General features: G+C 40.8%; 5 protein-coding genes and 2 long non-coding RNA genes across 15 annotated transcripts in view; 4 read left to right on the forward strand and 3 right to left on the reverse strand.

Annotated features, from left to right (window-relative positions):
- Positions 1-5,224: 5,224 nt before the first annotated feature.
- Positions 5,225-9,174, reverse strand: LOC105355687. 2 transcript variants are annotated; one of them, XR_910034.3, is made up of 5 exons: positions 9,057-9,174; positions 8,254-8,473; positions 7,868-7,969; positions 7,169-7,435; positions 5,225-6,431 (listed from the first exon to the last, which is right to left on the reverse strand). It is a non-coding gene; the product is annotated as an uncharacterized LOC105355687 (long non-coding RNA). The 2 variants fall into 2 exon arrangements; XR_910035.3 differs by lacking the exon at positions 9,057-9,174 and adding an exon at positions 8,590-9,056.
- Positions 9,175-20,523: 11,349 nt separating this feature from the next.
- Positions 20,524-48,493, forward strand: LOC101174853 (protein FAM57A). Of its 2 annotated transcripts, XR_002291733.2 has the most exons (6): positions 20,524-20,856; positions 30,362-30,448; positions 32,762-32,981; positions 45,193-45,288; positions 47,474-47,843; positions 47,918-48,493. XR_002291733.2 is itself a non-coding variant. In XM_004076794.4 (5 exons), exons 1-5 carry the CDS (start codon positions 20,735-20,737, stop codon positions 47,780-47,782), a joined length of 834 nt encoding a protein of 277 aa, XP_004076842.1. In that variant the 5' UTR covers positions 20,524-20,734; the 3' UTR covers positions 47,783-48,493. The 2 variants fall into 2 exon arrangements, 1 of the variants encoding a protein (XP_004076842.1); XM_004076794.4 differs by having other exon boundaries at positions 47,474-48,493.
- Positions 48,494-50,118: 1,625 nt separating this feature from the next.
- LOC111948625 lies at positions 50,119-86,084 on the reverse strand. The gene is made up of 3 exons (XR_002874579.1): positions 85,855-86,084; positions 84,436-84,506; positions 50,119-50,407 (listed from the first exon to the last, which is right to left on the reverse strand). It is a non-coding gene; the product is annotated as an uncharacterized LOC111948625 (long non-coding RNA).
- On the forward strand, positions 57,507-73,541 carry LOC101165995 (smoothelin-like protein 2). 2 transcript variants are annotated; one of them, XM_011483947.3, is made up of 13 exons: positions 57,507-57,604; positions 57,688-58,273; positions 69,154-69,226; positions 69,299-69,424; positions 69,506-69,643; positions 69,817-70,032; positions 70,130-70,279; positions 70,378-70,440; positions 70,520-70,577; positions 70,673-70,786; positions 70,886-71,000; positions 72,941-73,092; positions 73,188-73,541. In XM_011483947.3, the coding sequence occupies exons 2-13, from the start codon at positions 57,827-57,829 to the stop codon at positions 73,312-73,314; spliced, it is 1,779 nt and encodes a 592-aa protein (XP_011482249.1). In that variant the 5' UTR covers positions 57,507-57,604; positions 57,688-57,826; the 3' UTR covers positions 73,315-73,541. The 2 variants fall into 2 exon arrangements, with proteins under 2 accessions (XP_011482249.1, XP_023818088.1); XM_023962320.1 differs by having other exon boundaries at positions 57,554-58,273.
- LOC110016423 (adapter molecule crk) lies at positions 75,543-83,565 on the forward strand. Its single transcript, XM_023962323.1, has 3 exons — positions 75,543-77,309; positions 78,209-78,795; positions 80,927-83,565. The coding sequence occupies exons 1-3, from the start codon at positions 77,090-77,092 to the stop codon at positions 81,059-81,061; spliced, it is 942 nt and encodes a 313-aa protein (XP_023818091.1). The 5' UTR covers positions 75,543-77,089; the 3' UTR covers positions 81,062-83,565.
- LOC101175099 (14-3-3 protein epsilon) lies at positions 85,923-94,144 on the forward strand. Of its 2 annotated transcripts, XM_023962322.1 has the most exons (7): positions 85,923-86,130; positions 89,094-89,293; positions 89,429-89,535; positions 90,747-90,953; positions 91,851-91,987; positions 92,135-92,176; positions 93,318-94,144. In XM_023962322.1, exons 1-6 carry the CDS (start codon positions 86,067-86,069, stop codon positions 92,140-92,142), a joined length of 723 nt encoding a protein of 240 aa, XP_023818090.1. In that variant the 5' UTR covers positions 85,923-86,066; the 3' UTR covers positions 92,143-92,176; positions 93,318-94,144. The 2 variants fall into 2 exon arrangements, with proteins under 2 accessions (XP_023818090.1, XP_023818089.1); XM_023962321.1 differs by lacking the exon at positions 92,135-92,176.
- A 6,112-nt stretch (positions 94,145-100,256) lies between these two features.
- LOC101175340 (glutamate receptor 4) overlaps positions 100,257-143,627 on the reverse strand; it is a 170,066-nt gene continuing 126,695 nt past the window's right edge. The window contains exons 10-16 of one of the 5 annotated variants that reach the window (XM_023962862.1): positions 134,599-134,805; positions 129,915-130,288; positions 114,760-114,958; positions 113,713-113,960; positions 108,482-108,596; positions 105,806-105,943; positions 100,257-101,737 (exon numbers count right to left, since the gene is read on the reverse strand). In XM_023962862.1, coding sequence (XP_023818630.1) covers positions 101,573-101,737; positions 105,806-105,943; positions 108,482-108,596; positions 113,713-113,960; positions 114,760-114,958; positions 129,915-130,288; positions 134,599-134,805 — 1,446 coding nt within the window. In that variant the 3' untranslated portion in view covers positions 100,257-101,572. Of the gene's footprint in view, positions 101,738-105,540; positions 105,944-108,481; positions 108,597-109,196; positions 109,312-113,712; positions 113,961-114,759; positions 114,959-129,914; positions 130,289-134,598; positions 134,806-143,627 lie in introns of all 5 variants that reach the window. The other 4 variants (XM_023962861.1, XR_002874661.1, XR_002874660.1 and 1 more) reach the window with 4 other exon arrangements.

Consider the following 143,627-nt stretch of genomic DNA (forward strand, 5'->3'; position numbering starts at 1 on the left):
AAGTTTAAGTAAGCTAACTAGAAATTATGTTAGTGTATCTGGGGCTGAGTGAGGGGCAAAGTAGAACAATTCACCCTTGAAAAGTAGAAATAAACTGTACACAAACATAAGACTTTTACTTTTGTTTAATGTTTCATGATTATGCGTGCTTAAAACAGGAAAATATGAGTTAACCAAATATTAGCGTTAGTTTATTAGTAAAATGCCATTTCATATCTATGGTTGTCCTGCTGTGCTTTAAAAAAACACTTTTTGTCTGTTTGGAACAATTTTAAAAAAATTAAGTGAATAAATAATTAGGAGGATTAGTCTAAAAAACAAACCTGTTAACAGGAGCCAGAGAATCATGTGACTCCAGTTCTTGTTTCCCATCATAGTTTTTTTTTTACATTAATTTCAGAATTATTTGTAAAATTTTACAGTTTGTTGTAAAACATTTAGATTTGATGCTTTTATTAATACCTGACTTAAATTTACAAACCAAAACAATGACTAACCTCTCCAGGCTCACCGAAATCTATTATGATCATTATTATTTAATTCAATTTTATTTATGTAGATTGGATTGGATTAGATTAGATTTGCTTTATTGTCATTGTGGATAGTACAATGAGATTTAAGCATCGCCATCAGCAAGGAAGGGGAAAAAATGATAAAAACATCGTAACACAATAAAATCAAACAAACAAACAGTATAAACAAGAACAAACAGTATATACAATGTAGCCGAATATTACAACAATAGTTTTCTCAATGAGCCTCAAACCGGTAGTTGTGTAATAAACATGAATCATAAAGAAGATAAAGTCATAGAATTCAGTAGGTAAACTAAACTAAACTGGGCATCCCTGCCATTAGATCCTCCCTCCCTCCCTCATTCCTTCCTTCCTTTTTTCCTTTAATGGCAAGGACTACCCTGTAAAAGAGGTTTTTTTTTATCCTAAAGATTATTATTTAAAAGCATTATTTGTAATGTATAAAATAAGGGCAACATTATAACTTACTGATATAAGTGTACCTATTCTGTCAATTTCCACATTTATATTTATCTCTAATCCGGGCCTAAGCTCTTGCCTTTCTTATTTCTTCAAGTTATCTCTTTTTATATCAATCAACAATTAAATAATTTCTGTTCTACTTTCAAGAACTTTCCATGTTTTTAATAAAATTGTAAATAATTGAAAAAAACACAACAATCGTCTCTTATATAAGATGAGGAATATGTTAATAAGAAACATATTCATAAAGACAAAGTTGTGCACAAATTAATATTTTGTATAGGTATAGTTTAATGCTTGACATGTCGGTTTTAAATATGATTTGTCTATGTTTTGAATACGAATATTTTTGTCATGAATATGAAATTTAATGTTAACTAACGGTCAAAAATAAATTAAGGGTTCACAGGCGTATACATCCAAACATAGATTCTTCAAATTTGTGCATGCGTATTAACGTTTATTTATTAAACTAAACTAAAATAAAAAAAATTGAATATTATTGATCCCATAACAAGGCAGATTATCTTGATAGCTGTAGCTCTGTTGAAAATGGAACTACAGCGATCTCTGGCCGCGTAACGTTGGTGCCATGCAGGCACCATCAGCCGATCGTGTAAACAATGCAACAGCAGATAGTTTCAGACCCAGAAGCAATGAAAAACAGTCCAAAAAGGAGTAGCAGATGTACCACACCGTTCCTTAAGTGTAAATTAAAAAAAAGAAAAAGCATGTCTGTTATAATTGGTTGATATAAACAAATAAAAATACCTAAAGTAGGCCAACTGGCAACCAACTGTTGCGGCAGTAAAAAAGAAAAGAACAAAAAACGTTTATAGGATCAAAATGCCCAACTTTCTTTGTTTTTCTTTTTCTTGAGCTGCTGTTCTTTCTTTCTTTCTTTTTAATTTTTGCTACGGTCGGCTGCTAGTTAGCCTACTTCAGGTCAGAGTCTTCTGAACCCACTATAACCCCTTTTGGGGTCACAGTGCTGCAGAAGCCTGTCCCGGCTAACGTTGAGCAAAGGCGAGGTACATCTGGACAGGCAGGCGGCGGAGCCACTAGACCTGCAGTGGCAATAAGGAAACGGTGTATGGTATCAAGATAATTTTCTGTCAGGGGATCAGTAACATTCTAAAAAATGTAGTTCTATCGTAGTTTAACCCTTGTGCTATCCTAGGCACTTTAACGTTGGGTCATCTATCCTCTCCATCCACCTTTGTCATGGTAGGGAAAACACATCAATGTAAGGGTGGGGTCATGGGATAGCACAAGGGTTAATGAATGAACCTCAAAGTTGAATTGATGTTTCGTGACTCGATAAAAACATCTGTGACCCCGCAATGTATTTTTGACAGTTTGTTAATAGGGAAATTTCCCATTTAAGACGAGCAAGAGTTGTATTCAAAACAGAAACGTAAAACTAAATGTTGTATTCAAAATTTTTGGCAAAGTTGTGCACAAATTAATACTTTGTCTTTTTGAATATATTTCTTATTGACAGATTTCTTAACCCATACTCTTCACCCCACTAGAGGGCGATGTGCACTTTGACTGTGTTTGGGTCTGTTTGCTTTCTATATAGTCTATGGAGGCTTCATGTTTTCTGGCTAAAATGTTTAAACTTTTTCACGTTTAGAGTAAGCAGCAGTTTTTAAAAATTGTAATGCTTAACTGAACAGTTCAGACATCTACAGACTTGCATTTCTTAGACCTTTAGAGAGAGAAAAAATGAACTCAAGTGTGAAATGATGCTGATGGATCCTGTAAACAGGACTTTATGCTACAAGCAGAAAATGGGTCATCACATCAGTTTTACCCCAAAACAGCTCGTTTGCTGTGATTAAATCCTTCTTGCATTTCTGTTTGTTCGTTTTCTAAGAAAAGTGATAAGGCTATCAGAGCAGGTCAAGTGTATGCTGATGCACACATTCTAATCGTTAGTAAAGCACAAGTACTGGCCCCTTGCTGACTGCCTCTGAATGCTGCACGCATTCACGGGCATCCTATAGGACATCCACTCAAACTACTCTCTGATTGTCCAATTTCCTCATTTTTAACAGTCAGGCTGCACGCAAGGATGTATCAAGTGAACAGCATTAATGGGCTCCTTGCACAGTCTGCTTATTTTAGGAGGGTTGAAAAAGGAGAAATCTGTACGTCACGTCTGCCTCTCGCCTACTTCACCCTTACGAGTTGTAGAAATCTTCACTACCACCTGTCGCTAACAGTATGCTCGTAGAAAAAAAATGTGCGTGAGCATTTTCCCTCTACAGGCTCACCGAGTTGTCTACCATCTTAAAATGTTCTGCGTGCCTCACACTGTTTTGCTCATTTTTCACCAGCAGACAGTCCGTAGAAGGGCAGTTGTGACTAAAGCTTTAGGTGCTTGGTGTGATGGGGGCAGCTTCACCCACATTTCTTAAAACAGCACCATCACTGAAGCACACTCCAGATGTGGACGTATCAAACTGGATAACTTTTCGGTGCTCTTAATTTTACTGTTAAGCATAAGTACAAGTTTCTCTGTTGCAGGGATTATTAAACAAGATCATCAAGATGATCTTTTATTTACCAAAGACGAGAATTTAAATATAAAACTACCGTAACCCTCCCAATTAAAATAGTTTTTAATCTGCAGGAGAACAAAAGAAAGACACATCACCTTCCTCTCCTCCTCCAACACTGACACCTGCTCAGTGTTCATCCTGCTCCTGTGGAAGTCATGTGGCCTGAACACACAGGTCAAGGTGTTAGAGGTAGTTTCCATGCCTTCCTTGTGTTGACACTTCCCTGACAAATGACCATGCCATAAAACTACAACAGCCCCATGTGGGCTAAAGTCCGCATGAAAGTGCATCCTGGACACCACGAGCCTTTGGTCAGTGAAGCTGAACCAATGGGACCAATGCCAGGACTTTAGCCTGAGCGCATCAGTGAAAATCAAACGTCTTGACTAGGGTTTTATGATATTCAAGCAGTTTTCCTAATTTCACTCACGTTAGACAAAACGTCTGTATTTATTTTGTAATGTTAGTTACACTGTCTTAACCTCATCTCCAGGATGTTTATTACTAATAATCATTTACTAATCCCATAAATGACTCTATTCACGTTAATTATTAACCTGAGGACAGTAATGGAACCAATAAGGACCGAATTTGTCTTTTCTGTATTTTAATATAGATTTTTCCATTTTTGATGAGGATCTGTAATGTCTCTGGCATCTGAACATGGCTACTAACATTTAGCCTTAATAAGTCAAATAGTTTTGAACATTTATATCAGTGTAGAGTTGAAGGAGACAAACCCTGTGTGCCGTTTGTGTGGTCATCCACCCAACTGGTATTTAAAAGTGAGGCTTTGTGGGTAATGCAGTTCTTTTCTTGAACATCAGTTTGTCGTTACAATGAAATGAGTTTTCTCCAGATGTGCAACTCTGAAAAACAGCCGGTTAAACATGCGTGTAGCATCAAGGACTGCTGTCTTCTGAAGAATTTTGATGTGTGATACGTTAAAGACGTCCGCCGTTCCCATCTGGGTGTAAACCCGATTAGATGGAAGGAGAATAAGAGCTTTCTGGATGTTAAAACGAAAAAGCTGTTGTCTTATTTGTTGTATATGAAAGTTAACAACCATGTAAATGACTGAATGACAACAACAACGTGAAGTTTGGGCATTTTGATCTGCCAAACAAACATTGTTGTTAGGAAGTATCCTTCAAGAGTTGGTTTGAAACTGTTCAGATGTTTAGACCGACTTATGAAGGATTTATCAAAACAGGCTTGTGTAATAATACACAATAGGCTAAAGTTAAGGTTAGGGTTAAACGCAGAAAGGCATGGACGACTTTTAGTTTTCTACTTTGGGATAAAAATTGAAGTGTTTGTTTTATGTCTTAATCCTAAAGGGATAATCTCTAAAGGTAACTTGAATTAACTTCCAGTTTACTCCAATAAATAAAGTCCTGCCATCACTTTATGAACAAAACGTCACATATTTTCTTATCTACCTGCGATCAGGAAACATCCTGTGGCCATAAAATTAAGAGGATTAAAAAGACAAAGGAAGTCTTCGTCAACAATAGAAAAACCTCCAATTAGAACAAGATAATTATGACTTGCACATGTGAAGTTTTCACATGTGCAAACAGTAAGTAAATCAATTAGTATTGTGGTTTTTCCTTATTTATGGTTTAAAATATGACAATTTAGAAACAAATTTAGGACATTATTCTTTATGTTGTTAAAAGGATCTGCAAGCAAACAATCTTTATGTACAAGGAAGTTCATCCTATAAAATACAACCGAACTTTAACCATAAATGTTGTAAAGACATAAAAATACGACAGCAGGATAACATGTCATCTTTATTAACTATATTAAGTGATTTGTAAAGAACTTTGTTTAAACAGCTTTCCTATGTGTTTCAAGAAAAGAGAAGTTAAATAGAATAATTGCAGTCCCAGTCATTTTATGATGAAAGTAGAGACAACATCTAGCTTGTAATGTTTTACTCATTAACTGTATATGAGAACTGGACTGAGTGACCCCTCCCCCTTGGCGTTCCATCCAGGAAGTACCCACTGGCTCCAAGAAGCCAAAATCCCATAGACTTCTATAGTGATATAAAAATTCTATTGGTCAGAATAGTCATTCTAACTGTGATACCTTTTTCTTAACATCTTCTCGATAATCCTCTTTTTTTATAGTGCAAGTTATCCAAGTTCTAAACTGGCCAATCAGATGCCTGAATAAAAGTATGTGGAGCCTGTTGGCACCCACAACAAACATCCAAAACATTTGATTGACAGATTTTGTTTAGCCCGCTTTCAAGTGGTAGGGGTGTGGACTGTCAACAAGCTCCCTCTTGATTGGTGAGAGTGGTTGCCATAGTAATGTTAGCTCGGACGGATGAAGTCTGGCTCCAACATTGCGGCGACTATATTTGGTCGGGGCCAGAAGTAAGTCATTTTCTATGGATGACGTCACACTAACTCACTCCAGTTCTCAAATTACGTCAATACTTTTACTACAAATAAAGCAGCACCCAGACTCCGTCCTCTCATTCCAGCACGTGGAGGCGCCCTTTGTCATTGAGAGGGTTTTCTTTTGGCACATTAAATAAACGTCAAACCAAAGCAATTACATGCAGAGCATCTGTCAACAATGAAAATATCAAAATATAAATGAAATTGTCCATCAAAAATGTTGTGATTCACTATCAGTCAGACGATTATTGTGAAATTTCCTTATTTTTTTGTCTTCCTCTGGGCCCATGACATGTGAGCCTTTCAGACAAAATGACGATTGTTTTGGTCCCCTTAACTTCATCAGGAAAATGAAGGTTTCCTGTATCTCCAAACATTGAGTCCTTATCTGTAGAGATTTTAAATCTTTTTGGTGTATTTCAGCAAACCAAAGATACCTCCACCTGGAACACACAAGAGCTGCTGTTAGTATAAACATAAAACTCCCATCTGAACTCAGTTTGTGGTGAGATTTAAAATGTGAGAAATGTGTTGTTGTTTGGTCATCTTCAGCTTTACAAAGAACAGCGGAGTAATTTCCCCAGTCACTCCCTAAAAAGTCAGCCCTTAGACCCAAATTGAACGCATGCAACCGATTGCAAAAACTTTGCCAGGTTTATCACTTCACTTTCTATTCAGAGCCAATGTAGGAGATGGGACTTGTTTTGATTTAATCTGTAGTCAAAATCTGTATTATCGGGGCCTATTTTTTTATTGATAAGTGTGTGGACTCGTGTTTAGAGCAGTATAAAGTGGGCGGACTTATTGTAAATCTTGTGTGTTTTTTTCAGAAAAAGTTTGTGTACCTCGTTAGTCTACTCTGTTGTTCCTTAACATATAAAACATTTCTGGTTAGTCACTCGTGCTCAGTTCAGTTTCTGTTTTTGACGGCAACGCCTTTCCCACCCTAGATTATATGAAGTTTGAACTGTATCTGCCCTAAGGGCTTTGTCTTCTAAGTTCCTCTACCTGTTAAATTCTTTACATAGAGACCTACACTGACTTTCTCCAAGAGTCTGGAAACTTTCCCCCTGCCTTTCGTTTGTGCTCCAACCTTCCTCAAATCTCTACTACATCCCTGTTAATGAATAACTGGTGATACTCCGGCCTTACATAAAGTCTGTTTGTCTGTTGTACTCACCGAGTAGAGCCACCCCGGCAATAGAACCAATGACGATGCCGGCTATCGCTCCTGCTGAGAGCCCCGATGAGGGTTCAGGTGTAGCTCCTTCATCTGTTGTAACTGTGATGGACTCGGAGGTGGAGGTTGGGAGGGGCTTGGTGCTTAAGGTTGGGTTGGAGTCAGCAGTTGGAGTTGACTGACTTGGACTATTGCTGTCTGTTGCGGTTGTCATTGGGGTTATTGTAATAGTAGCATCTGTGGTACTCTGTCCTCCACAGAGGATTACTGTAAAGTAGAAGTTACCCAGGTTGAAAGAAAAATCACAAAAGACCCTCCTTATTTGATGGGAAATTAGCACTTTGTATTTAGTATTTGTATTCATTGTGAATTTATTCTCCTTTTTTCTAAATAACATCATTTTTGGTTCAACAAATTCGTACTTCAGAAAAGTTTAGACATTTCAATTTATGACCCGATCAATTGTGACCTCACATCCCAAAGTGATAACACACCCAAATCACACCAACTCGCTTTAGAAAAATACTACAAACACCAGAAAATCCCACTAAACTAAATGCTACATTGAAAATGTATTTGATTTTTTTTCTCATACAGTTTTGATTAAACTCTATCATTTTAAGGGTAAAAATCTGATCTGAAGTTTCTCTGGGAAAAGTTTGTCTGTTTAACACGTCAAGAAAAACCAACAGTTCTTACCTGAACCGAGGAGACAAAGTGTCACCAGGAGAAGATTAGTTTGCATTGTCGCAGGGTAAAAAAATGCGTCTGTGCAGAATCGTTTCCGGTTTTAAACTGCCGCTGTTGATGCAAAAGCACAAATATTTGTGAAAGTTCTCAAAAAAAACACACAAAAAGAAGTTTATCGAACTTGACAGATAAAACGAAAAACGTGTCAATTCATGGAAAATAATTTTCACCAATGTTTATAAAGTTGTTTTAAGATTCAGAAAATGATTAAACAAAAAAACAATAGTAGCTGATATTGCTATTTGCTGTGTTAAAACAACAAAAAAAGTTGTCATTAAATACTAAACATACATTGTTTTAAAGAAAAACCATTGGAAGGAGCAGCAGGTACTCACCCGAGCAGATGCAGATGACAAACTCTCTTCCTTTTCGGTAAGACCAGGGGATATTTATATTTTACGACCTCCTTATCAAGCTTCCCCACAATCTCCAGCCCTCCCTCCCATCTGTGTCTGCATGTGTAATACGTTACCACGGCTGCGAAAAATGCAGGGATCGATCTGAAGAGTTGATCATTTCTTTACTGTCGTTCAGTGTTTGGTTCAACCTTTCGTCCTTGTTTAGCGAACGTTAAAGGAGGATGAAAGAAAAAGACCGTTTATCGATTTAGAGAAATTGTCTGAACATCAGTTCATCAGATATTGATTGAAGGCTTTGTTTCAACTACAAACCTAAAGAGCTGGCACACTATTGCCTTGTGACTCGATCCAGTCAAAGTGAACGTGATGAATTGGCTTTTGTTTCAATTAAAGCAATATTTTCCATTTTTTTTTTACTTTAAACACAGCAAATAATTCAGGTTCGTCATCAGCTTTGGATCTTATTTGATCTTCACAAATTCCCCCAGAATTAAGATTGAGGTCATTGACAACCAGCTTAACCTCACAGGAAACATCTCTCAATAACCAGATTTGCCCTCTACAACAGATTCATTTACACAACCCAACTCGACTTCTGAGATCTTCCAGGCTGCAGAATCAAACCTCTACCGATGATCCATCTGTCTGAATTTTTAATTAAAAAATATAAAAGGACATCGCACCACTTGTTGCTTCTCTGCATTGACTTCCTGCAGCTAGTGCATCAAATTGAAAAGCCCAGACCCTCGTCTGCAGAGCGGTCAACAGCACGTTCCTACCTGAAGATCCTCATCGAGTCTGCAACCTTTCCCGCCCATTGCTCCCTGAAGCGGGACTGGTGGTCCCGAAAGCAAGGCGGGCTGATAAATCCTGGTAACTTCCTTGTGTTTGTTCAGCTTGATGAGCTGTCCAGCCGAGTGTAGCTGGGAGTTATGCAGTCGCCAAAGCACAGGGGGACATAAATGATCTGGAACACTAACAACTATTCTACCTAGAACAAACACAAGTACTGCAGTCATTAAAGAAGAAAAACTGTAACTGTCAGAACAGATCTTTCCTGGTTCTCTTGTGATGGGTACAGTTTTTAAAAAGTTCTTAATTTTTGGTCAGATAGAAAAGTAAAACTTGTGTTTTATATAGAATAATTCCACATAGATTGAAATTTTCTTTATTTCTTGAACTCTTGAATTTGACTTACAGATAGAGTCAAGCATACTTCAGGCGAGTTTTGAGGGTTTCTGTTTTTTTCACTCCGATGCATTCCTTCAAAAATCTCTGCTTATCTTCCCTGATGGTCCTTTTTTTTACCAACAAGCTTTGCGGTCAGATGTACTGATAGACAACACTGTTGACTGACACAGATCCCAATATCAGGTTATGATGGACCACAAACACTCTTCTTGTTGTGCTTCAGATGATTGACACGACTGATTGGCTTGCTCTTTTCCTAAGTCTACTCTACTCACTCATGTTCTCATCTGTCTAACAATCACAGTTACAGGGTTTAAGGATGTTCCCAGTGGTCTTTCCATTATTATTATGTTATTATGTCATAGAAAACCTGTGTCGTTTTCTGCAGAGTGGCAGGAGTTCATTAGAAATTTGCCTCTGATTTGTGGGCCTTCCCTTTGCTGAGAGCTCTGTGTTTATGCGCTCTCCTGCTAGCTTACTGCCTCTCACACCCCCAACCAAACATTACGGTTTTAGCCAGATGCCAGCTCAGACGAGGAAAACAAAGGCGGACATTGATCCTAGTTTTCTACAAGTAGATTTATCGGAAAATGGAGCGGAGAAAGGAGCTTGCTGCATCTTCCTCTGCTTATCCGGGACCGGGTTTTGGGGGCAGCAGTCTAAGCATAGATGCCCAGACTTCCCTCTCCCCGTCCACTTCCTCCAGCTCCTCTGGGAGGACCCCGAGAAGTTCCCAGGCCAGCCGAGAAACGAAGTCTCTACCCCGGGGTCTTCCCCAGGGCCTCCGCCCAGTAGGGCATCCCCGGAACACCTCCCCAGGGAGGCATCCAGGAGGCATCGGGACAAGATGCCTGAGCCACCTCAACTGGCTCTTTTGGATGTGGAGGAGAAGCTCAGGTGTTACTCCTAGCTCTCCGCGGGTGACCGGACTTCTCACCCTATCTTTAAGGGAGCGTCCAGCCACCCCACGGAGGAAGCTCATTTCAGCCGCTTGTATTCGGGACCTCGTTCTTTCGGTCATGACCCAGAGCTCATGATCATAGGTGAGTATTGGAACGAAGATCGACCGGTAAATTGAGAGCTTTGCTTTCTGGCTCAGCTCTCTCTTCACAACAGTCCGGTACAGCGACAGCATAACGGCGGACGCTACTCCAGTCCGCCTGTCAATCTCACGCTCCGGTTTTCCCTCACTCGTGAACAAGACCCCAAGATATTTAAATTCCTCCACCTTGGGTAAGAGCACGCCACCCACCGACCGGTTATAAATCTACACAAACTCAATGTTGGTATAAGAGAAAACCACAAGTTTGTAGAAGTTCTTTTAAAACTTCACATTGATGAGTACTGTTGAGTACTGTTATACTTTCATAACTCAATTTCTGGAAGTTATGGTTTTAGGTCTTAAATTAGTTGCTTCAACTCTCTTACATGCTGGTTTTATATCTGGAATATTGTTTTTCATTTGGTAGGTGAATGAAAGAATGTGACAAACGTGCATACTGGTAGAACACGTATTTAGAAAAAACACAGTAAAACCATAACTCATATTACGGTCATAACATGTTATTTAGCTGGTAAAGTTGGTTTACTAAGGAAGTTTAGGAGCATCACTATGACAGTTGTTTGTCTTTTTTTTGGTACGTACTGTCTCCACATCCCATAATGAGAAAATTGGTTTGTTGCTATAGCTATATAAAAACACCTGATAATAATCAAAACGACAGATAATAAATAGTGCTAAGTTTAAACTGTTTTTTCCAAATGAAAGACTTACACCTTCTAGCTAGGTAAAATCCAGGTTGATTTTTACATTTTTTACTTTAAAATGTACCCGGTTGATCCCCCAGGTATTTCCAGTATTCCAAAAACTAAAATTCATTTTTATGGCTGCCCTTTGGCTCTTCAGGGCTTGGACCGCATGGCCGTCAGTCATACAGTGGTAGACGCTGAGCATTAAGGACTTTGGCTTTAGGGTGGAGGGACGGTTGCGTGCCACTTTTTCCACATCCCAATGACATCATCTAGGCTTGTGGTGCAGCTTGGAGTCGTTTCCCAACTTCAGATTTTTATCGCAGCATTTCTGCAAATATCTCGTGTTAAATAACTTTATTTTAATTCCATTTCTTACCTTAAAATGTAAATGTTTGAGGCAGAAAAAGGAACCGTAATGAGTTTAGGTGAAATTGTGTAAAATATCAAAAAAGTGTCTCAAACGGAAATTACAGCCCAAATTATATGGATCTAAAATGATTCACTCCTGCTTCTCTGAACATGAAACTGAGCAGCGGGATGGGAGTGAGTGGAAAAAAACTGATAAGGATTGTCATGTTAACAACCTTATTTTATCTTGTTTTTTTATGAGTACATGGTGGCAAAATGTAAACAGAATCGGACAAAATCTCATAACAATTATTTTAACTTATTTCAAAATTGGTCTTTTATTTTTGTTTACTTGGGTGGGAACCAACCTGTGACCTTTGTGAAACTACAGAAAACCATCCAGTGTTTGTAGAAAGTTCACCAAACAGTGACGTTATAGCTGTAAATATTCTGCTGCGTTGCTCCACGTTGGTTCTTTTAGCTCCTGGAAGCTTCTCATATTCTTCATCTACAGGATTTTCCCAGTTTTCTGGAGTCATCAGGCGCATTGTTTTTATTTTACAAACGGGTTTCTTTTTTAATGCAAAAAAGAAAATTGTAGCATCGAAACGTTTTCATGTTTTAGATTATCTTATTTATATGACTTTCCCCAACAAAAGTTAAATTTTCTTGCCCAGGGGTCTGGTTTGTTATTGTTACTAATATAATAAATATAAATGACCTACAGTTTTTTTGAACAAGTAAAGCATAAACAACAGGAATAAATAGTCTTTTTTCTAATTATGAAATAGTTTATTACTAACATGACTTTCTTTGAAAATAAAAGACACCTTGTGTCACAAAGATCATCTCAGAGCAGCAAATTAGAAGCAGGTAGTGGAATGTCAGCAGGAGTAAATACAGTTTATTTTACCATTTACAGCCAAAGGATTCACAAAGTTTTCTTCTTTCTGCTTCTTTTTGTCTATTATCTCTTATAATATGATTTTGTATTTTGATTTAATGTGTTGTTTTGATGTTATTAAATAAAAAAAAAAATGTTGTTTTTTAAATTGTAAATCTAACTTCTTTCACTTTTGGCTTTTCCCCATTAGGGGTCGTCACAGCGAGGATGAGTCCTCCATGCGACTGCATGGTTAACCTGGCAATGTTTTACGCCGGATACCCGGAGCAGCCCGGATTGTAATCCTGGTTTCACGGATGGAAGGTGCCGCAAACCAGCACGAGCTAAACTGGCTCCCCTTAAATTGTAAATCTAACTAACTAAAATTAAATCAGAGGTAATTAAGTGATCCTTATCGTTTTGTAAAATCTGGTGCGCGTTAATTCTGCTTGTGCTTACTGACCTTCAATTGATTTTCTATGGTACACGATGCACAAAAACCTGTCAAAAATGTTTAAGTATGGCTTTGGTGATCTACGAAGGATTGATGGAGAAATATGGATAGTCAGGAACCTCATGGAATGATGAGCACTGGCCATTAAATGGACAGTACAACTAAAAACGTGTTATTTTTCTTAAACCAGAGGGCCTCAGGTTGTAGATCCCTGTGCTAGACCTAGCATATCATGCGTCTCAGAAGTTCATTGCAAACTGTAAGCATTGCAAACACGACTGTGAGTTTTGGAGACTTGCAGATTTACTCAATGGTGTGTGTTTATTTATTGGAGTAATTTGCCCCCCCCCCCAAGCCTGTGTGAATACATTAAACCAAGCTGTACAGTACTTTTTACGTTCCCAACAGTCGCTGTTATTGGCTGTACCAAATGATAATACAGAGGCTGGAAGAGGGGCATTTCAGTGCTATACCCGCAAGCTGGCATCATTTCAAAATGATTGGGAAATTTAGAAAATCTGGTCCAAATAAGTCAATTTAACTTTTGCTGAAAGGATTGGCAATTAAATCTGTAACTTAGATATCTTAGATGACCCCACCCTTCCATTGACGTGTTCTCCCTACCATGACAAAGGTGGATAAAGGTGGAAAGATTTCATGTAATCCATGGACACCAGTGAAGATCACAGATCAGTGTAGAAAAAAGGTTCAGAGCACTGTCTAGTGGGTCTAGATGACCCAACTCCCAATGTTAAAGTGCCTAGGATAGCACAAGGGTTAAATAGTCTTTAAAGTCCCAATCCGATCATCTTTTGATCTATTGTAAAAGTGTTCCCAGTGTTATTTTAATTATGATGATGTTGTTTTTAGCCAAAATCAAAAATACTTATGTAGTTTTCTAGGACACGTTTCTGCAGAGCAGCAGGAGTTCATTAGAATTTCACCTCTGATATCACAGAGTAAGCCCGCCCTCACTTCCCCCAACCTGTTTGTTTACCAGTCTCCTAGTAGCTTACAGCCCAGGATTCTTTCGTCTGCTCCTGATACACGACTATTTGAAGAAAGAAATACTCAGAAATACAATGTTGAGTTAATTTTTTTTCATATATGTCCTCCATCATTAGAAAAAGGCCAGAAGAAGATGTTAAAAACTCCATTTGGATCTTTGAATTGTACTGATGTTCTTTTAATGCACTGTTTGGATCGGTCCCACTGTCTGGGTCAAGAGATTGGACTTCTGATTAAGTAAAGGTTAGTTAAACTGCATTACATTTAATACTACTGAAGAAAGGAAGGGTGGCAGTTTAGCTCAGGCTTAGCTCAGGCAGCAGAGCAGGTCGTCCAACAACCGAAGGGTTGACGGATCGATTCCCGCTCTCCCCAGCCAGCTGTAGCACCCTGAGTCTGCGGCTCACCGCTCCCTCCAGGGAATGGGTCAACTGCTACACGGTGCACAAAAACCTCTCAAAAATGTAGCTCGGTTGGTAAGGTGAAAGATTACTACGCAGGAAACCAGGTTTCGATTTGACAAATGGCAATTATCATATCAATGTTGAGTACACTGCACACGGCAACAAAGTATAATGGGGATGGGTCAAATGCGGAGAACAAATTTCAATGTACACCTAGGTGTGTGACAGATAAAGGGGAAAAAGTATTGATTATATTTCATCATTGAGGGAAGAAGCTGACGTGACGCAAACAATGAACAATGCTATTAGGAGATGGATGAAAGGTCGTCATGTGACTACACGCCTTTTTTTAGACAATTTCCTTTCCATCCATCCATATTTATGAACAATAGAAATGTTTCAAACATCCGACTGTACTAGAGTTTCTGTTGGTTGTAAAGTCGCAGTAGTTTCATCAGAAGAAACTGACTTATCTCTTCCTCTTATCCAAAACCCTTTATCTCACTGGATTACGACAACTATTGTACTGTAGTTTTAAAAAAAAGGTTTCTCAGGAGAAATCTTGTTTCACTTTACTTTGTGGTTTTTGAAATCTCTAAAGAATTTTGTTTTTAAAGTTTTAAAAGAAAAAAAAAGCCACAAACTTCCTTTCATAGCATTCAATCCTTGTTTCAGGAATTCTGAAACTGTGAAAAATGTGAAGCTTTTCTCTGGTTCTGCCGTAACGGTTATCCACTGGTTGAAGACACAAACAAACGTGTGAAAACTGCTGACCGTCAACATGGAAGCATGACGCTCTGGTTGTGCTCATGGATACGCAAGGCTCCAAACGTAACTCTTGTGAACTTCAGTGACTTCACACACAAGTGAGTCAGAATCAGGTTTCACTCCACGGTGCAGCTGTAGGGCGGTCGACCTCCGATTGGAAGATTGGAGGCTCAATTCCCGCCTTGCCCGCCCATATGTCAAAGAGTCCTTGGGCAAGAACCCCACCTTGCCTCTGGTGGAAGGTTGGCGCCAGCAGAGCCACCATCAGTGTGTGTGAATGTGGGTGTGATTAGGTGGATGGGACTGTGACTGGAAAGCGCTTCGAGAAAGGTAGATAAGCGCGACACAAGTATACGCCATTTACGCTCAGCAGGGTCTGCACTTCCTGAGGGCCCTCGGGAAGAACAATATCAAGCGGAGGAAGATGGAGGGATGGAAAAGTTGCACAACACATGCCAATGCATATTTTTATTGCATATTTTGCACATATATATCTGATTATTTAAGTATTTATTCCGTGTAAACTTGTCAATACTTCCTCACCTCCATGCTTTTTTTTGCACATCTGACATGTTTATATCTGTACATGTCACTCTGCACATTATTACGGACATTTTTATATTTGCACATTTCCTTGTTACACTCTGTACATATTGACATTTTTTTATTATACTTTGTTAGATTTTCTCTTGGACTGTGACGGCTTCAATGTCATTGTCCACGTAGACAGTGTTAATAAAGGCATGTCTTACCATTTTACCATTTACTCCAGTCGGGTGTAAGTTCATTGGGTTTAGCTGGATACAAAGGTCATAATACAAAAACATCTTTTTTTTATCATTACATTCAATGAACTGTGATGAACAAAGAAAACACAAAAACCGATTATCCTTATTAATCCATTAATGAGGAAAACACACACATACTGAATAGGTATTTGCTAATGTAGACTTTTTTCTTATTTTGTGTTATAAACATGTCAGAAAACATCACAAACTAAAGTCTTAAAAGTAAGTTTTAAGTTTTCCCATGAATAGTTGGGTTTATGGAAACATAAAAAATAGGTTTCTATCAGTTCAGGTAATTATTGTGATACACAAAAATTGGTTGGAACACAATGAAGTCTTCAGGAAGATTTCCAGCCTTTTCGGACTGGAACCGGAAACGCATGACGAAATGCTTTAATAGGTGACGACATGTTCATAACTACTGTTTCTAAAGAAACATAACTTACTGTCTTTGTGTTCACAGAAGAAAAACTAAGGACTAATCAAGTGGTAAACTACAGGGCGTGTTATCTTAGGCTAATTAAAGCTTATCTGGAGTGCAGGATATGCCACTGCTTCAGCCAAACTTTAGTGGGTCATAGAGCGTTGCTTTGTAAACCTTTTCATTTTATCAGTAAAGAAAAAAATACAAGTAATTTTTTTTAGCGCCAACATTAAATGATTGTTTATGCTTGTTTTATGCTTTCAGCTCACTATAATAAGTATATAGCTATATAATTTTCATTTATTTTATTTTAAATGTAAATAGAAAGACTTTCCTTTAATTTGATTTAGTTGGTTGTTTATTTTTCTATTTTGAACATGGATATTTGGTTTCAAAAGTGTGGTTAGGCTTGAATGCAGCAGCTTTTTCATGAGACTGGCTAATGTCTGGGTTCAGTTAGAGGGCAGGCTTTTTGCTTGTCCAGATTATCTCAGCTCTGAGCTAAATATGGAAGAGAGATACAGATTTTTGTGTTTAATGGAATAAGAATACAGCCATTTACAAATGCTTTGGAGAAAAAAAAACTAATTTTTCTCCTTATTGTTGCTGTAATTTGTGCGATTTCATATTTTATTTTTCAGTTTTTTAAATTATCATTCCACTTCATTTAGTTTAGGTGGAAATGTAGAAGGCCATTATAAGGATAACTTAAAAGTTCCATATCATTCCTCTGACCCTCACAAAATGTCCTTAAACCAGCATTGATCTGTCTGTTTGTTGGAAATGCTTTGGGTCGACTCACAGCACACAGTTTGTTCTGTTCCAGAGTAGCTTTGACCCCAAAGTCCCGTCCGTTTCGCCGCTGCAATCGCTCCGGTTTTGTTCTGTGACATGAAACGTTTGGTCTGTTTGCAGACGACCTGCACGAGTATGTTTCCCTGAGCTTAAGAACAACACGGTTGTGCTGTAAGTGCGAAACAAGACGCCTGTATTCATCAAATAATCGCAAACCCAGCCGTCCTCAATGGGACCCTTTGGGTTGCATCAGAAACGCCATCAAACATTGTTAAATGGGGGTCTATCTGGTCTGGAGCTGCAGCACTTTAACACACACAGTAATCCTGTCTGTTCATTTCATGTCTACTTTCTTCTAATATGAACATTTTGGTTTGGATCCAAAGTTCTTTGGAGACATGAGAACAGCCGTCTAACTGGCTCACTGCTCAGATATGGTAGCTACCATCGTCTTCATTCACAGAAACACATGTGAAAGGGGAGGTTTGTGAAGGAATGGATCAGTGGGTTTGTTTTATTATGCAACTGAAGCAGGAAGCAGCCCTTTCTCAGCTCCTGTTACACAGCACTATAAGGGTTTTAGTCTAAGTTCAATAAAGCGGCACTGACACAGAACACTCACACTAAACTCTGCTGTAATGCCCCCTGCTGGCCTGTTTGGTTCATCACATCTGGGATTTTTAGACATCAGAGGTTCAAAATGTCCACTAAAAAATACATGTATAATTTGCCAAATTCAGACAGAAGAATTTCATCTCTAGACTCCTTTTACTGTTAATATAACACAATCTTAAACTTATGAAACTAAAAATAGATTTAAAATAACCATAGAAATGTTAACTTTTGGTGTCAAACTAACTCATTATTTCATGAAAAATATTAACAGTCCAACATGGTGGTGGTAGAGTGATGGTCTGGGAATGCTTTCCAACTTCAAAATGGAGATTATAGACTTCAAATAATTCTGCAGTCAACCAGGAAGATCTAAAGCATAATTTGTTCCCATTGGGTCTCAGCCTTCAAATTAAAGGCCATTGGGTTCTGCAGAGCAAAAATCTAAAAAACTCCTGGGTTGGTCTTTGCAAAAAGAACCCCAAACATAACAGGATGTTCATCGTTGAATATTTGACAGCTATAGTCTGAAACTTTTACTTTCACCAACCGTTCATGCTAAAGAAAATTTTAAAAAACGTACCGTGTCTCAATTCAAACACGTTTGAAAAATCAAGTGAAACAGAACACTCCCAAAACTTGGTTGCAACTTTTATAAGTAGTATTTTACAGTATTTTCCTTTTTTTATGTATCATTAAAAAAGGTTAAATTATCTTTTGTTGTTGTTGCAATTTTAGAAACATGTACAGAAATCAAAATCAGAAGGGTTTAAATCTTTCTTTTCATGCAAAGTAAGATGCAGAATAAAAGGGTTAAAAACAGCAATGAAAGGAAAATGAATTATAGTCCTTGTTCCATCTTGGGGGGTCAAAATGACCCCACTCCTACACTGATGTGTTATCCCTACCACGACAACGGTGGATAAAGGTAAAGAGGATTTCATGTAATCCATGGACACCAGTGAAGATCACAAATCATTGAAGACAAAAGGTTCAGCGCACTGTCTAGTGGGTCTAGATGACCCAACTCCCAATGTTAGTACCTCCAAGGAACGTTAACGTCGGGAGTGGGGTCATCTGGACCCCACAAGACAGCACAGGGGTTAAAGTACTTTTAAAATGATGAGATTCTAACTCTATAAAAACCAACACCAAAGTAATCAAATGCAGAATCACTAAAAATCGACAATAGATTTATGTTTTGTCATAATTGTAATTGAAAAAGCACAGAAGCCCAACTAAATGAAAGCTAAAATATAAAGAAACATCTAGATTTCACATAAGTATTGGTGAGATTGTCACATTTATTTCCAGATACAATAACAGATGGTGAAATTCCCAATATCTGAGCAGCACATTTTTGAGATACTGGCTTTACGAAGCATAAACCATCTAAAAACTGCTGAAAACCATCAACAGGAATGCGAGACGCTCAACAAGCTGCTATCAGCTATCAGACGCAGCAGAGGGTCAAACACCGACCTAAAGGAGTGTTTACTTGACAGCTGATAGCGCCGGTGGCCTCTGAAAGCCTCAGTTCAGTGTGATTTACAAGAACAAACACTCCAGGAAAGGCTGTGGAATTTTTTTCCCTTTCTATTTACAATTCGTCTGTGTTTTCTATTCTTTTACTTCACGTAAAATCTTAAAATACCAAGAGAGAGACATTTTATACCACATAAATAACCTGAGTGGTCGTCAGGGACAACCAACTGCTAAATCTCACAGACATTTTAATTCCAAAAACGTCAAAGCTTGTTTAAAAAACAAGAAGGCAGTGAGGGATTTTTGGATTTGTACCGGATAATTCATTTTGTATCATATTATAGCATCATTTATGGCTAATTCCTTGATTTGTTGTTTGAAAGCTGGGTCATTTAAGTGCCAAAAGTGGAGGATTTACTGCGTCTGTCTGTCAAAGCACCAACTTTAGTGATGATGTAACACTTGCACTGCCCTCTAGTGGCCAAACGTGGAATGAATTGGAACATAGAAACCAGCTCTTGATTTAAGTTTAATGGTTTAATTTGTATTTCGTATTTCTTAAAATAGCCTCATTCCTTTTAATATATAACACTCGTTATATATTTTATATGCTTATTTCTATATCTATTTTAGCCTATATCCTACCTAAGAGTAATAAATATTCTGTTAATTTTAAAAAAGTAAAGTTAAACAAATTTGAACATTAACCTTAAAAACAATTTCAAAAACAAATATGACGTGCATGTCAACTGGATGTACACCAGTGCTTATATTTATTTCTCGGTAGGTACTGATGATTTTTTTAAAGGGCACACTCCTCCCTATGTGAGTGGGCAAAATGTCAAAAGTTGATTAAACTTAATAATGTATACTTACATTTATATTATATTGAAATCTAAATTTCTTTTTTAGGAAAATCCACATTTTATTTTAATAGATTTGCCTTGTTTGATTAAAATTGCAATGAGGCTATTTTGTGAAGCACTTTGAATTACTTTGTGTACGAATTGTGCTATACAAATAAACTTGCCTTGCCTTGCCTTTACAAATATTTAAAATTATGTTTTATTTGATGTAGTTGTATTAAGACAAATAATTTCTGTAATGGGGTTAACAAATGTATATATTTGCGTCATCATCCAATCCTTGTTCTGAACGTCCTTATTAATTAGAATATCAATTAAAGATCAAGCTCGCCCTCAAAGCGCGAACAAAACGCTTGCCTTCAAAATAAAAGCACCGATGAGGCGGTCACGGTGATGTAACGTGTTGGTTTGACACGCAGGCGCCATTTTCCAGCTTTTATTTCGGTAGTCTCCCACAGGAAACGGAGCCCAGCTCTTATCCAATAACCTCCGCTGTTAGTGGTGCTGCTGCTGAGCTCCAGTCGGGTGTGTGAATGTGTGGATGTTGAAACTGTAGCCGGTGAAAAGCACCAGAACCCAGCCCAATGAAAGATGCCTTTCTGCCGCCTGTAGCGAACCGGGATCCGCGGAGAGCAGAACGCCACGTCTCCGTAGAGGTTTAGAGGAAAAGACCAGCAAGATGTTGCAAGTTCTAGCTTGTGGCGCCGTAGTTTTCCCCGGTCTCTTCGTCGCCTTCAGGAGAATTCTGCCGTGTTTTTTCAAAAACTGGACGGATGCCGACGTGGTTCTGGTCAGCGAAAGGTAAAATGGGCTATTTTATTTACGCCGCGCGACCTGATAAATGTTAGCTAATATTGGCGTCATTGGCGGTTTTTTAAGCTAGTACCGATTTTGCTAGTTAAGTGTGCCGCACTTTTTACGTGGCCGAACGTTATTGATCACCTTGCATTTGTCCTGTTATATCACCTTAATTCAAATGTAGTCGCGTTACTTAAACGCAGTCTGAAAAGACTACAACGATGTAGTCGAATATCGCATCCGATGACAAACTATGGGTCCCTGTAGGGGTAAAAAAAAAAGGCAAAGTCTGCTGAAATAGCTGTCTGGATCTTAGGCAGGGTGGTGCAATAAGTGTTTCTTTTTTTCCCCCTGTGCACATGAAATTGATTAGGCTCTGCAGATTACAGTGAGCCTAGAAACAAGTCTTAGGGAGCATTAGCATCCAGTCCCATCCAGTCTGGGACTGGGTCTTACAGGGGATCCTGAACTGGTCCACATCGGAAGTGGCATTTCCTGCTCCACTTCTGACTGTGGAATCTGTATGTCTGGGACTAAACTCAAACTGCACCAGTCATCCTTAAAAAAAAACAGATTCATAGCTTTACAGTCCACAGGACAAAGTGGTTGTTATCCAGTGTGTGGGGCTGGGGGGGTGAACGGGTCAGTGTGGCTTCCTCACATGTGCAGAGCCCAGTTCATTGCTCATTTGTACTCTGTCACTCTGCCTAATCCGCCTCTGAGCTCCAGACTGAGCCCACTGCCGAGTTAGCTTTGTGCTGCTGGAAAACTCTGAACTGTACTTCCAAACAAGACTTCCCCTAATTTAATCAATGCTCCGCTTTTGGAGGGATGTTATCTTAAAAAAAAAGATAAGTCGAATGCATAGTTTAGAGATGTCACCAGTATTCTCACCAGGATTGCAGATTTGTGTCTACAGAACTACAGAAATGTCAGATTCTGCATCTCAATCATGAAAAGCTTATTTCATCAGCATTTTTCTTTCATGTTTAAACTATTTGGGCCTAATAATATTTAACATCTTGGTGTAAAGTTGAGTCATTTCTAAAGACAAATGAAAAAGCTATGCTAATAGCTAAAGGACTTATTTTGAGAAGCTTGAAAATACAAATTTGTTTTCCTGCGATGACTTTTATTGGCAAATTACTTATTTGATTGAATTTCTGGTTCATAATTTAATATTGTCAAATGTGTATTCTAAAGCCAAAATAACATAAACTAATGCATTAAAAACCTACAGTAAATATTTTTGGGATTTTTTGCCTGAAAAAATACAAGAAATTGTTTCAAAGAAAAACAAACAGATTTGGTGAATTGGCTTTTGTTTCAAGCCCAGCCCTACATAATTCCCCCATGACCAAGTACTTTAGTAGTACTGTAAAAAGTATTTGCCCTTCTAATTTTTTATAGAAACATTTGCATATATTAAATACCTTGCACAATCCGGCAATTTATATGGCAAAGAGAAAATGTAATGCAAGCTTATCTGGGCCTTTTTGAAACTATTTGCCCCCTTGCTTTTTATTCAATAAAAAGCAAGGCGCTTATAGTTGTAGGTTATAGTTGTGGGCGGCCGTGGTGCAGCGGTAGGGCGGTCAACCTCTGGTTGGATGATTGTAGATTGGGTTTTTGCGCCTTGAACCCTGAAATGTCAAAGTTTCCTCAACATTGAACCCCACTTTGCCCCTGGTGGTAGGTGTTTGGCAGTGGAGTTGCCATTAGTGTGTAAATGTGGGTGAATGGTTATGTTGTAGGCACAGCAAGAAGGCCCCGGTTCAAGTATTGGCTGGGGAAACAGAATCGTCTCTGGGGACTCTGCCTTCATAGGTTAATTGGTTCCTAGAATGCCTTTGTCTATGAGTGGTTGGGATGGGCTCCTGCAGCCCCGTGACCCAGAAAGAGACACAAACCAGGTTTAGTGGATGAATTAACTTGTAGAGTATAACTAACGGTTTAGAAAAAATCCCATCACAACAGTGACACCACGATCTGTCCTCCAGGAGAAGAAGAACATCTGACCACTTGGTCTTCTAAGAGCATTTACGTTTTGAAGCAGAAAACCCTCCAAACACCAGAAACTCAACTTTATATACCAGCCCCTCCTATAACAAATGTTTATGCTAGAAAATCTTATGTCTAAATTCAAACAATAGAGAGAGTAGAAAAAACATCAGAAACACGTCTTCACAGCCAAAGTCTAATTATTATTGTTATTTTTTTACGCAGCATCGGGACAACTTTTTATCATCAGTGAATACAATCATTATAGAGGCGTGTGGTCATGAAGGAGATTTCATTGTTATCTGTTTAGAGATGGTTCATTTGAATGTTCAGTACAAGGAAACAGGAATTTTGAAACTTGAGGCTTTAGGAAAAAAAGCCAGGCTTTCTTTAGAGAAGAGGTTTTTTTTTTATAAGGAAAATATCTAAACCTTTTTATGAGTTTTACTGAACAGGAGTAGAGCGGCTTCTCCAGAGAAAAGTGTTGAATTTCAATGCTCTCTTCTGCTGGTCCTAACCTTCATTTTTTTTCCACTACACCTGCTAATCTTGTTCCCCCTCAGCAGTTTCATCTTTCCTACTATTAGAGGGCGTTACATAACATCTTATATTATCAGCATAGTACTCATATACAGCCATAATACTAATGGTAATACTCATAAACAATCAGAGTCGAAGGAAACGTGGAGAATATAAACCTTAGACACCACACACCTGACATATCGTCCAGCTTTTGAGGGACGCTCTATGAATCTGAAGTATAAAAGCTTATGTGTTGTTATGGAGCTGAGAGGATGAGTCCTGCCAATAATCTAATAGGTTTCTGTGTAGGCCAAAGAAACCGCTTCAGCACTTCGGCTTGCAGTAACTGACTCCAGTTTCCCATCCATAGCCTCATTGTGCTTCCTTAAACATCACCCTCCACTTCTGCAAACCCTCTGATGGTTTTTTTTTAAAGCTAAAAATGCTCCTATGTTTTCTGCATGACACGCAAACAAATGCAAAAAGTAAAAATCCGTCTAGCTCAGAAAAATCAAGTCAACCTAAACCGACAAACATCTGAAAAGTGCTTAGCTCTGATGGTTCCTAGAAACCATGGGCTAACCACAGAAAGTGATGCGGATGTCTTTTCACACGACATTTTCTTTAAAAAAAAAACACGACGACTCTCAAGAGACACATTTCCTTTAAGACATTTGATTTTCTTTTTAACAATATTTTTGTGTGTTTGTTTCTTTGACAGTAGATCCTTTACTTTTCACAATAAAAACAACACTGTTCTTTTTAAGGGTGTAAAAAATGATTTAACAGGTTTTAGTAATAACAAAGAATCCAGAAGTGAGTTTAAGAGAAAATCATCTTTATATGTGGGATATAGGGATGAAAATGTATTATAGTTCTAAGGGTTACAGGTTTAGAAGCACACATACAAAAAAGGTCATGTTGGTTTTAAAAAAAAAAAGCAGGAAGTAAACAGGACAAACTTTATGTTTATTTCTCTTCCTGTTGTCCTCTTTGCTGCTTTTGGTTTTGTAAGCACAGTAGTCCCTCGATTATCGTGGGAGTTATGTTCCCAAAATAACTCATGATAGATGGAACACTAACACAACTTTATATCCACTTTTCTCAGACAGACGTGAACATTTTCACTCGTTTCTGTCTTGCTGAAACTCTCAAAGTTGGATCCTTTGTAGAAAAACGAGTCCAGTGTTGTAGAATTAAAAACAAAGATCGTGATAGATTTATGTAAATGTGGCTAACTGAATGCCTACAGTAGACACGTCACGGATGACATTGACTATGTTCTACAGCCAATCAGGACACAGAACACAATGCATTGTTAAAAAAAAAAGCATGCAAAGTTGCACGGAAAAAAATCCACAAGTTCAAAGGTGAACTGCAAAAAAAGGGAGGGATCACTGAGCAGCGACTCAGCACTGAGCGGAGGGAAAACCCACGGGTCCGGATGAAGCTAGAGGAAGTCTTGGCAGTGCTAGCAGATAACTGATAACCAGCTCAAAAACTAAAGTTATTTCATCTGCAAACACTTTGACCAGCAACTTTAGTTTGCATTACGCTGGTGGTTTAGGGTTTTGAGGTCTTTAAGGTTTAAAGAATTGTTCTGTGGTGGGAGAACATTTTGTGTATGTGTGTGTGCACTAAACATTTTTCACCTCACTGCAAACATTGCCTGAATAATTTCATAAACTACTATTTACTTAAACAGAAAAAGTCAAAGTTAAAACCAAAATGTCTAGCTTTTATATCTAAAAATATGATGTACTGATCACTTTGTTTTTGCCGTTTAAAATGAGAAGTGCAAGTAAGAAGAAGAAAAAAAAGGATTTTCTCAGTTAAAAGGCGTTTTTAGTTTTACACGCCAGAGGAAAATGTCATGTCAGACAAATTGTCATATTTAGATGTTAATTTGCATGACAAAGTTACTTCAATCTTGTCCGGTTTTTGATTTGTAGAATGCCTATTGAAACACGCATCAAATCCTGTGAGAGGGATTGAGAAACTCTATTTAATAGTGAAGTATTCTCATACAATGAGCTCAATACAAAGTTTAAGGTAAATGATTTTAAAACAAACAAACACTAGATTGATTTTAGTTATCCATGTTTTCTTCTCAATGATTCCAATTAAAAAAAACATGGGGAGAAAACAATATAAATGGTAAAAGAAACTTTTAACACTTTTACAAGGAAATGAAAACAACTGTTATGAAAGCATTTTCAGTTAGTCATCAACGGGTTTGGTTGAACAAGATTTTGCCTTTATTCTGAAAGGAACTAGCTGCGTTTACATGGACAGAAGTAATCGGAATGAATCGGAAGAAGAACGCGTCATTTAAACACGCCGTTCGGAATATTCTGCCCCGATCAGACTCGATCGGATCAAAATTTCTTTCCGATCAAGATAGGTGGGTAATGCGGATTGTTGATACGACTTTGGTGCATGTAAACAGTTTATTACAATCTTGTGTCACTTGTGCTCTGGTTTTACGTCACGTATAGACGGTGCGGTGCCACAGAGAACGCTTTGGAGCACGAACAGGACTGACCGGCTGCTCTTCAAAACAGAAATGTCGCTCAGTCCTTAGAAACCGTTCAAACAATCACGTGAATTTGCGTTTCCCAGATATTAACGTGCAGCCAGGATGCAGATTGCGGCATTTCCCGCATTGATTTTATGTTCATCCAATGCTAAATGTTGTTAGCCTTCTCCCAACTCTTCTTCCAGCTCCGTTCCACCACAAAAAAACAACACCAACCTGATGGATTAACAATAAAATGATGAGAAATGGGCGCTTCATTATAACCACAACAATACTAAAAGCATGTTTAGAAGATCATCTTGTATATTACCGAGCTGCCACATATCTATGTATGTCGGCTTGTTCACAGTGGAACTCATTTCCGGTGTTTTAGAGAGTACTGCGCATGTCCAAATGATTTATTCCGACCGAAAGTGTGGCGCATGTAAACGTTTGTTATAATCGGGAAAAGCTTTCCCCATGTACACGGTAGAATTCTAATCCGATCTTTGATCCGCGGCTACTTATTGGAGTATCATCACACAGAATACTTTAAACAACCAGCAAGATTTGACTTTTAAAGGAAATGTGGATCACAGAAGTGTCTGCGTGGTACCGCTATAAAAAGGAGGTTATCCACATCAGAAATCAGGAACATTTTTAAGTCTGGCCTGTTATTCTTCACCACACAACCATGAAGACCATGAACACATTGGAGAGCCTGCAGCAAACTCCAACATGCCCGTTGTGTTTTGACAACATTTCTCTCTCCATTTGCATCTCAACAATACATCCTCTGAACTTCACCTCTGCCTTCCTCACATTCTGGTGTTTTTCCGAGTTCTGCATCCCTGCTGCCAGTAAACCTGAGGCCGGAGTTGGATCTGTCTGGAAAACTCCTGCCTACTTTTCAAAATGATTATCAATCACCAAAACCCAGATTGGATTTGACTGTTTGATGGACTGGAGTGTCGAAAGGTAAAAGACTAGAGTCCACATAGAGTCTCCTTCGATTGCTTTGCCTCAACCGCAGTTTAACTGTAGAATCGAGGTGAACTTTGATATAGTGGAAAACATTAGAGGCTTTGAAGCTAAACTTTCCTTTTGTATTTAAAGCTTTTAGCTCTTTGCTAAGTCTGGACGCAGAATTCTATTAATTAATTAGTTATTAGTAGATGTTGGATATCTCCAAAAATATGATTATTTTTTTTTTGCATGAATTTTCCTATTATGTGAAAGTTATAAAAAAGATAAATATTATGGGATTGAAACTATTTTTTTCATAGAAATGTGGTTTCCATCAGGATTTTTACTTAAACCTGAGGTTTGGGCTTAAGTGACGTTAAGGACCCACTCCGATCATAATTTGATCTTTATTAAAAGCGTTCCCAGTGCTTTTTTGATTATGAATATGCCCTTTTTTATCCCAAATTAAGCATAAACGTGCTACAGGAGTGTGTTAAAAACAACAAAAACATGATTTTCATCAGTCCTATGTTTTTTTTCTTCTGGATACTAAATGACAAACATTTGTATTATAGAGTGAGATGTGTTCGTTTTGACTCCCCGCTTGTTGGACGGATCCCTTGATGGTCCACATGATGAACTGTTGGCATCCCTAAAAATAACTCCTGAAAGAACAAAGTAGTCATTGATGCCGCCGCAACCAAGAGAGAAAAATAGACTTCCCTTTTTTTTTTTTCCATTAGATGCACTTAACTGTGTTTTGCTCTTTTTTTTTGCCTCCGCTGTCACTTTCTTTCACTCTGCTGCAGTGCCTGTGGCCCCACAGATTACGTAGCCTATTTACTGGAGGAGCAAAAAAATGCACCTCTCCTGACTGCCAGACTCTGTGTGACGGAGCCAGCGGTCCATGAAAAACAAACAGTCAGAAGGAAGACTTGCTCGTGATGAAAGGAAAAGACAAAGTTGCTCACCAGCCTGACTCAGCAGAAAAAGACATCGCTAAACAAGGCAGCAAAGCATTCTTCCTGTTTTTTTTTTTTCCTTTCCTCCCTCTCTTTCACGTCAAGCTCAGCATTTCGTCAGCTGAGGGAGTGGGGGTTATTGGCTGACGCGATGAATAGGCTCTGTAAAATCTGGGTCTTGTGACATGTATGCATCCACAGAGCGCAGGAAGGCTGGCAGACGTGGGGACAAAATGTCTTTTCTTGGTCTTTTAGATGTGTATGTTCTCTGCTGAAGTGACCTCTATTGACCCACTTAATGCATGATCTGTACAACAGGCAGTCACACCCATATTTGGAGCGTTTGTAGCGCTGTGTTCAAACAGAATCTGATCTGGAGTCTGGATTGTCTGAAGTTTAGGGACCCTTCCTTGGCTCGGTTAATGGGGGCACTTTGTCGTCTGGTCTGTCATTGTATGGTCCATCTTCATCTTCTTCATCACAGAGCGCAGGAAAAACTGTATTTAACATAACGGTTATAGTCTTTCCAGTTTAGAGTAGATCCAATGATGGACAGTTTGATTGAAAACCAACGACAGAAGTAGCAATAAAGGAAATTTATAAGGCTTTTTTAATTGTAGTCCCTCCCTCCACAGTTGTAACAAAGAGGCAACTTCATCATTGTCTTCATTTGTTTGTAAAGCTTTAGTCTTAACTGCCCTTATGGGTGGACACAGACTGTCAACGGGGAAAAAATGGTCAATCCACGTTGAAATATCAAGGTCGTAGACCTTTATGATACTTTTACTCCGGGCTCGGAAACAGACGTTCAAGCGTCCACTTCCACTGAAAAGGCTATGTAAACGCGTTTTGGGCCTCTGCGTTCAAAACTTTTGCGTTCATGCGTCCCAACGCAAGTCCATGTTTGGCTCTGCGTACAAAAAGTGCAGCCATTTAATGTGCGTTGAAGTCAAACCAGTTGAATTTTGACCAATCGGGGATTTATCATTGAATCAGAGTAGCGTTCTTTTCAAAACATGGAAGTGCCAACTATTTGAAAAGTGATCATGAAGGAGAAATTAATAACTGCCAATTTTGCCGGATTTATAAAACCAAGTCTTTCATATATCGTAATAGAGCAGTGAAAGAAAAAGCCTGGAGGAAGAGTCATGAGTTTTCCACCACGTCGACGTTTTACTCTGAGACTTTTCCAACTGCGCGTACATGCACGAGTATCGGGTAGCAATGGTCCAGTCTGAACAGTGTATGCTAACAGCACGTTCAAGAATGCCCGTCTAGCCCGTTCTTGAACGCGCATCACATCATTAAAGTCAGTAAGGGGCCAGTACTTGCACCTTACTAGTGACGAGAGAGTGGAGTAAGGGCCCCATCCAACAGCAACGACTGTTTGTCAAATCTTGACTATACACTTTCTAAATGCACCACAATACGGCCATACGACCCTCAAGGGAACTGCATGACTCACCTGTGCTCCACTTGCGATGGGGTCGCTTCTCCCTACGACCCTCTATGTGCCCGGACAACCCAACAAAAACTCAAAGGGTTGTCCCCCGTACAGCTGCAGGTTACTAAGGCTTAAGTAGGTGGTAAGGAGAAGCATAAGGGGGGGATTCCCAAAAAGCAGTGTTGTGTTAAGGGGTGACTGTCTGTAATAACTACAGCAAGTGCAGGGGGAATAAATGACATGTTTTCTGATTTCAAAGCAGCTTACTGTCAGCTCCGCCAAGTTGGAGACCAGCCAGAGAGGGAGCTTTCCGGAGCCAAAGCAGTCATTCATACTTTGAACAAATTGGTGCTGTAACCCAGCATCTTGGTCTGGTTGAGCAGAATAAAACCCTGTGATTGCAAACTGATTCGTTTTGATTATAACAGCAGAACTTCACTGTCAGTATTTCTGGAATTGATCTTCTTCTTGTAAGTTCCTGTTTGTTCCGACGGAAGGTGTTAGGCACATGAATCCAACATATGCATGTTTTGCACTCGTCAAAGGGACACTTCAGAGATGTACCAACTTCTCCTGTGTCAGTTCTATTTATAGAAAAGGAAAGTTGAGGCCAAAGGCCCGCTGATCCTATGAAGATACACTAAACATACAGATCAGACTGATCCTGGAGGTCCTCACCTGAACAACAGCTTCAAGACTTCACTTTGATGTGTGTCCCCTCAGTATATTTGAGTTGCATTGCCTAATTACTAGTAAATTAAGCAATAAATGTGTTTGTATAGTAAACACATGTATGGAGGCAATAACAGTTTAAAAAGGCACTTAAGGATTCATTTAACACCAAGTGAAAGCAGTAATAACAGAGTAATGTATAACTGTCAATAAATATGACATAAGATACAACCCTGACAAGACTGTTAGAGGACAGTGTTCGTTTCAGGCTAAAGGGTGAACTGACAAATGCTTTGTGCCTCTATTCTGTCTTTATCATTGATCATTTATACAGGATGATTCCTCACAGGTCTTTCAGAGCCATTGCTTTGTATAAAAAATGTCTAATGTAACATCCGTGTTTTTTTTTGTGTGCGTTTGCAGGCTAGTGTCCTCCATCCACGCCCTGATGGCCACCGCTGCAGGGATCGTCGTGGTTTCGGCGTGCCGGGACAACGTCATCTATGACAGGTCAGGCTTCACGTCCCAGTTCTGCTTATTAACCAGCTTTACACACCTGAACATTTGGGTGGAAAGGAGGTCAAAATGAGCAATGTTAGCTAACGGTGTGTCTGTTACAAACGCATAGCGTTTTGTTGCATTTTTATCGTCATGTTTTCCTCAACAGAGTGACCCTTGACTGTCATACCAGCATGTCTTAATGTGCTCAGATCATTTCTGCCTCATGTGATTACCGTTAGTCCGTGTCTCCTCAGAGAAAACGGGTGTTCAAGAGGCCTCTTTAATCCTGATCTTACCTCTAGACCAGAAACCTGTCAGTAGGCGCTGCTGTAGCTTTAGCCTCCTTGTGCAGTGGAGGAAAGTTTATTGCTAGGCTAATGCTAGCTCTTTAATCCTCCTGAGTCAGCAGCAGCAGGACTGGGGCAGTCCCAGTTTCAGGCTGCTAATCTCAGTCATCCCTCCGCTTTAGCCACAATAATGTTCAGTTCTGCCGTTGTGTGACAGTCCAGAGCTTGGAAGAAGCACCTTTTTTTTTTGCATAATCTTTTGTATAATATTACAAGAAGTTACAGGTTGTACTTGTCGCTTTATTACAACCAGCCGTCAATATAAGGCCTACTTAAAATTTTACCCTTTAGTACTGATGCAATGATTCTTTCTGAGGACTCTACCAAGGCTCCATGTTTCTTCCAAAACCAACTGGTGGGGTTTGTTTTTTTCAGAACATGCCTGAACCTAGTCACGCCGAGTCCACGCAAAGCCGTATGTTGTGGCTTTCTGCTCTTAATCTCCATCCTCTGACTCTAAAAGCTAAAGAAGCCAGCCAGAGGTCAGGGGTCACCGGCTTGGCTCTGCCTGGAAGCTCTACTTTGTTCTGTCCGTATAATTAACCATTACCTTAACCAGCGCTCATTAGAGGGCTGCAACCATCCAAGCTGTTTATCACGGTGTACTTGCATAAACACGCCTGAATGCTTGTACAACATTCGCATGAGAGAGAGGCCGACCCGCGTGACGACGTCCTTCTTAGTTAAAGATACTCCTAACGGCTTTAGCCTTATGTAAGAAAGAAAATGGGACTCAATGAGTCTTTAAAGGAGCTTTGATTTGAAGACTCCACTGCAAAAAAAATACTGTCCTGAAAGATTTCAAAGAAATTGCAAATGCTGGATTCTCTCATTTTATTTGTGTTTTTAATTGTTTATATGCAGAGCAAATTAAACTTTAGTCTAAAAAAAAATAATCAAAGATGATCGTAAAATAAATGTAATTTAATTCTAGTATTGATTTTACAGATGCAGTCATTTTCTGCTGGTATAGACTTCGGATTATTCTAGTACTTTATCAAAGCAAACAAAAAAAAAACATCAGAAGAATCATTTGTTTTAATACAAGAACTCCATGGCACCAAAGAGCAAAAGAAAGCACTATTATTTATTATTAATGAAAGGTTTTGCACTTTAGTCTTAATTTGTGAATAAAAAACATATAAATCATTTTCTAGAGATTTTTTCGGTTTTGCAAATTAGCTTAAAAATCCATAAAGAACAATGTTTATTCAGACAATTTCTAAAGTGTACTTTATTATTAACTATATTTCTGATTGATGTCTGTGATTGGCTGGCTTTCGTGGCACCGTGTCTGCTCTGTTTCGAGTGCAGAAGAGAGAGAATTTGAATTTTTTTTTATTGTACGTATTTTTGAGGTTCAGTTGCACTTTTCTGTTTCAAGTGCAACTTAACGTTTCAAAATAAAGGGATCTGCAGAATTTAGCAGTAATTTAGATTGACCATTGACCTGCTGCTGAGCTCCTATGAAGTAAACTTTGTAACTTGTGTTATTGTTTAGCAAAAGAGGGCCTGGTTAAAGCCTGGCTGGAAAAAAGATCGTTTTAAGACTTAAAAGCAAACCAAAAACAAGTTACGTAGGCTGTAAATCACACTTTGATCGTGCGACTGTATTAGTTCATAAATAACCTACTCAGAATTTTTGTAGAGGCGTTGGAGCTAAAAAATATGGAACATTTTTAGCAGTTTTAGGTTACTGTCCATTTTAAACACCAGTTTGACTCTATTCAGTTCCAATGCATCACTAAAATGTCAAAGTCACAGGATTATTTTTATTTATTTTAATCAGCTTAAGGGCCTCCTGATCTTTCCTGTCACATTAACACGACAGAAGTGGTTCAACGAAGACATTTTTCTGACTTTGAGACGTCATGTCAACTTTTGAGCTTCTCTGCTTTCGTCATTTATTAACGGAAACTCCACAACTGCTTTAGTGGAGTGTTGCTGCTGACACACAAATATTTCTCTTTCCCAGGCACTGGCTCACCACCTACTTTATCATATGGTACGGTGTTCCCTACATGACGTACGACATCTTCGCCATGTACCTCAGCCACTACTACCGCTACCACGTGAAAGGACATGAGGACTACAAGCAGCACTCCCTGAGGACTGTCAACTCCTTCATCCGCAAAGAGTTCCTGCTAGTGTTGCATCACATCGCCCTGCTCACCATCTTGCTGCCCGTTACGCTGGTGAGCACAGAGATGTTCAGAGATCATAAATGTTTGGGATGATGTTTGAAATGGAGGTTTTAATGTGTGGAAAATCCCAGGATGAAGGTCAAGAATGAAACTCCAGCCTTTTAATACTTTTCTTTCAATGATTGACGGACCGTTTTGCAAAAACAGGGACGGACGTGGAGTAAGAAGGGAAATTTTCCAAGCGAGTACGTGATCATGGTCCTGGGTTGTTTCCAGAAAGGCAGACATTTCTACTAATTGCTAACTGAGTTATTTTGAGGTTTTTCTTTGGTCATTTTGGTCTCCAAGGCAGATATGAGGTCATTTATCTAAAACTGTGATTATTCTTCCAGATCAGCCTTGGGATGGTGCTTTTATTTTTTGCTGAAGCTTTTTGTTTGTTTTGAGACATTCTGTCTCTTCCTTTGTTCTGTTATGGAAGGCGTAATTTGTGGACAGTTGATGAAGATTTTCAACGCTTAGGTTTTGGGTTGGGTTCTGGATTACTGGGAACTTCCGCCACCACTATCCTTGAACATTCCCTGTAGCAACACAGATATTTAGCCATCAGCTCTGTTTGTATTTTGGTTTCTTGTTTTTATGAAAGGTGATTAGCTTCTTTTACTTTGAAGGTTTAAGGTGGATTCAGCAAAAATTAAAAAAATTTTACCTTCCTAGGTTACCAATGTGTCGACCAAGTGGCTCAAACGTAACAACAGAATGACAGAAATCCAGATATGGATAAAGATCCCGGACAAGCCCCCAATTAATGCTTTGCCCTTCTGATTGTCTAGGGCATTTGGTTGAGAATGACATAAAAGTAGTTTTACCCAAACTTTAAACCATCAACAGGAACACCGAAAAAATAAAAACAATTCATTCGTTTACAAAAATGATTTATAAAAACAATAACTTAGATGTGAAGTTAAAAAAAACATCAGGGCAAGCTTAAGGCCATAATTACAAACAAAACACACCTATTCAAATTCACAAACTCTCTTTCCTGAAAATGAAAAAGGAAAATGATGACAAACGTCAACATCCCTAGACTAACAAACGGGAGGAAAACGGTACAAAAGAAAATGGCAGTTCACTTCTACGGCTTCATTTTTACAATGATCCCCCATAACAGTGTTTTTCACTGGTGTGCCGTGGGAAATTGCCCTCATTAACGGATCTATAAACATTTCCCATCTCCAGGATATCAGCTCTGTGTTCATCCAAACAGGCCCTGATAAAACACTGAGAAGTTAGGAATATGAAAGATCAGAAAATACTTTTTTCTTTGTGTTTATTTGATTCTATTAAAAACATTTTGATAAGAATGACGGTACCGCGACTTTGCTGCAGCTAAAGCTGTTTTCTGAAAAGTCCCGCCCCTTTAACTGTCTCCGCCAATCATTCTTGGAGGTTTAATCACACGTCATCAGTCTGACCAATCAGAAGTGGTTAAAGTCTTCACTTCCTTGTTTCGATTCTCCATAAATACCAGCTCGTGTTTAGCGGTGTAGCTTTCCGCGGGATCCAGTATCAGACCGTGGAACAAGTGAACAAAACAATGAAGCTAAGAGACACTAGTCTGTCTGCCATCACTACATCTCCCATGATGCATTGGGTTAAAGTGACAGCGTCTAAGTCTCTCCTCTTAAAAGTCTTGAAACCACGATGAACACACACCAGTTTTTAAATCTTTTAATTTAACTTTTATTACATCTTTTAGAAGAAACAGCTGCAACTTCCAGCTTTTTCTGCCACAATTATCACAAAAATGCATGTGAGATTGAGGAGGGGCTGTAGATCAATACCATTAAGGCCCGTACACACCGGGACGAATATTCGCCAGGCGTTATTCGCCAGCGTTTTTCGCCACGTCTTTTGTGTTCACACCCAGGCGATTTTCGCTGACGATGAGCCGAGCGAACATGCAATTTCATTCCCTGACATTAGATGGCGCTTAATGTAAACAGAAATACTCCTGTACACAAGGTGGCGCTGCGCAAATTTACGCTTCTTAAAGTCGCTTTTCACTCAGAAGAAGAGAGCAAGTATTTACGCGCTTGTCAGAATCATACAAAGAAAACATGAATATTTCAGGCATCAGTAGCTCCAACTGGTACTTGGTAAGGGGATATTTAAGAATGTCCGTCATTATTTCTTCGCGGCAGTGTAGACGCTACTTGGCGTCTATCTTCTTCGCTGATATGTGTGCTCAGCAAGGCAGTTTTGTGTTTGAGCGCCCCCAAGTTGTGTTTTACTGTAACTTCAGAAGCTCCAGACACGTGTGCAAAAGCGCAATTCTCATTGGTCGAATAGATTTCGACGCGACGCGTGACGCTTTGGCGCGTGGCGTTATTTCGCGTCGGTGTGCACACTCACATTGGTGCCCTTTGTTTAGTCACGAGGCGTTAAACGTCGGCGAAAATCGCCGGCGAAATTCGTCCCGGTGTGAACAGGCCTTTAGACCATGAGTTTCTCTTTTTTTTAATTTGTGGATGCTGGTATGCCGTGGGATTTTTGTCAAGGTTAAAGTGTGCCGTGGCTCAAAAAAGGTTGAGAAACACTGCCGTACAACTACCGAACAGAGCAGGTCCCAACACAACACACCACACAATAGTTTGCAGGAGCCACAAAGTGGAGATGAGAGCTGAATTTGGTCCAATCAGCAGGGAAGCCTGAAAGCCATAGACAGAGACAGATTCACTAAGATCCTTAAATTCACAGTAAAGTCCCAGTCTCACACTGAATGTACAGAAGATAAAATAAAGAGAAAAACAAAACTAATGTTACCACTAATGTGACAAACACAAATGCTGACATAGTCTAAAATGGTTGATTATCCTTAATTAACCTGTAATTTACACACCAAGTCATGATAATATTCCCACTAAATATATTGTAGTGTTTCCATTTTCAAAATGAGACCCCCCCCCTCCCCATTATAAATGGGAAAAATACAAACATTCAAGGATAGTCAAACATTGTGTGGGCAACAGTGGAGTTCAAATGATGGCTAATAAGTCGAGTGGTTTTCGAGTCCAGTCCCACGCAAGTAATGCATTAGTACTTTGTGCTCTAATGTTGTGCAGTAGTTTCAAATCAATCTTCGCATAAAGCGACATTATCTCTCAATTGTTGCTTAAGTGGCTGCAGAAAATAGACATGATGTGTGCTGTCATGGATTACCTGCCAAGCAGCAAATATGCTTTCAACATGTGTTAAATTAAATGTTACCTGGAAATCTGGTTAAAAAGGAAGGGTTATTGAAGACGGGTGACCGAACCGTCTCCTCCAGGCATCTGAGGCCCCGCTCCATAAACGCACTGGAAATGAAACCTCAGAGCTGTGGCGCACAAAAGCATTTACATCGCATCATTTAACATGGCTGGCTCCACCTCCTCCACCTCAGAGGGGGTTTTGTGCTCCAGACCATTGCTTCATACTCGGTCTTAACTAAAGCCTAGAAAGTAGCTCTGTTATGTAAAAAATACTTATTTGAATCTTTTAGCTCCTCTTTATCTTAGCAGAGATTTTCCAGCACAGTCGTGTTAAAACAAGAAAACAGGATCTGTTTATTAATGTTTAAATACCGTAGTTAATGTTTGGAAAGAAGAAGAAAAGTTTCTTTCACTGATTTCTCACAGGAGTTTCTGCACAACTGCACACCATCATCACACACAAGTGGAGCTGTGTGTGTGATGATGGTGAAAGCTCATTCTGTGGGGAACCTTCTTGTGGCCTTGCAGACACATATTCAGGTTCTGGGTAATCAGAAAAAGTGTCATCTCAGGGTGGTTTAACTTTAGGACTGTTGCAATGACCAGGACAGGATCAAAAACCTCCAAACTTTTTATTGGCTTTGCTTTCCCATTAAAGCATAACAAAATGTCTGCTTTGGACCGGGCCCACCGAACGCTATTAAACATGAAATGAATAAAGCTGGACTTGAAGTTTAGTCATGAAATTTGGACTTAAAATCTTCTGAAACGTTTATTGGAAGAAGGTTGTCAGTCCAGACACCTGGCCTGGATAATTGAGAAGCTGACATGAACAAAGTTCGCATTCTCCTTAAAGTAGCTTCACCTTACAGAAAAATCTCAGCAGAATGGTGTTAGAACTAAAGTACCCGTGGATTTAATCTTTTTACGTACCTTGTTTTTCAGCAGTTTATGTTGAGACTGAAATCTGTCAAACTCCCAATAATAATCCTCAAAATATAGACTTTGTTCCAGAATTATAGAAACTCTTGACCTTCAGAGTGTGTCCTATTGAGGTGACTTCACTCGCTGTCAAAACTCTACACCAACGTATTTGTGCGTTTGAAAACTTGTAAATCGTTGACTTACGTCTCCAACCAAATAAGGTGAATTTAGACGCCATTTATCCGTGATACGCATACTGCCATATTGGGAGTCATCTTGAATTCTCTGGCAGCTGCTCGATTCCCATGTTCCCCCGCGTTGCTGATAGCTTGCAGTTTAAGGGTGTTTCTTTGCATTTTCAGGGTTACCAAAACGATGTTGTCCTGCATAACTGACATACCTGCACTTTTGTACTATTCGGGGGGGGGGGTCCTTCTTTCACGTCCTCACTTCCCTCCATACCGTTCTCATGCTGTCCTCTCCTACGTCCTCTTTACCGAAGTCACGCAACGACAGTTTAGGCGCACCGCACCATAGGGCGCCCCATACATTCTGGAGAAAAAATGTATGACTTAAGTGTGCCTTATGGTCGTAGAAATACAGTAATTTTATCGATGTATCTGGTAAGTTTATAACTTGAAAAACTTGCCTACAGAAAAATGGTCATGAATAAATGAGGATTACCAAGAACAAAAGTTATCGTAGCGCAAATGGTTCTTCTGACCCATAGAATGACTTGTTTCTCTTTCGGCTTTTCCCATCAGGGGTCGCCACAGCGAACAAGTCGCATGGTAAATTTGGCAATGTTTTACGCCGGATGCCCTTCCTGACGCAACCCTCTCAAAGCAACCGGGCTTGGAACCGGCACAGAGGTAGAGAAGGGAACAGGGAGCAGCCCGGAGACGAACCCTGGTTTCACGGACGGAAGGCGCCGCAAACCAGCACGAGCTAAACCGGCTGACCCATAGAATGACTAACAGCTGTTTATTTCTCTATAGAAGTCTATGGGATTTTGGCTTCTTGGTGCCAACAGGTACTTTCATGTTTTGAATGCTAGGGGGGACGGATCACTCAGTCCAGTTCTTACACTCAACAGTTCTTTTTAGACACATCATATTGCATTTGGACCCAAATAGGAGGCCTTTTCCTAAAGTCAGACTCTGAACTCAGCGGTCTTAAACTCTTCTATAATTTTTATGGGCTGCTGTTTTTAAGGCTGCTGGTGGGGATTTGAAGAACCGTCTGGTGTTTTGTGTGATTTCAGCTACGATGTCTTTTCTTTTTTGTGCTTCATCTATTCATTACAACTTTCTTTGATTCTGAAAGTGTTGAACAGGAAGAAAACAGTTTTTTTAAGCAGAGCAGTAGGCTTTTAGTCCCTTACTGTTTTCACTTCAGTCAGTTCAGGTCATCCTATCCTAGTGTAGTGAACTAGGTGCAGTACAAAGCCAGGCCTTTGTTTGCAGTTGCAGTCAGCGGCTACATGAGATCACATTACTCTACATTATTCAGCTCCAGCTGCAGTTATCCTTTCCAAACTTAACCCCCCCCCCTTCCTTTGTTTCTGCTTTTGTTCCCTTTATGCCAGTTTGGCTTCCCTGCATAAAACATGGGCACCAAACATGTGGCAACAGGAAAAACCCCAACCTTTACCAATATTAGTCGTAGTAAAGAAACAAAGAGTGCATTAACACCCCGCTCCAACAGAGCCATTTTAAGCAGTTGCTGCAGCTTTGCTGCTCTTGTTTAAACAAGTCAATATTCATTCAATGAAAAGACGTTCATGAGCTAAAGGAACGACAGATTTAAGAAGAAAGGTGCAGCTTTTCCTGCAGTCAGTGAAAGGCCCATCACAGGTGGGCGGAGCTTATTGAGCCGATCAGGTGTTAACTTTTTCAGTCTCTGTTGATGTTACTCTGCCTTTTTATGTTGATCTTTGTTTAAAATTTAAAAGTTAACAAACAAAATTAAAACCCAGTTCTGGATTTTTCCAATACCCAATAGATAATTGTCAAACACCTTTGATTACTAATGTGTTGACTTTTTTTATTTTTTTATTTAAAGAAAAAGCTTCAAGTAAAAAAGTTTATATAAAATGATGTTTTTAAAGATAAGAGTTAGATACTCATTAAGGCAGTTAAAATTGACACAAACTTAGTTGAATTCATTTAAAGCTCAAAGTTGGCTGATTTATAACTTGATTTATATAATAAAAAAGACACAAAAAACATTTTTTTTGTTTCTTTCTATTGAGCCTAGATTTTATAACTGTAATCACTTTGGGGGGGTTTTAATGTACGTTTTCTGTCAAATTTTTTTCGCTAATAAATTATTAGCTTGCCGTTTTCACTTTAGCTACGCGTTGTTGCTGAAGTCCTGCAACTTTCCACAGGCAGGTATGTGTCTCATTACAGACCTCATTACGCAAAAGTTCATGTGTACGAAGCAGGCCCACTAGTGGTTACTCGTTGAACTGACTTAGCTACAGTCAAACAAGTTTTAAGTGCTGATATCAAGCAAAATCCACGTTTTTGAGCTTTTAAGTGTATTATAATGTTCAGTCCTCACAAAAAACAACCCCAAAGCGACATTTGGATCCATTCCCATTTTCTCTGAGTATTCCTCTAAAAACCTGCTCTCTGAGCACCAGCCCCTCCCAATCCACGAAAACGAGCGGGTTCTCACATTGTGACATCATAAAGTGAGGAACAGCCCCTTCCAAGAGTGGCCTGTGCTGCCAGCACCGCCCCCAGGCTAACAGACACACCCGCTTTCTCCGTGCAGCTAGCAGTGATCGGATAAATGTTTTCCTTTTATAAGCACAATACGCACATCCATATTTGCAAAAGTTCGGATGTTGTTTGTTTTCATGGAGGAAACGCAGACACATTGCAAAGGCCGACAATGGGTTGACGTCATGAAATGGGCGGCACCCACAAGGAATAAAGAGCGAGGCCTCAAAGATAGTCGTCTTACTTCCAGGTAGAACAATTAGCAGCATAAATAACTATTTTATTTAAAAAATGATTTAGTGTGCTAAAGGTAATTATATTATCATATAAATGGATATAGTTTACTCTGAAAGGCTTACGAAAAGCACAATATAGGCCCTTTAAGCCAATTCTGAAGGTTTTACCTTAATTTTTTTTTCCTTTCAAAATGTTCCATAACTACTCTAAAAGAAAGACCTAATGTGAACGACTTGATTTGGTTTGACTGTCCGACTTGTTATTGTGGTAACTTGTAAACCGAGCCTTGAACACGTCCGCATTTTCTTACATTCTGTTAATAAGTAGTAGCCCAAAGGAAAGCTGAAGTGGTGGATTCTCCAGCTCCGGATCGGTGCATGACTAAACTGTAGAGAGAAATTTGCCCTTGAGAAACAATTCTGGCTCCTGTCCAGAAAAATGATGCCTTCAGGCGCTTGTTGCATACATATTTCCAGCCAAGTCCTTCAAATTGAACTCCTTAAAGAAATGCAGATCATTTCTGACACTTGAATTTGGAGGAATGCAAGTTTTAATGGCAGCGCTGTCTTCAGTCTTGTTTTAACAAAGTAAAACAAAAAATCCATGACGACCACATTTTTGCACTTTGTATTTAGTAAATAAAGTTGAGATGTTTCTCATTGTGTCGTGGAAGAACTAAACCCTGAAAGGCAGCTTCAGTAAGCTGGTGTTTATGGTTTCAGGGGGTAAATATGGGTGATGTATTTCAGTAGTCACACACACTAGTGTGTTCGGGAAGCAGCACTGCTCTAAAGTTTAGTCTGTCTTGTTTCTATCCTGGTTTAATGGCAGATGGCAAAGCTGTGTTTGAATAACCTGATGCTTTATTTATCTCCCCCTGACAGCTCTTGTCCTCTGCTTTGAGCCTCCATTCATCCACACTGACTCACCTGTTCTAAGGTGGCGTAGCTCACCACTCAGCGCCGCATCGCTGGTCAATATTTGAAAGCTTCATCTATTACTTATGCAAACGACATCAACCCCCCCAACACCACCGACCTCCGTCCTCTTTTCCTTTTTATTAAATAGTGTTAGACTGACATGTCCACTCTTTTATTTTATGTCTCTTTTACTGTAAACATGCTTTTTACATTTATGTTACAAAGTGTTTATTGAAATCTCAAACACTAAACTAAAATGATCAATTCTAGCATTTATAAATCAGGTTTTTCTGGGCTAATGCTGCCAAATATTTGGATTTTTGTTTTCTTTAGTCACTGTAGCGTAGACGGCCTCTGTTGTAACATAGTCCGAAAGAATACTTTATTCTGATTGGCTGCAGGGTCTCCATTAAAAAGTGATAATGGACACATAAAGAAGTTCCGGTCACGTAGTCCCAATGTTGTATATTAACCCGCGGGCCTAAACGCCATTTGGTAACTGGAACAACAGAAACTTGGAACATAGGTGGACAGGCGTCATATCCGTTGATTGTAAAGGAAACTGGACTGAGGCGAGTGTGACGTCACCCATTGAACACGGTTCACTCCGTCTCAAACCAAATAAAGCCAAATCAGACACCATTTTTCTTTTTTTTTTTTTTTTTTTTTTTTTTAACTTGTCCTGTCCAACAGCTAGGCAAACAGATGAGAGCTGAGGGCCTCTTGTGTTGGACATATTTTATTTTAACAAGAGGGGTTATTCATCTTCAGACAAACCAAAGGTATGTCTGAATAAACCCCTTTTGTAATTGAGGCCAAAATTTATTAATTTCAATCATGTTTGAAAATCTTTGGTGTTGGACCGGACGGAAAAGGAAAGAGGGGAAGAAGAGAGAGGGACGTTAGAGAGAGGGGGGGGTAGGAGGGTGATAATAGGAGGGGAAGGGGGGTAAGACCATGAAGCAGCATAGAGCAGACAGGTTTACTGGTTGTTTATCGTTACGGTACGGTTCAAATGTAGTACAAAAAGGGCGGGGCCTGTTCACACACACTCAAATATTATCAACACACCTGCTAGCCGCAAAAATGTCCACATGTCAACATGCACACAAAACGGATAGTGTTCACGAACGCATACCTATGCCTTTAAACCAACTAGTGTGAAATCTTTCATTCATTCAATCATGCAAACTATTAGTGCAAAGGTGAGCTAACACCTGTGCTCAGGTGAGTGTTTATGTTCTTCTAAAATGGATGGTGGAATGTGAAAAGAAGGAGGAGGAGCGCCCAGACACCATTTTTCTGCCACATGGATGAACTACTGTCACCACTCTGGCCAATCAGGAGTGAGCTTGTTGGAAGTCCACACCGCTACCACTTGAAAGCGTGCAACACAACATCTGTCAAATGTTTTAAACAATGGATGTGGGGGCCAGCAGGCTCCACCTACTTTCACTTGAGGCATCTGATTGGCCAGTTTAAAGGATGAATAACGGGCAACAAATAAATAATATCACTAAAAAATACAATGATCAAGAACACGATAAAAAAGGTATCATATCAAGAATGGTTCTCCTGACCAATAGAATGACTAACAGCTGTTTATTTCTCTATAGAAGTCTATGGGATTTTGGCTTCTGGGAGCCACTTCCTGTTTTGAACGCCGGGGGGAGGAGTCACTTAGTCCAGTTCTTTTTATACTGTCGATGGTTATATCACAACAGTAGACAGGATCTCTGTCACATTTTATCATCAACATTTGAAATTGTTTGTCGCTCGTCTTTCTGTCTTGCTAAATAATTTTACTTTTAAGTATTAAAAGAAATAGTTTGGTGGTTGACACACATTTGATTTGAAATGGTTTATTTCAAGCAATTAAGTAGAAATAATACACAATAGCAATATAATCATCAGTTATACATTCATACAGTAACTAATCAAACTTAGGATAATTAGACATATTAATAAATATTGCTTGAAAGGGAGTGGAAGGAAGCAAACTTATATAATCCCACCCCGTTATACTGTAACCATTTTATTACATGATTTATCAATATCCGGTTCCCGGTTTTTATCAGACAGAATTAAAAATCATAAGATATTGATAAAGCACATGACAAAGATGAATTACTTAAGTATTCTGTCAAAAATAACTATTTTAGAAATAAACATGGCAAATGCAGATCAGTCATCTGAGATATATGCAGATTATGTTACTTATAAAAGCCATTCATATGAATAAAACATAATACTATATCAGTAAAGTACACAACACTGTTTCAGGAAATTTCATAGCAAAATTTCATCAAGTATCAAAAGTTGAAAACATGTGCAAAATTATGCTACATCAGGAAAGATTTTTGAATCAATTTATCAATTTTTGGAGAAAGTGAAGTAATATCATTAAAAGTGATCAAAGTTAATGGTGGATATTTCTTCAATAAAAATGATGAAGCACTTTCCATCTGAAGTGATGCTTTGTCATGTTTAGCAAATAAACCACTTTCCTGTGATGCATAGTCCTCGTACATCAGCTGCAGCAGAGCGACGTTGGTAACCATGGTATACGTAGGATAATGCCCTTCAGGGTGTCTATCATCAGAAATTAGAGACTTTGTCACGTCGGACAGTTTACACCTCTGTGTTGTCCGTTAAATTCTGATAATGGACACCTGGAAGGCCATTATCCTTTATGTATAGATGTGGTTTGTTGTACAAGCTGACGGCTGCAGCCGACTGGACTTTTTTCCCTTTTTTTATTTAATTATACAAGGTTCGGTTCAAACTCCAACAGCATTTAAAGTTATCTGTTTATTTAGTGGCTCTGTTGGCAGTGAGCAGGTCGACCTATGATCAAAGGGTCGGTGGCTCGATCCCCACTTCACCCCCAGTCAATTGTCGTTGTGTCCTTGGGCAAGACACTTCACCCTCCTTGCCTCCAGTGTGGCTCCACTGGTGTGTGAATGTGCATGAATGTCCCGGTGATGGTCAGAGGGGCTGTAGGCGCGAACTGGCAGCTACATCAGTAGTTACCACCACCAAGTATGAATGAATAATGGATGCATGTTATAGGGGCTTTGAGTGTCTGGAAAAGCGCAGATACATCTAATCCATTAATTAATTACAGTTTTTTGTTGTATTTTTGGTGCAACTTCAAAGTTTTCTAATGGCAAAATTAATTTACATTTAGGAAACACAATTGAAGCAACAACAACAACAAAAATCAAAATTTATACTGTTCTGTTTTTAATGTTAAAATGGGAAATTGCTATAAAACATAAATAGTTCAGTTTCGGTAATTTTTGCACTCTGCAGGGCGGCTGATGGGTACCTGGGGTGTGATGTGGCTGTTTCTGTCTAGTTGTCATATTTATACATCGTACTACAGTATATATAACTTTCAAATTTTTTAATCTTTCTTTGAATCTGCTGTTATCCCCCGAAGCTACATCCGCTCTGTTTATGGGGCGCGGCTAGCTGCTCATCCTGTTCCAACCACAGCATTTGCAAAGGGAACCCGCAATCCTTGCAGCAATATCTGAATTGGACCAGTCCGTCGGCCAATCCCCATCTCTGATTGGTTCAGACCAGGATATGAGCTTAATGTGTGTCTCTTGTTGAACCACAGGAAGACGATGTGAGAGATGTTTGTTTTATACCTCACATGCCTCTGCATTTCGATGCATCCTGACTTTTTATTGGTCGCATCATTGAGAAATGAGGTCGCGTCCCTTTTAAGCGTGTGAGTTTATAGGTGGAACGGTTCTCTGTTTAAATCTGTTTAAAAATTTCTACTGTATCAGAAAATTATGAAGGCTTTGACCGAGAACTGCTGTTTTGTGTCTAATTGGACCAATCCGTGTTCTGACATCTGCAAATTCACTTCCCCAAACTTATTATCAATGGTGACGGCAGAGGACGGTAGTGAAGATAAAGTGACCTTTGTTGGGGAGTTGCTTTAGTCATAACTACGTTAGAGCTGGTGTGTTTGATGTGGGATTTCCGGTGAAGTCCGCCGTCCATCGGTCCCAAAAATGTAGTAAACGTGAAACATGAACTAAGAACGGAACGCGATGTTCTCCCTTCAAGGCTCTCGGCCCGTTTCCACAGAAAGTGTCCTTGAGAGTCAGCTGTGTTTGTTCCCATGCTACTGTTTGTTTGCTCAGCCTGTGTGTGTTCTCTGTCTGCTCCTCAGTTCTTCAGAAAGGACATGGGGGACTTCTTCATTGGCTGCCTGTTTCTAACGGAGCTCAGCACTCCCTTCGTCTCCATGGGGAAGATACTTATTCAGGTGAGTTGTTTCAAACAAACACATGGATGCTTACTTTTGTGTTGGGGTGGCATGCTTAACTTTTAGTTTCATCGTCTAAGCTTCAAAAGCCACGAAACACAAAAGCACTTCATTGTAAGTTCATTACAAAAGAGTAATATTATTTATTCTAAACATCTGAGCCCAAATGATCCAAAAGCTTGTCTAACATTTTTTTAAATAAAGTTTTTACATTTTATAGTCAGTCCCCATACCTCCAGATAAAGAACCTTTTTCCTCCTGTTTTCTCCTGGAAATCGCAGTGATACTCAGAACTCTGTGTCATCAAAACCTGAGAATCTCTATTTCAGTTGAGAGCTCCTATCAATAATTAAGGCGCATGGCTCAACCAAAAAACATAAACATCCGTCAGCACCATTCAGCAAAGAAACTGTGGCGACGTCTCTGCAGCCACTGTCCATCTATCCAGAACCGCCCCGCACATCCAGAACCTCTCTGTAGATGAACCTATATGAGGAACCTGCCCTGGGACCTTGTGTTAAATCGGTGGAGCGTAGGCTTTCAGGTCTGTGCTGACATCTGGTGTCTACAGACAAAAACCAATGAAAGCTCCAACAGATCTGCCAAATTCTAATATCAATGTCAAATGGACCCAAAATACCCTCCCTTTGCTTCATATATTCACCCAAATGAAAGGTTTCTGAGAATATTCTGAACAATTTGATCATTTAAATAGTTCTTCAAGGAATTTTACAGCTCTCCTGTAAAAAATAAAACTTTTTAGACTCTTAAAAATAATCAATTTCGTTTTTCCCCCTCTTTTTAACAGGATTTTTGTAATCCATTATAAAATATGAAAGCAACACGTCATTTTGCAGCCCTTTGTGTGAGATTTGTGTTTCATGTTAGTGCAAAGCCGATGCGTAAAGACGCTTTTCTCTGAGTCAGAATCAGCCGATTCACAATTTATCTGCTTCCAGCAACATCTTCAGGGTGAAAGGGGTTGACTCTCATGTAATTCAAACGGTTTAGTCTTAAAAATGGGCACAAGTGTAATGAAAAAGTTAAGGTTGTTGTTTACCTGGTGAAAAGGTTTGTAATGAAAGTCATTTCCAAAAGGTCGTTCAGGTTTGATTTTAAAACCTGGTTTTATTATTTAACTTTTAAACAGAGCGCATCTGTGAATTGGCTTCAACAATCAGTTAAAATAGCGCAGCTATTAATTCGATCAAATTGTTTACTAGAAACTAGTCATGCGAGAAAGTTGGGAGACGGTAGCGTTCGTTCTTCTAGAAGTCTTTTTGATTATGTATGATCCACGTGTACATGAAAAATTCTTAAAAAATAGAAGTGATTGTCTCCAAAGTCTTTGTTGTAGTACAGCAGCTAGGTAATCATGATTGAAAAACAATGACTTTCTTAAATAACCGTTTTTGGAGCATGATTGTAATGAGGAATTTTCATGATTAGATCAATGTAACAATTTATTAGTTTTGGTTGTTTTTGAAACATTTTGGATTTTCTTTTTGAGAACACAAAAATCCCCGGCGGCCGCGTCGCAAATGAATACAATGGAAATTAATAATTACAACGCAGTATTCTTTATTAACAAATAAGAGTAACAACTAACTACCTAACTAATTAACTAACTTTATACGTGTTGTAGAATGTGTGTAGGAGGACAGAGTAGCATGAGTGTTGGGATTGCGCGTTCATGTTTGGTGTTACGGAGGGAAGGAGAACAGTAAAAAATGTTTCCCCCAGAAGAACAGTGATTGATTCTTTATTATTTTACTTTGCTTTATTATTAACCCACTCTGGAGTAGAGCTGTGACGGTGTGGGATTTTTGATCACCGCGGCGATGAAGCAGCAGGAGTCGCGGTGTCGGGACGCTTGCTCAAGGCGCTAAGGCTTCACAGACTTTTACTAGGACATTTGCTTGAAAAACATAGCACAGATCAAAAACAATAATAATTAAAAAAAATCTTCTCACTGATGAGGAGACGACATCTGATTTTGATGGCGTCAGCAACCAGGTGACTTCTGATCATGTGATCGGATCAGAACATCTCTAGTTTTTATCAACAATTGCGGTATTTATCGTCTTGGTTTCTCTGATTCTCTTATCGTTGCTGTAAGAACCTCGTAGTCGATTCAGTTCTGATCCAGTTTGTGTTTCTCTTCTCTTCATTGTGTGTCCTTCAGCTCAGCCTCCAGGACTGCTGGCTGCACAAGGCCAACGGCGGCATGGTGCTCTTCACCTTCTTCATGTGCCGCATCGCCCTCTTCCCCTACATGTACTGGATGTACGGCCGCCACTACGGCATCCCCCTGTACAGCGTGCCCTTCCACCTGCCGCTCTCCACCAACCTTGGCAACTCCTGCATCCTGGCGCCGCAGGTGTACTGGTTCGTGCTGCTCTGCCGAAAGGGCTACCGTCTGTACCGGAGGAGCCGCGGTGCGCCGTCGCCCGTGGCGACGGCCCCCGCGGCCGACGCCGGCAAGGATGATTGATGAGGAGGTCACGGCTGCTCGCTCAGGCCGCACACTCCGCTACTAATTCAACCCCACCACGGTACTGTCCACCACCGAGACTACCTGCTCCTCTTCCACCGGGCGTTTCCGCACACTCTAACTCCTCTGTTACAGATCTGCTGCCTACGTGGACTTCTCCACTGATCGTATGCTTCTACTGAACTCCAGCCATTTGTGTTTCTCTCTGGATTTGACTCTGGTCTGGATCTCCTGCATCCACAGGACTGACGGACGGTTCTGCTTGTGGACAAAACGTCCCGAAACCTAAAAAAAAACAAAAAAGAAAACAAAAAAAAAGGAGAGAGGAGCTGCGGTGGAGCCTCCATCTGTAGCTCCCACTGTGTTTACAGCTGCTGCTGGTTGGAGACGGTCTGTCACAGTGACTCACACTCGTTGGTTTTGGTCAAACCCCTCCATCGCTCCCCCTGTTGTTTGCTTTGCGCGTCGGCGGAAGGCTTGGAAAATGTGGTGCATTTTTAGCGTGAAAAAGAAAAAGCAATACACCTGAACCCCACCCGACGCGACGGCCTGAATATTCTCCCCTTTTCTCTGGCTTTCGTGACAAATTGCATCCATTTCCTCCTTTCTTTAATTAGCTTCCTTCAACTGGATTGTTTTGGTTTGACTTGCTGGAGTTCTAGTTGAACTGAAACTGACTGAAAAATGAATTGCGATCTTTTCTTCTCGGCGTGTTTTGGGTCGTTTGTGTTCTTCTCTGGCGGCCGACAGCAGCTGGGGGGGGCGGGATTTAAAGACAAACGTGGGCGGTTCCCAGCTGACACTCAGGGCCAGGTCAGAGCAATAAGCAGAAAAGGTCGACATTTCAAATCTAAACCACAAAAATGATGAATAGCTTCTAGAAGGAGGCCGATTTCCTGCCTTTGCAGGAAATTTAGTTGGTCGTTTGTTTTTTTCTTTTGCAATCCACAATTTAATGTGCACCTTAATCAGGTGCTGGATTAAGCACTTAACACACCAGGCTGTGTGCAGTTTTTGCAGCTTTTAGAGATTGAAATGATCATTGAGTTTGGTTATAAATATAGTTTTAAGCTCATATATATATATATATATACACATATATATATGTATGTGTATATATATATATATATATATATGTGTATATATATATATATATGTATATGTACGTATATATATATATATATATATATATATATATGTGTATATATATATGTGTATATATATATATATGTATATGTACGTATATATATATATATATATATATATATATATATATATATATATATATATATATATATATGTACGTATATATATATATGTATATGTATATATATATATGTATATATGTATATATATATATGTACGTATATATATATATATCTAAGAGGAAAGGTAGAATAAAACTTTCCATTTGCAGGTCAAAGTTTATCGACATTTCATTCTTCATGTCATCTTTATATCAAAGAAATACATAATTGTTCTAGTTTTCTACTTAATTTAGTTGATTTCAAAGTTTTTCTTAATGATTCAGGCTCCGCGTGTTGACGACCTTCGTTTCGGTTTGTTTGTTTGCGTTTTGTGAATTGAATCTATGCAAAACCGGCTGAGGTTGCGTGGCGACTGCGACGCAACCTCACACGTTTGCCTCTTTCCTTCTCCATCTTAACCCTTTTTTTGTGTGTGTGTGTTTGTTTGTTTTGAAAACTCCTGATTCATCGATATCTAAAAGGTCTCAACGCTATAAATTTATTTTTGTAGTGCTCAAAGAAAAGTTTATAAACACCAAAATCTGCCCCCACCCCCCCAAAAATATCTACTCAACTACTGGAATTGTTATGGTTGGATTCCACAAAAGCTAATCTGTTGCCATGGTAACAAAAAAACTCCCTTTCACCCTGCTTACTCAACATGCAGTGGTTTCTGTTTGTTCTCTTTGCTGATTGGTCGGTGTAGGTTTGACAGACAGTTTGTAGCTTTTTCGGTAAAAGCTCCTCCCTGACGTCCTCATAAGCTAACGGACCGAGCAGATTTGTAGCAGGAAAGCCGCTGAGCCGAGCGTTTGTCTCATTGCTTTAGGATCATCCTACTGATACTCATTTACTACTTAATGGGATCAAATTGGTAGGTCACAAGTGAAACACTGTAACTGTTGTTTTTGTTTCTTTTATTACATTTTGGTGATGTATGGCGCTGGGCCTCCAGACGGGGGCGTATCAGAGCAGAAGTGTGAGTCGGAGTAGCTGAAGGACGGCCGGTCGCAAATGTTGTAATTTTTTTATTTTTTTTTCCAGCAGAAACAGCGTTCCGGTTTTTTTAAGCTTATTTATGGTTTCTTCGAATTTCCCGCACTCGCTGCAGCTCAAGTCAGACAGCAGCTCAATGTTGGCGTTACATTCAACAATAAAAAGCCACCGTCATTCCGTTCTGTTGGCCAGTTTTTTCCCCTCACTTCTCCATCCTTGGTGTTCCCAGCATCCCTCCCAGGTTCTTCCCTGTCTGCCGGGTGATGCAGGGATTCAGAGGATCCAACGTCTTCAGGGTTGGATCTCACCTGATGCCAAAGTCAGAAACAGTCGACAACTGTCACAGTCGGACGATTCTCGCTTCCTGTTTCTATAGAAAATCCTAAAGACATAAATGCAATCAAAGTTAAAAAGGTCTCTCAGCCTGAGGGCAGCAAACAACTCGAGCCTCTAAATTCAGATTCAATCCAGCTCACACGATGAGGAGGAAAGTCTGAAATTAGAAATTCAGCTTGAAATAACATGGAGAGAACATCTAGTCTGGACGCCTCCATTGGGGGGGGGGGGGGGGGGGGGGGGGTTCCGGGCATGTCCCACTGGGCAGGGGCCCCGGGGAAGACCCAAAACGAGCTGGAGAGACTACGTCTCTAGGCCTGGGAACGCCTCGGGGTCCCCCCAGAGGGGCTGGGGGAGGTGGCCGGGCAGAGGGAAGTCTGCTTAGACCCGGTCCCGAATGGAACTCAAAATAAAAAGTCTAGAATAAAATAAAAGCTGTTTTTAATGAACGCTATAAATTTAATGAAAGAGAGACCTGCTCGTCTCCAAACAGGTTTTGGTGAAGTCGTTCTAACTTGGTACAGTCCTGGCACAGTTCCAGTCAAATCCGACTTCAGCCTCCGCTCCAACTGAAAGCGACTGGTGTGCGATCAGGCTGCTTCACCCCGTTTAGATCCCGAGATGATCTCCAACGTCTTCAAGGAGACGTCAAATCGTCAAATCCAGAGCTGGAGGCGCTTTCAGTGAGAAAAAAAGTGGATTCAAGTTCTTCCGGGTCAGGAAATCTTTTTGGTATGGAAACGTTATCACTAACTCAGATATTTTCTCCTAATCTCAAAAATCATCCCGAGCTGCTCAGTGAAATACAATCCTGAAGATGAACACATCACCTCACTTTCTAAAAGACCAAAACCGGAGCTTAGATGTTATAGTTCCTGTTTGTATTTGAACTCATTCTGATCTGAGGAGGGTCAGGGTAACATGCTTCATTGTAGCATCATAACATGTAGACTGGACGTCTGACTGTTTGGGCTGGATTTACTCAGAAGTAGGGAACAAAACACCAAATTTAAACAAGTTTGGTGAATCAGAAAGGTCAAAAAATTCAGCTTTTTCCTGGAAAACTCCAGGTTTAAAACGCTTTTTTTTCTTGGTTTTAAATAATCTTTTTTTTTTAATTGTTGTGTTTTGTTTGCACATGATTTCAGTTCTTTTTATTACTTAAAAATTGTGAAAATGCCTCCTTTAGGTCAAACAGAAAAGTTCCTTTTAAAGTCTTAACTGAAGGAATGTGTGGTTCTGGCTTTAGCTGTAAACTTATGTTACATTCCTCTTTCAATTTATCACATTTGTCTGTTGATTTTAAAAAAAAACTTGTTTTCTATTCAATTCTTAACTTTATTTAAATAGCGTTTTCACTTCATTTTAAGTTTTCTTTAAGACAAACGCGTGTAACACAAGAAAAAAAAAACAGAAGAAACAAACGGGGCATATTTCATATTCAAAGAATGAGGGTTTAATCACTTCCACCCGTAAATGTTACCTCCACCCGCTTGTCCTGTTCTCACTGGATGATTATTTAAGGAACCTAGAATTCTAAAAGCATGTAATCGCTATTCAGTCACTTCCTAACGAGCAAATCAGCTCTGAAATCTGCCAGAAGCCGAACACTCGTGTCTCGGGGTTACTTCAGATTTTTGTGTTTAAATAATACACCCTAACTTTTAAGGATTGGTCCACCAAAGACTTTCACACCCATAGCAACAAAAATATGAAAAGGATTTGGTTACTTTTTTACGTAAAGACTTGAGACACAAATAGCTAATAAATAAATGTGTGCTTGTTAGATTCTATCTTCTAAAAAAGTCAAACATAAGCGAATACATTTTATAGGGTTCCATCTACAGGAAAAGATTATTTGATTGATAGGGGACTGAAATAATTGACTTGTCGTTTTCTTCTAGAGGAAAACTTCTGGTTTCAGAAGTTTACCAAATATGTCTTCTCTGATGAGGAGGCTTTAATTGTCCTCCAAAAATAGACTTTCCTTCCAAAAATGGAACCATAAACTCATTTTCCAAAAGGATCATCTTTGATCAAACTGTCTAACAAACACACATTTTATTTGCTTTGCTAAATTTTTCATTTTAACATTTCAAGCTGATTTTTTTTTTAAACAAAAACAAAAGTCAGAAAACTAAAGCGTGGATGCTAGCTAACCGTGAAAACCGTAACGTAGTCAACAAAATGCTAACATTTAGCACATTTATATCAAAATTGGTGCGGCGATTACTTCCGGATCACATCAACCTCCCGCCCCCATGTTTGCGAGTGTGTTGCCTGTTTAATGCTAACACGAGTTAGCATGATTAGCACCTGTAATGTGGTTTTGGTTTGTGCTGACTATCCGAAATATTTTTTTTTTACTAATTTGTGTTTTTTGTGTGCATGGAATTCATATCGAGATCCAAGGAGAGATGAATGGTGGTCGTTCTGGGGCTAAATTGCTAAACATCAGTATGCCAATATTCTATGGTGGCATCAACGTTGGCATCAGTGTTAGCATTGATGTTGGTATCAACAAAATCAATGTAACCTTCAAATTGGTATCCGCGTTAACATTAGTGTCAACTATAGTCAACTTCAACGTTAACATCAATGTTAGCATTAACGTTAGCATAAATATTGGTGTCAAATTTAGCATAAATGTTGGCATTATTGTTAGCATTAATATTGGCAATCAAGTTACCATCAACGTTAGCATCAATGTTGGCATGAACGTTAGCATAAATATTGGCATAAACGTTACAATCAAAGTTAGCATCAATGTTGGCATTAACGTTAGCATAACTATTGGCATCAACGTTAGCATAAATATTGGCATCAACGTTACCATCAAAGTTAGCATCAATGTTGGCATTAACGTTAGCATAACTATTGGCATCAACGTTAGCATCAATGTTGGCATTAACGTTAGCATAAAATTTGCATCAACATTAGCATCAATGTTGGCATTAACGTTAGCATCAATGTTGGCATTAACGTTAGCATCAATGTTGGCATTAAAGTTAGCATAAATACTGGCATCAGCGTTAGCATAAATATTGGCATCAATGTTAGCATCACTTTTTGGAAACTAAGTAAGTAAAGCTAAAGTCAGGTAGCCGTTTTGTGTTCTTTTGTTTAATTTTATGCTTTCACACTCCCCGTTTTGTTTTGTTTTTCTCATTTTTATACCACACACTGGAGATAGCGTAGATTTGCACCTAATTTTTCAACGGTGTGACTCTTTCATTGTAGATTTAGTGAAGGAAAGATGTCAACTGCATCTTCTGGTGGATTTAGAACGGAGTGTACTGCAGATTCTGGACGGGCTTCTGTTCCAAAAGCTGATGCTGGGACTGGTTTTGATCTCCGGACAGTGAACCAAACTTGGTCTCCAGTGCCTTGTGAAAAAAATCTCTATATGATATCCTCAGAAGTGAGCGTGAAAGAGCTAAGTCGGCAGGCAGTGTTTACAGGTTGTGGCTGTAGTTACTGTTCTCAATATCTGGTGTTTTTTTGCAGAGTTTCGGGAATTCTTCAGCACTTTGTTATGAAGGTCAATCAGAGCATTTTCATTCATCACATTTGATTCTGTACATGACGACGCTGTCAAAACATAACATCTGTACAGGTACTTTTTCCAATTTGGGATCAGTTTGCTGCAGTAAATGTACTTTGACATACTTTGAAACCATTTCAATCATAAATATGACACAGACGGCGCCTCAGTTCTGTTTTGTAAATGTTGACTCTTGATGCGTTGAATGCAGCCCCTTCACAACCTTTAACACTTCCTGCCCCACTTATTTTTGATAACATTCTACTTTTTCATACATTTGATGCATTTGTCCTTTTTTTTTTTTGTAGTGTGATCTTTTCTGGAAGAAAGTTTCCTCCTTAAAGGAAGCTGTTTGATGACATCAGATGAGTTATGTACTGTAGCTGCAACTTGTGAATAAAGAAAAAAAAAAACCCTTTAAATTTCAATAAACTTGATCTGATTGTTTTACACATGTATCTGGTTCATTTACATTCCCTGGTTAAATTGGATTTTGCCAATTTCTGATCCAAAATCCAATTTTAGCGAACATTTACCTCCAAGAACCTTTCAGAATGATTAAAATAAATGCATCAACTTGTCGGTACCAAAGATGCAATTTCTCCTACGTTCCCTTATTGTATTTTTGGGTTACTTTTTGGAGAAGTATTAATTTTTTGGGTTACAGTAGTTTCATTTTATCCCTTTTTAATGTTGTTTTTTTTTTTTTTATTCCAGGATTAAAATATCTTGGAAAAAGTTGGGTCTATAGTTGCATTTAACCCAACTTTGGTTAAGTTTAGCTATTGAACTTTTATGGAGCAGAATTTTATTGAGTTTATCTTCATGCGACGCTCAAATGTATTTTTTATGTAACCTTTATTTGTCCAGATTAAGGAAAAAAAAAAACTCTTATTTTCCACAGTAGCCTGGCAAAATGTAAGACTTTCGGAGAAAGAAAAATAGATGATTTTTTCTACAAGCAGAATGATCTAAAAAGTGTTTTTTTTATAAGTGAAACTATTTAAATCGCTGAGTTTTGGGTGTAATCTGTTGAGCGTACATGGGTCAAACTCTGAAAAACTTTATTTAAAGAACGAATCTTGATGCTTTTGATATTTTGTTAATCTGTTTTCTAATTCATCCAGCAGACGATGAAGCGGCGCCAACATCAGGTTATTCTTTGTGTGAGCATCATCAGCACAGGTATGAACTGGGATCTCATGTCTTCAAGCTCTAGAAATCTACGCTTTTATCACAAAATGAATGGGGGGGGGGAGCAACAATTTAAAAAAACTAAAGAACTCTGGATGACCCAAGAAATGGCATAAAATCATTTTTCAAACTGATTGTTCTACGAGTTTAGAATAAAGTTTGGATTTTCCTGCTATTGTTGTTAAACCGTCTTCAATTTTCTACAACTTGTAGGACAAAAATACACACCAGCACAAAACCTGCAGCTGAACTTTCCACAAACGTTCAGTGCTCTTATAAATTAATTGACTCCGTTTCAGAATGCCGTTAATCTCACATGTACGGTAGAAAATTCCTTTCCATCTACTCCATCTACTAAAGCTAAAGGCTAATCTTCAAAATCATTTTTTTATTCTACAAATATAAGCAGATATGATGATTTTAATACAGCAGATTATGACTTTTTCTTCTTTTTCTCCTACCCAAGAGCCAGAATTGTTGTCATTCTGGCTGTAATTCACTCCCACGGCCACCAGGGGGTGCTGCCAGCTTAAACTTTTAGATCTACTGGATCTAAAAAACGGTCCACTTTAAATGTTTAAATTAATTTATTTCATTTAAAAGATTTCATACATTTTTTTATTTTGTTTAGAGATCATTTTTATTTCACGCTAAATGGAGAGTTTAGATAAAATTCATGTTTAGATTTACAGGAACCTTTGGAAAATGTTGTTTTTATTATTCTGGAGAAGGAAAGAAAACTTCTTCATGAAACCAGACGGAACGCAAAACAGCAAGTTACTAGATTTTAAAATGATCTGTAGAGAACTTAAATGCTAATTTATTCTCCTTTACTCACAGCTTTTTGAAATTTCACTAAGCAGACATTTTTCCTACATTTTTGTTTTTAAATATTCCACAGTATCTTGTTGCTGATCTCTTGAATTTCTCTGGATAGACCTGAGAAAAACATGGTTTGAGTTCAGTTCTAGCCCAGATCTAAAGACGGTTCTCTTCAGCTCGGCTGCTGGGTTCTGACGTCATTCTAGCTTCACCTGAGCGTCCGACAGCAGGAACTGAGCTGAACGTCTCTGCAGCGAAGCAAGAAATGAACAGAAATCCAACAAAACAGGACAGCTGAGCAGAAGTCTGCAGCCAACGTCACCTGACCGAAGCTCAGCTTTAGCATTCTCACAGGAAGTGCTGCAGGAGGGAAGGTCTTTGAAAACATTTCAAAATAAAAGCCGCTTTCCTTAAGACTAAACTAAATGTGAAGCCGTCCAAACCAAAATTCTTGGGTTGGTTGATTTGTTTTTTTGAAGCTATTTGTAGAAACAACAAAGAAAGACGATAGAAATTAAAGCAAAGGTGATACCTGCCCTCGCCGCCCCCTTTTGACCCGCCCTCATTGGTCGAACACTTTTTCTATAAATGGCGGCTTTTCCGTTGTTCTTATCTCCATAGCAACTCTTTCATTTTTTGGTTGGCTAAGGTTGACAAACAGATCTGTAATTTTTAGGAGGATATGCAAACGTGAATTTTTACATTTCCTTGGCAACAGAAGTTTTTTGTAAGCCACGCCCACATTGCTAATATGTTCATATCTTTAGTTATGTCATTTTGTTCAGCTTGAGCCAAAAATTTGAGTAAGTTTTCACAATATTTTGGTCAAAAAGGTCAACAGGGGAAACGCTACGACAAGCCAGCGGCCTGAAAAACCTACAAAAAACAAAGTTTTTCGCCCCCAAGTCACTTCCCAACCAAGCTCCAGGAGTTAGGAGGCGAAAAAGTTTAATCCTTAGAAGTTTGTAGCTGGTCATGAGGTCAAAGGTCAACGATACTTTGGTTGCTGTTGTAGATTCAACCTTGTGGTGTGAAATTTCGTGAAGATCATTCAAACAAAAGTTTCTTTATTTCTTTTTCCCAAATTGCACAAAAATCTGTGAATCGCCAAATATAACACTTTAGGCTGTAGGTCCTGTAACCATCCCATAATAAGTTCCAAACTCCCTTTGGAAACCCACAGCAGGCGTGTTTTGCTTCTGTTAGTAAATGTAAAAACACTTTTTTGAGCCTCGAAGGAGATTTTGGCCCCATTCATTTTTTTTTATGGCTTTCTTTTTTCGGGGGAGGGGTTGGTCACTGCGACCAAAATTCTTTTCCATCGGGTACTCGCTGTGTGCAAACATATGCAGGTATGAATAGATGATAAAATAAAGGTGTTAGAATCCATTTCTATATGCAGAACCTGACATTGAATCCATTCAGTGCAGAGGTTCTGCTGCGGTTCTCGTCTGCTCCGCCCGCTCCTCTCCGATCCGGACGGAAAACTGTCTTTTGGGCCGTCCCGCGGCGCCGGGTTCAGCCTCAGCACAGAGAGGTCACAGCATTGGAATAACTCTGGCCCCTCCTCCACATTTGATCTTTCCCGCCCCCTGGATGTCTCAAAATACCGAAGCAAACCTGCTGCACCCGCAGGAGATCCACTCAGCTGGAGCGGCGCTCTGAGCGGGCCGGCAGCAGCAGGTCAGTGGGATCTCCTCTCTTCCAGGACGTCCCTGTGTGAGTTTCTTCCATGATTTATACACAAGTTCTCCTGCTTTGACCAGACGGGGGGGGTTGCTCTGGAGACGCTGTCCATGGAGCCTGATGGGACTTTAAAGAGGTGGAGGCTCTAAACGTTCAGATTCGGAGGAACAGCGACTGTTTTCAACCGCAAAGCCAAGGTAGAGGGTCTCCGCAGGAACCATGGAGGAAGCCAAAGACCAGGAGGCGACGGTGAGCAAAGCCCTCTCCCAGTTTGAGGCGACTCTGCAGGCGGCCGTGAAGGAGGTGCACGTGGACGTCAACGCCTTCAAGCGCGGCATCGATCAGAGGATCGACGAGCTGTGCGTCGCCAACGGACCCCTGGCTGCGGCCGTGACCAGGCTGCAGGAGGAGAACCGGCAGCTCGGGGCCAAGCTGGAGGCCCTCAGCCAGCTGGTGGAGGCGCTCCAGAGGAGCCTCCCCGAGGAGAAAAGGAGTCAGAGGGAAAGTGTGGAGAACGGTGAGACCGAGGAGGACCAGACCAGCCCGGTCGACTCTGCAGAATCCACCTGCTCCCATTCAGAGCCGTCGAGAAATGCTCCTGCTGCTCCTGCTGGTGGCTCAACGGCTCCTCCTCCATGGAGAGCAAGGAGGCACGCAGAACTTAATGTGAGTATCCAACTTCAACATATTCCTCTGGGGTTTTGATTCCAGCATCCTAAAGGATTTCCAGCATCAGTGACTGGGATTGGAGGTTGACCCAAGCTAAGGACCAGAACCCAAAGGGTTAAGACTGATGACCACGGGAGACTAAATGACCAGAAAGTTGGTTCTTTTTTTTAACACTTGTGCTATCTTGTGGGGTCAAAATGACCCCACCCTTCCATTGACGTGTTCTCCCTACCATGACAAAGGTGGAAAGATTACATGTAATCCATGGACACCAGTAAAGATCACAAATCACTGAGGAAAAAAGGTTCAGCGCACTCTCTAGTGGGTCTAGATGACCCAACTTCCAAATGTTTAAGTGCCTTGGAGGCACGTTAACAATGGGAGTGGGGTCATCTGGACCCCACAAGATAGCACAAGGGTTAATAAATGGGATCATTTTAAAAGGTCAAAGGTTCTTTTTCTGTATTTATCAGTGTCTCTCTAACGACTACAGTATTTATAATTACCTTCATCTGTTTCCTCACTTTCACTTAACCGGATTCTGAAAATCTCTGATCAGCCTTTTGATATGAGAGTCTCTCTGTTCTAACCTGCCTCTAGTGTTTTTTTTGAGGAACTGCGACGTCAGATGCTCCTTGGTTTGGTGAGGTTGGTGGGATTTTCAGATTTGGTTGTTTCTTATGTTTTTTTAGATGATGGAATGTAAAAACCTGTCCTTACGGGTGGATGCGGGCTGTCTGCGGAAAAGCCCGCAAGACCAAATATCAAGGTCGCAGGGCACTTGGCGAACCCGTAGAGCCAAAACGTTAACATACATGTTTTTTTCTACGATTTTTTTCTATGGGGCGACAAGACGAAGCGAACGCTAACAAAACACGAAAGGCAAGACCCGAGCGTGTCGTACGGACTTTTCATTGTGTCCCCACACCCTCTAATCCTGTGGACAGCGCAGGAAGTCGTTCACGAGACGAGTGTGCGCTCCTGTCCGACAATTAGCCCTTGTGCTACCTTGTGGGGTCAAAATGACCCCACCCTTACATTGATGTGTTCTCCCTACCATGGCAAAGGTGGAGAAAGGTGGAAAGATTTCATGTAATCCATGGACACCAGTGAAGATCACAAATCATTGAAGAAAAAAGGTTCAGAGCACTGTCTAGTGGGTCTAGATGACCCCACTCCCAATGTTAAAGTGCCTAGGATACCACAAGGGTTAAAAATGAGGAAATGAGTCAACAAATCCAACTCCAGTGAGCTACAAAAACACTTTCTCTCAGTCCAACTGAGGCAAATACCCCCTTCGGGGGCAGATTTCTACCATCATTGAATATCTTGCAACAGTTGAACTTTGTTTTTAATGACGAAACCGGACTAAAATCTGGAGGATTAAAGTTTCGACGCCCCGTGGTCCCAGAGGAAAACGGGCGACTTGGCTGCATGATGTCATCAGACGGTTACGCAATATTCAAAGTTTCCAAGAGTCGTCAACAGGCTGTTTGTTAAATCTCAGTTCAATGCTAAGAGTTTCTAAACAAAAACAAAAACAGGATTCATCTGCTTTTAACTGGGGGCCATGAACTCAGCAACACTGTTTCAGTAACTAGCTTTAGCGATTAGCTTTTGGTACCAGGAAAAGGCCCGTCGGTTCTGGATGTTTGAACCAACCTCACTACTCCATAAGGACCATAGAGTGCTGGACCATCCGGTGACGCGGACTTTGAAGCATTTCGGATTAATTTCACCAAATAACCATTAACAGAAGTAAAAACCTCATAAATATGCAAACATCTATTTACAAATCCACTGAGTTCTGATCCAAACTTGGATGGTTTTTAAAAAGACATTGAAATACATTTTTTTCAAACACTATGCACTGTGGTCCATATTCACCAATCTAGAGAGCATAGATGGTTTTTTGCATTGAAAAAATGTGTACAATTGGAATTTTTGGACAAAGTTTAAGTTTGGCAGATTGCTAAAATTGGTCGCTGAAACCACCAAAAGACACTTTTTTTTGTTTGATTTTTAATTATTCCAGGAGGTTCACTGAATTATTTGTAGATAAAAATCCAAATCCCTCACCTTGAACCAGTTTCCACCTGTAGGCGGGCTCGTCTGATTGTCCAGTATCGTCCCACCACAGGATAATTTCACTGATAGTCACATTTTTTTATTATAAAAATGTTAAAGAAGTGCTAATGGCAACGTCACAGAACATCACCTGAGGTCAGTTTCTCTTTGGTTTTAAGCCCCCGAAAGCCTGAATTTGACACCAACATTTGCAGTAGACGTCCACAGCTGTTTCTTTCTGTCTGACTGAGCTTTACGTAGACAAATTTAGACTAGAAGCTGAAACCCTCCTGAGTTTGTGGGGAAACGGTCCATCAACAGGCGAGCGAACTCCTTTGATCTGCTGAAAAACCAGGGACGCTGCCATAAATCTCCGACCCCTTGCTGGTCCGGCGAACAGCAGGGAGTCCTGAGCGAGCCCCCCCCAAGAGGGAAAATGTATTTTCCCCACCTCCCTTAAGCAAAAGCGCAACGATTAGCGTTAAACAAACGCAGAAAACAATTCGGAAGAAGTCCAACGCAGTAAAGTTTCTGTGTGGCATAATTCCCGGGGCCCGCTCCGATGTGGGTCTTTAAATAAAACCGTGTCCCCTAATTGCTCTGGAATTCTGCCCCCCCACCCCCCAGGCCCGTCCAGGTCTCAGGTCTCCCGATGGAAAGTTGAATTGCGTCTGTCAATTAAAACGGTCCGTCCACACCCTGAAAGAGGCGACCAGCTGTCCCCCCCTGAAACACTCGCCCCCCACATTCCTGCCTGCTGATGTCACCTGGTCTTTTCTCAACTACCCCCCGCCCCCCGCCCCCCTCCGACTGTGACATACAGCAGACGGAGCCGCTCTGTGATAAGAGAGCTGCCCGATTTGTTTTTGGTGTCCTGTCACCAGCAGAGAAGAATAACTCTCTCAACTGTTTTCTAATTTTACTCTTTTAATCTTCCATAACAAATTGGTGTTTGTCCATGACACCCCACCCCCACCCCAAAGCTCCGTAAACGCTCTGTCACGTTCTAACCCCCCCCCAAAAAGAAACATCCATATTTCAGACAGTATCTGCGACTGTTTTAGTTTCCAGCAGAATTTGGCTTCTTCTGTTCTTGAAGTCCCACTCTGATCATCTCTAGGTCTGTTTTCAAAGCAGCATTTCAAAATAATAAATAAATAAATAAATAAATATGATAAATCTCTCCAGAACAGCAGGAGTTCATTAGAAATTCACCTCCGGGTTGTGGGCAGAAATGGCTTGGAGTGAGCCTGCCCCCATTTCCCATCATCCCTTTGTTTCCACTCTCACCTGCTAGCTTACAGCCCCTCACAACCCCCACTTGATGGCCCGCCAAGCGGGTTTTCTACGGCAGAAATGAGATCTTTTTCGAAAGGAATTGTTGGTCCGCTCCTGCAACATTAAGATACTCAGAAAGGCAATTTTGAGCTGAACTTTCTTCATAACCTAAAGACCGTGACCCACAGCCACTACCTACATTTTTGTATGACACAGTTGAAAATTGCTCAGACGTGAAGATACATGGACAAAAATAGAGAAGTTGTGGTCTTTATGTGAAATTTTCGCAGATGTCTCACGAATCACACGCGTAAATCAACGCGAAAGCCACATGTGGCCCAAAATTTGAGCGTCAGTTACGTAATTAGTTAGAATAAAAGCTATACGTCGGTGGTACATGTGTGAAAAGTCTGTTACAGATCCAAGGAACAGTCATGGAACGCCGTGCTTTACTAATCTAGATTCCAGCTCAGACGAGGAAAACACATGTCTGGAAGTTGATGCATCAGAAAGGGGCGGAGCTGGAAGCTCGTGTAGTTTCTGCATAGAAACTAGCAGCTTTTTCAAACTGCAGTTTTTCATCTGCTCCTGATTCACAACTATTTGAACAAAAAATATTCAGAGACACAAAAAAAATTTTATGATAATAAATGTTATTTGTTAGGTCGCCGTACATAATAGTGAAAATAAAAATAAAACCAATAAAATGTACAGTAAAATATACATTATAAAACTTTTTACAAAACTTTTTTTTTTAAATTTTTTTTTTCTTTATTTGTTTTCAAAACATTTTTAAAAGCTGAATATTCTTCATATATGTCCTCTGTCATCAGAAAAATGCGACAAACATTTTCATTAGTGGAACATCAAGTAGCATCTCTAATAAAACGTATGTTTTACTTTACGTGATTACTTAAATCAATACAATACAGTAGAAAAATAAGTACGGGTAGATACGGTTACACACATAAAATTTTGACCACAACATAAAGCAACAACAACATATCACAACAACTCCCAACTGTTGCAGGAAAAGAGTAACACTGCTGCAAACTGTTTAATGCCCGTTTTTCTTTTTTTAATGCAGAATCTAGTTTGTTGTAATATTTTGTTGGGGACACTACTTATATTAGCTACTGTGCATCTGTTTTTGGGAGGTTTAATGTTTTTTTTTTTTATTGTCTGCCTGAAATGCTTCTACTGTATAAGAAAGTTCTGAAAAATAAATATTTAGTCTCCAAATGTTTATTTTCTGAATAAATGAACACAATTGGTATAGGTATATGTAATTAAGGATCTTTACTGTTACAATCTTTTCAAAATAAATGTCTGAATATCTTTAGTTTGGGGATTTCCAGGATAAAAACTGTAAAAGAAGCTGCAAAGAGGTGAATTAAACAATAAAAAAAAATATTAATTTTCATGCTTGGAAAAATTAGATCTTTGTAAACTTTTATTTGAACTATTTTTCAGCAAGTTATGCTAAAACCCCAAAGTTTAGCTGGTTTACTTTACGATCTATAACCAGTGTTTTTATCACTTCTTGTGGATCAGAAGAACGCCCGGTCTTTGCGTCATGTGGAATCCAGCCGAGGCGTTTTTTTAAGGTGATGTGTGCGTTAGCGTTAGCTAAAGGTTACGGGGATTAGCCGGGTCAGACAGCCAGACTGCAGAGCCCTGCGGCAGCAGCTACCGTTGAGGCCTCACATCCCCGTGGTGATAATCTTCCTCATGATGGACGGACGGACGGACGGTCCACGCGTGTCCGCCCGGAAAGCAACACTTTGTGGGAGGGGTCGGTGGAGGAGGAGGGGGGCTCAGGCCTGATATACTTAGCAATTGTTTGGATCACTCAGGCTAACTCGCCGATGACCAAAGCATCCATTTGGGTCTATATTGGGATGTAAGGAGAGTGCTGCGGAAACTCCTGCAAAGGGGGCCAATGGCAGCATCGAAAATAGCCCTCGGTGGGAACCGGGGTCTGATGGCCACAGCTGTCAAAAACGCCGTCAGCTGCTTAGACCTGAAATGATTTCTTTTTATTTGACATGTTGGCCTTTAGCCCTCTCTCCGGTGTTCAGCCGTTCAAGCATTTGAACGGATTCTGACTCGTAGAAATGAGTGGCTTTGTGCCGATATGCAACACTTTACAGTAGTGAAGAGTTTATGCAAGCAGCGTAATGCTTTTCATAGATTTTAGTTCGACTTTTAACGCTCTCATTCTTGTGAAGTTAATTCACAAAATAAAATCTCCCTGTCTCAATGATGCCATTTTTAAAAGGATTTCACCTGCAGACCACAGAAAGTCAAACTTAATGACTGATACTGATGAACTTTGTGCGAGTACTGGCGTCCCCCAGGGTGGTACTTTTAGACCCCTGCTTTTTCCCTTGCAGACCTCTGATCGTGTTGCAACTTCTTCTAAAACCTCGATTGTTCAATACGCTGACGACACCACTATTGTTGGTCTGATCAGCTCAAATGACGGATCGCACCATCGTGCAGAAGAAGGAAACGTGGTTCGCAGGAGTCAAGAGAACTATCTTGTGCTAAACTGATCATTGACTTTAGCCGAAGCAGAAAGAAAAAAACTGTTTTCATTCACGATTTCGAGGTACAAATTCTTGAAAGTTTCTGGGTGTGACCTTCTCCAACAACCTCAACTGGGATTCAAATAGCAGCAGGATTGTTCGGAAAGCTCGCCCGCGTCTTTTCTTTTGATTGAGACGATGGGAATTTACTTAAAACAAAACTATTCTTTAAAATTTTTATCTTCCTGTAGTTTTCATTTGGAGTTTTTAAACTAATTTAATTTAATCTAAATGCAAACAGATGTTATTGAAGAGTGTTAGTACAGTAGTCTACTTAGTACTTAGTCTTTACGCCTCGATCTGGGTGAATACTTGATTCTTCTTGGCAACAGGGTTCCCATTAAAGGTTATAATGGACACATTAAAAAGGAAGTTCTGGTTAAATAGCCCCAAATGTAAACAGCGTACACATAAATAGCATTTTACTGCTTTGCAGTCACAGTCCTGTTCACCCACGCACACACACATTCGTGTACTGATGGTGGCTCCACTGATGAACACTGGCAGCAACCTACAACCATCAGGAGAAATGAATGGTTCCGTGCCTTGCCCAAGGACACTTTGACACATGGACGGGCAAGGCGGGAACTGAACCTGCAATCTTCGGATCAGAGGTTGACGTCTCTACCTCTGCACCCTAGGTTATGGCCCAAACGCCAGTTGGCAATTGGGATAACAGAAACTCGAAACGTAGATCCCCTTGCGTCAGACAGTTCTGTCATCCGTTAAATGATAACTCTTTTGATCTTTTAAGGCCTTGTCACACACCAACTACGTACATTTTGTACATTTTCCTCGGATGAAATTTCGGTCTTTTGCGATCCATGCTTGACGTAGGTCATTCATAGGTGCTTCTTGTGTTCGTCATTCGTCGATGTTTGCAGGTGTCCGTCTAGGGTTTCGGCCCAGATGAATTCAGTTTTGAGCTGTTCAGAATTTTTTTGTAAATATCTTTTTATTATTTTTAAACACATGAAAAAAGTTAAAGCATTGAAACATTATATATTGAACGAAAAAGAAAAGAAAAAAAAAACTCAATAGAAGGAGGTACGTAGAGTTTGTTAGGTTGAAATGTTTTCCTTTCCAGGATACTGAACACAAAGTTCACTATATGTCATAACCTTTTCTTCTTTTGTACATATACCATTTTTCCCAGTCCTTCAGAAATTGTTCTTCCTTCATTCTTAGTTTTTATGTAAGTATCTCCATTGTTTGGATTTCTTCCACAATATACATTCATTGGTTGTGTGTTGGTGCCTCCGCCTTCTGCCAGTTCTTAGTTATGGCTTTCTTTGCTGCCACTAACGGAGCTTTTCACTAGATTTTTGTACAGTTCCCTTTAAGTAACCCAGATACATCACAAGACCGGTCAGGGGTATCTTATATACATATAGCTGAGTGGATGGTGTCCCAGAAGAGTTTTATTTTCTCACATTCCCAAAAAAAATGTGTCTTATTTGAATCTTTATCCATGCAAGTTCTCCAGCAGAGTTGCTGAGTTTTAATTAGTTTGCCCTTGATTTGTGGTGTTATAAAATATCTTGTTTGGTTTTTCCAAGCAAATTCTCGCCATTTTTGTGACTGCATAGTGGTTCGATGAACTTTCCACATATCGTCCCACATCTCTGAGATTTTTTCTCTCAAATCCTTTTCCCATTTTGCTTTGATATAAAGAGTTGACCCCACTTTTGATTCCATAAGGTGCTTATATAAAATGGATAGAACCTTGGGGATATTTTCACTGTAGGCCTGTATAAATGTCATGAATGTCTTAATTGTAGGGTGTATTGTGTGTTTCTCTGTTTTGATTTGCTTTTCATTGTAGTCTCGCATTTGCATAAATCTGAATAGGTTCTGGTTTATTAGACCATATGTGTCTTTAAGTTCCTGAAATTCTCTCATTTCGCCTTTCTTTATCATTGTCCACATGGCCGTAAAACCCTTTTCAGCCCATTGTTGGAATCTGTGGTCTAAATTTGTCATCATATGCTGTCCATTACAGCAATCTAAGTTCCTTCCCCAATTTTAGTTGTTTTATAACATAATACCAGTTCTCAAGAGTATATAATGTTATTGGATTTAGATCTAAATGCTCTTTAGCAGTGGCTGGGATCTCATTTTCCCCCCATACATGTTTGAATTGGGACTTTGGGTGCAAAAAGTTCTATATCTTTCCACCGGGCAACATACTCTGTATTACACCAGTATACTAAAGGATGTATTTGAGCAGCTCTAAAGTATTCTTTTAGATTAGGTAAGGCTCTTCCCCCTTTTGTATTGGGTAGTTGTAAAGTGTGGTAGCGTATTCTTGGTTGTTTTCCTTCCCATATAAATCTTGATCTAAGTTTATCCCATTTTTGGAATTGGGATTGTGGGATCTCTACGGGTAAAGCTAGAAATAGGTAAAGGAGGCTTGGTAGTATATTCATTTTAATAACTTTTATTCTTTCACGTAATCCTAGCGTGTATGTGTTTTGCTGGGTCTTTAGGTATATTCACCCCCAAGTACTCAAGTGATTTGGCATCCCATTTTATCTTCCATTCCTTTAAACCTTGATTTGCAATGCAATTAAACATGAGTGTCTGAGTTTTATTTATTTTTATGTTGTATCCTGAGCTTTGACCAAATCTATCATAAATCTTCATCAAGTTACCAAATGATTTGACTGGATCTAATAAATATACCATAACGTCATCCGCGAACAGGCCTATGACATGTTCCTGTCCACCAATGTCTATTCCTGTTATCCTAGGGACCTGTCTCAATGTTACAATGTTATCTTTACTACTTTTCCCTTCCTTACTGTTCTTGCACTGATGGTGATGCTTAAATCTCATTGTACTATGCACAATGACAATAAAGCCATTCTATTCTATTCTATTCTATTCTATTCTATTCTATTCTATTCTCACCATTTGGGCTACTGGTTCGATATAGAGGGCAAAGAGTACATGGCTGAGACAACAGCCCTGTCTAGTCCCCCCCTCCCAGACTGAATCTGTTTGTGAGGGAGCCGTTGATTTTGATTCTACCTGTAGGTTTGTAATATAGAGAACTGATGCACTCAATTGATTTTTTTCATTGAATCCAAATTTCTTCAATGTTAAATATACAAATTCCCAATTGACTCTATTAAATGCCTTTTCGGCATCTAAGCTTATTAAGGCAGCTGTTAAATTTTTTTATGTGTCCTGTTTATAATGTGAAGTGTTCTCCTCATATTATGGTGTGTTTGTCTGCCTTTGACGAATCCGGTTTGGTCCTCATCTATTAAATTTGATATAAATGATTGGAGTCTATGTTAAAAGAAGATTAATGATATACTCCAATACGAGACCATAGAGGTGACCATAGAGGTGACCATAGACCAATAGAGGTGTATATTTTATAGTCAACATTTAAGATAGAAATTGGCCTGTAGTTTTGACTTGTGTTGCAGTCATTGGCTCAGTGTATAAGTCCTCATAATAGTCCCTAAATATATTCTCAATTTCTTCTGGATTATATTTTAGTTGATTTGTTTTTGGGTAGTTAGTAATGTTTAGTTCTACTTGTCTTTCCCGTATTCGTCAAGCTAACAGCCTTGTGGCTTTGGGGCCTGAGTCGTAATAGTCCTGTTGTAAGTATCTTATTCTGGTTTTGGTCTCGTATTGGAGTATATCATTAATCTTCTTTTTTGTTTCACTGATTAGCTGTCTTGTTTGGTTGCGTTGTCTTTTAAGGCTTGTTCCATTTCTCTCAGGTCTGAGGTAAGTGTCTCATATTGTTTTACTCTTTCTTATTTCATTTTACTTCCAATTGCAATAAATCTCCCTCGTATCACTGCTTTTAGTGCCTCCCATATAATAGCTGGATTTGATTCACCATTATTGTCTAAGTCAAGATAGTTTTGTATGTCTATTTTAATTTGTTTGGTCACTGTTGTTTAAAATTCCTGCATTCAGCCTCCATTAAGTATTTCTTTGCCTGCCCTTAAGTCTAATTTTTAAATAAATGGCATTGTGGTCTGATGCATCAGCTACTCCAATGTAACACCCCATTATTGTGCTCATGTGATCTTTCGGCACAAAGAAATAATCAATCCTGGGTAGACTGAATGAGTTTCCGAGTAGTGGCTGTAATCTTTTTGTAGAGGATGGAGATCTCTCCACACGTCAATAAATCCCATTGATTTCCACATTTTTTTTTTTATTTTGAGGTTGGTTTCTTATTTCTATTCTTACTGGTTGTGTCTAGGTCATAGTCCATAATCACGATTTAAATCCTCTCCACTGATGCATATACCTTCAGCTTCTATTGCAATAGTGTCAAAGATATGTTTAAAAAACTCTTTAGTACTTTCTGGTGGAGCATAGACATTTACCAGCGTTATTGTTGCCTGGTCAATTACTCCTTTAATTATAATAAATCGCCCCTTCTTTATCTTTAACCTCCCTTTTACATTTATACTGAACTGTGTTCGCTATCAATATTGCTACTCCTCGTTTCTGTCGATTGGTGTGTGAGCTATAGAAAGTGTTCTTGAACCCAAACCTTTTCAATTTTTCGTGTTCTACATTTGTCAAATGGGTCTCTTGCAGGAAGTTTATATGTTTTTTTCTTTCTTTAGTTTAGTTGTAATTTTGGCCCTTTTGGCTGGGTTTCCCAGCCCATTTCGACATGTAGAGACAGCAGATGGTATTCATTTCTTTTAAAATCCATAAATGGTTAAAGTCTCTTACAAATTAATATTCGATCTGCAGGTTTCTAGGTGTACCTTCTCCAACCAATAACTTAACAAACAAAAATTTAGAACAAGTTTGAATGAGGTAGTCAGTCAGATGAAGGTGGTGGTGTTGCTGCTCACAAACCCTACAGCCCTTCTCTGATCTATCAAAGTATACCTCGAGATGAAAGCAGACATTAAAAAAATAGCAGATTTTTTTTATCTATCTGCGCAGGGCACTGATGCAAAAGGGGATAAAAAAGTTTCACATGGAGCCACAACGGTTGAAGAAACCCCCCAACGGCAAGGTAAGCAGCTGCTCCTCCAGCGTCAAACCAGGTTCTTGACAGGATGACTCATGCTTTTGCTTTTGCTCTCAGAACCCACATCAGTACACTGCGGTGTAACCCATCCTGCCGACGCCCCCTCCCAGTCCCACCGACCTGTGACGGCATTCACCAAACCCAGCCCCGAGTCTGCTGCCGTGGAAACGGCCGTCAGACCCGGTCAGTCCGTGGTCCCAGCTCTCACGTTTGGATCAAATGTTCCCCCTGATGTTTTTAGTGAAGTCTGCAAATCGTTTTCAGACAGCGATGACCTACAGCCACACCTGCCGGTCACTGCCATGACAACCAAACTCAGTCCAGAGGTTTTGGTTGCTGACAAACCTGCTCAGTCTCCAGGATCGGCACCAAAAGCATCAGGAGAAGATCAGCATCCAGCAGGTCCAGATCTCTTCATACAATACAGAATCAAACAGGACAGTTGTGGAAATAAACCTCCTAAACTCCAGCTTCTGTCTTCAGTTTCATCCAGCTTGGATTTGATTGGAATAACAGATCAGGGATCAGCTCTGTGTCTTCCAGTTCAGAGTCTGTTTCATCGTCTCCGTCTGCAGGAACGTCTCAGCCGAACGAGTCCAGGAGCGCCGCGCCGCAGAGGCCATCAGAGGCCGCCATCCCGGCTTTACCTCACTTCAGCCTCCCAGCTGCAGCCAAAAGCGTCTCGGAGGTTCCTGCAGCGTCCAAACCCAATCCGCTTCCTGTCTCAGGCCCTGACCCATCACCGCGAGAATCGCCTTCGGTGAAGCGAAGCGAGCATCCGTTTAGACGAGGTGCAAAGCTGCAGAATTACCGCGTGAAACGTTTCCTCTTGGTTTCCGGTTGGGGGTGGAGGTTTATGTGCTGAATGTGCTCGAATGTTTTCTTCAGACACGAACGAACCCAAGTCCCACTCGGCTCTCTCTGCCATGACCAGGCTGAACGCCGAGTCCAGCTCGCCACCTTCGATAGCTCAGCCTCCGAGCCTTTCAGCAGCACTGCAGCCATCAGTAAAACCCGGAGAGTATCCCTTTAAACGAAGTGAATCCAACACTTCTGCTTGTGTTTGTTATGATTGTGAGTCCTTCCACAGAAGCCTGTAGTTACTGATCACATGTTGTGTTTCTTTTCCTCAAAAGCTCCTGTTCTCAAGACACCAAGTCCCAGTTTAAAAAGAAGCGTGAGCTTTCCTCAGTCTGCAGGTGTGGTCGCGAGAACACGACCCCTTTCCCACATTTGAGTCTTCTCTTATCCCTGATCTTCCCTTTTTCCTCTCCACAGAAAAATTACTTCCATCCAAATCGATCATAAAATCTGGATTCTCACCAAATCTGGACAAGTAAGGTGTTGTCTTCTAGTCTTCTGTTGTCCTCAAACACCAGAAAGCTCAGGCTGCTGCTTCAGTTTGGGGTTTTTTTGTAACCGTTTCACCAGGAGATTAAACAAACCGGAGGGGCTGGACGCGATGAAATCGCAAACGCTTCCTCGCTCCAACGGGGCTCAAGCCAAACGGGCTCTGTTTGAAAGGATGAACTCTGAGCCCACAAAGTAAACAAACACGTCAAAGATTTTCACACCACTGCAAGGAATTCTTCATTAAAAACAAAAGAAATTTCACCCTGAAATGTTCCATTCTGCTCTCCGTAGGCCAAAGGACTCCAAACCTAAACTGAAGCGCTCACAGAGCTTCGGAGTGTCCAGCGCCAGCGGGATCAAACAGATTCTCCTGGAATGGTGTCGCTCTAAAACCATCGGCTATAAGGTCAGGTTAACGTTTTTTGTTTTTTTGGGGTTTGTTTTTTGAGCAAAAGTGATCTTTAAAATCAGATATATTGGTCTATGAGAAGCTGCAGAGGCAGTGTCTTCATGGTATGGGCTCCCCAGCAAACATTGGGTTGAGAGCGTAATCATAAATCAAATCAAATCAAATCAAACTTTATTTATAAAATAGCGCTTCTCATGCATTTTGTGCAGCTTGAAGGGCTTTAACCCAACCCACCCTTCACCCTTCCCACTCCCCTCCATTAAAACACATGACCCATGGCCCCCACGTGTTACTTTAAATAAATAAATAAGAAAACAAACAAGTATGGCTCGGCTCTGCTGTGAGGAAACAGTATTTGGGAATCTCTTCCTACCAGGAGCCAGCCCGTCCACGGGACCATCGCCACAGCGCCCACCCAGACCAGGACAACACTGGGGTCCACTTCACAGCCGTGAAGCTGCAAAGTTACCACACACACGGGGGTTGACCTGTACATTTGGGCTGTCCAGGCTAACGAAGTGTGCATTATCAAAAATTGTACCATGGTCCGGGTAAATCTATCTATCTATATACCCAGGCTGTGTCCCACCAAGGTGGGGTAGCCTAGACAGGGCACACATTTTCCTCCTTCAGTGTGTGCGTGCGTGCGCGTGTGTGTGTGTGTGTGTGTGTGTGTGCACGCGTGTGTGTGTGACTGGTCTAAGCCACACCACACTGCACCAGGGTCAGCTGCACAGCCCGGTGTGGGCATCTCCACAGCAGGGCCTCAGCCAAGGCTGGTTTCCCCTTGCCGCTTCATCCCAAGACCAGACCTCTACCACACCCATCCATTCATTCATACACAAACTCTCTCCACCCATCCCTGTCCTGAGCAACCTCTCTCCCCTGCACCACAGTCATCCCTCTTGCATTTAGCGCTCTTTTTACACCCTCTGTCCATCCCATTCGCGGTCTTCCTCTCATTCTCACTCCACTCACATCAGATTCGTGTACCTTTTTCACCAAACGCTCACTCTCCATTCTTTCAACATGTCCAAACCATCCCAGTGCCTTTTGCTCTGCTCTATCAGCCAACTCTCGCGTCACACCAGTTCCATCTCGGATAACTTCATTTCTCACACGATCCATACGTGTCACACCACACATACTCCTCAAACATCTCATCTCAACTACATTCAGCTTCCTCTTTTCTGCCACTTTCAGACTCCATGTTTCAGCTCCATATAACGCTGCAGGCACCACCACACCCTCATACAATCTCCTTTTTGCATCCTTTCCCAGTGACCCACATTCAAACACTCTCTTCATTCCCCCCCATATCTTTTGTACTTCTGAACTACTGAGTGGATGGTACTTCTACTGAGAACACTCTACCTCTTCCAACAACTCCCCATTTAATGCCACATTCAATCTACGTTCACCCTTTAACCTCGTACACCTCACCTCACTCGCTTACTCTTTTCCACATTCACTCCCAACTTCCTTCTGTCGCACACCCTTCCAAACTCCTCAACCAGATGTGCCAAGTTCTCTTCTGAGTCAGCCACTAGTGCAGTATCATCTGCAAACAGCAACTGACTTACACTCCATTCGCTGCCGTCAGTATTCACCATGCTCACACCCGTACCCAACAGGTAAATACTTGGTATAATATTGCTTTAAACCAGTTATCTTATTTAATAACAGAAATGTAAATTTATCTGCTGTAAATCCAAATATTGCTCACATCCACGTTTATTAATGACTTATAAGGTGAATTATTATTGTGTTAGAACAAATTCATCCTTTTTTTTTATTTTTATTTTTTATCTATGTCAGGTCACGGGCTCCGTAGTAAATGCACCAACCAGTTCAAATATAAATAGTTTCCATGTATATAAAGAAACAAGGATCCACCAATAATTACCAGTGACTCTGACGAGGTCTTCACCTTCTAGAACATCGACATCCAGAACTTCTCCTCCAGCTGGAGCGACGGGATGGCTTTCTGCGCTCTCGTCCACTCCTTCTTCCCTCTGGAGTTCGATTACAACGCTCTGGGCCCCGCCAACCGCAAACACAACCTGGAACTGGCCTTCACCACAGCAGAGTAAGCCGGCTGACGTCAACGTCCAAAAGTCGGAGTTCACACGACCGAATATTAGCCTCCAGAGTTAAAAATAAAGCTTCTGCTCCTGCTTTTAGGGAGCAGGCCGACTGTCTGCGCCTGATCGAAGTGGACGACATGCTGGAGATGGGGGACAAGCCGGACCCCATGTGTGTGTTTACGTACGTCCAGTCCCTCTACAACCACCTGAAGAAGTTTGAGTAGCTCTGCATCAGAGTCGGTGGTGACGTGCGGTTGTTTTAGGCACAAAATAGTTTTAGACTCACCAGTTGATCAGTTTGACACTGATGTGTGTGTGTGTGTGTGTGTCACTAACATCCCCCCCCTTCAGTCAGCCTTTAAAATGAACTAGTGATTCTTAAAAATGATCTTTCTGAGAAATCTGTAGTGAAGTGTGTTGAAGAAGTAAAGAAAATTATTTTTAAACAGTGTGAAGATTTATGGGTCACATTTGAATGTTTATAACACAGTAGAGAACGGCTTTTAAACATCTAATTTTCTCCTAGAAATGAACATTTAAACAGATTTTTAGCACATGTTGTGTAAAAATGCCGGATATATATGGAGTGAGATTTATGCCACCACGTTGCACACAAAACTTTGTAAGTTGCAAATGAAAATATTAAATATTTGCTGTCAATTTTTTTTTGGCTTTTTAAAATTTTTTGTTGTGCTTTCAGATTTTTTTTTTACTTTAAAGTTTTTAGTTTTTTCCAAAAAAAATTTTTTTTTAAAATTGCTTTTTAATTTTTTGTTTCTGTTTTCAAAAAATATTTTTGCGTTTGCAAAACAAAAATGCGCGTGTCATCTCGCCTTTTTCCTATCTTTGATTTTGCTCACACAAGTTTCGGTTTAGCGCGACAAAGCTACCATCAGACAGCTGCTGATTGGTCCAGATTCTAACCAATCAAATCGCCGTATTTATCTAGCATGGTGTCTGATACCGAGGCTCAGAAGCTGAACCAGCTCTTTTTACCTTGGATTTTGTCTCTTTGGATGAGGACATTTTCATTTTTTTTAATCATTTTAACAATAATTCATAATTTCTTTTTTTTTGCATTGGTTTAATTATTATTTATTTAGTCAGAAGCAAAAATAAAAATAAATTTTTTGAAAGCAAAAACAAAAAATTTGGATGCAAAAAATAATTTTTTGAAAGCAAATATTTAATATTTTTATTTGCAACTTACAGTGATGAAAGTCAGGCAAGGAAAAAATCCCTGAACTTTTCTTTGAGCGATATGGCGGGCACAGAGCGAAATTTTGGAAAAATACGTGGTCTTAGATGCATTCTGGTGCATTCTGGCAGCTAGTTATTCACTTCTTTATCAAGAAACTAAGACTAATTGGAGCATCATGATTTGTCATTCAAACCCCTAGTTTGACTCTCCATTAAGGACTTGCTGGTCCTAAAAAAGAATTTGGAAAATTGCTCAAAGTAACACAATCCTACAATCTACGCTTTTCCTTAAAGCTGCAAAACATACAATTGCTAAAATATAGTAACATCAAAGCCCCAAATGGCAAAAAGAACACCAGTAACTATGATATTCTATGAAAATACCTCAGTTATTTATACATTATTTCTGCTTTAGAAATGACTGATGTACAACATCCACTTGCACTGTTTTCTCAAACTATAACTACATCAAAATATGGGATCTGCTTTAAACTATAATTCTATAACATAATACATCAATTCTTTAACACCAATACTAAGTAATCTGGGAAATATCAAAACAAACATACAAACTAAACTAAAGATTGTAAACATTATTTTTTAAGGGAGTGCGGGTCCAAACCATCAAATACTTATAATTAATGTCAACTATACTGAACTAAATCATGGTAATTAGGGAATACAAATAAATTAGATAGAGAAATGTATTCAAAATAAAAACTGAAACTCAAAACATAAAATTGAATTTTTTTCAAAATGTGGTTTTGAGATTATTTTACACAAAAAAGTATTTGACCTACACTACCTTAAAAATCTTTTTTTTCCAGCCAAGACCACTTCAATTTGTTTTTTATCGTCTTCTCACAACTGAGGTCGTGACCACGCTCAATAATGACGATGCCTGCCATTATTTTAACACAAATTTGATCGCAAACTCTTCAGATGTGTTTGTGAAAGTTTAGCGTGGGTCCGCTAGTTTTGGTCTCTAGGGAAGCGAGTCACGCTGACCACGTGGTGCAGACAGAGCCAATCAGACCCGTCGACGCATCCGAAAGCAACTAAAACGTCCCGTCATTGGTCAATTAGGCCGGGAAGACGAGAGATGGCCACGACCATAGAGGAAGCGATCTGCGGAGAAATATAGAAAATAAAGCTAAAATTAGCTGATTTCAGACCATTTTTTAATCTGGAAAGCGATTTGTCCGTAGAGATCAGGTCTTTATTTCCCGGAAAGTACGTTCGGTTTGCTCAAAAACCCGGATTTCCGGGAATTCCCGGAAGACTTTCATCACTGAACTTAGAAAGTTTTGTGTGGCATAAATATCACTCCATAGCTACATTTTAAAATTAAAGAGAGAACGCACACTGCCATCTGCTGGTACAACCAAAAGCCTCATATCTCAGGTTTTCTAGACGCTTCCTGATCTTTAATTTATATTTTAAGAAAATTAAAAAGGAATTCTAAATATGTTTGTAATCCTTGTTTACTCTGTTAAAGCCCTCACAAGTAGGATGGGGCAATAAGTGAAATTTACTTGTCAACCATGACAAATGCACACAATAAACGTCACAATCCGACATTTAATTCTTTCAGGCTGTTTTCTTTTTTTTAAAGATAAATATTTATTTTCTCATTTAAAAAATATTTTGAGTTTGCTGGTGAAAATGTACAAAAGTCAACATACCAATAAGCTACAGACATGTTAGAAAAAGAATCATTTATTGGTTTTGTGTAAGCAAAGCAGAGCTAACTTTTTTATACTGATGACACTTGATTTTCCACAATTATATCAGGAAATGAAAAAAAAATTGTTTTTCCAGCTGTCTGTGTGACGTTTAAAAAAGCTCTGCCAAACCAAACTTGAGGCTGTTGCAGCTAAAATTTGTTTTTTCTGTAAGTAATGACAAATATTTGCATCTTAAATGTCAAACTTTCTAGGATCTGAGTTTAGATTGGATGTGGAAACGCAGCACAACATTGACTGAATCAAAAAGCTCTCCAGCTAGCTTACAGCCCCTCACACCCCCAACTTAACGTCCAAACCGCCGTATTTTCTCTAGTCGGAATGTAATAAAACATAGTCTATCAATTTCTTTTTTTTTAAATTAATTATGTTTTGCGTTACCTGTGCAAACAGCTGAATTAGGGGAATGTTAACTTTTTAGGAAGCTTTAAACTTCCCTAACATCCCATATTGAGTATTTTTTTAATTACTTAAATTTAAGTAAATTTGATTAAGAAATGAATTGGATTATTTTTAATTGGTTAGTAGAGTCCAACGTTAATGATCATTTATTAATCTGCATTACTTCCAAATGCAAAAAATTCTAAATAAACTTTGTATTTCCGGAATTATTTCTTCTTTTGGGACGAAACATTTCTCTTAAATAAAGCGTGAAACAAAGCGCTGCAGGCAGGAGTAGTTTTACAGCTAAACAAAACCTGAGAGGTGGAGTGTTAATAATTCCCATGTTTTTTTAGGGGGTGTGAATGCAACGCTTCCCAGTGACCGGCATCCCTTCCGGTAAATGGAGTCAACTTTTCCCATGATCCGCCATTTCAGTCCCGGAGTTCGAGTCGCACGTTAGTTTTGGTTTGTTGTTGAGATTTGAACCGTTTATCGGCGGGTAAGGTTTCCCGGCGCTGCGGTGGCGGTTCCGCCTGCGTTAGTCGTCGTGGAAGTCGGTGGAGTCGCGGCTTTTCCCAGCGGCGGCGACGGTCGGAGAAAGTTTTGTATGAGTTGCGCGTCGGGAGAAGCGAAGGGGAAGGCCTGAAGCCTCGGACGGGATTTCGCAGCCATGGCCGGGAATTTTGACGCGGAGGACCGCGGGAGCTGGTACTGGGGCCGGCTGAGCCGCCAGGACGCGGTCTCTTTCTTGCAGGGACAGAGGCACGGCGTCTTCCTGGTCCGGGACTCGATCACCAGTCCCGGCGACTACGTGCTGTCGGTTTCGGAGAACTCCAAAGTGTCTCATTACATCATCAACAGTGTCAGCAACAACCGGCAGTCCGGTCCAGGTAAGGTTCGAATGGTTCTAAGCGGGTTCAGGAACGATGTTCGTTCAGAAAGATTGGCGAAGTTTGGGGGAACTTTGGCTAGTTAGTTCCGAGTTTTCCAGACGGGAAAGCCCGAACTCGGGCCAGTGTGGGGCGGGAGGGCGTGTGGGCGGGTTCTTCATGGATCCAGGTGGTTCCGGTGTCACATCTGGGCCATGACTCCCAGGAATGCGGGTTTGTTTGCTGCCTTTATCAGCTTCATAAGCTTTGCTAACTGGTGGTTTCACTATATAATTTTTTTTTTAACTTTTAAAATCGCAAAAAAGGATGTTTCAGATTAATTCAGAAACAGGAATGAACTATTTAAAAAAAAAAGTAGTATGAATATTATGTTATTACAAAATAAAATGAGTCGTTTTTGTGGATTAAAGCTGAAAAAAGTGAAGAGTAATCGTCATAATGTTTAAATATTTCACAATAAAATACTGTTAATGTTCAGTAAAGTGGGAGTTAAGATGCCTCAATTTGATACATATTTGGGTTTTCTAGTTGAATTTAATTGTTTTTCTGGTTTTGTTCTTCTTCTTTTTTTAATCCGAAATCACAAGATTACATTTTAATTCGTTATCTAATGAAATATTCATTAATTTGTCAAAATTTCTGTTCGAAACTAATTTGGGAAATTTATTTTTCACCTAAACTAACTAAATAAAAATGTAACCTCATGTTAAATTTAAGTACTTTGAACTTTTTTAAATGGAATTTCATCAGATTGTAAAATCTCATGTTTATGAATGAAAGAAAATCCACTTTGGTGTCTTTCCTGCCGTAATTTTCTACTTTTATTTCCATGGATAAGTAAGTCAGGATGTGGTGAAGTGTTGATGTCGGGTAAAGAGGTGGTGTCTTTCCTCCGTCAGTTCTGGCTCCTTCTCGGTTCCGGATCGGGGATCAGGAGTTCGAGGCGCTGCCGGCCCTGCTGGAGTTTTATAAGATCCATTACCTGGACACCACCACGCTCATCGAGCCTGTGAGCAAGGCCCGAAACGCCAACTCCAACAGCACGCCTGCCGGCGCCCCTCAGCAGGTGGAGGAAGAGTTCGTGCGGGCCTTGTTCGACTTCCCCGGTAACGACGAGGAGGACCTCCCCTTCCGTAAGGGCGACATCCTCCGCGTGCTGGAAAAACCCGAGGAGCAGTGGTGGAACGCTGCCAACCAGGAGGGCCAAATCGGGATGATCCCGGTGCCTTACGTGGAGAAATACCGGCCCGGCTCGCCCACCACCGCCTGTCCGGGCACCCCGGGCGCAACGCCGGGACAGGGCGGGCCCGCGGGCGGCACGGATGGAATAGGGAGCCCTCTCGGAAACCCTCTGGGGGAGCCGGGTCCATATGCTCAACCCGTGGTCAGCGCTCAGCTGCCCAACCTGCAGAACGGGCCTGTCTATGCAAGAGCCATTCAGAAGAGGGTGCCGAACGCCTACGACAAGACCGCGCTTGCACTGGAGGTAGAAATTCCACTTATTTCCTGTCTCGCTGCTTTTTCTCTCCTCCCCCCCCCGACTGCTCGTCATAATGGCTCAGTCACGCATGCAGGGCTGACGGGACCCGCTGACAGTGGGGCGCCGGTTCTGTGCACAGAGGTCGTCTCAGATCCGTCACAATGGCCTTCCTTCATGTGGTCAGCGTTGCTCATTGTGAGCGTTGCATAAGACGCTCGTTTCCTCCGTGAAACGCGGCGCCCTCGCACAGACGACGGGGTGGCATGCAAACAAGTGCAGAGGTCAAGGGACTGATGTGCTTTCTGGTGTGTCGTGGCTCCTCGTTTATCCAGCCCAACACCAAACAAGTTTCAGTTTAAACCCAGTTCGAAGTGGCAACTTCCCAGAATTCTGTCTGTGACTCCATGTGAGGTCACCGTGGGGTCAAATCAGGAGCAGCTTACAGTAAATGAAATACCAGGCCGTAAAAAAAACTGTTCTGAACTCAAAAGTACACATTGAAAACGTTGAAAATATGAAAAAGGTAAAGAAATACAAAAAAAAATAGACTAAAAAATTCAACTGTATACTAAAAACTGTCACCGAATAATAAAAAGCTTATATTTTAGATTTTTGTTCATTTGTTTCTCTTTGCACTCCGTCCTCAATTTACTGTTTCAGATCAGACTTTATTCAAGATTCAAGATTCTTTTATTTGTCACATACAAAGTTATATTTAGCAAATACAACCAGTAGTGAAATGTAAATGTAAATGAAAAGTTAACCCTAAATTAAATGTGGGGGTGCAAAAGAAAGACACCGTTCATTTGACCATAACCTCTATCGCCCCGTGTCAATCACTTCCTGTCAGCCAATGGGCTCCAAGCCCCTCCCTCACGTAAATGAACCTCAACTCCAAAAAAGGACAAATCTTAATTGACTGGACTGAAAGTGAAGGAGAGAAACAAAAAACAATAATACAAAACAGCAATGGTAAAACATATTTTTTTCACTTTATAATTTTTTAACCAAATTGTTAGAATTTTTCAAATAGGAAATGTATCTACAGTTTTACTTTATTATTGTTTTCTTCAAACTTTCTATATTTAATGTCTAGTTTCCATTGTGAACTTTCAAGATTCACAGGATTTTCAAATCATGTCCCAAAAGCCAATCTGATCAAAGCCCCGTCCCCCACAAGAAATTGGGATCAAGTCCAAAAACCAAGTCTGATTTGAAACCAAAAATCAATCAAGACGATTGAAAACAGTAGCACCTTTTTTTTCTTTTGAGAACAGTTTTATTTTTTTATTTTTTTATTTTTAATGTTTTTTTATGCTCTTCTGCTGGACTTTAAACAAATAGTTTTAGAGTTAGATAAGTTAATTCTTCTCCGTGGTAAATCGCCTGTCCGTCCTGGAGGAGGATCCCTCCTTCATGTGGCAAGACAAGAATTAAGGACTAAACACTGGTTAATATTTATTTCTTTTGTAATTGACCATGGTATAAGCGGGCTAATGGCCTTCGTAGTGTGCATTATCACTTTTTAACACACTAATCAACCGTAATGCATACTTTGTCTGCCATTAACCCTTAACTATCCTCCACCAACAGAAAAATACCACAAGACCATATTAAAAACACAGAAAACACCTTTGGTTAGAAGTTAAACTTTTTCTGACTCGCAAAGGCTTTTTCCCGAATTATAAAAGACGGAAAGTGATTAAAGCTTTTAGAAACTGAAAACCGCTAACAACATTCTGTTCATGCGGAACGAGCAGGACTTTGTAGGGAAACCTGTTTTTCTTCAAATCTGGAGTCCAGAGTCTTAACTCCGGGTTCAAACCTTTGACTGTTTTACAGACACATTCAATGCTGCCTGAAGCTTGAAGAACCGACTTTTTTCACGCCACGTGAACAGATTTGGGATAAAAACCAGAGATGAACAGAGATTTCAGATGGGACAGATTCTCATCCTGTAACACTGTAAAACCCTGTAGTATCCACCTGTTATCAAAAGATTCTGCTGTGCCGTAGCGTCTCTCCTCCAGCCAGGGTTGGCTTGTCCGTGCACAGATGCTCACATTTATTCATGCTTTTGTTGTTTTCCTGAACCGTCGTGTGTTTCCCCACAGTGACGTCTGTTGTGTTTTGGCAGGTGGGGGACATGGTCAAGGTGACCAAGATCAATGTGAACGGCCAGTGGGAGGGGGAGTGCAAAGGGAAGCAAGGCCACTTCCCATTCACCCACGTCCGGCTGCTGGAACAGCACCATCCGGACGACGAGAGCTGAGAGACGCTGCCGCTCTTCTTCTCTGGTTTGGGTTTCTTCTTCGTGCCTGGAGAGGACTGGTTAGATCCAGGCACGCCTTCATGAACTCACGAGCTGACCCTGCAGCTCAAGACCCGATGTCGGACTCCTGTAAGGCGCTCACGCTAAACGGGTATTACACACCGTCACTGTGGGCTCAACTAAAGCCACCTAAACCTGACACTTGTTCTGTATTTACTCGAGAAGATCCCAACTTTTCTTTAGTGCGTATTTATTAGTGTTGGCTCTCAGGAGTCCTGCACCAGGCCCCCCATGGTTGCTCTGCCGCCTCCATCCAGGAAACGACGACTTGCTGTGATTCCAGAGTTGCTGTTGGTAACGTCTGGACTCCTCCAGAGTCCGGTTCTGATGCGCTCCGCCTGAACAGCGGCTGCTGAAGGGGACCGAATGGTCGTTGGGTTTGAGGATTTGCCACTGCGCTGTCGTTCAGCCTCACTCCAGGTTTATTTCAGTGGGAAATGGGAACCGGGTGGTGGTGGTGGACGGGCGCTGTCCACACGTTAATGTTGCTTTATTGGACTTGAATCTGTGTATTTTTCAGACCTTCAAAAGCTGGATCTGACAATTGGGTTTCTTGTCAATAAGGTGTTAAAAATTCATTCATTTAGGGGGGGGGGGCACACACACAACATTTTGGCCTCAAACAGAATTTACCACTAATAAATCAGGGTGATGTTGCAGACCAGCGCCACGTAAAACCGGCTGCTGCGGCGGGTCAAAGGGACACATGTCACGGGTCGTTTTCGGAGCTGGTCAGTCAAACCCTTGTTTACATACCTTGAACCCAGTACTGACGTGACGTACCACAAGATTTACCGAGAACGACCGTCTAGCAAAGAATCATAAATCTGTGAATTTCTTCAAAGAACAGCCGCGAGCCTTTGAGCAAACTCTACCGGATGGAGACGATCCTTTCAAATGTTTTTGAAACTCCCAAAAACAACTTTTTTAAAAATGCCAAAATTCCTAAACAGTTTGTGTTTTTTCCTGCCAAAATGGAATTTTTTAAGATTTTTTTTTGTCTAAATTGTGGATTTAAGACTATAGGAATCAAATCTTTATGCAAAAAAGGTTTTATGTTTATTTGAGATATTTTGTCTTCCAGCTGAGCTCTTAAGATGATTTTAAAACAAAATATTAAGACTCTTACATGCTAAGTTCATTGGACGTGTGACTTTTTATAACTTTATACTAATTAACCCTCACTGATGGTGCTGTAGACGGCAAACATGATTCCTTCACATTCAGCCGACCCAGTTAACTGGAGGATGCGGCTACAGCTGCTTGTTTGGTGTTGGAAAGTGCTTTGATCAGAAGAGGATAACGACCAAAACCAGTCCTCTGGTCACGTGTTCACAGGTGCCTTCATCTCTTGACTCCTCATTTTCGAGATCACACCTCTTCAGATTTGCACGGCTGGACGGTCTGGTTAGCCTTCACACTGCACTAGCTTACACGAGTCGAGGACCAGAGCTCAGAGGAGTTGGTTCAATGAAACAGACTGAAGGAACAGAGTGGTGTGTACCAAACAGCTCAGTGTGAAAGTGAGTTCAGGCTGCTTGCAAGTGAACTCTGGTGCAGTTCGGTAACAGTGTGAATGCTGACAGGCAAACCAGAATAACAGACGTGAGCGCTGGGTGTTAGAAGCAGAATAAAGGACAGAAAATGGCTTGAATGTGTTTATCATTTGGGTTGATTTTGCTCCTCGATACGTTGATTTGATCTCGTTCTGGAACTTCACGTTTCCAGGCGATTCGGTTCACTTGGTGTTAAAAAGGTGTCAACATTTTTAGCATTTTAGCTCATTTAGGATTACCCTAAACCACTCTGGTATCGATACTTGGGTCCTGTTTTGTGGGTTAAACAATTGTTCTTTTGTTTTTAATCACATCAGTCGATGGTAAAGAATTTAAACAAAGACTGCAAAGTTGAATTCCTTTTTGTTTCTTTTTGTTTTTATTTTAAATTAAGTTCCTCGCACAGCGGAAGATGGGTGGATGTAATATTCTGTTGGTCACTGGGTCCACTAAGCTCTTTCTACTTTTGGTTTATTAGAAAAAAATGCTGAAAATCCTAATTTAGCGTCATTCTCAATAAGGAGTGAAGAAAAATGAGATGAAATCTGCATCTGTGGTGTAATACTCGGATTTATCAGTCATTGAGTCCTGATGCGAGTAAAGCTTCAGGTTTTCTTGGGTCTGCTAACTGTGCGTTAGCAGGTCCGTCCTCGAATTTACACATTTAAAATCTTCATTCCCTTCAATCCTCCATATTCCAACACTTAAGTTTACATCATGTAAAATTGTGAAAACTTTCCCCCTTTTTCTTTGAGTCTCAATTGAAAGACAATATTTTTGTACTTTACATTAATGTCATATTTTATTATATTAGTATAAAATGTTTGAGCCACATACAGTCTGTACAGCACTGTATATACTGTCGTAATAAAACCATGCAATATCTTTTAGTCGTCATGTTTTAAGACATTTGTTGGTTGTATTGACCATTAAATCTGGTGTGATTTATATTCTGTGAAAGTTTACAGCTTATTTTAGAAACTGTAACACTCGTAGTGACAAAGATGAAAACAAATGTAGGAGTTCAAAGTGAAATTTCAGTATCAAGCAATAATCTTTACTTACTGATTGGCCAGAAATAAGATCTTTAAATGGTGTTTGTGTCACAGAAAAGTTGTTTTATAACTATGGTTTGTTGTGAAGTCTTTCCACTTACTGTTGGTGTTTTTGTATTGGTAAAAAAAAAAGAATGAATTACTATGAGAATGGCCAAATCCATTTTTGTATTATGTCACACAAACCTCGTCATGAAAACTCCCTTTAATCACAATTCTTATGAAATAATTTTTGTTTGTTTTCTTGACATGTGTTATTATACTTGATCAATAAATATCAGTTTTATAAGGTCTTCTTTTCAGAAACATTCTGCAGAAGTAATTCATAAATTACTTTTGCAGAAGTAAAAAAATATTTGTGTATAAATATAAATCAAACATATTTGCATTCCTAAAATCGATGAACAAGTGATTTTCTGTAGACTAGTGATTGGTTTTTCATTATTTTGATTCCCAAAAGAGTATAAAGTCTCATCTTTAACATTACGCAGACAGTTATGGATCTTAAAGTCCCCCTACAATCATTTTTAATCTATTTTCAAAGCATTCCCAGTGGTTTGTTAATTATGGTTAGGGCATTTTTTAGCCAAAAGCAACAAACCTGTAGGATTTTTCTAGGACACAGTCTCTGTAGAGCGGTAGCAGTTCTTTAGAATTTAGTCCCTGAGTGGTGTGGAAAACTGTATATGCAGAGTAAGCCTACCTCAGCTTCCCGACATCCATCTGTGTACACTTCTGCTAGCGTACAGCTTCTCGAAACCCCCAATCTACAGGCTGTCGCACAGCCACGATGTGTCATGCGTGAATATATGTGGAGAAAGTGAGAAAAGAAATTGAAATTTATACACAAGTTCATTTCATGGTTCGTATCACGAATGAACCATGGAAGAAGTAAGAATAAACCACATTAAATCATCGTGGAACATGAACTGTGCGCAATTATTGAGCTTTTTGTATGCAATTCATTAGCGATTCGTGTGTCAATTATGTGATTTGAACATATGTGCGCCTCATGTCATAAAGTTATCCATTGGTGGAACATCCGTGAAAAGTTCGTTAGACATAAGTGGAACATTGTAGAAAGCCACAACTTTGCGTGTGCATCTCACTCAAATCACGCATAATTGTGTAAGATTTATGTATTAATTGCGTATAAACTGTTTTAAACACGCGTAAACTGCGTAATTCTCAAACTTAACATTTTAAACCGCTGGAAAGCAAATTCTTATTAAGACCCGTCGGCTGAAGCCCTCGACGAACACATGGACGAATGATGAACTCACGAAACGCTTACGAAAAACGTATATCACGCATGAATTACGAAAGTCTGAAATTTCGTATGTGGAAAATGTATGCAGTGGCTGTGTGACACAGCCTTGACATCAGTGGTACAACAAAAATGGTGAGCAATATCGGAGCTATCCAGTTGAAACGTTTTGATCCAGATTCCAGCTCAGACGAGGAATACAAAGGTAAAAGCATCAGAATACAGTGGAGCAGGACGCTCATGGCCCGAATTTTCTCTGTCCCAAATGAGCTGTTTTTTATGGAGCCTGTGACCGGACATGGGTAAAAAAATAATTAATTAGTTCCTACGAAATAATATTTCGTTTCCGCTAATAATTTTTAATTCTTTAGAATAATTATTTTTGATTATAATTATTACCAAATGATAATTTGGTAAAAAATTATATTACTAAATGATTTTGTAATAATTATCACAGATTATTTTGTGGGAACAATTAGTATTTTTTTTGACCCATGTCAGGTCACAGGCTCAGTAGTTTTCTAAGGCATTTTCTCTGCTCCTGAATGACAATGAATTGAAAAAATAAATAGGCCAACTCAGAAATGCAATGTTATACCTAATTTTCTTTAAATGTTTTCAATAGAGTTGGTCTTTGATGAGACGCATAAAAATGAGATAAGAATCAGTGTGTTAGTAATTTGTTTTTAAGTGTGTACAAAAAATAGAACTTTTAAAAAAAGAAATTATAATTTCAAATGTAATCTCAAAATTTCTGTTCAAGATTCCAACAACAACAAAAAAAACGTATTGTGTGAATTTAAAGTTGGAGAAAATCAATAAAAATGGCGGGTCAGTGACTCTTGGAGGGGTCACCTATGAGGGAGGTGTCCGGCGGAGGCGTGGATGCGGAGGGGGGAGTGCTGCGTGGATTTCCCGGATGGAGCCGCGACGCCATCTTTACGCCTGCGCTACCGGCGGCTCTTCGGCTCAGCGGAGCGGTAGTGCGGTTTCTGATCCACCAGCAGGAATCGCCGATCAGCCGATTATCCTCCCCTCTTCAACGGGAAGCCCCCTTCGCGAGCATCATGGCGGACCGGGACAACCTCGTTTACCAGGCGAAGCTCGCCGAGCAAGCGGAGCGATACGACGGTAAGGTTGTGGGAGAGACGACGCTCGGTGCAGAACGCTTTCCCCCCTCCGTCTCCCTGCGCGGGCGGCTTGGAGACGCAGGTAAAACAGAGATTTGTTGGGTGAGAGAAGACAAAATGGCGGAGATTTTCCCCAACCAGAGTATTCAAAAACCACATTTATTGCAAACGTGTTTGTTTTTAATATAAAAGAGTGTTCTACGTGTTGAAAGGCACGCCTCGTGCGTGTTCGTGGGCGAACGTTAACCGGAGCGCTGAGCGAAGCTAGTCCCTGTTGGTCAGTTAGCTATCCAAGTTGCTAACTAGCTGGTTAGCCTCTCATCAGCCCCACACGAGCCAGACTCCCGTTTGAAAACGGAGCGGTCCGCTGAGGCTCCACGCCCTAAAGGAGCGCTAACAACCGCCGTGGCTACAGGCGGAGGCGGTTCTATCCAGCGGGGACACGGACGAAAGTGTTGTTAGCCACTGTTCTTTTAGAGATTTTTAATTTAAAGTCATCTAACCGATTCTGTTTTAAGACGTAAACATCCTGCTGCTGGATCTAGAAAACGGCATTTCCCGCTGATAAAGGAGGCGCGTGCGAGTGCTGCAGCAGGTCAGACTAGAGGATGCTGGGAGAGCTAAAGCACAAGGAGAAAGCTCTGCCATCAAAATACAGGAAAAGTCTTAAAAATGATGGAAAATTGGAAACTAGAAGAACAGAACAATAAAATCGTATAAAGGGTTAAAATACCTGCTTTAAAAAAAACATAGTTAAATGTTAATTTGGATTCATTTATGTTGAACCTGTTCTTAAAAACAGCTAGAAGGGAGTTTAAAACCTGAAGGTTAGGTTGGTGGAGTGAGGAGCTGTAAACAGAGAGCTCTCAGTTATTTTCTGATCATCTCCTGCTGCTCTGCAGAAACTATGTCCTAGAATACGACGCAGGTTTTTGGATTTCTGCCAACAAATCATCATAAATAAAAGAGCACTGGGAAGTCTTTTACATTAGATCCAAAGATGATGGGACGTTGAAGATCTTTGATTCCTATGGGAAATATTTGATTGAGGACTAAAATGAGGTTAAAGCGGAGGGTCTGTCACATCCAGTTGAGCTGGTTTGACCGCATAACAAATACAAAATGTCTCCAACCCCATCCCACAGTTTCTACGACACGTTCTTCAAAAGTGTGAGAACGTCTATAGTTGGAAGAAGCTCCTATTCATTGTTTAACCCTGTGAGTAATCCACTTCACTCTAAAGTGTTTTTCTGGACCCACTAAGGGAACAGCCGTTCCCATCGGGTGTCAGGTTTGGCTTTCCGAGTGTCTGAAGGAGGAGATCTGTGGGATGTCGGCAGCAGACCACCTGCAGAAACAGACCGACTTGACCAGTTGGACGGGAGGTGACTAATCGCCCCCCCCCCCCCCCCCTCCTCCCTCCTGGTGACGGCATAGCGAACGCTGACCACCAGATTTTCTAAAAATGCGACACTAAAAAGGAGATTTCTCATACATTTATGACCAATACATTCATCCTCTAAATACTATGCAAAAGATGGATAAATGGCCATAAAATAAAACTATTTGTAACTGAAAGTTTAATTTCAGTTTGTTTTAGTTCTGGTTCCGCCTGATAAATTTAAAAATGTTAAGTTTTGTAGCTAAATCGATTAGATACATTCTTTTTGAGTTTTTAGTTATTTAATTCGCACAATAAAAGTTTTTTTTTTTTTCATTTTTATCTGTATAATTCTATTTTATTTTTCTTCGTCGTGATTAGAATCTTTAGTCGAAACAGAATCTTAAATGCAAATTTAAAAGGATTTTATTCTCTGACTGAAACACTTCTGCTTGTTTTGCGTCAGCTGTCAATCACAGACGTATCAGAAGTGGGCGTGGTTCCACGTGCGCTGCAGAACAACCCCGAGTAATGATGGAGAACCTGCTCGCTGTGATTAAACGCCGTCTTTCTCTCGCCGTTCCTCTGAAGAATGTCACCAAAACCTCCCACAGCAAAAAAGCATTTTCCACATTTTTGCTTTGGGATGCAGCTGCGTGTGTGTGTGTGTGTGTGCGTGCGTGCGCGTGTGCGTTTACCGCGGCCTTTCTCGTTCGTCCACCTCCATCTGGGTTGAATTCTAACAGGAGTTACTGATCTTATAAATAAACTTTCTGCAGGGATATTTTTAGCCGTGTCTCTTCTGCTAAAGTCTTTATTTTAAAGCTTTCAGATCAGTGACGAGCGATCCGGGAGATTTTCAAAAGTCATCCTGACATGGAAGCTCTGGAATCTGAGACCAGACGGCTCCAAAACCAAGTTAAAAAAAAAACAAACCCTGAGGATCCAGAGTGTCAGAGCTGCAGAATGTGGCTGTTTGGTTGTAGAAGGTGATGCTTCTTCAGACTCCAAACGCACTGAGGGGAGGAGGTTTTATGTCCCTGATGGAGAGTCTTTGGTTTGGAGGGGCGATGTGGGCGGGGCTTACGCTGGGAAAGGTTTTCAGAGCTTCAGAGAGTTGAAATGAAAGCTGGTCTTAGCTTAGGACCATCATGTTTCCTCCTTGGGTCTGGACTTCACCATGTTCTTGGCGTGTTCTTGTGTCGTTTCTCCACTGATGGAGCATGTGTGTGCAGAAAGTGAAGCTCAAAAGGAGCTGGCGAAAACATGCTGTTTAAAGGAAATGGTATTTGTGATGTGGACAATGAATACGCTGGGTGTGCTGTTGGGTTGGGGGTGTAAGCTAGCTGGAGAGCAAGCTTCAGGAAAGGGGCGGGGCACCAAAAGTCCCACCCAAAACTCAGAGGTGAATCTCTAAACTCCTGCCGATCTGCAAAAACTGTCTTGGAAGGCAATAGATTTTTATCATTAATATTTTAGAAATTTGGAAACGCTTTGAAAACCATGTTTGAATCAAACTTTATTGACACAGCAGCGTTTGTACACAGCCAGAGGCGTCACGCGTGTCTCTCTGTGTCCGTCAGAAATGGTGGAGTCCATGAAGAAGGTGGCCAGCATGGACGTGGAGCTGACGGTGGAGGAGAGGAACCTGCTGTCTGTAGCCTACAAGAACGTGATCGGAGCCAGAAGAGCATCGTGGCGGATAATCAGCAGTCTGGAGCAAAAAGAAGAAAACAAAGGCGGCGAGGACAAACTAAAAATGATCCGCGAATACAGGAAAACGGTCAGTGTGAGCAGCCTTGTTCTGGTCTCTTCCAGGTGGTTCAAGTAAAGTTTTTGTGGAAAAGTGTCTTTGTCTTCAGGCCGCCGTGGCTGTGTTGTCTGATCTGCAGCTCATGTCGTTTGTTTTGGTCTGCAGGTTGAAAAGGAGCTGAAGTCGATCTGCAACGACATCCTGGATGTACTGGACAAGCACCTCATTTTAGCTGCAACCACGGGAGAGTCCAAGGTTTTCTACTACAAAATGTGGGTAAAGCTCCAAAGTCACCCCATTTTACCTCAACCTTCATGTTGTCTTTCCTGCAAATTATTCCAGGTGTGAAATTTCCTTATTTGACAGAGTTTCCTGCTCTGAGACTCCCCTTCAATGAGGGGTTCATCATTTTCTTTTTGTGTTTAATCCACAAACATCCTAGTGTCACGGAATGAAAATTGTGTTTTTTGAGCTTAATGCACCAAATGTGATTCTAAACCTGAAACTCCGCCTTTTCTGATGTGGTCGGTTCTGTTAGACGTATTCCATGAAGAACTTTGTGGTTTTATCTTCGCACTCTGGACGCTTCATGATCAGATCTCACACAACAGTTTGTCTTTCAGTCGTCGGGCGGCTTCTGTTCTGTCGTTGTTTACATCCTCGGTGTAAACAGACGGACGTTAATGTGCATTTCTTATCATGGGATGATCTGCAGAGGCGCTGTGCCCCCACCCTCGAGCAAAACGATACAGCTTTTCATGTGTGAACCTTCTCCCAACTCTAGTTATGCATCATCTAGATCCGATCCTGGTCCTCCAAATCCACCATCCTCCGGGCGCCGCTTCAATAACCTCAGAGCTTCATTCTCCAATTATTTCTAAGCATAAAATATCATTTGAAGTGTTAACATTTGTTTAAAACTAAAATATTGGTTTGAGAAGAAAATGATTACAGTCTTGCTGTTTTTTTTTTTTTTACCACAGTATCTGAATGTTAACATGTTTAAGGAAATGTAAGTTATCTTTTTTTTCACAATTATTTGGAATTTGTTTTGCTCGTTTTTACTAAATGTTCATAATTATAAAATTCTTATAAACTGTCTGTGAAGATGGAAAAAAAGGCAGAAAAACCACTTTATACTTTTACTTGTATTTGATTGTTTATTTTTAGCAGAACATTTCTCTTTAAGGACACATTCTCAGTTCTTTCCATCCCTGGTGAAATAGATCTTAAACTCTGGTCTTGAGTGACTCTCAGAACCTCGAGGAACCGCTGCTGCTTTAAAGAGTTTCTGTATTTGATTTTGAAATTCTTCTAAGATGAAGCTGAACTACAAGCCACTGAGCTTTTGTCCCGACTCGAACCAGAATCTGACTGCTGGTGATGGTCCTTCTGTCCTCGTGTCGTGAGAAAGCGGATCCCTTTGACCTTTGGTGTCGTCCCCCCCCGTCCCCCCCCCCCCCCCCCCCCCCCCCCCCCTCAGGAAGGGAGATTACCACAGGTACCTGGCAGAGTTTGCCACGGGCAACGACAGGAAGGAGGCGGCGGAGAACAGTTTGGTCGCTTACAAAGCCGCCAGCGACATCGCCATGATTGAACTTCCTCCAACGCACCCCATCCGGCTGGGACTGGCCCTTAACTTTTCTGTCTTCTATTATGAAATCCTCAACTCACCGGACCGGGCTTGCAGGTGAGGCTTTTCGTCAAATGTTTTTATTTAGTTTCAATTCTTGTGTCTAATTCTGTCAGCATGGCGTCTGGGAATGTCTTAGAAAAGCTAAAAGTGACGTTTTAAATGCGTGGATGAGATCTATCTGGCCCGTAGGGGGCAGCCTTGTGTACAAAGTTTGCTCACACGGAAGTGACGTCATCCATCGCCCCGCTTTGTGACATCATGAGCTTTAGCCGATACACGCATTTCCCTGTGAAACGGCCCATTTGACAAGGCAGATGTCGCCGGTGACACCCAAGTAACACCCTTTTTGTACGTGAATCAGCTGATTCTGGCGTGGAGAAAACGACTTTTCGTGTCGGCTGTGTGCTACACTTTGTGTTACGTATAGAAGTGGCTTTTCTTCGCGTCAGAATCGGCTGGAATAAACGGTTGACGAGTTACCATAGTCGGAATTATGTCAACACTGGAGCTCAAGCTTAAACCCAGTCACATGACGTTGGGTTTAAGTGACATCACGCCGAGGAATCGGCTGGTTCAAGGTTGCGTGAGGTCATCATAAGCTATGATTTGCATTAAGAAAAAATATTTTAGATTCTAGTCTGGATTTAAAATGCAAAAAAAAAAGTGTTAACCACGTTGCCATGGAAACGGTGGTTGCTAAGGAAAAAATCAAATGTTAGTTTGTTTTAGAAACACGAAAACCTCTAAACACTTTGATCAGGGCCAGACATGCAAACCTCTCTATGGTTGCTATGGACTCATTTGTGTCTTTGTGGGAACAATCTGAACTCTTTTAGTGTTGTTGTGATGATTGTTTGGCCCGAAGAAGCCTCCAGAGATGGGGGGGCAGTTTTATGGTCTTTGAAAGCGTCGTCCAGATGTTCCTGAAGGGGTGATCTTCTGTGTCGACAGGTTGGCAAAGGAAGCCTTCGACAACGCCATAGCAGAACTGGACACGCTGAGCGAGGAAAGCTATAAAGACTCGACACTTATCATGCAGTTGCTACGCGACAACTTGACACTATGGACCTCAGACATACAGGGAGACGGTGAGAGAACCCTTCAGTTCTACTACTGCTCCTCTGGAGCTTCGTCCAGACGTTGCAGCTCTGCTTCCAATTCTTCTTCTGGTTTCTCCTGAGTCCCACCTTCCTCTTCTGTCCTCTAACTCCTCATCTTCCTCTCATTCCTGTCAGATTCTTAAGGATTCTCCTCCTCAGTAACACCGGTGTTTTTTTGTAAGTCATCCTTCCTGCCTTGAGCCTCCTCACCTCCTTCGCTCCTGTCTCACCTCCCTGACACCTCCTTCGCTGACCTCCTCACAGCGCCGCGTCGGTTTCATCAGCTGCTTCCTCTGTAAATGTTTGTGGATTGAAGTAAACGTTGAGAAGAATCGATGAGACGGAAGCTTCAACTGCAGTTCAGATCCATTCATTTGGTGGAAAAACCCAAACTTCCTGTCGCGGATGAAACAGCTGGTTAACCCCCGTTCACTAAACACTGCTTGACTTTAACCAACTGGTTGAAACTGGACCCACAGAGCAGCAGGGTGACGGACTCCGAACAAGTCCAGGTTCTGCTAGAAACCCGCGTGTTAGCAAGCTGCACGTTGGTGGGTCTTTGGGTCTTCTACCTACCGGTCAGGTTTCAGTTTCTCTCCAGAGGTTGTGCGAAAGAACTTTAGCCGACGTAAAGAAATAAACCTGAATTTAGTTTTCATTTAGTTTGTGCTGGTTTTGAAATCGCTGTAACCGATGATGAAAGCGGCTGTTGCTCATAAAGGTTTGTGTTCCTTCTGCTCTGAAAAGGTTCTGGACTAGTTTGGTCTGCTTCAGACAGCAGCTCACCCGGGTTAGTTGTGTTTGTGTCGATAAGAAGCTAATATGTGTCGGCAGCAGTTGGTAGGCAGGATTGTTTTCGGATCACTTTTCCCCCTTTTTGACATTTGAAAGTTTAAACCCGTTTTAGACCCTCTGCTGTTACTGGACTGCGGAGGTCAGAGGTCAGACGGAGTCCAGCTTTGGTTGGACTGATTTGCTCTGCCAGGCTCACGCTGCCTTCATGGACCGCAGGAACTCTCACTTCCGTATCGGTTTGGGTTCCTAAACTTTTACTCACTTCTCCGCTTGAAAGAACTTCAGTTTGAAGGAGAACGGTCGAACGGGGAAGCTGGCGTTGACACAGCAAACGTTTGGTCTTTGAACGCATCACAACTTCAGCAGGAAACAACAGGAAGGTTTGATTCTAAAAGACCCCCCCACTCCACCCAAAAAAAAAACACCACCTGTTCTGTGATCCACAGCTGATTCAGCACCTTTTCTCCACTGAATTATGGGATGTCCGGCTGCAGCTTCACCATGTTCTGTGTTCTCCTCTCAGGTGAAGAACAGAACAAAGAAGCAGCTCCAGACGCAGAGGAAGAAGCCCAGTGAGACTGAACCAGACCTCCTCTTCCTCCTCCTCCTCATCTCCTCGCAGCACTAGCCCTCCCCCCCCCACCCCCCCGACCCTCAGTCGCAGCTTCGTCTCCTCTAACCCTTCTCTCACCTGTTCGTACCTGTCTCCTCACCTGCACGTCTGTCCTCTCCGGGGCCGCCTGGTCTCCGCCTCCCGGGGTTTGACCTTTCCCGGAGCCCCGCCCCCTTTAGCGTCCACGTCCTCTTATACCGTTTATATTTGACTCTGCTCTCTCATCTGTTGCCAAGCGCGCTTGCCTGTATTTGTAACGAACATGCAAGAGTTTATTTAAAGACGAAGCCGGGTTTGTCCCGTGCAAGTGTTTTTTTTTTTTTCCCCCGAGCGGCGTCTCGCCCACGCCGTCGGCTGACAGGACGCGTTCAGGAAGAGCCGAGCGTGCTCCCTTACTTTGTGGTTCTTCAGCATTCACCTTTAGTCAGGGACTCCAGAAGCTCCGCCTCTCCCCTCATCCGTCACTGGACGGCTGCAGCGCTTTAGTTGAAGGCAGATAGCTAGGACGCCGCTTCTGCATGGGAGGGGAGGGGGCGGGGCTCCCATGTCATGTGATGCGGGTCTGGCCGGCTGCATCTGTGCTCTCCCGGCACCTCCTTTCACCTCCTCTCTTCTGTTCAGTACGTTGTAACAGGAACCCGGTTTGTACTACTGAATGTTCTCACCGGAACCACAAGAACCACGGCATGGAACTAACGTTAAACCTCCAATTAAACATGTCCAACCATTGTGTGCCAGCTGTCGTCCTTCTCCTCTTCTTTGCCACTAGAGGGCAGCGTTTAATCGACGGTGAACTCGATCTGTGGCTGAAACCGTTTTTTTTCAAGACATCGGTTCATCTGTGTCTGATGTTCAATGATGAAACAGCAGCTAATAAAAAATTTAAACAGTTACACCCTAACATGCTAGTTAAGTCTACAGGTTTTAATTGCTTTTTTGTTTTCAAGAAAAATAAAAGAATGTAACCTTTAATTGTTTAAAACAAAAAAAATCAGGAATTTCTGTTGTTTTTTTTCATCTGAACAGAATCATTTTCACATCAGCTCCTTAAGAAATAATGTGGAGAACACGGTGACTCGAATGTAGAAAATGATATAAAGTAAAATCATGTTGAAAAAATGCTTCGTGTAAAAGAAAAATCTCAAAACCTTTATGGATTAACAAAGAAAATGAGAAGAAATGGAGGATTAAAAATAATTAGTCTAGAATTTGGCTGAAAGTTTTTTTAACTGGGCAGGTAATGACGTCAGTTTCCTGTTCCCTTCAACCCTTGTGCTATCCTAGGCACTTTTGGGAGTTGGGTCATCTAGACCCCACTAGATGGTAAATGAAATCATCTCCACCTTTATTCACCTGGTAGGGATAACACGTCAATGTAAGGGTGGGGTCATAGGTTAGCACAAGGGGTTAACAAAGGGATGCAGCAGTGATAGGTTTCCGGTTTCATGCTTTGAATTTGGAGGGGGAAAAAAGTTAATTTATTCTGAAATAAATGTCTCAGAAGAACTAGTCATACCCCTCTTGCGCCGCTAGAGGGAGCCCCCTCACATCCGTGGATCAATGTTTGTATTTTTTTTAAAGAACTTTATTGAACGCAAAATGACGTGTCTTACTTGTTGTTTTGTTTGCACTTGGGGAAATGGAGTGTAAGTGAAATCTAATTTGGGCCAATAAATCAAAACAATTTGGGAGCTTTATTGCTAAATTTAGTTTGTGAATAAAATACTTGTGTAACCAAATCAGGAGGTTTATGAACCAAAATTGAGACGAAAGTTTCTTTTCATAATTACTGAAACCCCCAAAGATGTTTTTCCATGTTAAAGTACAATATGGATAACTTTTAATTTTTTCTTTTTTAGTTAATCTGTCGCAAATTTTTTCAGTGTTCTCTTAGATCAGTGGTTCTCAAACTTTCTTCAGTGATGTACCCCCTTAGAAATATATTTTTAGTCAAGTCCCCCCTGACACGGGCAAAACATTTTTGGAAGAAAAAAGAGGTACAGTGCTGTAAAGTCAAATTTATTCAAGCCAAACAACAGTGAACCTGACAAAAACATTCATATGGCAAACATTGCATGTACAAACAAAAAAGAAAAACAGAAGACGTTGACCACCAGAAGGCATAAAACCAGTTAAAACTCAAATGTGCAAAATGCTGCTAATAATAAATAAAATAAATAATATACATGAATAACAAAAATCTGTTCACAGAAATAAATCTATAACTTAATAATAAATAAATAATATTTAGTTTACAAAATAAATTAACTTAATAAATAAAGATTTGCTCACAAATAATAATTAATGTTAACTCTTTAAGGATAAAAAAAAGAAGATTGCATGTGAATCACTTTGCATTGAACATTTGACTTGAATTGAACAACATGTAACAGGCATTGATTTATGAACAGGAAAAAAATGTACTCAATACAATTCAATGACAAATATGAGCTTGCACCTCACTGAGGATCTTTGTCATTCTTGGTGGCAAGGAGGCAACTGCAGTGATCAAGCTCTTCTCCAGGCACCGTCTGTTTCTTTGCTTCGTTTTGATCAGCATCATTGCTGAGAAGGAGGCCTCACATAAATATGTGGATGCAAACGGTAGCAGCTGCTCCAAAGCTTTCTGTCCCAGCTCAGGGTGCTCCTGCCTCACACACAGCCAAAACTGTGTGAGAGTGGATGCACCAAACTTCATCTGCAGGCCACGGTCAGATGATACTTCCATCAGTTTTTCCTGATGAGTGACAGGAAGCTTGCTTCTGTTTGCTTCAGACAAGAGAAATGGGTTTCTCACCCAATCCAGCTGCACAGATTTCTCATCCATGTCAGGAAAGTAGGAGTGAAAACCACTGATCAAGTTAGCCAAATGTCCCACTATGACTAACTTCACCGGAGCTGTCGCCACATCCTCATTTGAGAGAAAGACATCCAACTGAGGAAAGCAGGTGAAATCCTCCTGATCACATGCCCTTTTCCACATCTCTACTTTCTTCAGGAAACCACCCACCTTGTCATACAGGTTCAGGATGCTGGTGTCCTTGCCCTGCAGGGACATGTTCAGTTCATTCAGTTTCCTGAATATATCTGCCAGATAGCAAAGCTTTGCAAGCCAGTCCGTGTTCTCAAACATGGTGGCATGGGGAGATCCGTGCTCTGTCAGGAAGGTGTGAACTTCAGCTCGCAACTCAAACAGCCTGCTCAGTACTCTTCCACGGGACAGCCAGCGTACTTCGGGATGCAGGAGCAGTTCTGTGTGTTCAGCTCCCGTATTTTCACAGAGGCTGCGGAACAAACGTGCATTAAGTGGCCTTGACCTGATAAAGTTTATAACTTTAATGCTGTCGTTCAAAACATCCTGCAATGCAGGGCTCATTTTCTTGGACGCTAGCGCTTCCCTGTGTATCACGCAGTGCGTCCACTTGATGTCGGGATTTTCTTTTTTAATCCGTGCTATGAGGCCTTTCGCGCTGCCCGTCATTGATGCAGCCACATCTGTGCAGACGCTGCTGCAGGATTTCCAGCTGATAGCGTTTCTGGTGAAAAACGTGTTAACGACATTAAAAATGTCCTCTCCGGTTGTTCGCCCCTCCATTTCTTTGCAGAATAGAATGTGTTCACAGATGTCGTCCGTGTCGATGTATCTCACAAATGCAACAAGTTGCGCATGTCCACTCACATCTGTGGATTCATCCAGCTGCAGTGAAAATGAGTCTCCAAGTTTCCCCACAACTTGTTCCATAATGTCTGTGCCCATGGTATCTATTCTGCGGCAAACAGTGTCATTGGACAGAGGCACAGTTTTGAATGTATCCGCTGATTTTTTTGTCCAGCATAGTTTCGGCCAATACCACAGCGGCGGGGAGCAGTAGGTCTTCCGCCTATGGTGAAGGGTTTTTTGGCTTTAGCAACAAGCAAAGACACCGCGTAAGAAGCCTCCAGGGCTTTGGCTGATGTAGTGGAGACTTTTTGCATTGTGGCTTGGGATGACTTGAACTCAGAAAGTTTTCTCCTGAAGAACTCTGGTGCCTTATCAACGTGACATCCATGTTTTGTGGTGAGATGCCGCTGGAGGTGTGCCGGCTTCATGCTAGCGTTTGCTAACTTTTCCCCGCAAAAAAAACACAGTGCCTGGGGTGGGTCAGAGCTCGTGGACGTAAATCCCATTAAAACATAATCTTCATTGTACTTTCTGGACTTCGTCGCCTCTTGTTTTGTTTTCTTTTTCACTTGTCCATCTGTACTTTCAGCAGCATGGCTGCTGCGCTTTAACCACGCCTCCATAGTTACAGCGTTATGGTCACGACAGGTCGTTGATGAGTGCCTGCCGTCAGTGGGTCAAACTAACTTGGTGTGTGTGTGTGTGGGGGGGGGCACAGTTTTATTTCAAAGGATATTGAAACTAATTACTGAATATAAAATTCAGTGCATGAACGCATATTTATATTTTATCGAACTTTTTACAAAATAATTTTTCTCAAGATTTATTATTAGGATGAGCCTACTGATTTAGATAGATATATTGAAAAGCGTCACGTACCCCCTGCATTACCTCCACGTACCCCCAGGGGTACGCGTACCCCCATTTGAGAACCACTGTCTTAGATGACCCCCACCTTACATTGACGTGTTCTCCCTACCATGACAAAGGTGGATAAAGGTGGAAAGATTTCATGTAATCCATGGACACCAGTGAAGATCACAAATCATTGAAGAAAAAAGGTTCAGAGCACTGTCTAGTGGGTCTAGATGACCCAACTCCCAACATTACAGTGCCTAGGATAGCACAAGGGTTAAAAAAAATATGCATCATCGTCTCCCTAAATTGAAAAACAGAACAGTTTTTACAATATCCCTTTTTAGCCTTGGCGTTTACTGATTTGTTGGATAAAACCAATAAATGATCTTGAATAAAACCTCTTTCACTTTGTTGTTTACAAGATATTTGATTGGCAGAAGCCAAACCTTTTCACAACAAATATTTCCAGGACGTGACGTCCAGAAAGTTCTGGTGAAACGGTCGGTTTTGGTTTCTCAAAGTGGAGCAGCAGAGTTTCCGTCACGTGAAGCTGGAGTCGGGGGGAGAATGGAGAAGGAGTTCCTTTCAACAAGATGGGTGAGGTTGATCGTTTTGGTTTTGTAAAGAGTATATTCTTCCAAACATAAAACCTGCGAGGAGAAAAGTTATGTTTATAAATCGCAGACCAAGCAAGCAGCATCTGTTTATGAAGTGAAGACAGTTTGATGGGAACTTGGTCGGGCCTGTTGGTGCAGAGCAGTAAACGGCGGAAAACATCACCGGGAAGTTGGGATTTTTTACAGAAACTGTCTGATCCAATTCATCGTAACCGTTGTGCTATCTTAGATGACCCCACCCTTCCATTGACGTGTTCTCCCTACCATGACAAAGGTGGATAAAGGTGGAAAGATTTCATGTAATCCATGGACATCAGTGAAGATCACAAATCATTGAAGAAAAAAGGCTCAGCGTACTGTCTAGTGCAAGGGTTAAAAGTCATATTTAGCCCTTGTGCTATCTTGTGGGGTCAAAATGACCCACCCTTACATGGATGTGTTATCCCTACCATGGCCAAGGTGAAGAGGATTTCACGTAATCCATGGACACCAGTGAAGATCACAAATCATTGAAGAAAAAAGGTCCAGTGCACTGTGTGTTAGAGGCACGTTAACCCTTGTGCTATCCTAGGCACTTTAACATTGGGAGTTGGGTCATCTAGACCCACTAGACAGTGTTCTGAACCTTTTTTCTTCAATGATTTGTGATCTTCACTGGTGTCCATGGATTACATGAAATCTTTACACCTTTATCATGGTAGGGAGAACACGTCAATGTAAGGGTGGGGTCATCTAAGATAGCACAAGGGTTAATGCTGTAAGAGGGGTCATCTGGACCCCACGAGATAGCACAAGGGTTAAGGTACTTAAATCCGGGAAGTTTAGACCGATTGATTCATCAGGACGTCTTATGGCAGGAACTGCTTCCTGTTTGTATTGATGGAGATGATTGGAGTCCTTTATCTGGTTTGTCATGTAAAAGAGGAGTCCTCTGTGGCGTCCCACAGGGCTCTGCGCTCGGTCCAGTTCAGTTCTGTTAGCTCCTTTTTCAGGAAGCAAGCATTCTTATCATTGTGCTGATCATACTTGTTTTTAGTTCAATTTTAAGTCAAAAACCAGAAAATGTTAGACTTGAAAAATGTATAATTTCCCCCCCTAAACTCGGATTAACCCTTGTGCTATCTTAGATGACCCCCCCCCCCCTTCCATTGACGTGTTCTCCCTACCATGACAAAGGTGGATAAAGGTGGAAAGATTTCATGTAATCCATGGACACCAGTGAGGTTCACAAATCATTGAAGAAAAAAGGTTCAGAGCACTGTCTAGTGGGTCTAAATGACCCAACTCCCAATGTTAAAGTGCCTTGGACAACACAAGGGTTACAATGAAGATCTAGGATGTAGAAAAAAATAATTTTATGAGTAAAAAAGTATTGAATAAAATAATCTGAATTTATTGGATTTATAACGTAACCCTTGTGCTATCCTAGGCCCTTTAACATTGGGAGTTGGGTCAACTAGACCCACTAGACAGTGTGCTGAACCTTTTTGCTTCAATGATTTGTGATCTTCACTGGTGTCCATGGATTCCATGAAATCTTTCCACCTTTATCCACCTTTGTCATGGTAGGGATAACACGTCAATGGAAGGATGGGGTCATCTGGACCCCATAGGATAGCACAAGGGTTAAGGATTTATTTAAAGATTTGGATGTGAATCTAAAACAGAAGTTGGAGCCATAAAGATTCATTTTTTTGTTTTTTTTGCAGAGAGTTGAGTCATCAGTTTCCTTTATTTAAAACCATCATTTTCCAAAATGAGTACATTGCAGTTCAACATTTTGTCTTTTTCTACTTAAAAAATATCAAAAGAAAGACAGACGGCTGAAACCCAAAAGAGTTCTGAAGTCAAACAAGAACGGCCCGCCCAACCCCTCCCCGATCAGACCAGAACCGACTGAACCTTTAGAACGGCGCCGTCCCGGGTGCCGAGGATGCAGATTTTGTTTTTTTGTCCCACAGTTTCCACCGGAGCTGAGGTCGGGTCGGCGCCAATACGGTTCTGCTACAGTATGCTTAGCCCCTCCCCCCCACAGAGGATCCACAGTGGTAACTCTACACTGCAGGAACTTCAGGGAACATTTAGTGGATCAGAACCAGCACACAGGAACTTGTCTCAGTACAAAAAAAGATCCAAAATGAAGAAATATAGAAATTTTCCGAGCGTCGGTTTCCGGAGCCAATCCGTGGGTCTGCACAGTGAGAATTACGGATTAAGGATTGGGGGTGGAGCTAAGTTAACATTCATAGTTGAATATAGTTATCAGTTTGTATGCGACAGGTATCCGTGGATCGTGGGCAGTCGATACCCTTCACATTAAGAGTTCTTGGAGAATGTCGAAAAGAGTTCACAAATTATAATACTCCCTCCTCCACGTCTCCTCCTTCAAGTGGCGTCATCCGTATTATTGCGATGAATAGAATCTCTGGAGATGATTTACAAATATCTGCTCACTACAATATCTGTTCTGTACATGTGTTTAAAAAGCAAGCACAGTCACCTATGTACAGCTAGATTCCTCTTCATTGAATATACATATTTACTTCTTTTCACAGTTTTCTACGTTTGCTCATATAATAAGTAGGAATGGATTGGATTTCTTTTTTGAGTAGAAATGTCCCCCCCTCCCCGTTGGGTCTTTGTGGCGCGGGGCTGCGGCGCCCCCCGGTGTCCCTCGTTGATATCGATTGTTGTCTCTGGAACGCTGCTCGAGTCCAGCAAACGCAGATTCGAGATCCGTGGTGATGGCGGTTCCATTTCTCACAGGAGTCACATGACCTACAAAAGATTCACAGTTTTGAGCTTCAAGTCTACAGTTTTGGTCGTCGTCGGCTCATGATATCGTCCCCCCCCCCCTGTCTCCAGTAGGTCTTCTACAACTTCCTCCAGCGTCGGATCCTCTGGACCCGACGTCTGAGTCCTGCCTCTGCGGTTCTTCTGGTTCTTGCCGGTTCGGTTCTGTCCGTGGTGTTGGGTTTTTATTTTTTATTATTTTTTTTGCGATAAGGCACTTAAGAGGTTTTTGGTTTTCAAGGAAGCTCAGAGGACACCAGAGCCAGGCCGGAGCTCTGGCGGATGGGGGGCCCGGTGTGGACGGCCTTTGGACAGTCGGGGGTCAGCACCCGGCCGTTCTCCCCGACGCTGCCCGTGATGGACAGACGGGCCTTGTTCCTCATGGCTTCTGTGAAGGTGAGCTGAGGACAAACAGGAGAAAAAGCCGTCAAAATCTCTGAGTGTCTGTAAAAAAAAAAAAAAAAAAAAACAGCTGTTCAGGTGTCGGGGGCCTAGAGCTGCGTTCACTCCAGGCCCAGAAATGCGCGTTCAAGCCCCCACATGCAACGTAGAGTCTAAGGAAATGCACGTTTCATCGCCACGCGATTCCGGGCCCGTCTACGTACAGAACTGTCTGTTGAACGCGCGCTGAAAGGAAAACCAGGTCAAACTTTGACCAATCAGAGGCTCAGATTTGGTTCGGCGTCCTGAAGAAAGAGTCTGAAGCAGGATTTGCACCACTGTGACATTTCAGCCTCGCAGCTATGCGAGCATCGGGTAGCGACCATCCAGTGTGAACACCGTGGGCCAATCAATCAATCAATCAATGAATCAATCAATCAATCGATCGATCCAATTATTATTTTTAGAGCACTAATAAAAGCAGAGGCAGCCAAAGTGCTGAACATAAAATCAAGCATAAATAAAATCACTAAACAATATAATACCATAAAGAAACAATCAAATTAAATACTAGATCTGCTCGCTGGAGTGAAAAGCCTGAATAAAATTATTTAAAAAGTCTTAAAATCCCAGAGGGAACCGGCAGACGTCACAGAAAAAGAAACCGTCTAGGCTACATGGTTCTGGAACGCCGTCACACACCGGGGGTGAACGCAGCTCAACACCTCTGCTTCCATTGGTCGGGAGATTTTCTTTCTTTTCCTTGATTCTCGGTTAATTTTGTTCAGTTATGACCGTAAAATGGTAGAAAAAGCATCAAGTCAGGATCGGTTTGCTGTCGTTGGAATTCATCCAAATGTTTGTCGTTTTCAGCAGAAAAACATTTGTCCACCGCGGGAGACTCTCAAACTCGTCTCTAAATGTGACATGAAGGATAAACTCATAAAATGAATCAACATTTTAATAAATTAGGTTAAGCTGGAGGTTCTGATCAAACACATTTATAACAACCTACGTAAACATTCATGTCAAATTAATGTATTCAAAAAAAACAAACTATGAATTTATGACGTGAATTTCCTTATCTATCCTCAGAGTATCAGGAAAATAGACGGCTGCGTTTGTCAACACAGACACACAAACTGAACACAGAAACCACATTTCAGAGCCATTCCAGACAATAGCCTGCCCCATGGAGACCCACAAATGACAGAAATATTGCGGCCGGAGGACAGGGACGGCGACTAGGCAACACATCAAGCGGATGGGACACAGATATATCATCTGATGTGGGGGTGTGACCTTTGACCCAGAGGGAGAAGGCCGTCCGGACCGCTCTGCTGACGTGAAGAAGGAATTTCCCGCCCCGCTGTTCTCCGCCTTCTTTTCTGTTAAAGTATTTTTGACCTTGTGGAATCAGAAAGTCCTGCTACTTTCTTGAATAAATGCTGCAAAAGTCCTGGATGTCATTTTCGAGTTTAAAAGCCACAAAGACGCACCAATGAGAGTCAAGAGCAGACTTTCACAATAAAAGTCCTGTTTCAAAGGGCACAGAGGTCAGAACCATTTTCTGCTTTGCTGTGCAGAAGAAAAAAGTGAAATTAATTAATTAATTAAAGTGACGTAAAAGCAGCTAACCCCCCCTCCCATATCCCCCCTGCCACGCCCTCATTGGCTGAGCAGCTGCTACACACCCATCGCTCCGCCCCTCCAACTTTGTCCCGCTGATCAGAGCGAAGATATTTTTTTCAAAATGGCAGCTTTTCTGTACTTTTTGGTCGACTGTGTGTGACAAACACGTCTATGTAATGTTTAGAGGAATTGACCAAAGTAAAATTTGGGATTTCCTTGGCAACGATTCATTTTCACAATATTTCTCTTCCTGTGATGTCATTCTTTTTTACTGTTTCTCTTCCTGTGATGTCATTTTTTATTGTTTCTCTTCCTGTGATGTCATTTTTTACTGTATCTCTTCCTGTGATGTCGTTTTTTTACTGTTTCTCCTCCTGTGATCTCATTTTTTTACTGTTTCTCTTCCTGTGATGTCATTTTTTTAACTGTTTCTCTTCCTGTGATGTCATTTTGTTACTGTTTCTCTTCCTGTGATGTCATTTCTTTTACTGCATCTCTTCATGTGATGTCATTTTTTTACTGTTTTTCTTCCTGTGATGTCGTTTTTTTACTGTTTCTCTTCATGTGATGTCATTTTTTTTACTGTATCTCTTCCTGTGACGTCATTTTTTTACTTTATCTCTTCCTGTGATGTCGTTTTTTTTACTGTATGTCTTCCTGTCATGTCATTTCTTTTACTGTTTCTCTTCCTGTGATGTCATTTTTTTTACTGTTTCTCTTTTTGTGATGTCATTTTTTTACTGTTTCTCTTCTTGTGATGTCATTTTTTTACTGTTTCTCTTCCTGTGATGTCATTTTGTTACTGTTTCTCTTCCTGTGATGTCATTTTTTACTGTATCTCTTCCTGTGATGTCATTTTTTTTACTGTATCTCTTCCTGTGATGTCATTTCTTTTACTGTTTCTCTTCCTGTGATGTCATTTTGTTACTGTTTCTCTTCCTGTGATCTCATTTTTTTACTGTTTCTCTTCCTGTGATCTCATTTTTTTACTGTTTCTCTTCCTGTGATGTCATTAATTTTACTGTTTCTATTCCTGTGATCTCATTTTTTTTACTGTTTCTCTTCCTGTGATGTCATTTTTTTACTGTTTCTCTTCCTGTGATGTCATTAATTTTACTGTTTCTCTTCCTGTGATGTCATTTTTTTTACTGTTTCTCTTCCTGTGATGGTCATTGTTTTACTGTTTCTCTTCCTGTGATGTTATTTTTTTTTACTGTTTCTCTTCATGTGATGTCATTATTTTTTCCTGAAGTGGGTTGTTTGTATGTTCCAAACAATAAGGTAGAAAACCAGTAAGATGGATTAGAACTGAACACTTTCACCTCCTCACTGCTCCATGTTACTAAAAGAGACATTTTTTCCTCTTTCCTTCCTGTTGGTTTTCCGTTTCCAGTGCTGCAGGACACTGAAGCCAGAGGCTCCAGATCCAAACGCCGCTACAAGTTGAAAAAATAAAGGGTTTGTAGTTAAGGTTAATTACGTTTGATCATTTTTGTTTTGATTTTTAGCATGACTGAACAAAAAGATGGTAACAAGTTAAAATTTAAAACCCAGATTCGGATCTTTGTCTACATGAACCATCTAAGTTCGAAAAATTGAAAAATCTAAAAATAAAAAAACAGATATGTTTTTTTCCCCAGTAATTGTAAATTATTCAAAGATATGTTTGCTAAAATGATGGCTTTTAAAAACAGAAAAGGTAGTTTTTGATGGGTTCTGGTCTGGACTGAACGATGGGCTTCACAGGACGGCGCCTGCAGTAAACCTCCGCAGGATTCACCTGTAAACGCTGTGATTGTGGGGAACGGCGAGCTTTCACAGCTGCCAGATGAAAAAAGCTGCTGTTGTCAGCAAAGGTGTCACAGCAGGGGGGGGCAATTACTTTTTCACACAGAGCCGGCAGGTTTTCTCCTCTCTCGTTGCAGTTGTCTTTGTCTGTAATCTGGAAATAGTTCAAATAAAACTTCAGGATATTCAAGTTGGAATCTTTTCTTCTTCCCATTTGATTTAACTGATTTTCCCATTTAGACCCAGAATTCCCGGACGTGCTGAACAGTGACGCGGCATCACGTATGACGACCACACCTGAGGATGACTTGGCGCTTCTTGTCACACTGAGAAAAAGCTCAAATGTGCACGTCACATGACCACACAGAGCAGGTACGACAGCCACGCGACCGGTTTCACTTACAGTCTGAGCGCTAGCAAAGGGGGGGGGGGCAAATGTTCACTGGGACCTCCTACCAAAAGCCCCTCTACATGTTATTAGCGTCCCCGTCGCTGCAATAGCCCCCGTAAGCCTCGCTAAACGGCGCTAAGTTGTGGGTGCTGGCGCTCGGCCCGGGGCTTTGGCTAGGCTCTGGGCTTTGGCGGGGGCTGCCTGAGCGGCTGGGGCAACAAAGGCGGGAATGGCTGTGATGGGGGTGTTGGGTCTGGGATTGGGACTGGACCTCCACCTTCATTCTCTTGGCCTCATTGCGGGACTTGTAGCAGAACTCGATGAGGGCCACCAGCATGGCTAGACCCAGGCCCCCCACCAGGATGTAGAAGACCCCAGCCACGTTGCTCAGGCTGAGGGCCTGGGACGACTTGTCCTGCATTCGACGGTGGGGGGGGGGGAAACAGACGTTAGCGTGTGGTTTAGCAGAGACGGCACATAAACACAACACACTGTAGGGACAAGAGGACAAACTGAGTTCACACAAACACAAAAAACATCCGAGTGTCAAACCTCCAATCAAACGTCTGTTTACGCCATATGTGGTTCTGATTTTAGCCGGGTCGCAAAGACACGCCCCCTACAGGTGATTTACTTCTGATTATTCTCCGTCGCTCATAAATATTTACAAAAACGTAATTAGTGGCGATGTTGGAGCCAAATCTAAAGAATAATTTAGACTTAAATAATCCAGAGTGTTTTCATTTTATGTGCATTTATTTCAGCTCATTCGTTGTCGTGTTTCTGGTGAAGCTCACTTGGTAAATTTGTTGTGAACATTGATTCAACTCGTGTCGTGTTACAGTTCAAATCTTTATACGTTGACATTTAGCCAAACCTCATAACGGTTTTCTGTTTGAAGCCTTGAAGCCTCAAAGCTTCAGTTGCCTTTTTTGGTTGCTTTGAACTTGCCATAACTTTTAAGGTAAAAGCTTCTTTCTGGCGTTTTTCTGTTTTTCTTTTTAGTGAAGTAAATGTCTTTCCTAACACACATTTGTCCGTTTCCAGGATTTTGTGATGTTGCAATTTCACCAGTTCATGTGTTTTCTGAACTATCCCCATCATCCAATCACATGATTGAATACATCACATATTATCCTTACATTAATCTTTAACACCTGAGGTGTCGCCGGTGACAATAAATAACACGCGCTCTTTGAATCTATGGCTGTTTATGCATTGATCAGCTGATTAATGACTTAATTAACTAAATTACGCAAAAAAAAGTGTCATTACTGCGTTTCCTTGTTACCTTTTGTAGCCTTGGAATTTTATGTATCTATTTTTTTACTACAGCACATTGTCCTACGTGTCGCGTTTCCTACATCTACATCTGAATCGTTGGCAAACCTTTATTTGTTTTCCATTAATTTGGACTTATTTTTCTCTGAATGTTTGAACTTTGAGAGTTTAAAGACCCACTCCAATGAAAAAGGTGTTTTTTGGTGTTCTTGTAGTATTTTTCTCACGATGGAGGACATTTACAAAGAAAATTAAGCGTAAAACTGCATTTCTGAGTGTGAGGGAAAGGGTTCCTCCGCCAAAAACTCAGAGGGGAATTTCTAGTGAACTTTTGCCGCTCTGCAGAAACTATGTCCTAATTACGACACAGGTTTTCAAAATATTGCTAAAAATGGCTTCATGATAATTAAAAATCCACTGGGAAAACAGATCAAAAGATGATCGGAGTGGGAATTTAAATAAGAGAGAAAAGTGTGAAATTGTTCACGTCTGTCTATAACAACTGTATAAAGTTTGTTTTGAGGAGTTTTGTTGCCTCAAAATATCTAAAGTTATTGTAAAAAACAAAGATGACTACTACGCAGATTGTCTTATTTTTAAAACATAACTCCTGTGATTAATTAGTAAACATCGTACCAAGATGTTCAATTAACTTTGTTCAATAATATTTCCTTAGACAAAATATATTTTAAAAAAAGCAGAATAATATATAAAAAGTATGAAACCTTTATACATACATATATTTTTAAAGCCTTGCATACCCGAGTTTAAGGAATATATATATAAATATATATATAAATATCATTTTGTGTTCGGTATGACTTTGTCCTCTTTGTATCGCAGATTCTCAGCAAAAGCTTGACATGTTTCAGATAATCCTCTAAAAAGCGTCTGTAAGTGTCTGTGTGTTTTGCTGCACGTGTGCCTGGAGCTGACGTTTCTGTTAAGCCATCCGGTCAGTTCGAAGGTCAAACCTTGACCACTAATCCTCCGTTCACCTGTCCTAACCTCGGGCTGTTGTTCCCGCTGTTTGTCCCTGAGGAGAGATGCTTCCTCATGTTTGAGGCAGCACCATCTGTTCTGATGCAATCGCCCAGAGAAAAACGCTTCTGTCCTCTAAACTTTCCTCCGTTTGTTAACGGCGCTGCTTGTTTTTCCACTCTCACATTAGACCTCTGACCCGGTTTATTCAAATAAATGGGGCCGCCCCCTCTGAGGTCCGCGGTCCATCTGCCTGAAGGGGCGATCGGCGCGTGGCCTTTTGCCACAAACGACTGTCCGTCGCGCTCGCTCTCATTTGCAGCGGATGGCGCGTGTGTCCTGCACCGCGAGGCTCTAATTAAGGAGGCGCTGCCGAGGCGGAGCCGGCATGCGGTTTGGTTTCAAAGCCAACTCCACGCTCCGGCGCATCGGTGTCGGTCAGAGTGCGGTGGAATGATGCCACTGAGATGGTCTGGGTACGCCTGAGGAGCATCTCTGGGGACAAACAGTGCGAGATTGTGAGCGTGACCACCGGCCCTTCGTGTCGGTCATGCTGTTCCCCCGAGGGCTAAACACGCCTGTTTGAGTGTGTGCATGCTATCAGCCTGTTGTGATATTAACACAAGTGTTGCTAAAAATGTGCAGACAGACTGAGAAAGGAGGGGAGGCTCCCAGGCTGGTGGAGACTGACCTTACTTCCAGAGTCCTTGGGTCCACACTCCCCTTTATCGTACCACCATTTGTTTTTCAGTTTGTCTAAGACTCCTGCTTCACTCAGTTTCAATACGGCAAGGTTTACGGGCGTTCTTCAAATCGCGGGGGGCAGGGAAGGGCGGGGTAGGGGGAAAATAACATAAATAACATCATAGGACATGTTATATTATGTTATTCAGTCAGAAGAATCCCAACAAGAGCAGCTAGGTACTCTTCACAAAGTGACGAAGCCAGAAAGGGGCCCCACCGCAGCTACATGTCTCTTTGCTCGTTTATCGTCTTCATTTATTGGGGAGGTTCTTGGAGGGGAGGGGGCGGAGCTAACAGACATATACAGGTGGGACCCCGGCTGCATCGCTTTCTGGAACAGGCGCATACTGCCGGGACCTTTGTCCGACCAACTGCGGCGGCCGGTACTGTCGAAACACAACTATCGGCTCTTCGATACCCACTGCAGCGCCAATGCGGGCTGCAGTACTTTGCATGAATACTATTTGGATCTCATCCACCTGGTTATCGGCAAATATTTGTGCTTCGGCAGTACTCTTCCGTCTGTAGAGACTGAAACTCGCCGTTCCCAGGCGGTTGCGTTTTCGTTAGGGGATCGACCCGGCAGATGCTCCTGTTGCCAACAAAAAAATTCCCTCTTACCCACATCATGGTCACATGGGCATAGCGACATAGCGGCTAACCTTCTCGCCACCGCCTCCGCTGCCACACTCTCCTTTGTCGTACCACCACTTGTTTTTCAATTTGTCCAACAGGCCTTGCTCATTGAGTTTTAACACTGCCAGGTTAACTGCACTTCTTGAAAACGATAAGAAATATTTGGTGAGAGGGGTGAGTGAGTGTGCCGTCCAATTTGAGAGGGAAGGAAGACAAGGGGGGGGAGGGGGAGAAAGGTGGAAAAATGCGTTAATCCCATTCATTGACCCAAATGCACGCCGAACGCAACGCTCATCGAGGCAACGTGGACGATGACCAATGATGTCATTTTCAAAGTCATTTCAGGTTACAGGTTTATTCTGGTAGAAATACAAAATGTTTGGATTTAGTTAGTGAACCATTAGTGAGGATTTTATTGCCACCTCACTTGTCAATCATCGAGGATGCTGCACGGCAGCGCAGTGGTTCAAGTCCTGCCTGGAGGACGTTTGCATGTCCTCCCATGCGTGGGTTTTCTCCGGTTTCCTCCCACCGTCCCCAAAATCCTGCTGCATAGGTTACTCTAAATTGTCCCTGAATGCAAGTGTGTACGGGATTTGTCTGTTTATTGAAAAAACTGGATTTTACTGCTTCCTCCGTCTTAATTAGGATGTAGCAAGGAATCGATTTAATCAATGAATCAATTTATATTCCTACAATCTAACCAGATGAAACTGTCTGAAATTGTTATCCCTTGTGCTATCCTAGGCACTTTAATGTTGGGAGTGGGGTCATCTAGACCCACTAGACAGTGCTCTGAACCTTTTTTCTTCAATGATTTGTGATCTTCACTGGTGTCCATGGATTACATGAAATCCTCTCCACCTTTGTCATGGTAGGGAGAACATGTCAATGGTCATTTTGACCCCACAGGATAGCACAAGGGTTACTCGAATTGACTAATACCATTGTAAAATCATTGCCTAATTAAATGAATCGATTTAGGAAAAAAAACATTTGGATTGAGGCACAGTAGGTTAGAAATACAAAGAATGTGGAAAACTTCCCCTGCACTGATCAGTACCCATGTATTTATACCTATCTATATCCACTGTGGGATGACGTTTTGGATAAAGATGTCTCTAGAGAACATGCAAACTCAGGTCAGGTGCCCCAACCGGGACTTGAACCGGGGGCCTTCTTGCTGAGAAGCAGAGGGGCTAACCACTGCACCACTGTGCATCCCTGAAAAAGACCTGACTTAACTGCTGCGTCCGTCTTGACTAAACCATCAGCTCATTATTTTAAACAGATTCAATGTGACGCAAAGAGATGTAATAATAATTCTGTTAAGGGCAGAATTATTACATTTCTTCTTCTTGTGTTTGGCTTGTGTTATCAGGAAAACATAAAGTGAATGTAATCGTTTTAGTCAGAAACGCTGACTGTTCTTTAAAAAAAGAAAGAGTAGTTTTGCTTTTTTGTTCTGAACCTAAACAAACAGTATATTTTGTGTAAGCTGAATGATTTTTATGGAAAAGATTCTTTGTAAAAAGTTTTTTTCTTCATCTTTGTGTCGGTTATTTTCTGAATGCTGCTATAAATCCGTCGCTTGTGCCTCAGGAGAGAGATTAGCTTTGGCGTGCATTTTGATCCTTTTAATATTTGTTCATTATGAATAATATTTATGAAATAAGACATTCACTGTGAGCAGATTCGAATCAGAAAACACAGCCAGTATTTCAGCTCAAGCCGGTCTTATTGACGGTGGAGCCATGTGAAGGAGCAGCTCCGACCGGCTGCCAGCTCTCCGTGCTGCTGGTGTGTTTTCTCGCTGATATCCAGACGAGTGGCTGACAGAAAACGATAATCCTAAAGACAACACGGCCTGGAGGACAGAACTACCATGATCTGTCAGAGACTCCCTCTGGCCAAAAGCAGCGCCGGGAAACTGGCACCAGCCTGACGCAGCATTTCCACTCTCAACATCTTTGATTCCAAGTATAAAAATGTTGCCTTTAAAGCCACAAATTAGTTATTCCTCACCAGCCTTTTTGTAGCTGTAAGGCAAATTAAATGTAAAATATTGATCCTTAAATACCATTTTAATAACCTGTTGCATAATTTGTATTCAGAAGCATGACAATTACAGTATTTGCTGTTTGCCCTTCTGCAGTATTTTACTCTTATTTACTACACATTTCATTTCTTTTGATGCCATACTTATGCTAAAAAATTATGCTAAGCTGTTTCCTTTAATTATCTGGCAGTTTTTTTTATTTTTTATTTTTTCAAATGTAAAGGTCAGTAATTTTATGTTATATATCAAATTATAAGTATAGTAATGGTCTATTTCTAAATAATTTTGATATTTTCATTTCATTATCATAATTAAAACATGTTTGACTGGAAAATCTGACCCTAAACTATTTTAACCTCATTAAAACTTAAAAAAAAACTTGAAATAATTTTTCATTTTCTTGCTCAACAATAAGCCAATTTAGTTTCCTACATTTATTGTAATCATCGTTGATCCTTTTTTTAGGCTGTCTTTTATTAAGCTACATGACAAACTATAAAAAAACTATTTTTTATTATTATTTTGTTTTAAATTAATTTATCTAGTTATCCTATGGAGCATTTGGATTTCATGAAATATTAAAACTTTCTGAATTGTTAGCCTTGGGCCCTTAATTTGAAGTAATTCAATTCAGCATTTCTAAGCTAACAGTTATATTAGCATTCTGCATGACTTTTTGGCGCAGTGCAAAAATGATCCAACCTAAACTTAACGCTCCTGCAGCGTGTGGGAGGAGCTACCATCAAAAGATTTCTGTCAATCAAATCGTAAAGCTTGGGAGGAGTTCGAACACTTAGCTTCTCCTCCATGTTGGCTTTGGACACCAACACGTCACGGGCCAAGGTTTCTGATTGGCTGATGCAACATGAGTTCTTTGCTAAAGTTCCCGCTGTTTGAACTCTGGAAACATTGCCCCATGATGCCCAAAACGCACCACCGCTTGACCGCTGCACCCTAACACGCCTCCCTGACCTCATCTGTATATTGACTCAACGCTGAAACTGCTGACAAATCGCGTTCAGTGTGAAAGCAGCTTTTTAGCCAAAATGTACTCTTTTTTTTTTTTAGCATTAAATGTGTTACTTTTCTTTTGCTCTCCAGTGTTTTAGTCTTTAACTATCAAGGATGAGCATCATTGTTACCATTAATATGGGTTACTTGAACTGACTTCTATTGTTTTTTGGGCGTTTTTCTGGAGTGTCCTGATTTCTTCTGTTTTTCTGCTTTAGCGTGGTATTAGCCATCAAACATAAGGTTTCACATTTGTCACTGACACTATGACACTATGTCATGATCAGTTCCATCTCATTTCAGTGGAGCTACGTTGACATGAGATGGAATGTCAGTAACATTAGCCACGACTTTCCATGTTCAATTAAGAACGTCATTACACAAATCAGTAGTACTTCGATGTATTTTTAAAGTTTCTATACATTTTTTTTATTTCGAGGGTTTTAGTTTATTTATTTTTAGCAATCAGTAATCTAAACAGCATGTTAAAACTATTGTATTCTTATATTTTTCCTTTTTTGTGGTATTTAATTAGAGGAAAAGGGCAGTTTTCTGTGTGAAGTGAAGGACTGGTTGAGTCTTTTACAGTAACACATCTATATGGAGGCTACACTTGCTTGTAATTCAGTCCTGCTGTGGCCTCATTAAGCAGAGAAACTCTTGGAAACACGTTGTAATATATTTGCTTATTTGGAGCGAATTAGTCTGCTGGTTCGTGGAAGTAAAATTAGCACTCGCCTCTAGTTTCCAGTGCATTCTAATTACATAAGATCAATGATAACAAGGCATTAACATTTCTTTCAAGCAGAGCTGCTGTTGTGTAACAGTGTTGGTGAGCAAACACACAAACACCTTCACGGCTTTGCCTGCAGAATATTTATCCGTTCCCTTCAGTGGAGACCTTGCTGGCAGGCTTTGATCGATTGGTGTGACTGAAAGTGCAGCTCCCTGCTGTAATGTCACTATTTCGTTTGGCAGGTCTGTAAATTCCTCCGTTTTAGTGACAGAGTCTGGCAGTGTCGCCAAGGACTGAGCATTCACATGACTCCCAAAACTCCTGGTCTTAGTGGCAAGTAAAGAACAAGTCATCTGCAAAGAAAAAAACGTAAAATTTTTCATCCGAATAACATTCTGTTCATGAAATGCAGATCATCCTTTAAGAACATTTCTCTCTGAAGCCTCCAGCATGCCATTCTTTGACCAAACAAGCACAAGCACAAGCACAGAAATTACCTGGTGTGGAGATCTGTAAGGAGAAGAGAATGAAATAAAAACCACCCCTGCTTGATGACAACGTAACAGTACAAGCATGCAACCAACACTGCTGCCTACAAGCTGCTCTGGAACGTGGAAACCGCCCCGCCCGCCCGCCCACCCGCCCTCGCCAAGCAGAGAAAGAGAAAGGCGGCACACCAGGGAAGGTGGAATACCATAACAACACGTAGAACATATTGTTACACTATTCCACCCACCTTAACTGTGAACCCTTGGGTGTGGCTACTCCGTAGCCTTTGGAGTCCAAGTTGCCTCCCACTTTCATAGTGTCGCAGGGTTTCCGCTGCTCTGTGTACTCGTTCATGGTGGACTCCAGCAGGAAGGCGTATTTCCCTTTGGACTTGCGGACCCGCGCCACGCCCTCCGCTGTGGTCTTGGTGAAGACCGTGGGTTCGGCTGACTTCATGTATCCCCACATCTTCTCGTAAACAGCGATTTTGGACCGCTGTGGGGGTCAAAAGTAAAGAAAAAAAAACATCCATGCACAATACAAAGACATCAATTTCAAATCCAGCTATGCGTCTTTCCAGTTTTAATTTAAATTCTTTTTAAGGTCTCTAAAATGTAAGCTTTAAATAAAATGTGTATACTAATGTCTTTAAAGTCTTTCACTTCAAATTTTTGACATTTTTCTTGCGTTAAAACGTTTGTCAGTGTGGTATTTGTGACGTATCTGGATACTATTTCCGAAATAAATATTAAATGTACTTTCTTTGGGGTACTGGCCACTTAGGATGCCCTTATTAACCCTTTATCGTTGGAGCTGCTATTCTCTTTGAACAATTGTGACCGTATTGGGCTATAAACCCGCTAGAAGTCCTCTGAAAATATTTAAATTAAAATTCTGCACACTTTGTTTTTTGATGGAGAAATGTAGTTAGTGACATTTAAAGCCATATTTTGCTGCAAATATTGAGGAAAATTTTAGTTTTATTTTCTTCTTCTGTCTTTTATTGTTGTGGCTTTTAATTTATTGCGTCTTATGACTTTTTACTGTTTAACTAATATATACATATATTATATATTATAATATATATATTGTTTGAAAAATGTTACACAGTCCTTCAGAAATGTGCATTTTCTTCTCCATGAACACAAATCTGAGCGTTTTCATGCTGGAGTTGTTCTGAAAAGCTAGAAAAACCTGAAGATGATGACATTCACCAGCAGAGAAAACGGGCGCATGCTGACAGAAAGCCTTCATGAAACGTGGCTAAGCCTTCACGGAGTCTTCTCCAACTCACCCTGAAGAACTCTTTGGTGGAGCCAGAGTCCAAGGTGCCGTAAGCGATGTCGGTCTGCTTGGCGAGGTCCTCGGCGCTCTCGATGGGGGAGACCATCCTCTCCACGGTGAGGAAAGCGGCCAAGTTGGCCGTGTAGGATGAGATGATGATGAGGGTGAAGAACCACCACACTCCACCCACAATTCGCCCCGATAACGATCTTGTAGGACGGTCAAAGTGCAGGAGAAATTACAAGGAAAGGAAGGATGGAGAAGAGAGGAGTGTGGGATAAAAGAGGAAGTCAGGACGCTGATGCTGTCAAATCCAACGACGACTGGAAGGATTTATTAGATGGCCACTACTGCAGATAAACCACAAGGTGGCGCTGTGACACTGCTAAAGGTTAAAAAAAAATCTGCTTTTGACTCTGTTTAGAGACTGCCTCAGAAAATAAACCATCATGTTGACCAGTTTATTTATTTTTTTTTGAGAAAAAGCTGCATAATGTCCCCCCTCCCATCTTTAATTTTTTTGTTTTTTTTTTGTATTTTAAATGTTCCCCTGGAGGAATAAAAGGAGCCGCTGGCTCTCCTCTGTCCCCGTTTTCTGCGTTTCTCGCTCAGGGGAGACGGATAGCTGGAGCAGCAGAAGGTCGTGAGGAGAATCCTAAACTGTAAATGCTGCATTGAGGAGAACAAACAAGATCTCCCTTTGGTGAGAATCGAACAGCAGAGGGTACAGCACCACCCTCCCACACCCACCTCCTCCATCCACTTCTAATGTCCAGGATTTGCAGCCGTCTGTGTTTTCTAGGTTGGTCAGTTTAAAAAAACAAAACATCCATTAGCTCCGAGAACTCTGCTCCTCCTGGAGGCTCAGAGCTCAAACTACTGATTATCCAAACCAACTTTCCACCAAACTAAAGGAAAATCCTCTTCAGGACTCAGGCGGCTAAGCGCCGAGGCCGAGCCTCCTCCGTCTGCGCAGGCGCCTGCAGCGGTTGAAGCAGCTTGGCAGCAGAGCGTGTCTCCATCACACTTGGGGAAGTTGGCCCATGAAATGGACTTATTGATGTATCAGCTCCGGATTTGAATACAAATGATTCTTCCGCTCGCCTCGCCGCTCTTTCCTCTCGCTCGTTTAACAGTAAAGCGGCGACCAAAAAGGCGGGAGGAGTCGCCGATTTTTTGTTTTCTTTGCCTTCCTGCCGCCGCAGCTGGTTCCGTCTCAATTTATGAGGAATCGGCAAGACATTTTGGGAGGGATGTGCGAGGCGGATGATAGGCCTGACTCTGATCCACAGTGACGCGCTGCTGTCTGACGGGTCTGCAGTAAATACTGGCGGTGGGGGAGGGGCGGTATTTTTATTAACTCGGGCCGTGTCAGGGCTTTTCTCTGCGTGGTTGTAAAGAAAACCCTAAAAAAATAATGTTTTTATTAAAAATCCTCAGCTTAAGATCACTGCGACCAGATTCTTCCTCATTTCTCATTCGTTTCATTGAGTTTTCAACATGACCTTGCTGGTTTGTGGAAGTGTTGGGTTTCAGTTTACAGCAATGGCCGCACAGAGGATGGACAGACTGTGACAGCCCGGCGACCCGTCCACAGTGAAACCTATCGTCGCCTAAAAGTACATCATTCAAACCTGCTCAATAACAGCGATTGATCCGGTTTGAATGATGGATGACGATGGACAGAACTTGGGTCATGCTACAATCACACTGGCCTCGGCGACGCACGTTCACGTTTATGTCATCGTGCGTCAACGCACGCTTGGGGCTTCCGCATTTACGTGTTGCCAAGTCCGTTTTGAACACGCGTTTTCAGTTAAATCCGGTTGAACTTTGACCTATCAGGGACTCAGAGTTGGTAGTGATGTATGGATGGCGTCCTTTTAATTCGCAGTAACTATTTACAAATTGATTGTTTTGTGTCCGGCTGAAATTATACGACTCAAAGTCTTTCGTACACAGTGCCTTACGAAAGTACCCCCCCCCCCCCCCCCCTTGACATTTTCAACCCGTTGCCACATTTCAGGCTACAAAGACAAAGATATAAAACTGTAATTTTTGGTGAAGAATCGACAACAAGTGGGACACAATCATGAAACAGGAACGAAATGTATTGGGTATTTCAAAGTTGTGTAACCCTTATGCTATCCTAGGCACTTTAACATTGGGAGCTGGGTCATCTAGACCCACTAGACAGTGCTCTGAACCTTTTTTCTTCAATGATTTGTGATCTTCACTGGTGTCCATGGATTACATGAAATCTTTCCACCTTTATCCACCTTTGTCATGGCAGGGAGAACACGTCAAGGGTGGGGTCATCTGGACCCCATAGCATAGCACAAGGGTTAAAGCGCAGAGAGCATCATGAAGAACAAGGACCACACCAGGCAGGTCCGAGATACTGTTGTAGAGAAGTTTAAAGCCAGATTTGGATCCAAAAAGATTTCCCAAGCTTTGAACATCCCAAGGAGAACTGTGCAAGCGATAATATTGAAATGGAAAGGGTATCAGACCACTGCCAATCTACAAAGACCCGGCCGTCCGTCTAAACTTTCAGCTCAAACAGGGAAAAGACTGATCAGAGATGCAGCCAAAAGGCCCCTAGATGACTCTGGATGACCTGCAGAGATCTTAAGCTGAGGTGGGAGAGTCTGTCCATAGGACAACATTCAGTCGTATACTGCACAAATCTGGCCAGAGTGGCAAGAAGAAAGGCATTTCTTGAAGATATCCATTAAAGGTGTCGTTTAAAGTTACCCACAAGCCACCTGGGAGACACGCCAAACATGTGGAAGGAGGAGCTCTGGTAATATGAAACAGAAATCCAACTCACCCTGAACACACCAGCCCCACTGTCAAACATGGTGGTGGCAGCAACATGGTTTGGGCCTGCTTTTTTTCAGCAGGGAGGATGGTTAGAATTGATGGGAAGATGGATGGAGCCATCTTTTTCTGGAAGAAAATCCCTGATGGAGTCTGCAAAAGAGCTGAGACTGGGATGGAGATTCGTCTTCCAACAAAACAACGATCCAAAACTAAAGCTCTAAATCTACAATGGAATGGTTCACAAAGAAACATATCCAGCTGTTAGAACGGCCAAGTCAAAGTCCAGACCTGAATCCAATGGAGTATCTGTGGGAAGAACTGAAAACTGTTCACAAACGCTCTCCATCCAACCTCACGGAGCTCCAGCTGTTTTCAGGGAGGAATGGACAAAACTTTCAGTCTCTCCATGTGCAAAACTGATAGAGACAAACCCTAAGAGACTCACAGCTGGAATCACAGCAAAAGGTGGCGCTACAAAGCATTAACTTAAGGGGGCTGAATAATTTTGCACACCCAATTTTTATGTGCTTTATTGATTGTGGACCCTTCCCTGCCCAAAATTAACAACAAATAAACACAAAATAGCACATTGTTCTTGGGTTCACCAGGGTTAAGACAATTATATGATGATCTCTGGTTAAAAACTCTGGGTTAACCAATGAAGAGAGCGCATATCTCCCCCTGCTGGATGGGGGTAAAAGGGTAGCATCTGTGCTGAGGATGGACGGTTCTTGGTCAAAACAAGCCGGACCAGGAGAAATCGCTGCTCTTTTACCGGTTTAGCATGAATCCCCCCTTATGTCTCGAAAGCAGAACTTCAGGTACAGTGATATGCAAACTTTAATTTTCCCCTGAATTCTGACTAAACGCCCTGATTGTGCAGACATACTTCGTTCAAACCCGTTTATGTGTCAAATGTGTCTGTTATTGTTAAGGTTTACTCGTCACATTTTCTTCTGCTCCGATCTTCAAGTTTATTCTAAATGCTGCTCAGTCATGCTCATGTCAGATTTTGTGGACAGAAACTGTTTGGGATATTTGCCTTAATATTTAGTACAATAAGGTTGCTTGTTCTCTACTATTCATTGATCGTCTGAAGCCTGTCAGTAAACGCGAAGATTCCCAGATAAACTCGGCTTTTTGGGAGGAAAACTTATCTTTTCTCTGTTTCACTTTTAGGTTTTAGGTAAAAATGTCGTTGATAGTTTCTGCCTGCTGGTTTCATAACTGTGAAATGTGAAATGTTAATGTTGCATAAAACTTGAGTGTTGTGGTTACATACTGGAGGTTTTTAAATAGTAAAAACTTGCGAAGCTCGGACGTTTTTGCTGCACATTTGTTGAGTTGAACTCATGCAGGTAGGATTTGCTGTTTAAATCAACAGTAGCTTCATTAAAAAATAACCTAAATTACATCCTTTCATGATTTGAAGTGTCAAAAAAATAGACTCTACACTTCAATCCGACAGTCGGCAGCCACCAAAAAGGTCGTTTGGGATTTAAAATCTTCAGATCTTCAAAGAGCTCTTGGAACAGTCAGCATATGAAATACAGCCTTTTTTATGATCGGGTCATGCAGGACGGAAAATGTTTTTTTTTCCATTTAAAGACTCCAAAAATGGAGCGTCTTTGGAAAGGAAAAAAAAAATACACACAAGGGGCTCGGATAAAAATTTAAAGATAATAAGCATGAAAGCAAAGCAAATCTCATATCAGGATTAAATGTAAAGTACACTGAAGCTTTGAAGTCTTTGGAGATGTGGAAAAGAAGTTTGGATGATTTGGTGACCAGAAGATCTGGTTTTTAGCGGGAAAAGGAGATGAAACGGAGACGGTGATGACAGCAGGAGAGCAGCATCCTTCCGCAGAGTAAATGAGGAGCTGCTCTCATTGATACCTGGGGCCTGTCTGACTTATTTATGACGGGAAAACTGTCACTCCTCGTCTGCAGCTCCGTTTCATGTCCGCTGCTCCTCTGCAGCCACGAGTAACTGAAATTCAAACCCCGTAATGCTTTCAGGGTAAAATCACCTTTCCGTCAAAGCTTTGAGAGCTTTTTTATTTTTTTTCTTCTGCAGAATAATCACACAAAAACCCACAACATCGCCATCTTTTTCTCTGCGTTTCATTTGGTTGCAGCAAAGTTAAAAATAAACACCAACTTCCCCACAGATTTCCCTTTTTTTCCAGTTAGCAGCCACTTGAGAAAGTGGAGATTATTCCACTTCAGCCCCGGAAAGCTGCAAACCGTTTTAGAGGAAAAAATAGGATTTGGTCCCCAGAACAGAAGTCACGTGGCACAACTGAAGTGATTAGATAAGAGCGAAGCCTCCAGCCTTTAGCATCTTATTGAAGCAAAACAGGAATCCAGCTTTAATAAACAGTTCCACCGTTTTTAATAATTATCCCTAAAATAGTTTAGTCACTGTTATCTTCTTAGGTTTGGTTGTTGATGCATTAAAAGCTGTATACCATCTACTCTTTCGAGGACAGTGAAGTCCGAATTCTAGCCAGAGAGAAAGGATGGTTTGAACGAGGAGTGAAAGAAGCCATCTTTGTCAAGAAGGATAAACCTTCTCTTAATAAGGATGGTGGTCTCAGGTTTATTCTTCCATCCATCTACGGCAGTGTTTTGAAACCTAAACAAACCAAACCAGTTCCACCTGAGTTGTTAACTGCTGAAAGAGAGGACCAATTTGGAGAGTGGGTCACTGGCTCCCCAACCCCCAGCTGAGGACAAAGGACTATTAACGACCCAAAACCATGTAGGCTAAGTGGACAATACCTCCAGTTTCAGGTCTGACTCCTCCCCCAAGAATGCATATATACCAGCTCTTAGACCAGCTAATTCAGAATTGACAAAGCCTCATGGATAAGAGGCGAAACGTCTTCTAACTTTAAAAACCAAGTCCAGATGACATCCCCTAAACCTACTACAACCATGTCTAGTGCTTATATCTACGTGACATCATTTAGTGGGCGGAGTCATTCATATTATTTTTGGAAACAGTGGTAGGGTGTTTTATATATTTATTTTTAATATTCATGGAGTCAAATTGGTGCATATTTTAAAAGGAAAAAACTGAAAGAAATGCAATTTTTTTTAACAATTTACAGAGTTTAATGACATCATATAGTGGGCGGAGTTATACTTGACATTTTTAGGAAAATGGGCCTTAGGTGTGGCACATTTGGTAAACTTATTTTGATATTCAGTCACATTTGTCGTTCTATAAAACAAACTACAAAGAATAAAGTGAAAATGAAACAGTTTAGTAAAACGGAGTAATGGGGGGAGTTATGAATTAAATCCTATGCTAGGGGGCCACGGCGTGCCACGTTTACTCAGCTTATTTTGATATTCAGAGAGTCTAAGTTGTGTGTACTTGAATCATTTACCATGTACACCAGTTTAGTAACAGTGTAGTGGGCGAAGTCATACATTTTATTTAAAGAAACTATGCAGGTTAAGGTTTTAAGGTGGGAAACGTACTATTTTAATATTCAGTGAGTGATATTTGTGCAAATTTGAAAGGAAAGAACAAGCAAAAAATACAATTTAGGTCAGTTTAGTGACATTAAGTCGGTGGAGCTTTAAATGCAACCTTATTTTGATATTCAGAGATACATTTATGTATATTTTGAAAGAATAAACAAAGAAAAATAAACTGGTTTACAATATAAAGCAATTGCTGACATAATAAAGTCGGCGGAGTCATATATATTTCAAAGAAAAAAAATGATTTTAGGGTTTGTGCTAAATTTTGGACATTTATTTGAACACTTTTATACAAAATTTGAATAAAGAAAAAACAGAAAAAAGATCTAGAAATTACACCAGTTGAGTGATATTGTGAAGTAGGCGGAGTCATACATTTCGTTTTTAGAGTGAACTATTGGATTAAAGTTTGCGCTAATTTTTTTTCATTGTGTATTGAGAGAAAAATGAATGTTTAAAAAACAACACAATTTAGTGACACGTAGTGGGCGGAGTCATGAATTTTATCTTAGAAATATGGGACTGAGGCGTGCCACTTTTAGTTCATCTTTTTTCAGTCAAATTTGTGCATATTTTGAAATAAAAAAAAGATAAATGCTAAAAATATTTAATTTTAATTCATGAAAGTATTTAGATGGACTGAGATGCTGATTTTGTTTAGATAATCTGAAACAAAGGAACCTCCCCAACAACTCACAGCTCCAGACCAGCCACAGGAGGATGTTGGCTAAGCTAACATCTATCACGGATACCCCCTCCTACCCCCGCACCAAACTGTAGAGGCGCTGACCAGCTCCTTCAGCACCAGACTGTCGCCCCCACAGGGCAAGAAGGAGATCCTGCAGGTCATTCCTCCCCACAGCCATCAGACTGTCCAACACCGTGTTACAGTGACACACTACGGACCCATGGGTGTTCTTTCTTTTCTTTTCATTCACTTATTTATTTACTTATTTATGTACAAACTGTTGCAGTTGTTGTTGTTTTTTTTGTTCTTTAACGGTTTCTTTTGCTGTGTATTTTTACTTATTTATTTTTGTTTAAATTCACTTTATCCTCTCTAACTGCCACTTCTTTTTTGCCATTTGTATTCGTGGATGTCTTTTTTTATCTCCCCTTTGTGGGATAAATAAAGTTGATCCATCTAATCATATGTGTTCATGTAAAAAATACTTTTTTATGTTTAAAGATCCATTTTTAATCCTGAGATTTTCTTTTTCTTCCAGGTTTCCACAAACATCTCATCTAAAAAAAAATCTATAAACAATTTATAGGATTGAAAAGAACCAAGTGGTCACATCAAAGGTCTGAAGCAGAACGGTGCCCCTAATGTGATGTTGAACCAGCAACCCCATCTGTCCGTTTGGGAAGACCACCGCCTCATGAACCGCAGACGCCACAACTATCAAAGACGTTTCATTTGTGCCGGACTTTGAGGCGACCGGCCACTGCTGCGTCAAGAGCCAACCAGAGCTTCTGGCAGCGACCATCGGAGTGGGAAAAATGTGACGAACCCGAAGAATCCACTGCTGACATGAGACGAAGACGTGCAGCTGCACAACAAAGGAGTTCAGTGGCGTGGCATTGATAGAATATTAGCAGAGTCATTTTCCTGTTTTTTATTTGAGCCCAAACGCAGAACTTCAATGGAAAGCTACGCCTCATCAGGAAATCAGCCGTCGGCGTCGGAACAGTCTGAACTCATCAGCGCCAATCAGGCCCATCCCCGACAGCGACGGCGTGACTCAGCCGAGGAGACAAAGGTAATCCATCTGGCAGAGAAGAGGCGACACCTGGAACAGACGTGACGCATCACACCTGCGCAGAGCGGCAGGCAGGTGCCGGGATGTTTGCATCGGCATGTCGGCCCTGACAGGAGCAGCAGCAGGTCCAGGCGAGAGGGAGTCCAAGAGGGGAAAAAAAACAACATGCCTCGCTTTTTCTATTTGAGATTCCATGTAGGCATTACCGCTGGAGACCGGGATATTAATCACTGAATTAATTATTCTGTGCTGCTCAGAGGGAGCTGAGAGGGTTTAACCCTTATTAGAAGACAGAAAGAGAAAGGAGAGGGAAGCGCTCTGCCTTTCCTTTTGGTGCCCAATTCTTCAAATCTCTTTTGTGGGAGAACAGCAGCACATTCAACAGGTGGCATAGTGGTCGCCCAAACCCTTCCTATATGAAAGGATTATTTAGTTTATTCTTCCCGTTTTTGATCAATCTGAAGCCTGATTTCCACTGTGGTTCGTCCCCGTAGCATTAAAACTAAATTTAACGTTCTTTAACCAATCAGAACGTTTACATTGCCTTCGTCATGTCTGCCTTCCCTCCCGTTGACTGTATAATGTCTAACGTGACGAATCGCATAGAAAATGCCTCATTGGTCCCAGACGAGCTGTGATTGGTCCGTCTACATTTCTATGGCAACAACGCTCTCCATTCAGGAGCTAGCATGTTAGAAGGCCACACCCCCTTCCACTGAAAGCAGGCTTGGTCTTATCTGTCAATCAAACGTTTACTCTTATTGAGGCATCTCATTGGTCAGTTTGTAACATGAAAATCTTAAACTACAGCAATAATATCATGACAGAAGTGGGTGTTAAGTCCATTTGTCATTTACTAATTCACAAGCTTTACGCAGGTGGTCCATTTCCAATCTGTTGACGCATCAATTTTGCGGCAAAAAAGCCAAGGAACCGGAAATAGGTCCGGGTTTCTGTTGTACTTTCAAAATAAAACTTTTTAAGACTTAATTTCATATTTACAGTGACGTGCTCACGCGCTAACGCACGTTAACAAGGACCCAGTTAGGAAGGAGAAGGCATGGAGTTTGATCATCTGAGTGTTGGATGAGAGAAGAGAGCGGGACGAACTACTCAACACGGGGGTAACAGGACAAACCACTCCTCTGGGATCACGGGGGGAGGGGAGTCGATGTAAATTAACTGATGGACCAGTGGAAATTCAGCGTTAGATTTCACATTTAGTAATGGTTGAATTCTGGCTCAACTTGGATTTAAAGCTGGTTCAACTCCTGAGATGACAGATCACATTTTCTATTTGGGGTAAGGACCGCAAACAGTAAGTTTAGTTTGACCAGAAAATGTTTTGCTTCCTGAAAAAGCTCAAACTCATCTTATCTCTCATCTCCCAAAAAAGGTAAAAATGGAGAAATTATGTGATTTTGGAAAACATTAAGCGATTAAATGTAGAGTAAAACAGATGCATAAATCACTCTACATCCTGATTTAACCACGCCCACTTCAAAAGACTGACCAATCTCAATCCTTTTTCCCCAAAATCAGGGGAAATCTTGTTTTCAAAGCACATGAACAAGAGATGAAAGCTTCACTTTAACATGTTGTGGTTTATCAATATGTTTTTTTATTATTATTTTAAAAGTAGAGATAAATATAAGTAGTTGGATTCCTATCACTCTGATCAATAATTTCAGGAACATCCAGAAATCCACTTTTTTTTAATATTCTGGGCACGGAAGCACACAAGCTAGCGCTAACGTTAAGCCCAAAGTCTTTTTACTTGTCTTGCGGCAAATCCCACATTTTACTCCTAAAGAAAATGAAATGGTCTTAACAACAAGCTATAAGATGGATGAGGAGATAGCTTCATAAAACAGTTGGAAAAACACACTTGACGATAAAAACTTGCGAAAAATGTGAAATTTTGTTGATGTAAAAAATATGTACATGTTTGTGGGGATGTGGGGAAATTCTGCACCTGCAAACTTGCCCTGCCTCCTATGGCCCCCACAATTCCTGTCCCGCCTGTTCTACCCCATGTGGGCGGATTTGTATGATGCCCTGAGGCGCTAATGTCTTTGTAACAACCAATGACTTCTCTCGCTAGAGGAGACATCACGTGGTTCCTCATGGGAGGAGAGCACCACCATCTTGGTGAGGTCAAGTCACTGCTGCAGTGCTGCACTGCTGCATCATGTGAAGACAAGGCAAAATGCCAGTTCATTGTGCAGGTTTCAACTGCCAAAAATGAGTCCACGAAGGAGGAAGGCATAACAATTCTTTTCTTTTAATGCTGCAGGGGCTTCATTAATAGTACACATGTTGACATGCATGATGCTGCAGGGCTACTCTCCTCCGTGATCAAACTTTAAACGGTTGGTACTTCCGTGAATTAAAAGGGACGTCATCCATATAATGTACCTCACATCCATAAATAAGAGCCCCTGATTGGTCAAGGTTTGACCTGGTTCAACTTACAACACACGTTCAGTGGCAGCACGAAACTCACCTAGCAACGCATGAACATGAGCGTTTTGAACTCGGAAGCCCTAAATGTGGATTTTTGCGCGCCTTCACAAACCTGTCATTGTAAGTGGTCGCTTGATCGCAGACGCTGATGTGAATGTAGCTTCAGGGGGAAATAGGTGAGACGCAGGCGTGTCGTACGTGTGAAAGAAATGGGGAAATAAGACAATCAGACGAGTAGGTAGTTATGTGTCACATGCACACCCCGAGCATTCATATGCGGTCAGTAGGAGCCAGTACTAGCACCTTCCTAATGACTGGACTGGCATAAGGACACTGTGCGACTGAGCATCACCCGTTAACGATAAGTGCGCGCAGCTTAAATTAGTCTTACAAATACTTCATGATACACTTACCACGCGCACGACAATGGTTATTCTACCTGTGCATACCTGCGCTCCACTTAAGATCCAGCTGTTTCTTTCTATGACCCTCCATGGGCCCCGGGAACCCATAAATCTGTAGCACCTGTATGTACCTCGATGTGACTAGGCCATAAACTGCAGTCCTTTGTTTCTGTTGTTGGGCGAGAGAGGACCGTTAGATTGAAATGGAGACTCCATTGGGATGCCGACATTGTTGTTCAGCTTTATGGCTCTTATCCACCATGGTTCTGGGTGATCTGCACATGTTTGAACAAGGCCGGTGCCTTGGAATAAGTGGTCTTCATCATGGGCCCGCTAGCCTGCACTGCATAGTTAGCTTACGTGAAGCTGGTCTACACTTTTGAAGGCTCTTTACTGAACATCAGGATCCTCCACCGAGTTTCTCTGCTCTCCTCTGGCGCTGGGTGGGGCTGAAAGATACAGGCTGGTTTGGACGTCCTTTCATCTTTCATTATCTTAAAACTTCTATTACAGTAGAAGATCCATAAGAGCTTAACCAGATAACAGACTTACTTACAGAATAACTATAGGAGCCAATCTAGCAGCATCTTAAAATAACCTCCAGGCAGAGTTTTAAGCTTGACAAAGCCATTCAGAGATGGGATTTAGACAGAAAAGGAAGAGGAAGGCACAGAGAAGGATGGGCTTACGAACAGAGGACAGAATGGAGACCTGATCTTTGACTGCCAAGCAGAATATAACACTTAAAGCAGTTTCTCCACCATTCCAACCAGCGTTGGGTTTTCTGGACTCCAATGAACGTTTTCAAGCTCCAAAAATCAGAGTCAGTGTCTTCCTATTTTGGAAAAAGGAGGAGAAGTCACATGGATGCAATGAAACTGTGAAAGAAACTGCTGCAACAAACAGGACAACAACACATCTGTGTGGAGACCAAACCACAAACACTTATGTCTGAGACCACAGCTGCAGTAGCAAACACGTTAATGGAGGATGTAGCTCACTGGGCGTAATTTCTACACATAAACCGTGAACACATTCGTATAGAAGTATCGGAAATGTCCCAAAATGTTGGCAGCGGTTTAATTGTTCCCATGAGATGTTGGTGCAATTTCCGATATGTGGGAAAAAGGTAGCCAACATGAAGTTGGTCTCAGATCTAGAAACCCTTTTCAATTTGATTTATGTGTACGTAGTTTACGCGTATGGTTTACAGTAAAGCATATACCGTAAACCATTTCCCACGACCAGCTGCTCACAAGCAGTCACCGTCCCAAAAGACTACAACCTCTGGAATTACCGTCAACAATCACATGCAGAACAAAAACCGTAAAAAAGTTTTGTGGATTCTCAACTTCCACATTTGTCAACAACAGTTTTTTTAACATAAATGTACCAAATTTTCCAAAGTTCCTGGTTGGTTGATGCATGAAAAGTTTCGCCAAAGTTTAGATACTTGAACCTCTTGGCAGAAAGTAGTCTATTTACTACAAGTATACTTAGACTTAAAGCGATGCAGTGTAGTTGATGTTTACTCTTTATCTATAAATTGTAAACTGTTCCAATTTTGTCAGAGGAAGTATTCAGTTAGTTTACCTACACTACACATACATGGTCTATAGTAGACTTGCTATACTTGTGCTCATAAAATAACTACTTCTTGCTTAGGGACCTCATGCTGATGTCGCCACGCCACTTAAAACATACTGCAGGACCTGTAATCGCGTCTGTACGTTGACTTAACCTTAAAGTTGGACGCCCCTACTGCGCAAATCTTGTTTTTGTTTTTTTAAGAATTTTGTGTTTAATACCAGTTTAGCCTAATTTTGAGAGTACTTTTTTTCTATTACATTTTGTGTTTTTGAGAAGCCCAGTGAGATACAGCAACAACGCAGACAGAAAAGAGAGTTATAGACGTTAACTCTTATTGCAATATTGACCCCATCACCTTTGATATACACATAAATAATATTCTTTTCTTCTACTTTTGATTACAGACTGACGAGCAAACAGCCACTTAAGTCTAAGAACTCACAATAAAAAGATACAACATAAAACTTCAATTATTATGGAAGTGTGACCTTTTTGGGAAATATTATTTTCAATTTCTAAGGTCTGAAGGTTTGAATAAAGATGACAGAAATCAGTCTACTCTGCCTGATTCTTGTATCTTGTCTTGTGAGCTAAATCTGGCTTCTGATCCAGCTTATAGTGAAATTTTTCGACTCGAAATGGTTTATTTCAAGCAATCAAAGCAGGAATTATGCACAAAACAATACAACCAGCAGTTATAGATTCGTACAAAGACATATCAAATTTTGGATAATTGGACATTAAATCAAAAATTGCTTGAAAGGGAGTGGAAGGACGGGGATTTATACAATCCCACCCCTGTTCTACCGTAACCATTTCCATGACACGATTTATTTGAAATTTGAAATCTACTAAATTTGAATTAATTATAGAAAACCTGAAAATTAAAACTGTAAGTTTGAAGAGAAAAAAACTTGGAAGAACCATTAAAATGTTAAAAAAAGGAAATGTACAACTTTCAAACCTAAAACTGTTGCCAAATGAAAAATTACTGTTTATTTGTTACAGCTGCTGTTGTGTGTTTTCAACTTTAGTTTTTTGTAGGCGAACTTTACTCACTTTATCCACTTTTCTCAGACACATGAACATTTTCACACTTTTCTCTCCTGTTTTAGCTCTCAAAGTTCAAACCTTGATGGAGAAATAATTCCAGGATTATAGAATGAAAACAAACATCTGATTGCGACGAAGATTTAGGTGACTCTGACAAGCTTGATTGACAAGCCAATCAGGATGCAGAACACAGTGCTCTGTTTGACAAAGAGACAAAAAGCACAGAAAGTAGAAAAAGTGAAAGTGAGACCGGTTGAGCGATGATGCTCTCCCAGAGTTTTAGGGGTGACACAGGCAGCACCACAAACAGGCGCCAGAACCTGTTTCACCCAACGGGAATCAGGTCCCGGTAGCAGGTCGGCTCAAAGCCCCGCCCCCACGTGGAATAAGGCTCAGCGGTGAAAACTTGAAAAGTGTGAATTAAAGGTGAAAACTGAGAAATACGCAGAGAAAGGAAAGAAACCCAGAAACAAAGGTTGACAATACAATGCAGCAGCTGTTAACAATTAACATTATTTTTAATTTGGTAACAGGTTTAGGTTTAAAGTTTTTAGTTTTTTTTCAAGTTTCAAATGTACACTTTTATTTTTCAAAATTTCAACATTTCCCTTGGTTTTCAGTGTGTACTTTTGAGTTTCGAACTATTGAATTCTATTCAAACTGGTTTTTATGTCACTTTAAGCTGATCCTGGTTTGACCGTCCAAAAGTCAAATAACTGTAAGCATGACTCAGTGATGCTGAGTCATGCTTGAATCACTGGGTTTGGGTTCAGAGTCAGCAAACGCCATGACTGTGTGAATAAAGGAAGGAACATTTAAGGGACATGAACAGCAAAACACTGAGGTACACCAAACTACATCCTGGATCTCTCCATCCAGAACCTCTGGAGTCCAGAACAAATTCCCCTCGCCTCATTCAGGGTCAGAAAACAGGAAGGAAGGAAGGAAGGAAGCAGGAAGCAGCATTTGCTCAAGAAAACGTCTCAATCAAATGTCACTAATAAAAGAAAAGGGAAGAATCTGTTGTGTTTATATTTCTCTGGTCTCTGGAATAATATAATACAAATTTTACCGATCTATAAGGAAAAAAAACATTTAGAAACTCCACTAACAAGCCAAAAAATAATCATTAATGTCCTAAATATTTCCCAAAAAGGTTTAACTATCTTATAGTTTATTAATGTTACAAACTATGTACTGTCCAACTCTATCCATGCATTTAAAGATTTGAAAAATGCATTTTTTAAAAGCCTTTGATTCAGAGCAAACCGTCAGAACTGTGCAGAACTCTTTTCCAGCTCCATCCCCGGCGTGAAACCGGGCTGCACGGTGCAGCAAGACGCCGACCTCCTTCAGTTTTCATCTGCGTCAATCAAACGTGTTTAGAGTAACGATGACAGGACTAATTGGAGTGACAGCTGAGAGCTCACCGAGCAAATTCAAAGCGTGATTGAGAAGGACGTGGTGGCATATTGGGATGATTGGTCTGTAGGTCCTGCATGGTTCTGAGGGGAAGGGGGGGCGGGCTTGCTATGTGCTGCAGAGGACCTCTGAGTGCGTCTTACCTGGGAGAGATGTCGCAGCCCTGCTGCATGAAGGCACCCAGGGAGAACCAGAGAGAGTTGAAGATGCCAAACTCATTGGGGGGCTGGTCGCTTGGCTGACCGTCGGTGCCCTCTTCGGGCTCCTCGGTGTGCCATTCGTACGGGCTGAAGCGGCTGACCAGGAAGAGCACCACGCTCACGCCGATATAGGCGAACACGATGCACATCCAGATCTCGTAGGCCAGCGGGTCCAGGAAGGAGAAGACGCCAGGTTTGGACTTCTGAGGCTTTTTGATCATGATGGAGATACCCAGCGACATGAAGGGTTTGGAGAAATCGATCACCTCCTCCCGGACCAACGTGATAGTCAAAGGGGCCACAGCGATTTCCGCTTTCTGTGGGGATTAGGACAAAGACAGAAAGAGTTTGTAACTGTTTGGAGCCGTCCGAACCGTAAAAAGTCCATAACAGATTAACTCAAAATATACCCTGGTCCCAGGGGGAATACACGATCCTGACTGGCTGCTGGGTGTCCATTAAAAAGGGATAACGCACAGGATAACCGCACGCCTAAAAAAGTAGTTCCGGCCACATGGCTTAAATGTTCTGTATCACTGCTCTGGCTTCTTTGAAACAAACTTTAGCTTCACCATCTGGAAAAAAACAAGCGCTAAGAGGAGAACTTTCCCTCTGAAACGATGCTGTGGGTCATTTAACCTGATGTTTAGCCTCTAAACCACTTCCCTCCGCTGGTTAGTCTTCATCCAACAGCTGCAGTGCAGCGGGGCGGTACAGGCCCTTCTGCCGTTACCATGACAACGCATCACCATTTGATTTGTTCGTTTCAAGGATTAATTGTGGTCAATATAATAAAAAAAAAAATTACACAGATTCATCAAACTTACTACAGAAATGATGAAATGAATAGATAAATTAAAAAATAAACAGACAGAAAAAAGACACACTTAAGTCACAATTGCTCAATTAAATATAGTGATGTTTAACTAAAGTCGAGCTTTATTTATGGATGGAAAAGGAGTGGGAGGACCGAACTTATGTAATCCCGTATCAAATAGTTGTTTGTGGTGAAAAACATTTTTTCGTTTTCTAAACATTAGAAAAACCAGATTAAAGGGATAATAGTTGATTTAATATTTCTTTTTTTTTGTAAGTCACCATGCGATAGGCGGAATGACGCTCTTCGACGCGTTCGCAGAAGCAACCATCCAACGCAAAACGGTTCCCGCCTCTGTGTTGTTTATTACTTCATCCACATCCTCCTTACCTACACTTTTAGCCCTTGTGCTGTCTTGTGGGGTCCAGATGACCCCACTCCATGCATGGGTGGGGTCATTTCGACCCCACAAGACAGCAGAAGGGTTAAATCGAGAGGGACGTGATGCCATACTGGCATGATTGGACTTCTAGATCGTGGAGTAACATGACCGTCCCAGATGAAGGAATCCTAAACTCGAGCTTCAAAGATTTAATTTGTCAGCCACTGTACTACAGCCTATTAGAGCTTCCCGTGCTCAGCCTGATGCTTCTATGTGACAGGGGTGGTAAATGGTAAATGCTGTATACTTATATAGCACTTTGCTACCTTCTTCGAAAGCCCAAAGCGCTTTACAGTCACAGTCCCATTCATCCAAGGTGGGGTTCGGTGTCTTGCCCAAGGACACTTCCACACATGGGCGTGCAAGGCGGGAATCAAACCTGCTATCTTGCTATCATTGGTCGACCGCCCAACCGCTGCACCATGGTCGCCCCATTGGAGCTTTGAGGGTGGCGGGGGTGATGGTTATCATTTTAATTGATTTTGATTTTTTTTTCATAATTTAATTTGGTGTACAGCACCACGTATGTCCTTGACTTGTACTGACGGTTCTTCTTAAACCTGACAAAGACCTGAAGATGTCTAAAGATGACTCTTTTTTGTTTTGTTCCAGAAAGCTCTAGATGGCACATCTCCGGCAGATTCAAGGCGGACGGATCAACAGAAGACGGTTAAAAATAACTTCTTTAATGCAAAAGGGCTTAGCTGGAACTCCAGGAGAATAACTCAGGAGGGCGAAATAATACGTCAGTGGCTTTCAGCAGACGGAAGCAGAAAAATAGTGCATGACCAACTCATCCTGGTGCAGCTGCTGCACGGCAGCCTGCTGAAAATCCACAAAACAGATTATTCCTGCCGCCTTTTGTGACCCTGTCTGCCAGGCTTAGGAGCAAAGGGTTTACAACCAGCGACTTTAAAGTTTCATCCCAGCCATCTGACTCTGACGGAAGGAGAGAAAACAGGACCAGAGGAAGGAGGAAGAAAAGAGATTTGAGTTTTTTCCATTCTCAGCAAAATTTGCTAAGACGACAGCCTGGGGGAGTTTAAGTGCTGAAATACCCGGCGTGTTCAAAAGAGGCCGGGCTCTTCCAGAATAACGGAGAAATTAGTGGTTTCTCCCAGCAAAGACCCAGATGGTGAAGTGCTGATAGTCTCAATGTCCTCAGACGTTCCCACAAGTGCATTTTTTACCAGAATTCTCCCGTTTGTTTCACTTTCTGTCAACCAACCCTGGAGCTCCACCCCCTTTGAAGTCACGGAAATGAGGGAAGCATTTAGAGCAAAAGACTCGGGGGGCGGCACTCCCGTCAGAGTGCTCCTTACTCCTTTTGACCCACCTGGTTCCACCAAAAGTGTGACATTGATTTAAAAAAAGACTTCATGAAGATGATTTCATGTGTTCTCTTTGTTTCCTAAAAACCCCGCTGTTGTTTTATTTGATAAGGATCGCAGATGGGGGCGACACAAATAAAGTAGTTGGATAAAGTTGGATGCTAAGCCTTAGTCACATGCACCTGTACGGGTGCTTTGGGTATTTGGCCCGGGGAGGGTCGTGGAGAGGAGCGACTGCATCTTAAGGTGGAGGGTGGGTGTGTCTTGGCCACTTTAAGGGAGTCATAAAAATGGAACGTACCATTGTTGTGCGTGTGGTAAGTGTATCGTGAAGTATTTGTAAGTCTAACGGACGTAGCATGCACCTGTGACCAGATAACTAATGTCGTACGGCGTCCTTATGCCACATTCTGGTCGTTACTAATGTGTGAGTACTGGCTCTTAACTGACCACATGCTAATGCTGCACGCACTGGTGTGCACGCGATGTGCACGTGCCTGTAGGATGTCCACACAAACTACACACTGATTGTCTAATTTCCTCATTTCTGCAGGTCAGGACAACGACCGTAACACAAGAACAGCGCTAGCGGGGCTCCTTGTGGTCTGCGGGATTTAGGGGGATAGAAATAAATAAAGAATCTGCGTCTTATCTACTCCGCCCTTAGGTGATGTACAAGTCTATGACTATGATCTGTCGCTAACACCAAAGTGTTCATGAACATTTACTCTCTTTGGGTTCACTGAGTGGTCTACAACCCCCATACAGGTTTGCCCATTTTCACCCGCCGAACGCCTGTATCCCCCCTTAGAGGCAGTTGAGACTAAGGCTTTAACCCTCTTGTGGGGACCAAGTGACCCCACTCCCAACGTTACCGTGCCTCCGTTGGGAGTTGGGTCATCTAGACCCACTAGACAGTGCGCTGAACCTTTTTTCTTCAATGATTTGTGATCTTCACTGGTGTCCATGGATTACATGAAATCTTTCCACCTTTATCCACCTTTGTCATGGTAGGGAGAACACCTCAATGTAAGGGTGGGGTCATCTAAGATAGCACAAGGGCTAAAAGGAGGTGGTGGTCCGAAAGGTCAAACGACCACTGGAGGCTTTATTTATTTCATATCTGTCTGAACAGGGACAGTGCCCATTAATGATTATTGCTGTTAATGTACCAGCGTTGGCTGCAAAATGCTAAATTTTCCAACTGTGGTCCCTGGGTAAGTTGTAATGGACAAATAGAATGACCAATAATACAAAATTCGGTAAGAGTTTGAGGGTTAAAATAGAGTGGTCTCTACAAAGATCATCGAAAAATGACACGTCAGTTGATAAATTATAATAATGAAATTATTTACTAACACACGACAACACAAAAGTCTAAAAATCCAACTTTAGGATCCACCGTTACACCCTTCAGATGCTTCTAAGCCTTTTTAAAACTTTGTTCTTCAAAGATCTTCTAATCTAATCTTCAATGACCTTCCTTATAAATGAAAGTGATTGATGCGGTCCAACAGATTTTAGAGATCGTAATTAAACGAGTTCGTACTAATGTCCGTTTGGAGTCTCCCTCCTCCAGCACATGGTAGGATTTGTGTTCCTCAGAGCTTCACGTGTTCTTCTGGAAAGAACTTTGCTGCTGACCGATTCTTCTGTGGTTCTTCTACGAAAGCAGAATCTGAAGAAGCTTTAGGGCGCGCTGTGTTCTGATCAACAGGATGTTATGTTTTGTCTCAATTTTAGTCCGAGATGTTTGGACTAAAATCCAGCGGACTGTTCTCTCTTTTGAAAGCAGCCTCTAGTGGTCACGCAGCTTTGACATCAGCATCCATCTGAGCATCGCTGGAGACCAACCACCCTGACAGCAGCGTGACCAAAAACCATCCAACAATTTCCACGTAAACTACAGAAAATGAGAATCCAAGAAGCACAGCACCACAAGGAAAGCCAATTAAAAAATGAAAATAACACGACAGCCTTTACACCACAATTCTTAATCCCTTTTGTAGTTTTTGATTCCATTAAAGATGGACTTACCCCGTACACCAGCTCCCCGACCATGCCGTTCCAGATCTTCGTCTCTGGGTCCCTGGCTCCATATTTTCCATCCGGGACAATTGAGATCTTGTACTTGATTCCGATGTGTTTGGCGATCTCCGAGGCCAAATCCACGCAGTAGCCCTCGTACTGGTCGTTGCCCTCGTACATCTCCCAGTTCTTCTTGAGCATCACGTACGGACCCTCCTGCACGGCGGATTGGAACCAGCGAACCAAACAGACACACACAGACACGAGGACTGAAATTACCGTTCACAAACAGAAACTGCAGCTCGGCGCTTTCAAACTTTATGATTTTCAAACATTAGTTTCCTCAACAACAGGTTTTCTTTTTTATGATGGGAATGATTTCATTTTAGGTAGTAAATTGTTTTTTGAGGAGTTTAGTTGGTGTATTTTCATGCTTTTACATATTTTTTTTGTACTGTGAAGCAACCTTGAGTGTCCAGAAAAGCGCTATATAAACAAAATGCATCATTATTATTATTATTATTATTCAGACTAGAATTGAAGTTTAGCACACAGAGTTCCCTTTCTAAACACAGGTTTCTGAAAGCCACAAAAATCCCCAAAACGCCCCCATTGATGAGAATACTGTTATCATTGGTGAGGTAGTAGAAGAGTTTCACACTAAAAACAGGGATTTCAATTTCCTAGCATCAGTTTAAAGTTGTTTTAAAACGACGTGTTAACGGAGTTGTAAACGACGTGTATTTTACACAGAAATTTAGGATAATGTGATTTTATTGCACCAATACATTTCCTTAAAAAAAAATCTTTTCTCAATCCATTAAAGACCACTAAAAGAAATGAACAGAAAATTCTGATTTTTGGGAATTTTGTTTTTAAAAACTTTGATGAAATCTGCAAAAAAAAAAAAAAGGTTTCAATTTTTTTTATGACACACATATAGTATCAGTTGTGATCTGTTGGGTGATTTGCTAAGTTTTTATTCACAACAATGTTTGCTTAAAATGCAAAAATATTGTCATAAGTAAATTTTTTTTAAAGCACCTTTTTTACCCTCTGTCTCAAATTTGATTCACAGATTTTTAATATGATGTTACTGTTTTATTAAACAAAATTAACAGTAGATGGGTTATTTTCACTGTAAAGTCTTGATAGTTAGCTAACCTTTACCGCCAAAAGTTTTTTTGAGATTTCATGGAGGCAGCCATTTTGAAATGAGAAGGAAGAGCCCTCTACTACCCCCTAGTGGAATGATGATGAACTACAGGGTAAGAAAACATGAACCGACTTATATTCAATGAGGATTGTAGGACAGTTTGGATCATGCTAATGAGATGGGAGTCTCAGAAATGCGTTTGTCAAATTTGATATGAATGGTTATTTAGGACTAAATTCAAAAGTAACCAGACAAGCTCCCTTTAAAACTAAAGTTGCGGGTTAGAACAGAATAGAATAGAATGCCTTTATTGTCACTATACACATGTACAATTCGCATCACACGCGCATACAGTGAAATGGAAGCCGCTCACTATTCAATACAAACATGCATAAGAAAAGCAATTCACAAAAATAGTAAAATAAAATAATAAAATAATTTCGCAAAAATGAAGAGCACAATTTATAAAGTACAATTTACAAAAGTACAAAATGTACAATAGAAATTTCAGCAGAGATAGTTAAAAAAAAACAGCTATGCCCATGATGGCAGAGATATATTGCACTTAATATATTGCATATGATGAGATTATATTCCACATAATGAGATGGTGTTGACATGATGAGATGCGCATAGTGAGAGAGAGAGACATGGGGGTGGAGCTGTCAGTGTCAGTGCATGTGTGAGTTCAGGATGGTTATGGCTTTGGGGAAAAAACTGTTTTTAAGGCGGTTTGTCCTCGATCTGATGCACCTGTAGCGCCTTCCTGAGGGCAACAGGTCAAACAGTCCAGAGCCAGGGTGGGAACTGTCTTTTATGATCTTCCCAGCTCTGCTAAGACAGCGGGAGGAGTAGATGATCCTCTGAGCTGCTTTGACTACCCTCTGCAGTCCCTCCCTGTCCGCCATGGTGCAGCCGCCTTACCACGTTGTAATGCAGTACATCAGAAGGCTTTCAATGGACGTCCGGTAAAAGGTTGTCAGCAGGCTGGGGTCCAGATTGTGCTTCCTGAGGACCCACAGATAGTGGAGTCTCTGCTGGGCCTTTTTGATGACTTCTGTGATGTTTGCTGTCCAGGAGATGTTTTTGGAGAATACGACTCCCAGAAACCGGAAGGTGTGGACCCTCTTCACACGTTCTCCGTTGATGTGGAGGGGAGCTGGGTCGGTGCTGTGCCTCCTGAAGTCCACGATGATTTCCTTGGTGTTCAGAGCTAAGTTGTTGTCTGAGCACCAAGCTGCCAGCTTCAGGACCTCCTCCCTGTAGGCTGCATCGTCTCCCTTTGAGATGAGTCCAACGACTGTGGTGTCATCAGCAAACTTAACGATGTCGCTGACGCGTTGACGCTGTCGTGCTGCGGACTGCAGTCGTGGGTGTAGGTTGAGATGGCAATCGTATGCTGAACTTGAACTCCAAAGACTTTTGCCAGACAGGGAACAATCTACAACCTCAGATTCGCACTAAAGGGGTGGAGCTTTAGCAACACGATTCATTTCACGTCTTCTGCGGTTCAGAGGGTTTCAGTCTGAACTGAGGCGATGGTTGTGAACACCATGAAGGACTTTGAGAAGTGTTTGATCACGGACGTCTGAACCAACATGCAGTAATAGGTCAAAGAGCCAAATAATTTCAAGAAATATGACGCCTGGATTCATCGCTTTCTCCAAAAGTCTGAAGTGACCCGGATTTTCAGCAAAGTTCTGACCTGCAGACAACTTGACCTCAACTTTCAGCGCCGCTGATATCAGCTGAAGAAGGATATGGACCTGAATGTAATGTCTGCAGACATAACATTGAAGAGAACTATAAACTCAGATTAAAATAAATGTTTAAACCAAGAAGAACGGCTGTTGATCAGCAGAAGAAGGAATACCAACCTTGGTCATTCGACAGAATATGGACCCTTTTTTTATTTTTACTTCACAGCATTACCTTATTATAAAAAATAAATAAATAAATAAAATAAAATAATAGATTGATCAATTAATGAAAATGGTTAAATTGATTGATTTCTAATATTACTTCACTTGCTCCAAAAACTAAAAAATTGATTCATGATATTTTCCTAATGTAACATAATTTTGCACATATTTTAACTTTTGATACTTGATCAAATTTTGCTATGAAAATTCCTGAAACAGTGTTATGTCTATTTTACTGATATAGTGTAATTTTTATTAATCATATACATGACTTTTATAAGTAACATAATTTGCATGTATTTTGGATAAATGATCTGCATTTGCCATGTTGATTTTCTTAAAGTTATTTTTTCCATAATAATTTAAGTAATTCATCTTTGTCATGTGATTTATTGATACTTCAGGATTCTTAATTCTGTCTGATAAAAGTTTGGAACCGGATATTGATAAATCATGTCATAAAATGGTTACGGTAGAACAGGGTGGGATTATATACGTTCACTTCCTTCCACTCCCTTTCAAGCAATATTTAATTTTATGTCTAATTATCCAAAGTTTGATACGTCATTGTATAAAAGTATAACTGATGATTGTATTGTTGTTGTGTATTATTCTTATTTGATTGCTTGAAATTAACCATTTCAAATCAAATCAAATCAAATCAAATCAAATCAAATCAAAATGTCCCCCGTCCCGACTCCACTTCTGTTTTTGAACCAGTTATGAGTTAAATTTGGCCAAAATCTAGGACAAAACAAACTCATTGGTTTCGAAAACTTCTTCAGGTCAAAATAAAGTTGTTTTTTAAAATCTTTTTATCATCACATCTATGTTATATTTCAAAAAGCTTCTATTTTCTACATCGCAAATGCTCCCGAAACAACATTTTGAGCCTAATTTTCTTTTTAAATGTCCTCCACTGGCAGAAAAATGCCACAAAAACATGTTAAAAACACCAAACCTAATGTTCTTTAACTCTCAGCTATTCGGTTTATCCTGACAGATGCAGGTGGGTTTTGGGTCTGTTGTGTTTAAGCTGCGGTTGTCCTGCTCAGCAGGCGACTCCTCAGAGTCCAGCTGTCTGTTTCATCAGATCTGTAATGACGTTACAGCCTGACAGTTAAAGTTCTCTGCAACCACCTCAGAGTCTCTCAGGATCCTCCATGACAGGGTTACGTCAGCGAGAAAAGAAACGGTGACAAATGAAGGATTTGTCCTCATTTATCCCGGAGCAACATTCTGAAACTGTGAGGCAAAGATGCTTCAACGGTTTCTGTTTATGTCAGAGAAAACGCTTCGCTTCCAACACGGCGTTTTTTCTTTTCAAATGCAGAAAGTCGTGTGATTAAAACAAAACCCTGCTGAAATGATGAAATCGTGGCAATAAAACAGAAATGTGGATTTAGCTGCCATTTTTCTCCACACGGCTGCTGCTTCACACCTTTTAGAAGTGTTTCAGATGAAACTAATTATTTACCAGGAAATATGTTGATGCAACGAAACTTAATCAATCCTGCACAAATCTGTGATTTTGAATAAAACTTTAGTCCTTTCGTCCTGACTGGATGAGGAAAATCAGTCCAGGTAAAAAAAAAAAAACTGACAATAAATGATTGGAAATATAATGAAAGGTTATCGTTTCTTCTTCTTCTTTGCCTTTCAGGGAGAGCCACTGCGAATCATCTGCCTTTAATTTCTGTTAGTTTAGGGACATTTTATGTTTTTAAATACCAGATTTAAATGCAGCCAATAATTCAAACACTTAAGATGCAAATATGAAAACTTTTACCTCAACATTTAGAAAAAACAGCAACAAAAAGAAACTATAAAAATATGAACCACGATACTATATTAAACAAAAGAATATTATAAAATGTTTTAATGTTGCTTAATGTTTTTAGGTACATAAAAGTTGAAAAAGATATAGTTTTATATGATGAAGCTGGATATGAAGGGGATCTTAGACATAAAGGGCTAATAAATCAATCCACAGACTAATATTTTGGTGTATGTGTATTACTACTATAAATACAACAGTAACATAATCAGAAATAATAGATTACATAACATTTAAATGAATAAACTGATTTTCAGTTGATTTTGAAAAATGTCATTTTCAGTTAACTTGTTTAATACAAACCGCAACGTTTCCAGCCGAGACACAAACTGGACTTCAATCTGGAGGAAAGGAAAACGCTGCTTCATGCCGTGGAGTTCAGTGAACAAACCAAAGTCTGTGGAGGAGAGAACTTCGTCCTGCAGGAGCGTTTGGGTTTCAGGGCTTCAGGCCAAAGAAGCCGTTTGAAAGCAGAACGTGAGGTCGGCGTACCGCACAGGTTGGGAGTTAGCATGGACTGTATGTGAGAAGTGGACTCAATGACCCCGCCCCCTGGCATTCAAAACAGGAAGTACCCGCTGCCTCCGAGAAGCCGAAATCCCAATAACTTCTAGAGAGAGATAACCAGCTATTACTCAGTCATTACCTTAAGCTTTTATTACTTTTATCATATTTGATCTCCCTAAAAGCTCCCTAAAATCCGAGCTTTCTCGCAACACATCTGCATCTCAACGCGGGACCTCGTTGTCCTGAAAACTTTCCGTATAACTTCAGGAGGCGTTCAGTGCAGCTGCCCATCATCAGCAGACAGGACGCATGCGTGCGGCGCCTCTGCAGAGGCAGCACAGGACAGAAACAACGACCTCGCACATTTCTGACAGGGGGATCAGAGCAGAAGTGCAATGTCTGACACCCTTTGAATGCAGCAGCAGCAAAAGCTTTCGCTTCCTTCATTCCTTTAAAAAGGGGCCATAAAGTTGCTGTGGCTATTTGAATTCCCATCTGTTTTCAGATATACTCTGACAGTCTTGATGGTTTTAAAATGGTATGTTTTGCTAGTATTACTAATTTATACCATGGTCTGGGTGAATACTCTATTCGGATTGGCTGCTGGGTGTGCATTAAAAAGTGATTCACCACAGGATAACCGCATGGGGAAAAAAGAAGTTCCGGTCACCTAGCTTAAATGTTTTGGATCACTGCACCAGCTTCTTTATAACAACCTTTAGCTTCATCATTTGGACAAAAACAAGCAGTAAGAGGTGAGCTTTCCCTCTTAAATTGATGCTTTATTCAAACCATCGGGACGATCAGCATATATATATATATATATATATATATATATATATATATATATATATATATATATATATATATATATATATATATATATATATATATATATATATATATATATATATATATATATATATATCGCTTTATATCGCCGAATCTTGACTGCAGCGGTGGTGCGGCGCGACACGGATTATTTATTACGTTTATTGTGAGAAAAAAGCAATCCACAGTGGAAAAAAACAAGAATTAAGGACTAAAAACGGGTTACTATTTATTTATTTTGTAAGTGACCATGATATAAGGGGGTCAATGGCCTTCGAAGTGTGCATAATCACTTTTAACGCACTTCGCGTCGGACGGTTCAGGCTTCCACGGCGTGCGTTAAAAAGTGACAATGCACACTTCGTCGCCCATTAACCCTTACATATTTGAGGTTTCCTTAGCCAATGCAGTGGGAGGAGCCAATGCTTTTTGCTGTTGAGGCGTTTTTTTTCTTTTCTTTAGTGGCACAGAGACGTCAAAGATGTTTTATAAATACACTTACAAAAAAGAAATGTCTGGAAACCCTGAGCTACAAAAGAAAACAACTTTGGTGTAAATAGAGACAAACAATGAAAGGGAAAAACCAAAAGAAGTTTTTAATGCTAATGGCTGTTAGCAAAAAGAGCATTTAAAATAGAAATATACACCATGCTCCTATAAAATAAACTTTTAAATGAAGGTCGTAGCAGGAGTCCGTTTGACTTTAACGAGTTAATATCACTTTTTAACAAACTGGCTCTCTGCCGACCCTTATTAGTTGTTAGGAAAACGGATTTGTTTGCTAAGTGATGTCTCACCAAAGTGCATATTAAAGTGAAAACAGTCCAAATTCATGAGATTTATGAGGCGACAGCGCCGGCTGCTCCAGGAGAGAAATGATGCCGTCGGGAGGAGAGAGCGCCGCTGCTGAGATCTTCATGGCAAAAGGCCGATGCGGCTGACAGACCGGTCAATAATCACAACCCCACGGCGTCACTCACCGCCTAATGGGACTAATTAAACATGCCATTATAAACACGGGCACACAGGCTCCAGTCTCCGTGTTTGCTTTGCTGGACGCGTGTTTGACATTCTGCAGACAAACAGTCATTGGGTTTGTTCAGACGACACAGCGGTGGGACCGCAGCAACAGTGAGAGAGGCCAACGCACTCGTACTGTCATTCTGAGAATCCTTCCAGGCTCAATAAAAACTTGGTTGGTTGGTTCCTTAAAGTACGAGACATGAAGGAGCTCGCTGCATTCAAACAGAAAAACACTCAACTGGAAACCTAAATAAAGTGGCCAGAACACCAAGAGCGGCTGGTTTGAGACGCTGCAGGACTCACCTGAAAATTGTTCAGGTACAAAAAGTATACATCTATCGAAACCTACTTTTAGCAAGATCCAATAGATCTAACAGATCCAAATGAAATGAATCGCACTTGTTAGGCCTTGGTCACAAACACCCGTACAGAGCTGCTGGTTCTTTGGGTCGTCCGCGTCTGTGGAGGGTCGTAGAGAGGCGTGGCCTCATCTTAGGGGGGGGGGCGGTGTGTCTTAGTCTTAAGACCACATGGATCGTACCATTGTTGTACGTGCGGTAAGTGTACCATATAAAATTTGTAGAGCTAATGGAGGTTTCACACACCTGTGACGGATGGTTGATGGAGTCCTTTCACCACACTCTAATCCAGTGTTTTTCAACCTTTTTCTGAGCCAAAGCACACTTTAACCTGACAAAAATCCAGCGGCACACCAGCATCCAAATAATTAAAAAAGGAGAAACTCATAGTTTGTATTGATCTACAGTCCCTCCTCAATCTCACGTGCATTTTTGTGATAATTGGGGCAGAAAAAGCTGGACGTTGCAGCTTTTTTTTTCTAAAAGATGTAATAAAAGTTTAGTTAGCTTTCAGTAATAATTTTCAACTAAATTATTAGAAATTTTATCCTGGTAGTTGTTTTTCCCTTCAGTTTATTAACATGCAGTTTTATGGAACCTCACAAAAATCAAATATATTCTGTCTAAATTGTGATTTATTTTAAAAAAATGTTTTTAATGTTGGTGCAAAGGCTACTGTAATTTTTGAACAATAATATGATCACAATATGTTTGACAAATGTTACACAAAAAGACTAACATTATATTTGTTTTCTGTAGCTACACAAAAAGTGAACATGTTGAAGTTTTATTAGTTTTTCTTTTTTTCTCCATCAAAAAAGAAGTCTTTGAAAACTTTAACAAAAATGTCTTATTTCTTTTTAGATGATTAAATTGTTTCAATTTAGCTTAATTGTGTCTGTTTGCCACTTCAACTTAATCTAAAGTTCTACATATAAAATAATCCAGACGTCATTAGAAAAGTGTTTCAGTTAGAAAGATGACTTGGACCAAACTCTGGGATGTTTGGCTGTTAAGAAACACAAACCTTGAAGGAGAACTAAACTGTTGACCTCTGATTTCATCAAGAAGTTTTAAAAACTGATGTGTGTTCGTTGTGGTTTCAAGACGTTTAACAGGGAAGACTCGTGTCACTTTAACCCGATGCATCATGGGAGATGTAGTGCAAACAGCTGCCGATTGCAGACAGACTCGCTTCTCTGAACTTCATGGTTTTGCTCTCTTGTTCCACGGTCTGATACCGGATTTTTGTGTTGGAACTGAGAGACTTAAGAGCTAAATCAGAACAAGGAAGTGAAGACTTTAACCACTTCTGATTGGTCAGACTGATGACGTGTGATTAAGCCTCCAAGAATGATTTGCAGAGACAGTTAAAGGGACTTTTCCGAAAACAGAGCTGTAGC

This window comes from Oryzias latipes, chromosome 14, assembly GCF_002234675.1.
Source record: "Oryzias latipes chromosome 14, ASM223467v1".
NCBI classification, from domain to species: Eukaryota; Metazoa; Chordata; class Actinopteri; order Beloniformes; family Adrianichthyidae; genus Oryzias; species Oryzias latipes.

What these genes read in the sequence shown, in the direction of transcription:
- LOC101174853 (XM_004076794.4), top strand. Translation starts at nt 20,735, where the DNA reads ATGTTGCAAGTTCTAGCTTGTGGCGCCGTAGTTTTCCCCGGTCTCTTC. An exon ending in TCTTGCTGCCCGTTACGCTG is followed by an intron (nt 32,982 to 45,192) that starts GTGAGCACAGAG and finishes TCTGCTCCTCAG; the next exon opens with TTCTTCAGAAAGGACATGGG. An exon ending in TGGGGAAGATACTTATTCAG is followed by an intron (nt 45,289 to 47,473) that starts GTGAGTTGTTTC and finishes TGTGTCCTTCAG; the next exon opens with CTCAGCCTCCAGGACTGCTG.
- LOC101165995 (XM_011483947.3), top strand. Translation starts at nt 57,827, where the DNA reads ATGGAGGAAGCCAAAGACCAGGAGGCGACGGTGAGCAAAGCCCTCTCC. An exon ending in AGAAACCCCCCAACGGCAAG is followed by an intron (nt 69,227 to 69,298) that starts GTAAGCAGCTGC and finishes TTTTGCTCTCAG; the next exon opens with AACCCACATCAGTACACTGC. An exon ending in AGAAGATCAGCATCCAGCAG is followed by an intron (nt 69,644 to 69,816) that starts GTCCAGATCTCT and finishes CTCCGTCTGCAG; the next exon opens with GAACGTCTCAGCCGAACGAG.
- LOC110016423 (XM_023962323.1), top strand. Translation starts at nt 77,090, where the DNA reads ATGGCCGGGAATTTTGACGCGGAGGACCGCGGGAGCTGGTACTGGGGC. An exon ending in CAACCGGCAGTCCGGTCCAG is followed by an intron (nt 77,310 to 78,208) that starts GTAAGGTTCGAA and finishes TTCCTCCGTCAG; the next exon opens with TTCTGGCTCCTTCTCGGTTC. An exon ending in AGACCGCGCTTGCACTGGAG is followed by an intron (nt 78,796 to 80,926) that starts GTAGAAATTCCA and finishes GTGTTTTGGCAG; the next exon opens with GTGGGGGACATGGTCAAGGT.
- LOC101175099 (XM_023962321.1), top strand. Translation starts at nt 86,067, where the DNA reads ATGGCGGACCGGGACAACCTCGTTTACCAGGCGAAGCTCGCCGAGCAA. An exon ending in GCAAGCGGAGCGATACGACG is followed by an intron (nt 86,131 to 89,093) that starts GTAAGGTTGTGG and finishes TGTGTCCGTCAG; the next exon opens with AAATGGTGGAGTCCATGAAG. An exon ending in TCCGCGAATACAGGAAAACG is followed by an intron (nt 89,294 to 89,428) that starts GTCAGTGTGAGC and finishes TTTGGTCTGCAG; the next exon opens with GTTGAAAAGGAGCTGAAGTC.